Below are 144,179 nucleotides of genomic sequence, written 5' to 3' on the forward strand. Positions count from 1 at the left end.
CTGACTTTTTATTATACATTTTCTAAATGGTCAGAGGAAAGTGCTTAATAGGATTACTGCTGGGCTGGAGTGAGGCCTTCTGTAAAGAGTCTTATAGATGTAATTTCCTACTTCAAATAAAGAGAATCATACTGTTCTAATTAGACTTGATGTTTTGTTTTGAAAACAAGAGAACACAATGTCAGCAGTAGGAGGAATAAATAAACTATTCTGAAATAGCTGAAATATATGCTGGGGAAAACTAGGGGATTGCATGAGTTGGCTTCCTGTTCTGGTCCCAACAAGGAATATGGGACTGGAGAGGTTATGCCACCAACTTGGGATAATAGACCTTCACAGGTCGTCAGTGGGGTGTCAGCAAACAAGGAGGGTGGTCTGAGTCATTGGAATTTGAAGAAAAGGACATAAAAGGAACATAAGAAATCAATCTAGACCTAAGATCCAGAGGCTAAACTATGGGAATTTCTGCATTTCATAAGCCAGCATTCTTTCATAATTGTGAAAGACCTTCCCTCAAAGAAGCCAAAACATGCATATACATTCCAATTTCTGTTAACATTAATAAAATTGAGAATTTATTTCATTCTTCACCAAATTATGAGTCCAAATGACTGGTCCTGCCATGTTCTAAAAGAATTACCTTGATGAGGACGAAAAATTGTTTTCCATCTAAACATCAACATTTAGGCAAATTGGTCTTTTGTTTCATGTAATTGTGTGAAATGTGTCTGAAATGTCCTAATCATAACATTTACTTTCCATTGGATATTGGGTGTCATTTAGATGAATCTTGTTAATATTCTGTTACTCATTGTAAAAAATATTCCAATCCTCCCTTGTGTTTTCTTACTGTAAGAAACACCCAATAGGATTTAGACCCTTTGGTCTAGAGTCAAGCATAGCAATGTTCATATTCATACTTGAAAAATATGTTCAGGATATGGATATGATTAAGTAAATAATGCATATGGCTGTATATTATGCAGCTAATAAAATTATAGATATAGCAAAATGTACACTGTGCAATATTTATCAACATTAAGACACAAGAATATTGTACATTGAATCACATTTAATAGTTTTGTAAGACATGTTGCATGGACCATACAGAAAATATTTTAATCATTTTTGAAGGGGAAGAAGTATTGAGGCTACACTTATTATCTACTGTGTAACAAACACTGTTCTACTTTTCATGCATTCTGTGATCAATATGCAAATGTCACTTGTATTATGTTCATTCCACTAGAATCTTGGCTGTGTTAATTCTCTTGTGGAAACATAACTAATGAATATTCGAGGACTGTAGGTATACCTTGTATCAATTGCACTGATTTCTCATGCCAGATTAATCAGTTTTTATAATTACTGCAATGAACAACTCCTATACTGTTTGCTGTGTAACATTTAAAAATATTATATTTTGAAATATCTGTTATATTTCTGTTGATGCAATTCACGTAGGCTTGTTGCAGAAACTTAGTACCCAGTGACCTATGAAAAAGAAAGTTTATTTCCAGCACTTAGAGCTACATTATCAATATGCTTTTCCATTTTTTCTTTGATTAAGGGTATGTACTTTTGTAGAATAGAATCACATTAATTTAATGTATAAGGAGACAAAGAATGAAGAATTACTGTGGATTTATATATCTCTGTATGTTAATGTAAGAGGGAAGTGAGAATCAATTTCTTGCTTGAAAAACTTTCAGATATTTATACTTGTTAAAAGAGTAGAAATACCATTAAATTAATAATCAGGGCATCAAACTAGTAACCATGACAAAAAATGTTTCAGAACCCCTCAGAATTCAATTTTTAAAGGGAGATTTATGGTTAGTTTTACAAAAGTTTGCAATAATCTCAAATTTTGGGGTGTCTTCCTAAACATTTTCAGGTATAGTATATAATAAAAGAATAGACAGTAAGTAATGATTTTATTCAAACTTATGCCATTAATGCACAAAATAAGGGTATTCAGCCTCTTACTAATGTTCTTAATTTGGCTCTTGGTCAGATCCCATTCTTTGATGATAAACTAATAAATCTGTTTCTCTCCTGCTACCTCAGCTAGGGAAAGGGAAAATTTCCTCATCTTTCCTTTTGCTGATTTTTTTGGGATTTTTATTAGGAAGAAAAGAATTCTCAAACCAAGGTCCTAAAATTTTTCATGTTAGTATTTTAAATAACAGGCATGAGAAACACAAATATACTATAAAAAAAAAGAAACAGCACTACTTAGTTTCCTTTATAATAAAGTGACCATGTGCTGGTCTTCAACTGGAATAAAAAACAGCTAGCTTATATTAATACATTATTATAAAGTAGATAGTAAGTCATTTTTATTTTTCATTTTATTGATGAAAACACCGAGACACTAAAATTATGAACTCTAGTAGTAGCTCAGGTTCCTATTTAGAAAATCTGATGACACAACGTCCTAAATTTTAACAAGTTACCATTTCCAACGTATTTATAATTATTTTAAACTTGCCTTCCTTACTAATTCCTCAAGAAAATATTTCATCGGTTAATCCAGACCACCTTCATCATAATTAGCAATGACATATTTGTCATCATACAGCCCAAATTAATTAATTTGTTGCCTACTGTTAGATTTTTGCTTTTAATTTTTGGTTATCAAAAATATCTGTTGGGCATTCTTGTTCATGCGCTTTGTGTATTTCTATACATATTTCCTTAAGATTATTCTTATAAGTAGTAGCTTACAATTTAGTAAGGTAAACTCTGAATAGGAATAAATGTATTTAGTAAGAGCTATCAACAACTCCAATGGGAAGGGCCACCTGGAAGCTTGTGGTGGTTTTCTCCTAGTTTTGGCCCATGTGCCTTCTCCCTTTTCTCATTTTAATCTGTATGTTTCATGGTAATAAATGTTAAGCTTAAGTACAGCATCATTTCTGAATCATCTAGGTCCATCTTGAGAATTGTTGATCCTGCTTGGAGATTCCCCCCCTACCTTCGTTCAAGATTGGTTTTATTTCCAAGTCACCAACATGTACTTTTAGAGGTGTTTGTTGCTTTGCACAGGGGAAAACAACACCGTTCAGAGTACTATTTTCATTACTAGTTTTAGAGTGTAATTATTGTTCATTAATTGTTGCCTTACATTAGCTTAGGGTTCATTTTGTTATTGTACTAGCTTGATATATTGAATGCTTATTCATTATTTTATCAATGCCCACTAAGTAACAGGCATTAGAAGAGTTAGGGTAAGTTCTCTACTGTTCTACTTTTTTGGAAAAGTTTGAGAAAGACTGGTGATAGTTCTTAACTTAATGTTTGGTAGAATTCATGGGTAAAGCCATCAGGTCCAAAACTTTTCCTTGACAGTTCTGATTATTAATCCAGTCTCCTACTAGTTATAGGTCTATTCAGACTTTCTACCTCTTGGTATTGTTGATTTCCTCTGTTCTCTGTTTTGTTTATCTCTGCTGTGATCTTTATTATTTCCTTCCTTCTGCTACCTCTGGGTTTAGTTTGTCCTTCTTTTGCTGGGTCCCAAAGTTGTAAAGTTAGTTCGTTGCTTAACATCTTTCTTGTTTTTTAACATATGGATTTATAGGTAGAAAATTTCCCCTTGGCACTGCATTTGCTGTGACCTTTGTTTTTGGTATATTGGGTTTCAATTTTCATTTGTCTCAAGTTTTTTCTAGTTTCCCTTGTGATTTCTTCTTCGATCCACTGGTTGTTTAACAGTGTGTTAATTTCCACAAATCTGTGAATTATCCAGTTTTCCTTCTGTTATTTACAACTTCACCCTGTTGTGTTGGGAGAAGATATTTTGTATGACAGAGTTTTATATCTTCTGACACTTTGTTTGTGGCCTGACATATGGTCTCTCCTGGAAAAGGTCTCATGTACACTTAAGAATGTGTATTCTGATACCAAAGCCAGACAAAGCCAACACAAGAAAACTACAAATCAGTATCACTTACGAACACTAACACAAAAATTCTCAACAAAATATGAGCCTGTGAAATAATAGAGAGGAAAGGGACTAGATACAGTTAATAATAATTGATCACGCACTCGTGATGAACTCTCCATAAAAATCCCAAAAGTACAAGGTTCAAAGAGCTTCTGATATGGTGAACACATCCATGTGCTAAGAGGGTGGCCCAGCCCAACTCCATGGGGACGAAAGATGATGCACTCAGGATACTTCCAGACTTTTCGAAATATAGATTATTATTTTAGTTACCATGGTGTGCAATAGATCACTAAAGCTTATTTCTCCTGTCTAATTGAAACTTGGTACCCTTTGATCAACATCCCCCTGTTGTCCATCTACCAAACTCCCCCAGACTCTGGTAACCACCATTCTATTTTCTATTGCTAATGAGTTTGCATTCTTCATGGCATATCCTCCAGGCTCATCCACACTGTTGCACGTGACAGAATTACAATGTTTTTAAAAAGGTGATTAGTAGTCCACTGTACATGTATGCCAAATTTCCTTCCTCCGTTCAAGCAATAGTGGCCACCTATGAAGCTTCCATACCTTAGCTATTGTGAATAATCCTGCATTAACCAGGCAGTGAAGATCTCCCTTCAGAATACTTACTTCAATTCCTTTAGATATATACTTAGAAGTGGAATTGCTAGATCATACAACAATTGTATTTTTTAGTTTTCTGAGGAACCTGCATACTGTTTTCCATAATAATTTCGGCTTGAAATGGATAATGATAGTTACACAACCATATGAATGTACTGAGTATCACTGAACAGAACTTAAAGTGTTAAGATACTAAATTTTATGTGTGTTTATTTAACAATAAAAAAAATCTGGGGAGGAAAAAAACAGCCAAAGTCATACACAATGACTAGACATGTTATTGTAAATGAGGAACTGACAAACCATTTGGGAAGGTCAAGTAGTAAATACTGTAGCTTTTGTGTGCCTCAGCTTCTGTCCTAATCATTCATCTTTCTAACAATAGCAAGAAAGCAGCCAAGATAAACAGTGTGTAGTAGTGTGACTATAAAACATTAAAACAGGTGTTAGGTTGTATTTGCTCTGTAGGCCAGAGTTTGCTAGACACTCTTCTAGAGAATTAGTGTCCTAATAATCAAATCCATAAACCTGGACCAGACACAACTTTAAAAAGAAGTCATTATAGAAGACATTCCTGGGAAAAAAAAATTTAAAAACTAGGATATGAATTAGATGTTAGAATAGACAATTATTAGTACTTTTCTCATGTGTGATAATATAGCACTTTGAGCAGAAATTGTCCTTCTTTATAGAGAATGCACTGATATATTTAGGAGGGAAACATCATAATGTCCATAACACTTGCATACATCAAAATGTATAAGAGAAATATAATTTCGAAATATATTAACATATACTGCTACACTATTCTTATTCTTTGGGTTAAAAAATTTGCAAAAATTAAAATGTGGATAATCTTTGGTTAATTCCTAATTGATTTTCAATTGGGCAAAAGGAATGTAAATGATTTTTATTTTTATAATTTTGACATTTTCTAAATCTATACCTCTGAATTTCATTCCAGGATTAATTATTGGATTCATGTTAAGAGATCTTAGTGAAGGCCCTCAAATGGTTTTTAGTTATTATATAGGTTTACCCACAATGAATTCAAATCCAAAAAGGGTAGTTTCATGAGATGTTTCTGAATTCATTAAACCCATAGAGTCTATCTCGTCAGCATCCATCAAAATTACCACAAATAATGATATTCTACATTCTCTTTCCCTCTGCTATGAATATTCCGATAATCCATAAACAGACAAATGTCAAAAGGTTTTATGTTATGCAAAAATACATTATAAATTCTCTGAATCTGAGTAACATTTCAGTCATAACTAAAAAACTGGACATATCATTAATATTCCAAAAAGTTCACATCAGTAAAAATTGATGCCTAATAAGAACAGAATCATATCTAAAAACCTTCCCACATCATCTTTATTCAAATTCTCAGTGGTATTTGACATAGTGTATTTTGTTTGGTATATATATATGCCATATATTTACATAGGTGTGACATATACTCACATATATTTATGTATATATGTATATATATATGCATAGGTTACATGCAAATGCTCAAATCAGATGCTCAAGTCCCTTATATAAAATGGCATTGCATTTGCATATAACCTATGTATATCTTCCCATATACTTTAAATCATCTAAGCATATATATGTAACAAAGTACATTATGTCAGATGCCATAATGTCTCTATCTAGTATGAATTCTCTGATGTACTTCAAGTATTGAACTAAGCCTAAAGGACCTTCTGCATTTGTTACATTCAAAGGGTTTCTCACCACTATGAACACTATGATGTATACTAAGTTCACGACTATGACTAAAAGCTTTCCCACACTCTTGACATACATAGGGATTTTCACCAGTATGAATTCTCTCATGTCTAACAAGATATGAGGAACAACGAAAGGCCTTCCCACATTGTTTACATTCGTAGGGTTTATCACCAGTATGAATTCTCTCATGATTAACAAGATGTGAAGCATGACAAAAGACTTTCCCACATTCTTTACATTCATAGGACTTTTCACCAGTATGAATTTGGTCATGTTGTACAAGACTTGTGGCATGACGAAAGGCCTTCCCACATTCCTTACATACATAGGGTTTCTCTCCACTATGAATAATCTGATGAAGTTTCAGTTTTGAACTGAATCTAAAGGACTTCCCACATTTGTTGCATTCAAAGGGTTTAACACTATGGATACTCTGATGCTTAGTAAGTTGTCCATACAAACTAAAGGCCTTCCCACATTCCTTACATTCATAGGGTTTCTCACCAGTGTGAATTCTCTGATGTATAGTAAGTTTATGGCTATAACTAAAAGCTTTCCCACACTCTTGACATACATAGGGTTTCTCCCCAGTATGAATTCTTTCATGTCTAACAAGGTATGAGGCACAACGAAAGGCCTTCCCACATTCTTTACATTCGAAGGGTGTGTAACCAGTATGAATTCTGTTATGATGTGTAAGGTGTGAGGATTGAGCAAAGGCCTTGCCACATTCCTTACATTTATAGGGTCTCTCACCAGTATGAATACTCTGATGTACTTTCAGGGTTGAACTGAGCCTGAACGACTTCCCACATATGTTACATTCAAAGGGTTTCTTACCACTATGGATACTCTGATGTCGAGTAAGTCGTCCAAACACACTAAAGGCCTTCCCACATTCCTTACATTCATAGGGTTTCTCAACAGTAACACACTGATGATGTGTAGTAAGTTGATGACTACTAGTAAAAGCCTCTCCATATTCTTTACATTCATAAGGTTTCACCACAGTATTAATTCTCTGATGTATGGTAAGTTGATACCTACATCTGAAGGCCTTCCCACATTCCTTACACTCATAGGGCTTTTCTCCAGTATGAATTCTTTTGTGACCTGCAAGATGTGAAAACTGACGAAAAGCCTTCCCGCATTCGTTACATACATAGGGTTTCTCACCAGAATGAATAGTCTCATGTACTTTAAGGCCTGATTTGAGCCTAAAGGACTTCCCACATTTGTTACATTCAAAGGGTTTCTCACCAGTATGAATACTCTGATGTCGACTAAGTCGTGCATAAACATTAAAGGTTTTTCCACATTCCTTACATTCATAAGGTTTCTCACCACTATGAAATCTATGATGTACACTAAGTTGATGGTTATTCCTAAAAGTTTTCCCACATTCTTCACATTCATAGGATTTCTTACGAGTGTGAATTCTCTGATGTTCTCCAAGGTCTGTAAGATGACTAAAGGCCTTCTCAAACTCTTTATGGTGATCGGGTTTCTCTCTAGTATGAATTCTCTGATGTACTGTAAGGTGTGTAAGATGACGAAAGGCTTTGTGACATTCCTTACATTCATATGGCTTCTCTCCATTAAGAATTCTATGATACAGAGTAAGAGATGAGTGTTTCCTATAAATGTAAATTTGTCCATCGCTGATTATTTCACACCTTGATTCCAAATCTGAAAGAAATGAAAGAAAAACATTTTGTTTCCTGGAACAGAAAACATAAAATCCTACTGTAGAATTAAGAGAAATTTGAAATTCTTACCTACTAGAGATGGTTGAGAATTCTAAAATACAGTTATAAAATTTGAAAGAAGAGTTCAGAAAATGATGTCTATGCAGTGGAGTGCTGGTGAATGTTTAACACACACACACACACACATAGACCTGTTTTGTGTTTTTTGCAAAAATCTATGGTATAAATACAATACTATGAACCCAGATTTAATAAAAGATATATAAAATAAGCTCTATGTATATTACTGGCCAGGTGTATCACAACTTCTTTATAAAATATAAGTTCGTACAAGTATCAAGTAAAAAAGAATACTTATACTTGATAATTTTCAATTACAATCCCCCTGAAAAATTCAGATGATGCTCCCCAAACTGTAATTTAATTCCTTCTAGAACAGTCATGTTTTCTCTTAACTCTACAGATCAAATAAGATACTGAGAGTTTTTATTATCTTATCATGAGACTTTCTTATTGCTTATTGATCTTACATATGTTCAATCTGATTTATTCCTTCATAACTTTTCTCAGGTCCACTCTAATCCTTCCCCTTTTTTTAAATTTAAACATGTGATTGTACATATTTATGTGTACAGAGTTATATTTCAATACATGTATGCAGTGTATGACGATCTATTCAGGGTAATTAGCACATTTGTCTTTTGCAAAACTTAATGATTCCTTTGTGATGTACACATTTGATCTCCTCTCTTCTAGTCACTAGGTAACGTGCAATAAATCATTATTAATTATCTATTCCAGGGTCAACTGTACAACAATAGGACATATTTTTCCTATTTAGCTACAATTTTGTGTCCATTAACTAGCCTCTCACTATCCCCCGTCCTTTACCCTACTTTTCCCCTTTAACCAAGGCCAACCATTCTGGTTATCCTCGGAAGACTATTTCAATGAATTTTCAGACATATACCAGATATATACACCAGACTTATAAATGCTACATATTCAGGGAGTTTAGGCAAAGAGGGGACCTGAATTATATGAAGGAGTATACAGAGTGCTGAGACCAGCCAGTAAATGTGCCGTATTATAATACCAAGATCAAGAGTTCAGATCCCCATACTGGCCAGCTGACAAAAAATAAATAAAATTTTAAAAGAATAAAAAGAAAGAAAGAGTGCCAAGAACCACATGAAAAAAATTGGTAGAAGTGGACTGGAGAATAATAGTCTACAGTCTATATAAAACAATACCGTAGGAAACTCAAAAGTGCTGAATTAGTGGGAAATGACTTGTACAAAAAGCTAAAAAAACACCTCATTCCAAAATACAGTAACAACAAAAATTAATATTAGACAATAAAATCCCTTCTATATAGAAACAGAATGTCCTCTGCATAATAAATAATGGATCAGTATGAAAATAAGACACTGAAATAAAAAAACTATAGTAAATTACAATACAAGTACACATCATAATCTTGGGTATTCACTATCAGCAGTGAGGGAATTCAAAGATTTAAATACTGCACTAAAAATTTTAAGAAATGAGGTAAGGATCACAACCTGAAATTTAAGAAATAAAGAGTAAACTATGGAAAAGTTGAAAAATAAAGATAAAAGCAGAATGTAATGAGTTAGAAAAAAGAATAGTTTAATATTTTACTAAAAATAAAGAGGGTGCTTACAAATTATTAGGTGAAATACTAGGTAAAACAATCAAAAAAGAGACTGGAAAAAAAATAAGAAACAGATGGAGAATTTCGAAAGTATATAATGAATACTTTTCTAGAAATGTGCATCAAAGTTGACCATAAAAAAGTCTAAACAGACCAACTGTCATGCACAAAATATAAAAAGCTGCCAGAAAAGACAGATATAATAAGTGTATTTTACTACCTATCCTGTAACTGCTAAATATTTATATCTATATATAGGATGACAAAGGGACAATTTAGACAGGGAATACAAAAAGTGAGCCTTTTAATCTTATGCCAAAATGAAACATTTCAAAGGCTTACAGAGTTGTGACTAGAAAAAAAAAATGTAAACAGTAGTAGTATAAGAAATAGAAACATCAATATTGGATACAAAAGAAAAAATTATTTCTCACCATTACATAATTCCTTAAGCTAATTCAAGGAGTTCTAGTTTTATTATGGTGGAATAAGGCCCCCTAAATCCCATTCACTTCTCTGATTTAGAAACTAAATACTTGACCAAAAAATTTGTTTTAAATCAACACATAAAGATGGTAAATAAATGTAAATAAAAACAGGGGATTGTGGAAAGAAAGTCATAACTTTAAAATGCGACCCACGATAGGCTGAGTTTCTTACCCTCTTCCCTCTTTCTCTCAAGTTCTTGCCTCAAGGATGGGTCCTAGTTATAGTAAAGAATGTGTACGCTATGAAAACACCATGGAAATCTCACCATATTTCTAGCTATAGGAATCATGAGAGTGACCACTGCCTAACTGGAAAGTGTCAGAAGAATCATGAAGGGGAAACACCCAAAGAAGGATATCTCCTAATTTTAGATATGGATCAGTAAAATTCTCAGCATAACCCAAAACAAATATGCATGAGGACACAAAACAGTGTAGCAAAAACTTAAGAAAACCTAAGTGAGAATTACCACTACCCCAAAACAGCAAGAGAGAACTTACAGTTTAAATTTTGTTGCTAAAAAAAAACAACACACCTTTTGTTATTACTTTACTTGCTAAAATAAAAATATCAATATTCTGCAGAAGAGTCAACAGAACCCAGAATTGATGCAATATAACACAATGTCCAAGATATAATTCAAAATTATTCAACATACAAATAAATTTTTAAAAAACATTACCTAAAGGCTGGCTGATTAGCTCAGTTGGTTAGAGGACAGTGTTATAACACCAAGATCAAGGGTTCACATTCCCTTTCCAACCAGCTGCCGAAAAACCCCCCACAAAACAAAAAACAATGTGACCTACCTACCCTTGGGAAAAAGACAAACATCAGTTGTTAAGGTCAAGATGACTGAGATGTTGGAGTATTAAGACAAAGGCTTTAGAAAAGCACACTGGACATGATGGGAAAGACAGAAAATATAACCATAGGGGAAAAAAGGAAGAAAATGGAAATTATACAACTGAAATATGTAAATACTAAAATAACAAAAAATAACTCAATGAGCTTATAGCAAAATGGAAATGACAAAACAGAGTGTCTAAGCTTGATGAATTATTGGAAATTATTTAAGCTAAAATTGAGAGAAAAAAGGCTTAAAAAAAACTCTAAAAAGTTGTGGAAATATATTTGGTGAATGACATACATTGGTAGATTTAAGAAGCTCACTGAATGCCAAGGAGAATAAATGAAAAGAAAAATTTCAAAACACGTTATTGTCAACCCAATGAAAAACAAAAATGGAAAATTCTGAAAGCAGAGAAAAATAACATATTACAGAAAGGGGAACAATGAATGACTATAATTGAATGACTGCAGGTGTCTCATCAAATATTGTGGAGAACAAAAGACAGCGCAGAAAGATTTAAAGAAAAATTTTTTTTAAAAAAAGACTCGTCGGGCTGGCCCCGTGGCTCACTCGGGAGAGTGCGGCGCTAGCAGTGCTGAGGCTGTGGGTTTGGATCCCATACAGGGATGGCCGGTGCGCTCACGGGCTGAGCGTGGTACAGACCACACCACGGGCTGCGATCCCATTACCGGTCAAAAAAAAAAAAAAAAAAAAAAAGACTTGTCAACCCTGAATCCCTTACTCAGTGAAAACGAGTCAGGAATAAAGACATTTACAGATAAAAGAAAATCAACATAATGTATTCCATTAAACCTGCTCTACAAAATATGCTAACAGAAGTTGCTTAGGCCAAAAAAAAAAGAGTGATATCAAAGAGGAATCTGAATCTTCAGAATGTAAGAAAAGCTTCACAAAAGATAATGTAAATATACAAAATCATTTTTTCCCTCTTCAGTTCTTTAAGATATACATGGCTGTTAAAAGCAGAACTAACAACACTGCCTGGTGGGGTACAATATATATAGACATGACAATTACAACATAAAGAGTTAGGTGGGCATAAACCTATAAAGGATGCAAGGTTTATACATTTGTCAAGAAGTAAAAACGCTAGACTGCAAAGTTAAGTATATTGTACATGTAATCCCTATAATATATATTAAAACAAATTATTCAAAGAGATACCCCAAGAGCCAATAGGTAAATTTAAATAAATACTAAAATAATAATAATAATAATAATCAAAATTACAAAAAGAACAGAGGCAGAGAAACTAAATGAGAAAAAAATAAGTAAAATGGTAGACTTAAATGCAATCATGTCAAAATTACATTAAACATTAAGGGTCAAAACACTAATATTAGAAAGAAAAAATTAATATATTGAATTAGATAATACCTCACACACATCAGGATGGCTACTATTGAAAAATCAGAAAATAAATTCTGGCGAGAATTTGGAGATATTAGAGTCCTTGTGCACTGTATAATGGCAACAAGCAACACACTTTAAATATAAAGACACAAAAGGTTAAAAGTAAAAAAATAAAAAAGATATAACATGTTAAACAACAAACCAAAAAAAAGGTGGGCTATATCAATATCAGACAACATAGATTTTAGGACAAAGAAAAACATGGAGACTCAAGATGGTGCATGTCAAAATGTCAAAGGAATTAAATCTATCAAAAAAAAAAAAAAACCTCCCAAACACTTACGCACCTAATAATAGAGCTTCAGAGCACATATAAACAGATGCTTACTGAAATGCAAGGAAAATTAGACAAGTTAAAATATAACTGGAAATTTTAATATTTGTGTATAAATAATCCCATAACAAGTAGACAAAAATGCAGCAAAGATATAAAAAATGTGAACACTATCAACCAAAGGAACTACTTGAGATATTTATAGAACAATCCACCCAACAAGAACAACAGAATACACATTCTTCTCAAGTGCACCTGAAATACTATCACAGACCATTCAGGAACACAAAACAAGTTTAAAGGAATCTAAAAGGATGCGAGTCATACAAAGTATGTTCTCTGACCACAATGGAACTAAATTAAAAATCACTAACAAAAAGACACCTCAAACATCCTCAACTATTTCGAAAACACTGATAAATTTCTAAATAAACCATGGGTCAAAGAAATCAAGAAGAAATTAGACAGCAATATGAACTGAATCAAATAGAAACATAATGCATCAGAATTTACAGAATGCTGATAAGTATCTAGGGGAAATTTATGACACTAACACCTATATTAGATTTAGAAAAAAGTAAAAATACCAACGACCTCAGCTTTCACCCTAATAGAAAAAGATGAGCAAATGAAACCCAAAGCAAGGAGAATAAAAATAATAATAAAAAATCAGTAAAAAACCAAAAGGATAAAATAGAAAATTGAAAATCAATAGAGAAAAATCAATGAAACCAAAAGCTGCTTCTCTAAAAAGATAAAATTGATAAACCTCTACCCAGAAGGAAAAAAAAAGGGAAGATACAAATTATCAGTTTCAGAAATAAAAAGGTAACATCACTATAGATAATAAGGTAATATTATGAACAACTCCATGCCCATAAATTTGACAACTTAGATGAAATGGACTAATCCCTTGCAAGTCACAAACTACTGAAACTTACCCAAGAAGTAGATAAAGCAATGAACACTATATCTAGTAAACAATTTAAACTGGTAGTTAAAAACTTTTTCACAATGAACATCCCAGGCCCAGACAGCTACGCTGGTGAATTATTCCAAATATTCAAGGAAGAAGTACCAATTTTAAATAAACTCTTCCAGAAATTGATGAGGATTAAATTTTTCTATAAGGCATGTCCCTCTGAAACCAACCAGTACAAAAACAGTACAAGAAGAGAAAATTACAGACCAAAAGTCCTTGTGAACAAAGATGCAAAATACTAAACAATATCTTAGCAAACATAATCCACTCATACATTATAACAGGTAATACATCATCATCCAATACCAGTAATAAAAGATTGGTTTTAATAGTTGAAAAATATCAATCAACATCATTTACCACATTTACAAAATAAAAAAGAAAAACCATATGAACACATGTACAGATGCCCCACTGAAAAGCACTTAACAAAATTCAATATCCATTCCTGATTAAAAACTCACAACAAAACAGGAACAGAAAATAACTTACTCAAACTGATAAAGTCCATGTGCAAAAAATCCAGAGCTTATATCGTATGTGACATAATGGTGAGAGATTAAATGCTTACTGCCTGTGATCAGGAACAAGAAAAGGATATACCCTCAGACCACTTCTAGTGAATATTGGACTGGAGGTCCTAGGCAGTGTACTGAAGCAAAAAAAATCAATAAAAGCATGCAGGTTAAAAATGAAGAGGGGGTGGGGAAAAAATGAAGAAACACAAATGTCTTTATTTGCAGATAACTTAATCATGTATGCCAAAAGTCAAATATAATCTATAAAAATCCATGAAAATAAATGGTGTTATCTTTAGAAAGGCAACACCAAGGTCAAGGGTTCAGATCCCCATACTGGCCAAGTGCCAGAAAAAACAAAAACCAAAAAATATCAGTGAAGTTTAAATCTAAATTCAAACCTTACATAGCTAAATATATACATAACATACAATCCAGGAATTCCACTCCTAGGTATTTGCCCAAAGAAAGAAAGAAAAGCAGATTTCCATAGAAAGACCAATAAATAAATATCCATAGCAGCTTTATTTGTTATTGCCCCAAACTGGAAACAACCCAAATGTCCACCAACAGATGAATGGATAAACAAACTGTGATATAACCAAATACTGAAATACTATTCAGCAGTAAAAAGGAATGAAAAATCAATATACATAGCAACATGAATTTAATCTCAACATATCAATGCTGAGTGTAAGAAGCAAGACAAAAGACTTTTAAGGGTCATAGTAGCACAAAAACATAGCCCCCCAATGTTATCTTCACATGTGACTACTACTTTATATGGTAAATGATGTGATTAAGCTAAGGATTTTGAGAGTATGACCTTAGCCCAGTTATCCGGTGGGCCCTAAATGCAATCACAAATATCCTTACTAGAGAAAGGCAAGGTTTCGAGTAGAGAAAGAGGCAATGTGACCATGGAAGCAAGACTGGAGTGAGGTGGCCACAGGCCAAGGAATATTTGCAGCAGCCAGAAGATGAAAGAGACCAGAAATGGATTCTCTCCTAAAGCAAGAAGAGAGTTTATGTTGATTTAAGCTACCTAGTTTGTAAGTAATTAGTGACAGCTGCCCTAGGTGATAAATATGTTCATTACACAGACTGTGGTGGTTTTATGTGTCATACATATATCAAAATTTATTAAATTGCACGCATTATATATGTACACTTTATTATGTTAATTACACATTAATAAAAATGTTAGAAAAAGAAATGACAGAATCGGACTGTAATGGTTTTGCAACTCTCTATGAATTAAATTAGGAAGTGAGCATAAATACCTGCTAACATCACAAAAGGAGAAGATATACCTCCAAGTAAAAGAAAATATCAGTTTTAACTTAAAAAAAAAAAACAAAAAACAACTCATCAAGACTCTGGATTTAGCTTCCAAATTGCAGGATATACAGAGGAAGGTATTCAATTAACTCCTTAGTATGCAATCAGTTATATCCAGATTGAGCTTTTTTTTTTTAGTATTAAGCAGTATACACAATAAAGTATAACTCTACAAAGCTGGCCAAAGAAAAACCACAGAGTTATAATCTGAGCAGGAGATATTTGATAGTTAAGAGAAGTATCAGTTTAAAGAAGTGTACCTTGAAATGACAAAGACGACGGAATTAGCAGACATGGCCATTAAAAGTCATCATATTTATGTTCAATTATTTAAAAGGAAACATCAAAATAATGAGAAAAAATGATATTAATATGAGCCAAAAAGAACCTGTAGGAAAAGAAATATATAAATGTCTGAAAGGAAAACTGTATTGGATAAAATTCAGAGTGATCAGACATTAAAGAAAACACTAGAGAACATAAAGGAACAGAAACAGAATCAATTCAAACCAAAACAATGAATAATAGAAAATAAAAAATAAAAGAGGAAAAAGCCTCAATGAACTATCAAACAATAGTAAGGGGTCTATCATATACAAAATGGAGTCCTAGAAAGAAAGAAAGGAAAGGCATGGAAAGCAACAATACTTGCAGAAAGTGGCTGAATTTTTTCTATATTAGAAATGAAAAACAAATCCAGAGATTGAAGAAATTCATCAAACCCCAAACAGAATAAACACCTCAACCACGATATTCCTAATCAAATGGCTCAAAACAATGATGAAAACAAAATCTTAAAAGCAACAAAAGGAAAAACAGTACATTACATACAAAGGAGCGAGTATGAGAAATAGCACAGATTTCTTGTAAGAAATTATACTAGCCAGAAATACCATATAGAAAAGTTGACCTACCTAACGAATGAAAACATAAGGAATTGTAAATATGTGTAGAAACATATTTTTAGGTTATTTAATCACTTCTTTAAAAGACAATTTGACTGTTCCATGAGTCAGAGTTTGAAGAGAGAAACACAACCAGTTAAAGTTACCTAATAAGGAATTTACTTAGGAAACTAGTTAATAAGTGAATTATAGTGGGAGTGCGTTAAATGGTCTGTAGGCAAGGCTGTTGCTTCTTAGTTGGGTTGTAGAACTTCAAGTTAGTAGGGGCATGCAGATGAGGGCAGATAGTTGGCCCTGAAGTGTGGGAAGCAAGGAAGAAGTGAAATCTCAGAAAATTAGCTAGAACCCTCGAACAAGGACTGGAATCTTCATCATCATCCTGTGTCCTTTAAGCCTCCAACTTGAAGATGGAAAATACTGGAAGAAAAGCTGGTACCTTTCCTCATGAAGCTACAGATATACCTGTCCAAAGAGCTACAAAAGCTGAAGGAGGAAGATCTGGCAGGAATAGGGAAGACTGGATTCAGCTGCTGACTCATGCCAACATGGTTAGCCAGCTGTTGAGTGACAACATGCATGAGCTGCAATACAACCTCCTGGCCTGCACTGACATTTCAAGCATAAAAAGAATATAGTTTCTGTTTCATTTTTACATTGTCAGTCTCACCCAAAATGTCTCTGGTGGCTTAGTATAACCCAGAACTACATAGAAAAGGAATTATGGAGAAATTTTCCAGCTTGACTAGGTTGAAGAAGAAAAATCCTCCACAGCAACAGCCAGAAGTACCTTTTTAGAGGAAGGTTTCCAAAGGTTTAGAAAGTGGAAAAGTAACAGCAATGCAGTGGAATACAAAAAAATGACAACTGTAGCACAAACAACAGATAAGGGAAATGGAAGCAGACTATAGTAAGAGCCTCATATTTAATATGTAATACTATTTGAAGGTAGATTGTGATAAGTTAAAGATGTATTTTGTAAGACCCAGAGCAACCAATCAACAAAGCAGTATATTTAATCAATTAATGCTAGAGATAAAATGGAATTCTAAAAAATACTAAACTGAACCAAAAAAAGTAGAAGAGAAAATAAGGAACAATGGAAAGATGCACATTTCAACCTCAACCCTATCTATAATAACACTGAATGCAAATGTTCTAAACACTGTAATTTAAAGACCAAGATGGTCAACTTTGGAAAAACAAAAACAAAAGACCCAATTATATGCTGTCTATATGAACCCCATTTTAAATATAAATCAATTGAGAGATAAGTGAAAGGTAGGTATCACTAAAGATATTTAAAAGAAATATAATATACTCTGTCAATAAATTTGACAATTCAGATGAAATATACAATTTCTTAAAAGATACAAACTGCTGAAATGGGCTCAAGAATAAATAAAATAGGTGAATAATCTTGTGTCTATTAAATTAACTGTGTTCATAATTAAAAACCTTCCCACAAAGAAAACTTGAGCCTGGACTGCTTCAGTATAGAATTTTATCAAACTTTTAAAGACAAATAATACCAATTGTACGTTGAAGGAAAATGAAGGAGAACACCTGTTAAAGTTGGAGGCACTCTTGCTCTCCTGTATTTTGCCAGTCTCAGCAGGATGCGAATATACTGTGTCAGCAAGATTTTGCAAGGCTTAACAACAAACCACAGACTTCCTATTGAGTTACCTAGGAGACGGGGAGGTGATGGGAGGGGTTTACAGCTAGCTGAAACATATACAATACCTGCTTTTCCCAGTAAATTTGCTTAGTGTGTGCACTAATCCCCAGAACTTTGTGTCTGGTCTCTGGCTGACCACCTACCCAGGCGGCAGCCCCTAAGTCAAGGCGTGCTTTGAGCAACTCACCTTTCTGCACTCTCTTGGCAGGGCTGCATGCAGCCCTGCTCCCTGAGGGACTCCTGGCAGAGGCTGCGTGTAGTCCTGCCTCCTGAGACCCCCAGGACCAAGAGAAAGGTGCAGTACGTAATCTCTTTTATTAAAAGGAAAAGGTGAGAAACTTCTCATTTCATTTTATGAGGGCAGCATCACCCTGATACAAAAGTTTGACAATGATAATAAGTGAATATTATACATCAACACCATGAAAAATGTTGGAAAATATTAGCAAAAATAATCCAGCAATAAACCAGTATAAAAAGAGTAATTGCCAAGTTGGTTTTTCTCAGGAACTAATGGTTGGATTAAGACTAGAAAATCAGGGCCGGCCCTGTGGCGCACTCGGGAGAGTGCAGCACTTGGGAGCGTAGCGGCCCTCCCACCGCGGGTTCCGATCCCCTTACCGGTCACAAAAAGACAAAAAAAAAAAAAAAAAAAAAAGACTAGAAAATCAATCATATTAGTAATCAAATCATATAACCAAAATAAAAGATAAAAGCACACCATCATACCAGTTTTCTTCATAATTACCAGAAACTGGAAATGACCCAAATGTCCTCCAATGGGTGAATAAATAATTTGTTGTATAGCATGCAATATAATACTACCTCACTGTTAAAAAGGAATAAGATGTTGATACATACAACAGCATTGCTGAAACTCAATTAATTTTTTTAAGGATAAAAAATTGCCTTCAATTTTCTAATTTATTTAACACTCTACAGCAATACTTTTGGAAGTTCAGACAAAATACTAACAGAGGTCAATATACCAAATAATAAGGCAGACACAGAAGCGATGAGAAAGAAATTGAGATACCCAAGATAATACTTAAAGAACACCTTTTAACAGTTCTACTTATTCAAATGTTTTTCTAGTGACTTAACATACATATTTTTTCACTTTGGCAGGAACACTTAAGATGAGATCTACCCTATGAATACATAATTGTTGACTATATGTAAAATGTTGTACAGCAGATCTCTAGAGCTCATCCTCCCCATTTCCCCTTCTACCCAGCCCCTACAATCATCATTTTTTTCTGTCTCTATGAATTTGACTACTCTGCTTACCTTACATAAGTGGAATCATATAGCACAGTATGTCTGACATTTTGCTATTTATTTTCTATATGTCTATTATACTTTTAAGTCCTCTATTCCTCTTTCATTGCTTTCTTTTCTGTTAAATGGATGTTTTCTTTTTTTTTTTCTTTTCTTTTCTTTTCTTTTTTTTTTTTGTCTTTTTGTGACCGACTGTACCGCGCTCAACCAGTGAGCGCACCGGCCATCCTTATATAGGATCCGAACCTGCGGCGGGAGCACTGCCGCGCTCCCAGTGCTCCACTCTCCCGAGTGCGCCACGGGACGGCCCCTAAATGGATGTTTTCTAAGGTAACCTTTTTAATTCCCTTGTTTCTTGAGCAAGATATTTCATTTAGTTATTTTCTTGATGGTTTCCCTGGAAATTACAATTAAAATTTTAATTTGTAATAATTTAAATCAGATTAATACCAACTTAATTACAATACTCCACCTAACTGTGTTCCTGCATATCTCCATTCTTTCCCAGCCATAATCTGAACACAACAAAATAAAAGAAGAGGGAGCTATAAAACTGCAAATTTCCAAATGGTATCCAGAAACATGACTCCTTGCTCAAGGTTGAGAAAAACTAATCTCAGATATAAATGACCAAATAAGAAACCCAAGGTCAAATCCCAAACAAGAAAGTTTAAGAAAAAAGACAAAATGACAGTCATATACACAATTGAAATATACATCAAACAAATGCCTCAAACCAGAGAAAAACTATAACATACTATTTAAAAATATGCTACAGGACAATAAAATATTTTGGTAAAAACATAAGTCAGAAAAAAAGAAAAGAAAAAACCTCCCCAAAACACGTCAGAATTTGAAAAACTCAAGACTAAGTAGAAATAAAAGAAACAGTAATTTCAGAATACCAAACTAAAAAGAAAGAAGAGAATATATCCAACCCATCAGTGTTGTCAAATAAGACTGTTAAAAACAAAAGGATATGGAGCTGAATAACTCATCACTTCTATTTGTTTAATCTGGAGTTCTGCATATGTCTCAACATTAATAAAGTTTATATAGTTTTTAAAAAATTAATGATAAATTTTACATCATCAGATAATGGCTACTAATTAATTATATTTCAATATAATTCTAATTCTTCATAATAAAACACAAAGTCTTATAGGAACTGATCCTTCTTAACATACTGATTTCATAACCTGTTAGTCAACTCTCACTAACTCTGCTCTGGTCTACCTGCTGCTCCTCAAACACATAAGCCTTATTCTCCCCTCAGGGCCTTTGCATGTGTTCTTCACTCTTCATGGAATGCTCTTCCTCAAATATTCAGATGACCTGAGTCCTTAGTTCATGTTTTTGTGTAAATGGCATCTCCTTAAAAATGGGTTCCTAAACAGCCTACACTATGTAAATGAGCCCTGTTCTTGTTTACTGTCCTTCACAGTATTTCACTACCTGAATTTTTTTACGTATTTATTTGTTCTCGTGTATGTGTATTTTATGCCTTTGTAAATACTCTAATCTCCATGATGACAGGCACATTATCTGTCCTTTTCAGTATTACCAGACTGGTTGCGCCACGCATGCTGCCAGGCTTCTTGTATTAAAATATTTGCCTTAAATAGGAATAAAAGTATTTTTAGGGAATGGAGCCATATACGGTTGTCCCTTCGTATCCACATGGGATTGTTTCCAGGACCTCTTGCAGAAACCAAACTCATCAGATGCTCAAGTCCCTGATATAAAATGATATAGTATTAGTACATAACCTATTCACCTCATCTTGTAAATCATCTCTAGATTGCTTATAATACCTAATACCATGTAAATAGTTGTTATACTATATTGTTTAGGAAATAATTACCAGAATAAAAAGTCTGTGTATGTTTAGTACAGATTCAATTTTTTCTTCCAAATATTTTTGATACATGGTTGCTTAAATCCATGATGCAAAAAACATGGATGCAGAAGGCCAACTATAAATGAATCTATAGGCAAAATGGAATCTGCAAAGCATTTCCATCCAAAACCCAGGTAAAATGGCTACACAAAAGAAGAGTGCCTGTCCCTAATATGACGGGGAAATATGAAAAGAATGACATAACAAGTAGGTACTGAAGCAGACATGAAGTTCACTAGCTATCTCATGCTGAGATATTCATTTCCTCTCCACAGCACAAGCCTTTTGTCCACTGAAGAAGGGAGCTTTCTGACCAAAATTTCCACGATGCACTCACCAAATGAGTTAACCACTTCCACTTAAGACTGTTACTTACACAAACAGCTTCTCCTGCCTATGTCGCTCTTACTTACCTGTACACTCTCTTCTTGTTTCTTCACTCACAATCATCCAGGGCTCTTTTCCTTGCTCCAATAAGGTAATTACATCTGGCTTAGAAATGGAATGTCCTGGTTACAAAGAAAAAAGTGCCACCTGATATGGTAATGAACTTTAAGAGTCAAAATTAAATTATAATTGTAATAAATGAAAAGTCAAAGTAATATTGAATAAGATTTCAGAGAAGACAGAAATAAAAAGATATCAGTAGGTAGAGTCAATGTTTTCATGTTGCAATTCTTTTAAAAATTTAAACTCATGTCTTCTAATTATAGAGTATGCACAATGTGGATGAAAGCACAAACTCAAGCCTGGGATCGATGCCACCTTCCAGCTGTGTTTGAGCAAGTCACTTAAACTCATGTTTCCTCAGTATTCCCACTTGTAAAACTAGAAAAATAAAAGTGCATTTAAGGATAAAATTAGGTGATATACATATATAAAGTGCTTAGAAAAATGCCTGGTGCATAATAAACATAAAGTTGACTCAACATTATTACACTACTGCAGCTATTTTACTAAGTGTATACAAGAAGAAATATCTACAGCATATTCATTCCATTTTACATGGGATTTTCATGGATTATAAGTTTCAACATAAATCAAATTAACTATCCTTAAAAAGAGGCTGTTTTCTCCTCAGTTTTAAATAAATTGTATTTATCCAATCCACCACTATATGAAGAGGCTCTCTCTTTCTAAAATGACAAAAATTGAAGACCTTCTGCCAGTTGATATCCCTGCAACTGTATCAGATAATAAAATGGAGTATTACAGAAATTCTGACCACAAATGAATTAATAAACTGGGATCCTTTGAAAATGGCTCTAAAATAAATGACAGGTAAATACGAGAAGTACTACAGGAAGGGAAGATGAAGGTATTTAATGGAGTTGCTATATCCAGCTCGACAAAGCTCAAACCACTTCAGTAAAAACAGGGAAAAGAAATTTAACTAGTTTCTGGCAAGGTGGCCCTGAAAATCACAACGGAAAAAGCACATATCCTACAGAGCAGATTATAAATTATTCTAAATTATTTGAGGCTAATAAACATACCCAATGAAACCAAGTTACCATAGTTCTCCATCATCACATCCCGGTACAGGGTCTTCTCGACCTGGCTGAGATATTCCCACTCCTGCCGAGAGAAGTCTATGGCCACATCCCTGAATGTGATTGACTCCTGAAACAGCAAACCCAGGTATTATTGGAGAAGTTAGAAAAGATATGCAAAATGGAGGTAGGGAAGATGGACTGCAGTGCAGCAAAAGTACAACATAACTAGCACACAGATTTAAAAATCTGTGATATGAGGGGAGAAGAATGAAGCAGAATGTATATATATTTTTGAAGCCTGCTGACACAGACATAACTTTGTTCATGCTCTGGGATACCTTTTAAACAGCTGATACTTTGGGGAATGAGAAAACAATAATGTTTTCCTATTAAATTAAATCATTATTATAAGTATAATGCCTGATTGGTATCTGCTTCACAATTCTCAATCAGTGTGAGTTATTGAGGAATATTTTCACTTTGGAAGGGAATTAAAAATATTAATCATGAGATGTTTTCTCCAAATATAGTATACAGTCTCAATTTCAGAAAACTAACTTTTAATAAAATTAAGAATTTCTTCAAGCATCAAGAACTGCATTCTGTCAGATCTTGCCACAAGCATTTTTGTTTTTTAAGAACTAACATTTTTTATTTGTTTTGACAAAATAAGTGGATTTTTTTGGTGAATGACATCGTTACTGCATTGTATTTATTTCTCAGGGGTTTCTGTCCAAATCCATAATGACTATGTTTGTAAGTCTCAATCACATACGAATCCAGGCAAAGCTTGTGATTTTACCCTACACGAAGACTTAGAACCATCAATGCCAAATTCAACATTACCTAGCTGAAAAAAGGTCTCTAGAAAATTTCAAAAAGTTTTCATAAATGGTCAAATGGAACTGTTGTCTCTGTCTTACCAAATGACAAAATTTGGCCTGGAATGTATAAATCTCTACTTCATGGAACTTTAGTCTTTTACTCTCTGTTACTGACTATAATAGAATAATGGGCACCAAGAAGATATTGAATAATTTGGCCAATAATGACTTGAACACTAGTTAATTTACCAGTAGCCACATAGTAAGGGTGCTGAATGTTCTGTGACACACTTTTAGGGGAAGAAGAATAAATCAGGAATGAGTTAATTGAGGAGCTGCTCATGGTAGATAACTTCAGGAAAAATAATGAAAATATTTACATGACCTAAAAATCACAAACACATATCAACAAGGAGAGAAAAATCAACTTACAGGGGCCATGGTGTTAGACCTGCAAGAGCTGATTAGTCCACAGGATTTCTCTACCAGCAAGGCACAGAGTCCAGAGATCCTAGACCTGGGAGAAGAGAAAGGCCTTGAACCCAGCTGTTCTTTAGTGTTCCCCACAGGACTCCAGGTAATATTGTTTTTCTCTTCTATTCCGGGTGCCAAACAACCTCCCTCCACACACAATTTGGGAAGATTAAAATTGTGGATAACCTATTTCCTCCCCAATCTCCCAGGGGTTTCAGCTACATAGAGTCATAGAGTGAGGCATATCTGCAGTGAAGCCAGACACAGAAACTTCAGTAGGAAATTTTCTGGCCAATACACGGTTTTGGTGAGGCAGGATGTGGTCCTACGACTAGGCATCTCTGTCCTCCTCTGAGCAGATCCACTTCTTTAAAAAGAGACCACATCCACACCACAACCCGTTAGGTGTTCCTGAAATTAGGTGAAGTAGGTCAAAATACTGAAGATGGAGGCCGGCCCCGTGGCTCACTCAGGAGAGCGCGGCACTAGTAGCGCCGAGGCCGCAGGTTCGGATCCTATATAAGAATGGCTGGTGCACTGAGGGTTGCAATCCCCTTACCGGTCAGGGGGAAAAAAAAAAAAAAAACTGAAGATGGACAGGGAGTGTTCAGCATTTTGTGACTAGCAAAGATTACTGGTTAAATATATGACAGATTATCATTGCCCTAAATACAAAGTAGTCATTAAATGTGAAGTTGAGAAAAATATTTAAGGATATGGAAAAATATTCCAATACAATGTCAACAGAAAAATCAGATTGACCAATACTTTATTTTTGTAAAATATATCAATATATTAATCAATACAGAAAGACTGACAAAATATAAATAAAATAGGAGATAAAAAAGTCTTAAAATTATGACTGTATATTAACAGTGCTTATAGTTTTGGTTTGCCTTTGTTTTATTATAAATAAATCACTGTGGATTCAGTTATTTTGGTCAACACAAATGAATAAGGCTACAGGAGAAGTAAAATAAACCTTTGCTTAGAAACTTTTACATAACCAGAATTTGATAATAAGCATTTCCTACTTTTTGCTAGGATCTTGATTTTTGATTATTAACATTTACTTCATAATTTTTGTAAAAATGGATATACTAACTTGAAATATGTGTGTTTTAAAAATTTCTTAAGTTAAGGATTTCAATTCTTCCCTGAATTTAGGTCATTTTACTGAATGGTTTGTTTTCTGTTGTTTGCTTTGGATTCTAAGACCTGTACTCACTTTATCACTTCCTCTCAGGTTGGAATTGTATCTCCAAATATATGGGGAACTATCCCTGAGTGACCTCTTCCATGAATTGATGATGGTCTCAATACAGCTTTATTTCAGGTCTTCTTGATAGAAGGCTGTGTTTTGCTTCTAAACCTGGAGGTTAGCTAAAGTGTCCTCCAGACAGCTGCTGGATTATCTCACGCTATTAGTTTCGTTTTGCATCTAGTATCAGTAGAATGAAAATAACAAAAGGTATAAAGGTCCATACAGATCCCATGGACTCAGTATAATATATTCATGTCCTGACCATTGCGATAGTCAGACTGATGTCTCTGTTCCATGAACTCATGAGGGAGGTCACCTAAATCTCACCATTTGGGCTCTATCACACACTGCTTTAAACTTATTCCTATTCAGATTTTACCTTCCCTGAGAGATTATAAGCATTTTAAAGGAAGCAAATCTATACACCAAATGAAATAATTTTCAGAAATGGCATATTGTAGGCCTTTAAAAGTCTGATTTTTGCCCTCAAAATTCTCTTCTAGGAATTTTTTAAAGGAAGTTAACTATGGAAGTACACAATGTATATGCACAATTATATTCATGAAATAATATTGATTCATGAAATAATTTCAATTATCGAAAATTATAGGGGATGGCCAGTTAGCTCTGCTGGTTAGAGTGTGGTGCTGATAACACCAAGGCCAAGGGTTTGTATCCCCACACTGTCCGGCCACCAAAAAAAAAAAAAAAAAAAAAATCAAAAACACAGATATCTCACATTAGGCAATAGGTCAAACATATTATTTATCATCTGCTATATGGTGACATATTATACTATTTTTATCAAGATTGATGTTAAATCACATAATCAATGGACAGCAGTATCAAGAATGAATTAGTAAAGAACACAGGTTTAGGGGCTAGCAGGTTAGCTCACTTGGAGAGCGTGGTGCTGGTAATATCAAGGTCAAGGGTTCGGATCCCCACTCTGGCCAAACACCCAAAAAAGAAAAAAAAGAAGGCAGGTTTAAAAACATATGCACAGGGGGCAGTTTCAAGATGGCGGCGGCTGCGGCGGCTGGCGCGGAGTAGCTGAGGTGGAAAAGGCGGCCACTGGGCCTCAGGCAGCCGGGAAACTTGTGGACCTTCCTCTGGCCATCTCTTAAGGGAGGACTGCTGCTGCTGGCCGGTTGTGGGGGCTCAACGCCACTTTGCCCCCGGCAGGAGAGGCTGCCTCATTTACAGGCAACAGCTTTGAAGTGTGGAGCAGGAAAAGAACTGATTCTTAGCTGCAAAAGCGAGTCTTGAAACAGGGAACACGGCGCCAGGGCTGCTGTGGATGCAGCCAGGATCCCGGAGGCTGGGGCCGCACTGAAGGCGGCCAGCTGCCCTATTCAGGATTCGAGGTTTCAGGCCGGCATTAAAGAAGATTCCTGGGAGCGCCCGAGCGGCGCCGCGACTGAACAGCCCGAGGCAGTAGTGCCGAGAACACGGAAGGCAACAAACCAGAGACAGAGCGAGCACCCGACCTGGCACAGCACTGTGAGTGATCCCTGGCACAGCTCTGTTCGGGGGATGGATGCCCACGCGGCTCCCGCCTGCACCACCAGGCCACTCACTGCGCCGGTGCTGCCTCCATTTTCCCAGGTGCGGGCAGCTCCGCCCTGCTCGGCCATCACTGAGCCCATTTGCTTGGCCTGGCGCAGGGCTTTCCGGACCCTGCGGGCCGGCCTCCTCTCCCACTCCCTCCGCGGTTCTCTGGCGGGGCTGGGGGTGTGGGGCGTCCCGACCAGTGTTGGGAGGGCTAGGAAGTACAGGCGGGCCGACTGTCACTCCACCACACCCTGGACTCCGCCCCGGTAAACTTCCTGTTACTGGGAGGCAGATACCATCTCTGCGACCACCAGTTTGGAAAAAAGCCTAACGAATTTCTGGTTGGGAATAGTGTGGTAGGAGAGTTCCCAGGTCCTCTTGAACCTGCCGGAGAGCAGGCTGCAGGCGGGCACTAGACTCGGTTTATACCGGGGGGATAGAAAGGTGAACAAGACCCGAGAAAGATCTACACAGTGCTACAAAGGCACCCAGAGAGACCGGTCGTCTGTGCCTAGCAGAAACCTGGTAGACTTCCTGGGCGAGGCGGTGCTGAGCAGGGTCTTGAAGGCCCAGCTGATAGACGAGGGGTGCAGAAGACACACCCCAGCCCAGCACAGTGTGCACAGAGGGGGGAGACGTGCGGCCAGGGAGGCGGAGACTCGACAGAAACCACACACCCGGTGGGGTCGCCACTGCACGATCTAACAGCCTGGGCCAGAGCACACGGAACGGGGAGAAGTCCTGTACAGGAAGTGAAAGCTCAACAGAGATCACACACCCTGTGGTACGTGATCCACCAGCCCAGCAGAGTACAAGCTGACCAGAAAGGTGGATCCCCGGAGAAGCCCAAGACCCGAGGCAACCACACACACAAGACACTAGAGGCCAACTGAGCAGTCACGGAGGGAGCCATACCAAATTGGCAACCACAGCAACATCCTAGTTAGTCATTAGTCTCAAACCGGTGGACTGTGAAACCCCCTGCCACAATGAATAAACACCAAAAAAAAGACACCAGAAATACAAAAAATCAAGAAAGTACACCACCAAAAGTTAATAAATCTCATACTCTAGATCCTATAGAACAAGAAGCCCTTGAAATAACTGACAAGGAATTTCGAGTGATAATTCTAAGGAAACTGAATGAGATACAAGAAAACTCAGCTAGACATCATGATGAAATGAGGAAAAGTATACAGGATCTGAAAGAGGAAATATACAAGGAAATCAATGTCCTGAAAAAAAATATAGCAGAACTTGCTGAACTGAAGAAGTTATTCAGCGAAATAGAAAACACAACGGAGAGTTTAACCAGCAGGCTTGTCGAAGTTGAAGAGAGAACCTCTGAACTTGAAGATGGGCTGTTTGAAATAACACAAGCAGACAAAAAGAAAGAAAAAAGAATCAAGGACATGGAAGAAAATCTGAGAGAGATATCAGACAACCTCAAGCGCTCAAATATCCGAGTCATGGGTATTCCAGAAGGGGAGGAAAATGGAGATTCCATTGAAAACATATTCAACAAAATAGTGGCAGAAAACTTCCCAGGTATAGGAAAAATCACAGATCTTCAGATCCAGGAAGCTCAACGATCTCCAAACGTATTCAACCCAAAAAGGCCTTCTCCAAGACATGTCATAGTCAAATTGACAAAACTCAAAGACAAAGAGAGAATCTTAAAAGCTGCAAGAGAGAAGCGTCAAATCACCTATAAGGGAGCCCCAATCAGGTTAACATCAGACTTTTCATCACAAACCCTAAAAGCTAGAAAGGAATGGGATGATATTTTCAAAATACTAAAAGACAAAGATTGCCAGCCAAGAATACTCTACCCTGCAAGGCTATCCTTCCGAAATGAGGGGCAAATAGTATATTTCTCAGACAAACAAAAACTGCGGGAGTTCACTACCACAAGACCACCCTTACAAGAAATCCTCAAGGGAGTACTGGGTTTGGTTCCTGAAAAATAACTACCACTGCACTAAAAACCTAAGAAAAATCTAAACCCGTTAGTACAATAAAAATGGCATTCATGAAGAGAAAACAAGCTAACAAAAACACTATCTACAACCTAAGGAACCAACAAACAAAGAAACCAAACAGTAAATCAGAAAGCAAGGAACAAAAGACACCTAAGACAACCAAACAACCAATAAAATGCTAGGAATAAATCAACACCTTTCAATAACAACTCTTAATGTTAAAGGCTTAAATTCCCCAATTAAAAGACACAGACTGGCTGACTGGATCAAAAAGCAGGACCCAAGTATATGCTGCCTACAAGAGACGCACCTCACCCATAAAGATTCACACAGACTAAGAGTGAAAGGATGGAAAAAGATTTACCATGCAAACAGAAAAGAAAAACGAGCTGGAGTGGCTATTCTTATATCTGACAAAGTAGACTTTAAACTAAGAACCATAAAAAGAGACAATGAGGGACACTACTTAATGATAAAAGGACTGATCCATCAAGAAGACATAACAATCATAAATATGTACGCACCCAATGTTGGAGCAGCCAGATTTATAAAACAAACTCTATTAGACCTAAAGAAGGAAATAGACACTAATACCATAATAGCAGGGGACCTGAACACTCCACTGTCAATATTAGACAGATCATCTAGGCAAAGAATCAGTAGAGAAACACAAGATCTAAACAAGACTCTAGACCAATTGGAATTGGCAGATATCTACAGAACATTCCACCCAACAACCTCAGAATATTCATTCTTCTCATCAGCACATGGATCATTCTCCAGGATAGATCACATATTAGGTCACAAATCAAGTCTCAATAAATTCAAAAAAATTGGAATTATCCCATGTATCTTCTCAGACCACAATGGATTAAAACTAGAAATTAATAACAAACAAAACTCTGGAAACTATACAAACACATGGAAATTAAACAGCATTCTACTTAATGACAAATGGGTCCAAGAAGAAATCAAGCAGGAAATCAAAAAGTTTATTGAAACTAATGAAAACAATGATACATCATACCAAAACCTGTGGGATACTGCAAAAGCAGTATTGAGGGGAAAATTTATTGCATTAAATGCTCACTTCAGAAGAATGGAAAGATGGCAAGTGAACAACCTAACACTTCACCTTAAAGAACTAGAAAAACAAGAACAATCCAATCCTAAAGTTAGCAGACGGAAAGAAATCATTAAGATCAGAGCAGAACTGAATGAAATTGAAAACCAAAAAACAATTCAAAAGATCAACGAATCAAAAAGTTGGTTTTTTGAAAAGATAAATAAAATTGACAAACCATTAGCATGGCTAACAAAAAAAAGAAGAGAGAAGACTCAAATAACAAAAATTAGAAATGAAAAAGGCGATATTACAACTGATTCATCTGAAATACAAGGAATCATTCGAGACTACTACAAACAACTATACGCCAACAAATTTGAAAATCTGGAGGAAATGGATAAATTTCTGGACACACACAAGCTCCCAAAACTGAACCGTGAAGACGTAGAAAATTTGAACAGACCAATAACAATAAAGGAGATTGAAGCTGTTATCAGAAGGCTCCCAACAAAGAAAAGCCCAGGACCAGATGGATTCACAGCAGAATTTTACCAAACATTCAAAGAGGAATTGACACCGATTCTTTACAAACTATTCCAAAAGATTGAAACGGATGCAAATCTCCCAAACTCATTCTATGAAGCAAACATCATCCTGATACCAAAACCAGGTAAAGATATAACCAAAAAAGAAAACTATAGGCCGATATCCTTGATGAATATAGATGCAAAAATCCTCACTAAAATACCAGCAAACAGAATACAGCAACACATACGAAAAATTATTCATCACGATCAAGTGGGATTCATCCCAGGGATGCAAGGTTGGTTCAACATACGCAAATCAATAAATGTGATACACCATATTAATAAACTCAAACACAAGGACCATATGATCATCTCTATAGATGCTGAAAAAGCATTTGATAAAGTTCAGCACTCATTCATGACAAAGACCCTCTATAAGTTAGGTATAGAGGGAAAGTATCTCAACATAATTAAAGCCATATATGCCAAACCCACTGCCAATATCATCCTGAATGGGGAAAAGCTGAAAGCTTTTCCTTTAAGAACAGGCACTAGACAAGGATGCCCACTCTCACCACTCCTATTCAACATAGTGTTGGAAGTACTAGCCAGAGCAATCAGAGAAGAGAAGGAAATAAAGGGCATCCAGATTGGAAAAGATGAAGTCAAACTGTCCCTGTTTGCAGATGACATGATCCTATATATCGAACAGCCTAAAACCTCTACAAAAAAACTGTTGGAATTGATAAATGATTTCAGCACAGTAGAAGGATACAAAATCAACACTCAAAAATCAGTAGCATTTCTTTTCTCCAATAGTGAACATGCAGAAGGAGAAATCAAGAAAGCCTGCCCATTTACAATAGCCACCAAAAAAATAAAATACTTAGGAATTGAGTTAACCAAGGAGGTGAAAAATCTCTATAATGAGAACTACAAACCACTGCTGAGAGAAATTAGAGAGGATACAAGAAGATGGAAAGATATTCCATGCTCTTGGATTGGAAGAATCAACATAGTGAAAATGTCCATACTACCCAAAGTGATATACAAATTCAATGCAATCCCCATCAAAATTCCAAAGACATTTTTCTCAGAAATGGAAAAAACTATCCAGACATTTATATGGAACAATAAAAGACCACGAATAGCCAAAGCAATGCTCAGCAAAAAAAATAAAGCTGGAGGCATAACACTACCTGACTTTAAGCTATACTACAAAGCTATAATAACCAAAACAGTATGGTACTGGCATAAAAACAGACACACTGACCAATGGAATAGAATAGAGAATCCAGAAATCAACCCACACACTTACTGCCAGCTGATCTTTGACAAAGGCACCAAGCCTATTCACTGGGGAAGGGACTGCCTCTTCAGCAAGTGGTGCTGGGATAACTGGATATTGATATGCAGGAGAATGAAACTAGATCCATACCTCTCACCGTATACTAAAATCAACTCAAAATGGATTAAGGATTTAAATATACACCCTGAGACAATAAAACTTCTTAAAGAAAACATAGGAGAAACACTTCAGGAAATAGGACTGGGCACAGACTTCATGAATACGACCCCAAAAGCACGGGCAACCAAAGGAAAAATAAACAAATGGGATTATATCAAACTAAAAAGCTTCTGCACAGCAAAAGAAACAATTAAAAGAGTTAAAAGACAACCAACAGAGTGGGAGAAAATATTTGCAAAATATACATCTGACAAAGGATTAATATCCAGAATATATAAGGAACTCAAACAACTTTACAAGAAGAAAACAAGCAACCCAATTAAAAAATGGGCAAAAGAGCTAAGTAGGCATTTCTCTAAGGAAGATATCCAAATGGCCAACAGACATATGAAAAAATGCTCAACATCACTCAGCATCCGGGAAATGCAAATCAAAACCACATTGAGATACCATCTAACCCCAGTTAGGATGGCTAAAATCCAAAAGACTATGAACGATAAATGCTGGCGAGGCTGCGGAGAAAAAGGAACTCTCATACATTGTTGGTGGGACTGCAAAATGGTGCAGCCTCTATGGAAAATGGTATGGAGGTTCCTTAAACAATTGCAAATAGATCTACCATACGACCCAGCCATCCCACTGTTGGGAATATACCCAGAGGAATGGAAATCATCAAGTCGAAGGTATACCTGTTCCCCAATGTTCATCGCAGCACTCTTTACAATAGCCAAGAGTTGGAACCAGCCCAAATGCCCATCATCAGATGAGTGGATACGGAAAATGTGGTACATCTACACAATGGAATACTACTCAGCTATAAAAACGAATGAAATACTGCCATTTGCAACAACATGGATGGACCTTGAGAGAATTATATTAAGTGAAACAAGTCAGGCACAGAAAGAGAAATACCACATGTTCTCACTTATTGGAGGGAGCTAAAAATTAATATATAAATTCACACACACACATACACACACACACACACACAAACCGGGGGGGGGGGGAAGAAGATATAACAACCACAATTATTTGAAGTTGATACAACAAGCAAACAGAAAGGACATTGTTGGGGGGGAGGGGGGGAGGGAGAAGTGAGGGAGGTTTTGGTGATGGGGAGCAATAATCAGCTACAATGTATATCGACAAAATAAAATTAAAAAAAAAAGAAAAAAAAAATAGTGCGGGGCAAGAGAAAATTATGGAATGAAGGTAAAATAAAGAGACTAAACTAAAAAAAATAAAAATAAAAATAATGGCTGAAGGACTAAAAAAAAAAAAAAAAAAAAAAAAACATATGCACAAATTAGTATATGGTAATCTGGTGAAATTAAGAACACAAACTTTCTTCCCAGACTCTTAGGAAGTGATACTGCGCTATGTTCTGTGAGAGATGTTAACATCTCAGTGCCCCTGTTTCTCCATTAGCAAAGTAGGTATAAGATATTAACTTTATTGTCACTAACCCTGGTATACAACACCCTCCTGCTACACTTGTCTGGCTTTAAAATTAAAAAATAAAAAATCATTAGTTTAAAAAAAAAAAAAAAAGATTATCAAAGAGTTAAGGAGAAAATGCCCTTTGTTTCAGGGCATTTTCCTAGTACCTACAGAGAACAAGGAAGACCATAAAGCCTCATATACATGTTCAAGGAACAGAATGGAACAATGAGCTAAATTGAGAATACAATTACTAACAAGAAAATGAATCTCATTCTTCTGCAAAATATGGGCACTTATGTAAGTATTTGTAAATATTATAATATTTATTTCCTGTTATTTTTAAACTATTTTTAAAAATATTATTCATACTTGTAGGACACCTGGAAATAACAGACTATTGCTCTTTAAAGTAACCTTGTATCTCTAAATTATGAATTCTGAAAGGGTATTTTACTTTGTAATTTGTGCCCTATTAGTTAAGTTTTAAATAACACTTATAATATCTAAAAGGTGTAAAGATATTTTTTTCACCTAAGAAGGAAATTGCTGGCACTTCCCTCTCCTCCTAGGATGCAGAGACATACATGGAAACCCATGTCAAAAGGCAAAATTATAACAAGTTTAGTCATAGATTTAATTGGTTCTTATGTAGGATTCATAAGTAGGGGCAGTTGCCATTCTACAAAATAGAACGAGATCTCCCACTGGGCAAGAGTAGAACAGTGGGTTTTGTAAGGTGGAAACAGAATAGAAAAAATATTGATGAATATCAGATTACCTCAGGTTACTTTCTTTCTATGCATAAAAGCAGAGAAGGTTTTTCTTATTATGCACCCTGGAGTATACTGGAAATCTCTCATTTTCAGGAAAAACTGGTCTGTGTGGGGATCTATCTGCTTCCTTCGTTTCAGTTTGATTACGTGTCATTTGTCATGAGTGTCTTCATTTTGCTTTGGTTTGGTCTGCTGCGATCTAGAGCACACAGAGCTCAGCCCAAAACAATGGCCTCCCATAATTTTTGCTTAACCCCCACGATTGGGGCAGATTCCATTTTAACTAAGAGTTAAGAGTCTTTGTCTCCGTATTGGATTAATTCTTTTTTGCGTAAATAAAACCAGATGCAAAAGCTCACAGATGAAAACAGAAACATATACACCAAAATTTTTTAAAATGATTATCTCTAGGCAGAAAGCTTTTGGGTTATTCTAACTTTCTTCTTCATAACTTCCTCAGGCAATGAAATTTTTTGTAACTAGCCTGCCTAATAGCATCATCATAAATAGAAAAAAAGACATTTCAAAGCATCAAACTAGTTTTAAAATATCATTATGGAAAGAGTATATTTTTGTCTATAAAGATTCTTCTGTTAATGAAAAAGGAAATGGCCTTTGCACATTTAATTAGATTAGGTACACAAAATACGCCTAGTGATTTTGGATACACATTAGATGCTCCATAAATATGGCCACACTCCTGGTATTCTTCTCTGAAAAACCAATTAAATGATCATTTTTGATACATTCCTTGCAAACGATATTACAAAATTCTATTTTTTAAAACGGGCTGTAGGGCCGAGCCCGTGGCGCACTTGGTAGAGTGCCGCGCTGGCAGCGCGGCGATGCTCCCGCCGCGGGTTCGGATCCTATATAGGACTGACCGGTGTACTCACTGGCTGAGTGCTGGTCATGAAAAAACGAAAAAAAAAAAAAAAAAAAAAAAAAAAAAAAAAAAAAAAACGGGCTGTATACATAGCTTAAAATTTTGAGAACTATAATCCATAACTATGAATACTGTTAAGATTGAGGTCTTTTTTCCTGTGAATGGGAAATTCTCTATAAATGTAAATTTTATTATCTGCACAGCATCCAACCCCATGGATTTTGGGTAATTTTCTTAAGCATTCCTGTAATCTTGAACACCACTTTCCTGCAAAACAATTCCAAAATATAACAATCTTTTATTCCATATCTAAAACCGAGATCTAAATAATTTGGGTTATGAACACCCTGGAAAAATGCAAATAAACAAATATATACAGCAATTCTCTATAAAATTTCAGGGGATTTGCAGTGTCCTCTATGCCCAAAAATACACACAAAGGATTGCTGATTAAAAATTCCTGTTCCGGAACGTGGTGCTGATAACAACAAGGTTTAGGGTTCTATTCCTATATCGGCCAGCATTAAAAAAAAAAAAAAAAAAAGTCTGTTCTAGAACTTTTATATTCTGGCTCAGTTCCTTTATTTCCAATGACACATCACAACTAAGTTAATATTCCTGTTGCTTTAGATCTCTAGAAATCCAAAGCAGAATGATATAGAATCATTTCATAATACTGAGCACTGTTTCCCCCACGAACACTACATGTGTCATAATTTCATATATGTAATCAACAGGAAGTATGGTGGGTGGACTCTGTAATCAGTGTTCGCTGAAGGTTCTTGGGACCAAAACTCAGGATGGCTATATTTCTTAAACAGTAAATGAAACTCAGAGAATTAGGAGAACAGGGGCCGTTCCAGGAAGGAATACTATTCTTGGAATTAACAAAGATTCTCTGCTTGACCAAATTCTAGTTAGGTTCCTGAACCTTCTCCTAGGCCCATTTGTACACTTGTAAAATCCAGTTTTAGCAAAGAACTCCCCGCCCCCATACCTGATTAAATTCCTCACCCTCCACAATCACCTCAGGGGAGGTCTGATCATCCTAGCCTGTCTTCAGAAAAAATCCTGTGAAGCCGGTTTAGCCAGAATCCCCCTTCCCCCTGATGTTTCCTCTTAGTAATTTTCCCTCCAGTGATCCCAACCTGCTCCTTGGCTATAAATTCCCACTTTCCCAAATTCTGGTGTATTCCGAGTTGAACCCATTCTTTTCTTCCCTGCAAAATCCCATTGTAGTGGTCCCTATACCTATCAAGATAATCATGAATAAAGTCTTCCTTAGCGTGCCTTAACACGTATCATTGAATAATTTGTTCTGTCATATTTAATCTATCATGTCTGTTGTAAAGGTAATTCCTGCTTTAAACTTCCCATCCCATCTGTTTCTTCTCTTTATTTATTTTTTTCTTTTGTGACCGGTAAGGGGATCGCAACCCTCCTGCACTCAGCCAGTGACATCCCTATATAGGATCCGAACCCGCGGCCGGAGCGCTGCTGCGCTCCCAGCGCTGCACTCTCCCGAGTGAGCCACGGGGTCGGCCCTGTTTCTTCTCTTTAGAAACCGTCACCTAAGGCTCAGTGCCTGATTTCCCTCTGGGGACCGTTTCTCTGCGGCGCTCATACTCAGCTGAGAGGAGGGCGCAGGAAACAGCAGGAAACCTGGAGCCACGGGCCACAGCGACGCGCGCTCACGTGAAGGACGCGCGTCCTACGTCCCCGTCACACAGGACAAGCGCGCACGTCTGAGTCTCACCACGGCACCCGCCCTCACGGAGGCAGCCCCGGCCCTGTCACACGCTGCGCGGCCTCTCCCCGTCCCCGTCTGTCTCCCAGGGACACGACGACCCTCCTCTGCAGCTCAAGCTCCCAGCGGCTCGAGGGGGCGAACACACACGCCCCGCCCGCCTCGGACCTCGGGGCTCGGAGCGCCTCCCGCAAGCCCCTCTCACCGCCACGCAGGGTCGCAGGCGGGAGGCGGTGTAGGTGGCGGAGTCGCCTCCGCAGCGACCCACGCCCACTGCTTCCTCAGGCGGGACCACGGAGCGCGCTGCGGACATCGGAAAGGGAGCCCGAGGCCCGGGTTTTCTCCGTCGCCTGTGGGAAGTGCAGTCCACGTCGGGAGATTCAGGGCTACCGTCCCTTATGGAAGATGGACTTCAGGGTCTTAACAACCTGGAAGAAGTGTGCCCCGCGACCAAGACGGGGCCCTCCGCCAAACGCCCGAGTCCCTGAGACTTCTGGGAGTTGCCGCCTCGTCCCAGGAGTGCGCAAGCGCAGGCTGCCCACTTGCCTTGACTTGTAGCCATAGGGGATTTCACTGCGTGGTCAGGGCCTAGAAGAAGCGAGTCTGAGGAAAACCAGACCGGGGTAATTCGAGAAGAAAAACCCCGCAGCTGTTCTTTTCAGAGGCCTCAGGAAAATGTACTAAACAGCAAATCCATATAGTGGCCAAAAGTAGATTAGTGGCTGCCTAGGGCTGGGGAGGTGGGGGTGATGGCTAAGAGGTATTGGGATTTAGGACGCAGTATATTAAAAATCATCTAAAATTGGTTGTGCTGATGGTTGCACAACTCTGTGAATATACTAAAAGCCAGTGAATGAATTACATGATATGTGAATTGCATCTCAACAAAACTGTTAAGAACTAGTAGGCACTTTCTGCATATCCCTAAATGTGAACATCATACATAGAGTATAATGTCAAAACTTAGAAATTGACACTGGTACATTTTAATTAAGTAAAACACATTATTTATTTGGAATTCAACAATTTTTCCATTAGTGTAATTTTTCTCTTCAGGAATATAAATAGGATCCCACATTGATTGCATTTATTTGTCATGTATTCTTAGGCTTCCCCAATCTGTGACATTTTTTCAGCCTTGTGTTCATGACCTTGACACTTTTGAGAAATATTAGTTATTTAATAGAATATCCTATTTTTATGATGTTTTCTCATGCCTAGATTGAGATTATTATACATTTGGGGGAAGAATATGACAGGGGTGATGTGCCAGTCCCAGTTCATCATCAGGAGATCCATGATGTTAACATGTCTTCTACTTTGGTTGGTAACTTCCAGATATCTTCATCATAGAGTTACTAGTTGCTGTTTTCTCAAGAAAAAAAAGAAAAAACAAACCCTTTTTCCTGGTTTTGTCTTTTCCAGAATGCCATATAACGGGAATCATATAGTAGGGGGCCTTTTCAGATTGGCTTCTTTCACTTACCAATATGCCTTTAAGGATCCTCCATGTCTTTTCATGGATTGATACTTCATTTCTTTTTATTGCTGTATAATATTTCATTGTCTGAAAGTACCACAGTTTGTTTATCCATTTAACTATTGAAGGACATCTTGGTTGCTTCCAAGCTTTGGCAATTATGAAGATACCTGCTATAAACTTTCATGTGTAGGTTTTAAATAAATATAAGCTTTTAACTCATTTACGTATATACCGAAGAGTGTGACTGACTGCTGGTAAGAGTTTAGTTTTGTAAGAGATGGCCAAACCACCTTGCCAAGTGGCTGTACCATTCTGCATTTCTAACATCAGTCAATGAGAGTTCCTGTTGCACCCATCCTTGCCAACATTTGGTATTGTCACTGTTTTGGATTTGAGCCATTCTAATAGATGGGTAGTGGTATCTCAGCATTGTTTTAATTTAAACTCTCTGGTGACATAAGATGTTGTGCACCTTTTCATATGTCCACTTGCCATCTGTATAGGAAAGGGCAGAAACAGTACGGGCTTGCAGAGAAAGAGCTTGCTGTGATGATAGGAAGCTGCAGGCAGAAATGATCTTTGTGGTAAACTGGGCACTGACTATGCCTTCTCCTGTCAGATAAAATGTGGTCTACCTGAGTTTTGGCTGGAAACACAAAGTATCTGCTTGTTCATAAATACTTTTTACTGAGGTTTGAGATTTAACTATGTCTTTATTAAAAGGTGAGATAAGCCCAATGAATAAACAGGTTGGGGTACAGCAGGTAATCACTCTATCAGAGATGCTCTCTCAGAAAGTCTATAGTGAATGGATGGTGTCACTGGCAGCTGATGCTTTTCCCTTCACAGATTTTCAGTTTTCATTTGTAACATGAAAGGCAACTGATATATGCTACACCTGATTTACTCTTGGGGGTGACTTCATTCCTGAGAAATGTCTGTATTCTTGGTTATATTGGGCTCATAATCGAACCACAGTGTGTGCGCATGTGTATTCTTTCCCTAAAATGCTTGGTTCATCTGCAATGCTGGAGGTAATTACTATTATGTTTCCCTTTTAGAGTTGAAGATTCTGAGGTGTGATGAGGTTATATAATGCATAGAAAGTTATAATATAATATGTAGTAAGGGGCAAAGCCATGTGACCAGGCCAGATAAACTATTTTCACATCTTATCTTTTAACATCTACTGTATAATATCTTTTCACTGTAGAAAATGGGAGAGTAAATATTGGTACTGTTTTCAAAATCATTGATTGTAGGAGTCACTGAAAATAGAAATAGAGCATTATTCATCATTATTGATCACCAGAAATTGATTATTGGTGCAGCAAACTTATGTATATTTTATGCATGGGTGGGCTTCACTGCAATTAGAGGCTAGAGATTCAGAAACATGGAAGTTCCTCAGAAAACTAAAAATAGAATTTCCATATGATCCAGCAATACTACTTCTGGGTCTATGCCCAAAGGAATTGAAATCAGTATGCAGAAGAGATATCTGCACTCCCATGTTCATTACAGCACTATTCACGATAGCTAATACACCGAAGTAATCTTGGTTTGCATCACTGGATGAATGGATAAAGAAAATGTGGTATGCATACACAACCAAATACTATGCATCCTTAAGGAAGAGGGAAATTCTGTCATTTGCAACAACATGTATGAACCTAGAGGACATTATGAAAAGTGAAATAAGCCACGCACAGAAAAACAAATACCGAATGATCTCATAAGTGGAATCTAAAAAAGTCAAACTGGTAAAAGTGGAGAGTAGAATGGTGGTTACCAGAAGCTGAGGAAGGGAGAAGCATGCGGAAAGGGGAAATGCTGATCAAAGGGTACAAAATTTCATTTAGATGGGAGGAATAAATTTTAGTGATCTATTGCACAGAATTGTGACTACAGTAAATCATAATGCACTGCATATTTCAAAATTGCTAAATAACTTCAAATGTTTTTACCACAAAAAAATAAGTATGCGAAGCGATGGACTTGTTAGCTTGATTTAATCATTCCACAATGTAAACACATATCAAAACATCATACTGTACCTCATAAATACATAAATATACGACTATTCTGTCAATTGCGGAAAAAAAAGTTTACTTTCCCCATATCTTACAACAAGGCTGAAGCTATCTCAGGGGACGTGAGAGCGGAGTCCCCGCCCTCAGGAGCTCACATGCAGTGTCGCGCGCTTGTCCTCGTGACCACGCCACTGACGGTGCGTGTGCGTTCTGCACTCACTGACCTGAGGCTTCGGCCCGCAGGAGTTCCGGATGCCCCTTCTCAACCTTCTGGGTCCACCTGCCTCTCGTGGACCCCGAGGACACGCCGGACACGCCCTCAGCTCAGACATCTCTGCCCGCACAACAGTCCTTACGTCTGTGCACACCTAGGACGGAGAAGCGACATCCCCGGGCACACCTAGGACGGAGAAGCGACATCCCCGGCAGCCGGCGTTGGGTGGTTCTTGTGGCCCGCTTGCGTTCTAGCGAGGATTTTGGACGCCAGGCTGCTTTTCCCACAAGCCACCGCGGCCGTGGCTACTCAAGCTTGAACTACATTTCCCAGAGGGCAACGAGCACACTCAATCTATGGCTTCCCGTCCACTTTCGCGTGGTTCTTGTGCATTGCAAGGTGAGTCGAACTCATCTCAGGATACAATAGGCACAGGGTACTCGCAGGCAGGGCTCTGGGCAACCGGGTTAAATTGGAGCCCGACCTAACCCGGCCACGGTGGTAGAGGAAGACCTTGAAGCCCGCAGGACGTACGGCTAGTTGTTCTCGGAACCTCAGGCCTGTGGGTGCGTGAACAGCAGGGGAGGGTGGTTATGTGGGAGAAGTCGTGCGTGTGAGAGGGCTGGGATGTGCCTCTTGGACGGTGAGTGCGGTTGTGAGGCTGGGACGGATGAGTGGCTGGGCTCGCGTGACGGGGATATAAGGTGCGTGTCCTTTACAGGTGCGCCGATTGCTGCGGCTCTGTGGTGTGTGGGTGGACCCGTGGCTGTAGGTTCTCTGCTGCTTCCTCCGCCCTCTCTCCTCACAGCCACTTGTAGCTGACAGAAAGGAATGTCTGCAAGAGGGAAGTTGGATACTGAACCCTAAATGAAGTTTTCCAGCAAGAAGGCACTGACTTGCTGTGAGATTGGGAACGCCTGGGAGCTTCTTTCTTTGAGAGCTCTGAGGTCCAGCTACATGTCTCAGACCCTCGGCTTTCCCAGAGCTCTGACCCCAGGAACCCATACACAGATTCCAGCCTCCCTCCTACTTCTATCTGTGTGTGTGTGCGTGTGCGTGTGCGTGTGCGTGTGTGCAGGGCCGGTGTGGATCTGGAGAGTATTGTGTAACCAAGCCATTATGTACTCCCAAGAAAAGCCTGATGACTCATGACTCCCTTTTCCCTTCACCGTCCAGCCAGTCCCCAAAAGAAGGACCCTGATGAGGAGGAAAGAATTGTTTCACACTTAAAAATTAATGTTTAGGCTAGTTGGTTTTTTCCTTTTATAAAACTATTGGTTTTAGGGCATGCTTTCCTTCGTCTGAAATGTGTCTGTAATGCCCCAATCGGAATCTGCTTTCTTTTCAGTAGATATTGAGTGTCATTGAAATGAATCTAGTTAACATTCTCATATTCATTTAGCATATCATTCAAATCCTTCCGTGTATTCTCTTACTGTAAACAGAACCCCAAAAGATTTAGACCCTTGATCTAGAATTAAGGACAATTTTCCTTTTATGATTATGTGTAAAATAAGTGTTCAGGATTATGGAAATGATTAAGTGAATGATTAGCCCATATGATTGAATATTATGCAGCTAATAAAATTATGTTTATACAGAGTTAGACATAAGAAGGAAAATGTACAGTATGTAATATTAAGCAATATTTTTATAAACAGTAACAGTGAAAATTAAAAGTGTATATTAATCCCATTTAATAAGGTTATTTTATGAGGCATTTTGCAAAGATTGCATCCAAAATAATATTTTGTTTATTGAAGAAGGGGAGTGGTGTGGCTACATTTATTGCACATGTTTTGCACCAAACATTCTTCTATTTTTCGTACGTTCTCTGATTCACTCTGCAAAAGCATGTTTTGCATTTTTTGTATTTCTGTTATTTTAAGATGAATTCTTCGAAGTAGAATTTGGGGTAAAACAAACAGACTATTACTAACTGCCTAAGATATGCCAGGCCATGTAATCTTAGTATTTGGGGTAATAAAAAGACTAAAATGATATAGCTGCTACTTTTATGTTGCTTCTAGTAAATAAGAGGTAACCCCTGAATAGGAAAATATGCATTAAAGACCACTATGGAGATTCAGGTAATATGACTTGGAATTTATGAGGCAGCAATGTCATTCTAACTGTAGCTATCACTGTCAGGTTATGATCAAATTATTCTGATCTTAATATGAAGGCCCTGGGATGATAAGGAATTTATGTTGTAAATTTATACCTTACTCTTTTATCGAGATATAAATTCACTACCATAAAATTCACCTCTGTGAAGTGTATAATTCACTGTTTTTTAGTATCACAAGGTTTTGCAATCAGCACCATATCTAATTCCAGAACATTTTCATCACCCCAAAAAGAAACCCCATACTCATTAGCGGTTACTCCCTATTCTGTCCTCTCCTCATACTCTGGCAACCACTAAATACTTTCTTTTTTTTTTTGCTGGCCAGTACAGAGGTCAAACCCAGGACCTGGTATTAAGGGTACTATGCTCTAACCAACTGAGCTAACTGGTCAGCCCACCACTAATTACTTTTTATCTCTATCGATTTGCTTATTCTCAACATGTACAAATGAAATTCTCAACATATATAAATGGAGTCATACAATATGTATCATTTTATCCCTGGCTTCTTTCACTTAGCATAATGTTTCCAAGGTTCATCCATGTTGTAGATATATTAGTACTTCATTTCCTTTTTTGTGTGTGTGATAAAATATACATAAAGTTTGCCATTTTAACCATTTTTAAGTGTACAGTTATATGGCATTAAGCACACTGACATCGCTGTGCAATCACCACTGCCATCTATCTCCAGAAGTTTGTCATTTTCTCCAACTGAAACTTTGTACACATTGAACACTAATCGTCCGTTTGAACACATTGTCTCACTCTGCTCTCCCCCAGTTTCTGTCAACCAATATTTGACTTTCCGTCTCTATGAATTTTACTACTTTAAGTTTCTCATGTAAGAAGAAACGTTCCATATTTTTCCTTTTGTGATTAGCTTATTTCAGTTAGCTCAGTGTCTTCAAGTTTCATCCATGTTGTATTATTTATCAAAATTCTCTTCATTTTTATGGCTGTATAATATTCCCTTGCATGCATATACCACATTTTGTTTATCAGTTGATGTACATTTGGGTTTATTTCCACTTCTTTGCTATCATAAATATGATATGAACATTAGTGTACAAGTTTTTGTGGGAACATATGTTTTATATTCTCCTGGGTATATACCTGGGATAGAAATCCTTGGTCACATGGTAACTGCTACGTTCCTTTTTATTCTAATGATGTTAGATGCTAAGGTAGACATGAGACTAATAAGATAATTCGACAGCTTTCTGGAGTACGTGACCAACAAGGTGGGAAATATTTCTGTTAAAAAAAAAACTTGTAAAAGTATTTATCAGTGAGACTATACTCCGGGACTTCACCCATCTTTTTAGACAGTAATCCAACATGTGTGAGCATGCATGGAGATCTTAGAGGAGGTTTTGTTACTGGGAACTGAAGGAAATAAAAACCATTTAGTAAAACAATCCAAATTTAGTGTTATTTCTCCAAGACCAAGTAAAGACTTTACAAAAATGAACTTTCCAGTTTTTGGAGAATTAGCTTAAAACAAATGTTCATATGCATATGTATTTTAAGCTAAGGCATGGCCATTGAATCAGCAAACAAAAAACCTCAAGATCAAAACAAAAATGGGCTGGCTGGTGGCTCAGTTGAGATGCTGATCACACCGAGGTCAGAGGATTCAGATCCCCTTACCAGCCAGCCACCAAAAGAAAAATAAATAAATGAAAAAAATAAAAATAAAAAGCACTGTTAGTGTAGAAGAGTATAACTTTCCAGATTTTTTCTGTCTATTTTAGTCTGATGGTCTGTCAGTCTTTCAATATTGAGATATATATCAGATATAGACTGACACATCTATTTTATAAATAGTGTCATGTTGTACATATGGTTTTATAATCTGATTTTTCTGCTTTCTATTTCTGGAATATTTTCCATGTCCTCAATATTTTTCCCTATTTAACATTTATTACTTAGTTATTTTATCAGATATTTAAGCAATTCTTCTGGAATCAGAATGCTGACCACTGCCTGACCAGTTCCATGTCCTTTCTGTTCTGTATACCCTGTTCAACCTCAGCTGATCCGAAGGCCATAAGTAAGATGTGGGTAAGATAGTGTGGCTCCTTCTCAATCCTGGAAGGTATGAATGAAGGGAAGAGGATCTGTTCAGCACACCAATGATCAGCGCAATCGCACAGGCAGAACCGCTTCCCCAAAATGGACGTGTGGCCAGAATACTGCCTGCTGAAGTGTCTGGGTTTCCTGGGAATTGAGGAAGAGTTTAGATTTATCTAAGATCTTTCTAACATCTTCAAATGTGTTTTTATGGCAGGAGGTATTATATAAAATGAAATGGAGGAGCAAAAAGTTTAGTTTTTTACATAGTAACACTGAAGCATGCCTGTTCTCATGTTGTCTTTTTCCTTTCACAGCTCTGGATGTTCTTTGTTCTCCCTTAGAGGAGCCTCAAGGAGGACTTATCTGTTTCTGCAGATGTAAAACCATGGTATGCGTAAGTTAGTGTTTCCTTCTCATTGAAATATGTGATGTAAATGTTTTCATTTAATTGCCCTGAAGATTCCTACCTGAAAGAACCCCATTCAATTATCTGTTTCCTGATTCCTCCTACACCAATGAATGATGGTACCAAATAACTCTGTCCTTGTGTGACCCACTCTCCTCTATCCAGTGTTTATTTATTTACTGACAGGATTATTATCTCTTATGTGCCCAATCATATATAAAGAACAGTGAGGACACAATGAAGGAGTCAAGTCCCATCAAGAAAAGATTTGAGCTTTCCAAGTCAGGTTGTAGTTGGGTGAATTAGAGATGAGGATCCCATTTGGCCAAACAGTGAAAGATTTTGAAATTCTCCACAGACATGAGTTTTCTAGGTACATGTGAAATAGCTTAGTAATGATTGGTCTCAGTCTTAGTGTAGGTTGAGATCTAATGCTTTCTGAGGCTTTTAGAATTGAATAGCAGTATGATTTAGGACTTTCAATTATAGGGATCATGATTCTTAGTAAAGAATCCCTGACTGATGAATACCATGACTGTTTTATTGCTGACCAGCATGTGTTGACATTGCATGACTTTAATATAATTTTGAATCATTCTACGTTAGTATCGTCTAACTTAGCAACCAGAAAAGTATACATTGAGGAATTTTTGATGGCAATAAAAAGGGAATAAAAGCATAAGCTATAAGTTAATAGAGACCAAGAACTGAAAAAGAACTTAGAAATGTTGTTGTCCAACCAAATATATATAAATCTAATCATCTAAAAATGATTAATTATACCACAACAGCAAGTTGGAATGCTATGTAGCCATTAAAAATATTTGTCAAAAGAAGAAAATTATTTGTGATAGAATTTAATGTAAAGAACTTGAGGATTGAAGACATTCCTTATTTTTATTAAAACCCTTTGTTTTCTATCCCTTGTGACAATTTCTACCTTCACTTGTAGTGCTTAGTGCATTACATTTAATGTAATTATTGATAAATTAGATTTAGGTCATCCATTGTACTATTTGTTTTCTGTTTTTTCTATCTGTCTTTTGTTCCTCTGTTTCTCGTTTTTTGTCTTTTGGGTTAATTAAATATTTATTTAAAATTCCATTTTAACTTGCTTTTTTCTATCCTTTTTTCTTTGTTTTTTTGGTGGCTGGCCAGCATGGGGATCTGAACCTGTGACCTTGGTGTTACAAGGCTGGGCTCTAACCAACTGAGCTAACCAACCAGCCCTTTGCTATCCTTTTTTCAATTTTTAATGGTCACACTCTGTATTAAGATATATATTAACCGATCACAGTCTACTTAGAGTTAATATTGCATCATTTCACATAAAGTATAAGAACCTTGCAACAGCCCCTATCCTGTATGTTACCATTGTCATATGTTACCTACATACGTTTCAAACTATAATACCATGTTTTTAAAACAGCTTTATTGACATGTAGTACACTGCACATATTTCAAGTGTACACTCTGATGATACATTCTCGTACACCCATGATACAATCACCACAATACACAGTCAAGAAAATGAACAAATCCATTATTCCTAAAAGCTTTTGTAATCCTTCCTTCCCAACACCCCTTGTCCCCTTCCACTCTGCCTCTAGTTAACCTTGATCTGCTTTCTGTCAATATAAATTAATTTGCACTTTCTAGAATTGTATATAGATGGAATCAAACAGTATGTAGTCTTTTTTAATATGGCTTCTTTCACTAAGCATAATTATTTTGAGATACATCCATGTTGTTGCATGTATCAATAGTTCAATCCATTGTATTGCTGAGTAGTATTCCATTATATGTATATATCACAATTTATTTAACCTTTCTCCTGTTGACAGACATTGGGGTTGTTCCAGTTTGGGGCTATTATACATAAAGCTGCTATAAACATTCCTGTACAAGTCTATGGGTGGATCTAAATATCTAGGTAAGAAATTGCTAGGTAGAATGGTGTGTTTGACTTCATAATGAATTGCCAATACTTAAAACTATTTTACATTCCCTCTAGTAATGTATTACAGTTCCAATGACTCTATATCTCTGTCAGCCTTATTTTCAATCTTTCGAATTTTTTTTTTTTTTTTTGGCTGACCAGTACTGGGATTCAAACCCTTGACCTTGGTATTATAATACCACACTGTAACCAGCTGAGCTAACTGGCCAGCCCCATCTTTTGAATTTTAGCCATTCCCTCTAAACTCTTTTTAGCTGAATCTCACAGATTTTGATGTGTTCTGTCTTCATTATTCAGGTCAACATATTTTAAAATTTCACTTGATATTTTTTCTTTGACTATGGGTTATTCTCGAACAAATACGTATTGCTTTATTTCCAAACATTTCCTAGATATTTCTGTTACTGATTTTTTTTTAAATAGTTTTTATTGTGGTAAAATATATATAACACAAAATTTGCCATCTTAGGCATTTTTTTTTTTTGAGAGTTAATGTCAGAAAAAATTTATTTCAACATTGACTTCCTGATATGTTGCAATGAGCTGATCAGAAACATAAGTCTTACAAAGCCTTTGCAATGTAGGCACAAGAATAGTCATGGATTAAACTTAAAAACAGATTGCTCAGCATGCACAAATGAAAGCAAAAAAAAAAGGGGGGGGGCTGGCCAGTTAACTTGGTTAGAGCATGGTGCTGATAACACCAAGGTCCAGTGTTCGATCCCTGCACTGGCCAGCTCCACTCTGCCCACCAAAAAAAAATTTCAAAAGAACACGTTAAAGGAACGATTACACTATCTTTTTGGACCCCTAAAAAGATTGAGAAATTTTATGGTCTGAGTCATTGGGTGAAACAGCACATGTGAGCATCTGGTTTTTTTTTTTTTAAATTTTATTTTGTCGATATACAATGTGGTTGATTATTGTGGCCCATTACCGAAACCTCCCTCCCTCCTCCCTCTCCTCCCTCCCACCCAACAATGTCCTTTCTGTTTGCTTGTCGTATCAACTTCAAGGAATTGTAGTTGTTATGTCTTCTTCCCCCCCCCCGGTTTTTGTGTGTGTGTGTGTGTGTGTGTGTGTGTGTGTGTGTGTGTGTGTGTGAATTTATTTACTTTTAGCTCCCACCAATAAGTGAGAACATGTGGTATTTCTCTTTCTGTACCTGACTTGTTTCACTTAATATAATTCTCTCAAGGTCCATCCATGTTGTTGCAAATGGCAGTATTTCATTCGTTTTTATAGCTGAGTAGTATTCCATTGTGTAGATATACCACATTTTCCGTATCCACTCCTCCAATGATGGACATTTGGGTTGGTTCCAACTCTTGGCTATTGTAAAGAGTGCTGCAATGAACATTGGGGAACAGGTATACCTTCAACTTGATGATTTCCATTCCTCTGGGTATATTCCCAGCAGTGGGATAGCTGGGTCATATGGTAGATCTGCAATTGTTTGAGGAACCTCCATACCATTTTCCATAGAGGCTGCACCATTTTGCAGTCCCACCAACAATATTTGAGAGTTCCTTTTTCTCCGCAACCTCGCGAGCATTTATCGTTCAGAGTCTTTTGGGTTTTAGCCATCCTCACTGGGGTGAGATGGTATCTCAGTGTAGTTTTGATTTGCATTTCCTGGATGCTGAGTGATGTTGAGCATTTATTCATATGTCTGTTGGCCATTTGTATATCTTCCTTAGAGAAATGCCTACTTAGCTCTTTTGCCCATTTTTTAATTGGGTTGCTTGTTTTTTTCTTGTAAAGTTGTTTGAGTTCCTTGTATATTCTGGATATTAATCCTTTGTCAGATGTATATTTTGCAAATATTTTCTCCCACTGTTGGTTGTCTTTTAACTCTGTAAATTGTTTTTTTTACTGTGCAGAAGCTTTTTAGTTTGATATAATCCCATTTGTTTATTTTTCCTTTGGTTGCCCGTGCTTTGGGGTTCATATTCATGAAGTCTGTGTCCAGTCCTATTTCCTGAAGTATTTCACCTATGTTTTCTTTAAGAAGTTTTATTGTTTCAGGGTGTATATTTAAATCCTTAATCCATTTTGAGTTGATTTTAGTATATGGTGAGAGGTATGGGTCTAGTTTCATTCTCCTGCATATGAATATCCAGTTATCCCAGCACCATTTGCTGAAGAGGCAGTCTCTTCCCCAGTGAATAGGCTTGGTGCCTTTGTCAAAGATCAGATGGCAGTAAGTGTGTGGGTTGATTTCTGGATTCTCTATTCTATTCCATTGATCAGTTTGTCTGTTTTTATGCCAGTACCATACTGTTTTGGTTATTATAGCTTTGTAGTATAGTTTAAAGTCAGGTAGTGTTATGCCTCCAGCTTTATTTTTTTTGTTCAGCATTGCTTTGGCTATGCGTGGTCTTTTATAATTCCATATAAATGTCTGGATAGTTCTTTCCATTTCTGAGAAAAATGTCTTTGGAATTTTGATGGGGATTGCATTGAATTTGTATATCACTTTGGGTAGTATGGACATTTTCACTATGTTGATTCTTCCAATCCAAGAGCATGGGATATCTTTCCATCTTCTTGTATCCTCTCTAATTTCTCTCAGCAGTGGTTTGTAGTTCTCATTATAGAGATTTTTCACCTCCTTGGTTAACTCAATTCCTAAGTATTTTATTTTTTTGGTGGCTATTGTAAATGGGCAAGCTTTCTTGATTTCCCGTTCTGCATGTTCACTATTGGAGAATAGAAATGCTACTGATTTTTGTGTGTTGATTTTGTGTCCTGCTACTGTACTGAAATCATTTATCAACTCGAAGAATTTTTTTGTAGAGGCTTTAGGCTGTTCAATATATAGGATCATGTCATCTGCAAACAGGGACAGTTTGACTTCATCTTTTCCAATCTGGATGCCCTTTATTTCCTTCTCTTCTCTGATTGCTCTGGCTAGTACTTCCAACATGTTGAATAGGAGTGGTGAGAGTGGGCATCCTTGTCTAGTTCCTGTTCTTAAAGGAAAAGCTTTCAGCTTTTCCCCATTCAGGAATATATTGGCAGTGGGTTTATCATATATGGCTTTAATTATGTTGAGATACTTTCCCTCTATACCTAACTTATAGAAGGTCTTTGTCATGAATGAGTGCTGAATTTTATCAAATGCTTTTTCAGCATCTATAGAGATGATCATATGTTCCTTGTGTTTGATTTTATTAATATGGTGTATCACATTTATTGATTTGCGTATGTTGAACCAACCTTGCATCCCTGGGATGAATCCCACTTGATCGTGGTGAATAATTTTACATATGTGTTGCTGTATTCTGTTTGCTAGTATTTTAATGAGGATTTTTGCATCTATATTCATCCATGATATCTGCCTGTAGTTTTCTTTTTTGGTTATATGTTTACCTGGTTTTGGTATCAGGATGATGTTTGCTTCATAGAATGAGTTTGGGAGATTTGTGTCTGTTTCAATCTTTTGGAATAGTTTGTAAAAATCGGTGTCAATTCCTCTTTGAATGTTTGGTAAAATTCTGCTGTGAATCCATCTGGTCCTGGGCTTTTCTTTGTTGGGAGCTTTCTGATAACAGCTTCAATCTCCTTTATTGTTATTGGTCTGTTCAGATTTTCTACATCTTCATGGTTCAGTTTTGGGAGCTTGTGTGTGTCCAGAAATTTATCCATTTCCTCCAGATTTTCAAATTTATTGGCGTATAGTTGTTCATAGTAGTCTCGAATGATTCCTTGTATTTCAGATGAATCAGTTGTAATATCGCCTTTTTCATTTCTAATTTTTGTTATTTGAATCTTCTCTCTTCTTTTTTTTGTTAGCCATGCTAATGGTTTGTCAATTTTATTTATCTTTTCAAAAAACCAACTTTTTGATTCATTGATCTTTTGTATTGTTTTCATCTTAGGCATTTTTAAGTGTACACTTCAGTGGTATTAAATACATTCATAGTGTTGTGCAGCCATCACTACCATCCATTTTCATAACTCTTTTCATCTTGTAAAACTGAAGCTCCCTACCCACTAAACAATAACTCCTCATTCTCCCCTTTCCCTGGCCACTGGCAAACACCATTTTACTTTCTGTCTCTGATTTTGACTACTCTAACTACCTCATTTAAGTAGAATCATACAGTATTTGTCTTTTTGTGACTGGCTTATTTCTCTTAGTATAATTTCCTCAAGTTCCATTCATGTTGTAGTATATGTCCAAATTTTCTTCCTTTTTAAGGCTGAATAATATTTTACTATATGTATATTACCTATACATAATATATTACATTTTGCTTATCCATTTCTCCATTGATGGATACTTGGGTTGCTTCCGCATTTTAGCTTTTGTGAATCCTGCTGCTATAAACATGGGTGTACAAATATCTCTTCAAGCCCTTGCTTTTGATTCTTCTGGATATACACCCAGAAGTGGAATTGCTGAATCATATGGTAATTCTATTTTAAATTTTTTGAGGAATTGCCATACTGTTTTCTACATTGGCGGTACCATTTTACATTCCCTCCAACAGTGCATAAGGGTTCAATTTCTCTATATCCTCACCAACACATTTTTTTCTTTGATAGTAGCTGTCCTATTGGCGTGAGGTGGTATTTCACTATCATTTTGATTTGCATTTCTCTAAAGATTAGTGATGTCGAGCATCTTTTCTTGAGCTTATTAGCTGTTTGGAGAAATGTCTATTGAAGTGTTTTGCCATTTTTGAATTGGGTTGTTTGTTTTTTGTTGTTGAGTTTTAGTTCTATATATACAAGTGTACTTCAAAGAAAAGTTCATGAAAATATTTATATTATCTTTTAATTCTATTTTTCCATGAACTTTTTGAAGTACCCTCATATTCTGGATATCACAATCCCCTATTAGACATGATTTGCAAATATTTTCTCTCATTCTGTGGGTTACCTTTTTACTTTGTTGATAGTGTCTTGATGCACAAAATTTTTAAATTTTTGTGAAGTTCAATTTGTCTATTTTTTCTTCTATTGCGTTTGCCTTTGATGCCATATTCTATTATTGGTTTTTAATATAATTCGGTTGTGGTCTGAGAACATACTCTGTGATTCAGTATTTCTAAGATTATTAATATTAGTTTAATTTTCCAACATATGGTCTTGCTTAATAGTTCATATGTCTTGGTTCCTAGTCCATATGCACTTATAAGAGTATGTGTTCTGCTTTGTTGGGTGGAATGTTCTGTAACGGTCAATTAGGTCAATTTGTTTGGTGGTGTTGTCTTCATCATTACTGATTTGCTGTCTATTTTCTGAGAGAAGAGTTTTGAAGTCTCAGACTATAATTGTGATTTTTATTTCTATTTCTTTTTTCACTTTTCAGTTTTGTTTCATGTTTTGAAGTTGGAATTATGTATATTAGCATTTGTTATGTTGACTTAAGAAATTGGCTACTTTATCACCATCTTACTTTAGTGATATTCTTGTTCTGAAGTCTACTTTGCTTGATATTAGCATAGCCATTACAGCTTTTTTGGATTAGTGTTTCCATGATATATTTTTGTCTATCCTTTTATTTTTAACCTATCTTTTTAATGTAGAAGTTAAAAATGAGTTTCTCATAATGTATAGTTTTTATTTTTTTTTAAATCCAGCCTTACAATATCTATTAATTGTAATCTTATACAATTTGCAACTGATGTAATTATCTGTATCAGTGGTTCTAAACTTTAACATATTTAAGAATCACCTGGAGAGCTTGTTAAACTATACTTTCCTGGGCCTCATCTCCAGAGATTTTGGTTCAGTATTTTCAGGTGGGGCTCATGAATCTGCATTTATATCAAGCTCACAGGTGTTTCTAATGCTGGTGCAATACCTCAAGTCTATGTATTATGTTCAAATGTACCATTTGGTGAATTGTTTTTTGTCTGCCCATCTGTTCCTTGTTTGCCTTTTCCACTTTTCTTGCCTTCTTTTAGAATGAAATTTTTTTTTTTTGCATTCCACATTTTGTTCCCTTTGACTCACTAGATATATCCCTTAGTTTTATTTTTTTGTGATTATTCCAGGGTTGTCAGTATATCTATTTTATCATAATTCATCCTCAAATAATGTTATATTACTTCACATATAATGTAAGAACATTTAATAGTATACTTACCTTTCCCATTCCTATCCTTTGTGTTATTTTTATCATATATATTTCTGTCTGGTTACAGCAATAGCTATGCTAATTGTCTGGTTGGGGCCATTGTCAGAATCCTGCCAATGTACCCAGTTATATGGCTAGGCATTTCATAACTAAAGCCAAAATGTTTCATTATTTTAGTTACACTAAGTTTCCATTTGTATTGTCAGGGCTAGGACCCTTCAAACCCATTGTACAGATTGGGTCACAGCCCCCTCACATGCCAGGCTGGGTCACCAGACCCCCCTCACATGCTAGACTGGGTCACAGACCCCTCACACGCAGGTTAATGCTAGGTAATTGGGAAAAATCCCAGGAGCCGTTGGCAGACGACACAAGCTCAGTCTGCATCAGCAGTAGCAGCAGCGGCTATGGCCTCTCCAGGCATCCCCCCGGGGGCATGGGCAGCAACAGCTTCCAGCAGCAGTAGTGGCCTCCCCATGGTACCCTTGGGAACATGCCAGGGGTGGGGGGCGCACTGTGGATCAGAGCTGCTCATCCTTTATACTTAAGTCCATAACCCAGGACACCTGGGTGCACGTGCATATTAACATCAGATGCTGGGCAAGATTCTGAACATCTGAGGGGCCCTGACCATTTTCCTTCACTTTCCCTACAATTTCACTTCTATGTTATAAACCCTAAAATTCATTGTTGTTTTTGTTTTGAACATTCGATCCTCTTAAATAATTTTTTTTTTTTTAATGCAGACATACATACTGGAAAAAATTTTTTTTAATTCACTTTCTCCACTCCCCCTCCAAATTCTTACATCTGGAATATGCAACCAGATTTCCCAGAGCTGCTTTTTTCTGTTAGTTTAAACCAGATGCTAGTAGGGTTTTATTGGAACGTAGCTATACCCCATTTATGTATTGTCTATGGCTGCTTTTTAGCTACAACAGCAGAGATGAGTAGATGAGAAAATATTTACTATCTGTCCCTTTAAAAAAAAGTTTGCTGACACCCTCAGTTTAAAGTACTAGAATCATCATCTTCATGAATGTTAGAAAAGGGATAATCTACAGTGGTGGTACTTAAGGCTCTCTGCCCTGGGGTTCTCTCCCTCTTCTAAGCTTATACTCACCAAGAAGACACAAACTAGAGAGCAACTTTTGATCTTCCTAAATATACATTAATTAACAAAGTAACGGGCATTTAGAAGATTAAGTGCTCTTATAATAACCAAATACCAAATAACTAGACACCTGAGGAAGAAAGTACAATAAAACCACATACAACAATGAAAACCACTTATAACAGAATTAAGGCAGAATTATTGATATATACAATGTAATAATTTAAATAGACATTATAATACTTAAAATAAGGAAAGGTATTATTGATTTATATCAGGAATAAGAAATCATAAAAAGTAGATATATTAGAGATATAAAATGTGTTTCAATAAAAAACAATAGATGTCACAAAAGCAAGAAGCATATAGCCAAAGAATGGCTTGGTGGGCTGAAATATATTGAGGGACTTTCAAATAAGGTAGCAAGAAGGAAGAAAGACCCTGAAATTAGAAAATAAAATCTTTTAGAAATGGAGGACAAAAGAAGTACCAATATTTAGAAAATAGTAATCCTAGAATTAGGAGAAAAAACAATGAAGACTAGGAAATATTTGAAAAAATGATGAAAATTTCCCTTGAATTAAAGTCCATTTTAGGAAAGTGTACATTAGTAACAGGGTAGCTGATAGAGTCAGCATATCCTTGGCCAAAATAAACAGACACAAAATGCCAAATAAAAAAATATATACCTAAATATGTCATAATAAAATACAAAAACATGAAAACATCACAGCCAAAAAGAATTCTAAGAGCTTCCAGAGAAAAGTGTAGATCCACCTACAAAGAAGAATCAGATCTACCTGATTCCTCAACAACCACTATATATGCAATAACATAATGAAGAAATATAGGTAAACATTACAGAAAACAGTCATGAGATCTAGAACCCTATATCTAGCCAAATTGTTTTTTAATATGAAGGCAAATTAAAACTACTTCAAACTAACTTTTCTCAGTTTGCCTATAGAAATTCACTTTGTAAATCATCTTGCAGGAAATACTGTACAAACAGAAAACAAATGCAGGAGGATACTGCAGGAGATGTAGGAGTAAGAATATTGTTTAATGTCTACAAAAAGCAAGGACAAAAATAAAATATGGGAGGTCTTCAAAAAGTTTGTGGAAAGATTTGTATTATATTTTAATTGTTTTTCCACAAACTTTTTGAACTACCCACATATATATCTTTATAGCTCAGAACTAATTCTCTAGATGCCAAAGGATTCTGAGAGCATGCTGATAATATGTAATATTTAAACTAAGAGGAGAAAAACTTGGTCTTGATAATGGAAAGCAAGAAAGGAACAAAAAGGAAATTCAGTGAAATATGAAATCAGATTGTAGAAATAAGCTTAATATAAAAATAACAAAATTTATGGATAACTTAACAATTAAAAGACATTGAATGTTTATACAAAGTTTTGAAATTATATTGTCTCTAGAGACACAATCATAAAGCAATGTTTTTTAAAAGGTGGAAAATATATACCTGAGAAATAATGAAACAAAAAGAAAGGAAAAAGCTTTTCTTTGTTAATTTCATTGTTTTGGTAGTTTCTCCAGTATGTAAAAAATAAAAGAAAAAGAATAACAAAAATAACTAGAAAATTTTAAAAATTAATAAAAAATAGAAATATGGAAAATCAAGGTTAATATGGAATATAATTGAAAATGTTTTTCTCGTTTAAATAGATGGCGTTTTTAGAGCACTTTTAGGTTCACAGCAAAGTTGAGAATAAAATAGAGTTCCCATATATATCCACCCCCCACCCCACCCTGCTCCCCTTCTCCCCCATAAACCAAGCTTGGCTAAGTTGCAGTGAGAGAAATTAAGCTTTAGTTACAAGGCTGGCTAATGCTCAGAAAAGTCCCCATATCCCAGAAAGTTTGCATGTAGGAACTTTTAAAGGAAAGCATTGGGGGTTGGGGAAGAAGCTGGGGAAAGAGCTGAGCAAGTAGCCAGTGGATGATTCTGACTGCCCTTTTGTGTACTTCAGTATGGAAGGCAGCTTCTCTGAACCGCTGGTCGCAGAGCTCGCATCTAAAAATAAAGCATGTCCACTTTGCCGGTGGCTACTCAGTATTTCTTTCACTTACCTGACTCCGGACCTGCACAAGACGGAGCAGAGGGGTCTGTGATCCAGCCCGACAGGGGCACTACTGTATAATGACATGTACTCACCATTACAGTGTCATTCGGGATAGTTCCACTGCCCTAAAATTCCTTTGTCTTTCATTCCTCCCTTTCTTCAAGTCTTGGCAACCACTGATCTTTTTACTATGTCTGTAATTTAGCCTTTTCCAGAATGTCATATAGTTGGAATCATACAGTATGTAGCCTTTTCAAATTGGCTTCTTTTACTTAGTAATATGCATTTAAGTTTCCTCCATGTCTTTTAATGGCTTGATAGCTCTTTTTAGTGCTGAATAATATTGTATACCATCATTTATCCATTCACTTACTGAAGGACATCTTGGCTGCTTCCTGAGTGTTGCAAATTATGAATAAAGCTGCTGTGAACATTCTGTGCAGGTTTTTGTATGGATATGTTTTCAACTCATTTGCATAAATACTAAGGAGCATGATATTTAGGCTTTTAAAAAATTGGTTATGAATATTCATGAGATACAAAGCTGATTGTGACTCCTCGTGCCCATGATGTGAGGGCCATATTCATACTGGCAGCATAACCATTACTACAAATTGCATTTGTACCTCATGTCCTCCACCCAATTATCCCCAACCTCACTCTCCCTCACCCTTCCCCCCGCACTCCACTTTGTAGCCCAAGGAATGTTCTCTCCCTCTGCAAGTCCAATGCACTACTGTGGTCTTTCTTTCCTTCTTTCTCTCTTAGCTCCCACATATGAGTACATGAGGTATTTATCCCACTGTGCTTTGCTTATTTTACTCAACATAAGTTTCGCCAGGCTCATCCATGTTGTTGCAAATGGGAGAATTTCATTCTTTTTTTTATGGCAGAGTAGAATTCCATGGTGTATATATATACCACAGTTTCCTTATCCAGTCATCCATCTATTGTAAACAGCTGCGATGAACATGGGAATGCACGTATCCCTTCAACATGATGATTTCCATTCTTGGTATATACCCAGAAGTGGGATTGCTGGATTGTATGGAAGATCTATCTATAGTTGTTTGAGAAACCTCCATACTGTTTTCCATAGTGGTTTTACTAATTTACAGTCCCACCAACAGTGCAGGAATGTTCCCTTCTCTCCACACCCTCGCAAGCATTTGTTATTCACTGTCTTTTTGATTATAGCCAGTCTAACTGGGGTGAGGTGGTATCTCAATGTAGTTTTAATTTGTTTTTCCCTGATGACTAGTGATGTTGAGCATTTTTTCCTGTACCTGTTGGCCATTTGTATGTTTTCCTTTGAATAATGGCTATTCAGCTCCTTTGCCCATTTTTTAATTGGGTTATTTGTTTTTTTACTGTATAATTGTTTGAGTTTCTTGTATATTATGGATATTAATCCCTCGTTGGATGCATAGTTAGCAAAAATTTTCTCCCACTCTGTAGGTTGTCATTTCACTCTGTTGTTTCCTTTGGTGTGCAGAAGCTTTTTAGTTTGATATAGTCCCATTTGCTTATTTTTTCTTCTACTGCCTGTGCATATGATATAGAGCATCTTTTCATATGCTTACTTGCTATCTGTATGTTTTCTTTGGGGAAATGTCTGTTCAGGTCTTTCCCTCATTTTTCAATAAACAGGGTTGTTTTCTTACTGTTGAGTTTTAAGAGTTCTTTGTTACACTTTAGATAACAGCCTTTTATCAAATACATCTTTTGCAAAGGTTTCCTCCCAGTCTGTGGCTTGTCTTCTCATTCTCTTGCATAGTTGAATTTTTGAGGGAAAAAAATCACAGAAGAGAACAAAACTGGGGAAAGTTTGTATACCAACAAGTGACAGTAACACTGTACTAAATGCAGAAAATTTAAGGGAAGGAGTTTGACTAGGGGTTTCAATAGAACTGCTAGTGTTTAACGTAAAGTTGATGATTCTGAAGGTCCTAAAAACCCTAAGAGGAAAGGCAAGTAAATGTATTTTTTTAGGATAGAAAGAAAATAAATAAAACTAATGTGATCTAGAGATATTATGGTTATCTTTATAACAAAACAAACTTAATAGACAATTGGAATTGATAAACTTAGATTGCTTCACACGTGATAAACTTAGTTATCAAATGTTTGTATCTTATAAAGAAAAAGGAACAATCTGAAAAACATTATGTAAGGTTTGACCCCAAAATGGAAAAAAATTGTATATGTGTATTTGTTCATGTGTGAGAAAGAGAAATGTTATCCATGTAGCATAATTATTCATTCCTCTCTGCTTGGCTGTGCTGTTAATGTTGATAGTGACAGTGTTCAGAAAAACTGAAAGTTTTATAAAAAGGCTAAATTGATTTATAACATTAAAAAAAGAGGCTAGAAAAGATAAGATATGGAAGACTGAATGCAGTGCCTGGGGCTGGAAACCTGAAGCCACAAAGAGGAGAATTCTCTCTGGAGAGGCAAATGTGAAGAGAACTTTTAGGAAACGTTGCTGTAATTGTATAGTTGAAGAAATATATGCATTATTTTTCAATACTGTTGGATGGAAAACTGAGATTTTAGGAATTTTCTTGTCATGCCTTCAGCTTAAGTCAAGAATAGGATGACTTAGTTTGATTTATAATACCTATATATGTGACATGGTATAAAATGTGTATAATGCCATATAACATTTACTATGCAATATGCAGTGTAACATATAAAGTACATGTACAAGATTTTATGTGTTATATACATATATATAATTTATAAAAGTATGTGTACATTAGAATGTATTATAAATTATGAATTGGGATTTTGAAATGATTATTTCCTGAGACTGGGAGAATCAAAAACAAGTAATTTCTTACTTTGCTTTATATTTTCTATTGTTGGCTTTTTAAACAAATAGTTTACCTTTTGCAATTAAAAATAAGAACTGATAAGTAGGGTACTCCATGAGTTAATGAAACAAGTAAACATAGAAACCGATTATAATTGGTAATGATACACAGCCAGCTGTTGTCTCTTACTCCTGATTGGCTAGGTTTCTTTTCCATTCAGGCTGAGTCTCTCTCACCACTCTTTCCTGGTTCAATTCTTGCAGTTTTCCACCTCTCCCTGCCACAGGGGAGGCCAAGACACAGGCTATCCAAATAGAGGACTTACGTTCCTTGTCACAGTAATTGGATCAGGGATAAGCCCAGGACCCAACCTAGGCCAGTGAGAGGTCTCTCCATTATTTCTTTCATAGTTCCCAGGAAAAGATCATCACGTATTTCTTACTTTAAGGATGAGGAAAAGACAAGGTGGCTTGTTAGGCTGTCTCAAGTAAAGAACCTACCTGAGAATAAAGCTTACATAAGAAAAGCAGATATTTCAATGAACTATTCTGAGTCTTGGTTTTCTTATCAGCAAAATGACATAGAATAGTGCTGTTGCTCTTAGTGCTGTTGCTATTTGTCAAAATACGTTTGAGAAGCTCTAGATACAGAATGAGAAGAGTCAGGCTTCGGTCTCTGGGTCATAATTTCAACTATGGATTCCATGGTTTACTAGAGATGTATATATATGGGACAGGAATAATATGTCAAATTATATGACAAACAGAAATAATATTAGAACCCAGTTCATTGTGTTGACACAAAGGTTAAGTAAGTTTTAGAAAGATAAAGTTTAAAATCATTGCCTCTTACTTTTGTGGTTTTTTTGGCGGCTGGCCGGTAGGTGGATCCGAACCGTTGACCTTGGTGTTATACCTGGTTTTAACCAACTCGGCTCGCCCTATTTTATTTTTTCTACCGGCAGGATCAACCAACCAGGTAACATTTAAAACTGAGTACATATAAACCCCAACAATATTTTTGAAAATTATGTCTTTTTTTGAACGCTGTCACTCCTTGGTGAACCACAAAAGAGCGGCCTGGGTTTGAAGTCTGTGAAACTCTGCCAAAGACCTCTACCCAAGAGGCACAGGGAAGCCCCACGTTTTGGCTTTCAGGGGCTGGCCGGTTAGCTAACTGGTTAGAGCGTGGTGCTGCTAACACCAAGGTCAAGGGTTCAGATTCCTTTACCGACCAGCGCCAAAAATAATTACTAGCTTTCTCAGTCAATAAATACTTTCATCTTCACTGAGAAAAAGTAATGTCTGAAGAGCACTTGCTTCAGGAGCACAGGCTGTGACAGCGATCAAAATACAAAATCTCGCCGTTGCGAGGCTCGCACCCAGGAAGGTTGCGGCCAACCCCGAGTCACGCCCACAGAACAATCTCGGGATACTCCCGGACTCATAAGCGTGAGGCTCGGACACCCCTTCCATGCCTCGGGCTCCACAGTCTTCACCCTCAGCCTTCTCCCAGGCCTTGCGGACCTACCCTCAGCCTCAGGCCCGAAATCTCAAGCCTCCGCGATTGCGCCTGCGCAGCAGCGCGACCGGAAACCCAGACGTCTTCCGGAAGCCGCTCGCTTGGGGGCGGGCCTAAATGCAGTCGGGGTAATTAGAACTTTGGGCCCTCCCCCCCAATAATTTTCCTCTAGAGGACCACTTTCCCCAAAAGCCACTGAGGCTGAAATAACCTCGATGTCACAGGTTTTTTTGTGTCCTTGTGGTTATTAGGGGCCACGTGGTGAGAGAGTCGTGTCAGGAGAAACCACCGCGAAGTGTTTTTCGCTCCCAGATCGAAGTCACACTTGAGCTTGCAGTGCGAGTAGAGATCGGGATCTTAGAGCCGTGCTAGGTGAGGAGTACTGGGGTGGAGACAGAAGGGTCGCACTTGGACCCTAATCTGTGTGTGCCTGAGAATCAGAGAAGAGGGATTGTGTGACTGGTGGTGACCGACGGGGGGTGTGAGTGTGTGGTGCGCATGTCTGTGTGAGTAACAGGTTGGAGGGATTGTGATGCTATCAGTGATGCGTGACTGTGCCGCTGTGACTAGGAAGAGTCGCTTTTACGTGAGCGTGGGTTGTTGGGCTGTGTCTGTTACTTAGTTGGTTACCTGCCCTTGCAACTCATAGCCACTTGCAGCTTAAAGAAACTGCCCTGAGAGAGAAGTCACATTTTTTTTTTCTTCCTTTTTTTTGGCAGCTGGCAAGTATGGGGATCCCAAACCTTGATCTTGGTGTTATAACTCCGCGCTCTAACCAACTGAGCTAACCAGCCAGCCCCACATTTTGGGCGCTGGGAGGAAGGTTACCAACAAGAAAGCGTACACATCAACTTGGGATAAGAATTTTTAGAGCTTTCAGGTACCTCTTAAGCCAGGCTCCTGTAAAGACACTATGGGGAGGCCCCTGGAGTTACACACCCTGGTGGAAGCCCTTCCCTTGGAGTCCTGTGGGAGCAGTTTAAGTCTCAGAACGAAACCAGTCCCACATCTCTGACCCCAGGAATGTGCCATGAACTCAGATACAGATTTCAACCCCCCTCCTATATACTGGTTTTTGTATGTGAGGTCATGACTCACTTTTCCTCCGTTCCTGCCATTCTCCATAGAAGGAACCCAAGGAGGAAAGGATTGTTGCATTACAAAAATAGTGAAGGTTAAGAAATATTTGTTGATGCCTAAAATACAGGTTTCAGGAGGGTTTGTTTCCTTTTTGTTCACAAAATTTTTGTTTAGACTTGAGAACGTTGGATTTTCTTTGCCTGACGTATACTAGGTAGAAACTAGGTCATTGAGATAAATCCTCCTTCTCTTCCTTCTTCACCACGATGGCACTTACTTTCTCTTTCCAGATAATATTCACATATTCAATAGGCATATCATTCAAATCATGTGGATGATCTGTATTTTAGACAAAGGTTAGGCAAGACAAAGTGGGTTCATATGGAATCACACACTAGATATCTTAGATATTCTTTCTCCAGAGGCCTAAGAGTTAACTAATGACAGAGTCATCTGCTTTGTGACGCTTACGGAAGTGCAACTGTAATTGGGTATTTGAGGATAGAGGTCTGTGTCAACACTTGGAGGAATATGTTTCAGGAATCTCTAAGAAATAATTGTCAGGTGGTGTTTGTGTCTGGCACACTGAGTTTTTCAGGCACATCATTGTGTGGACAGTGAGAGGCAGTATGGTGTGATATTGAAGAGAAAGGTTCCTGACAATCCCAAATTTAGTTTGAATCTCAGCTCTTCCACTTCCTATCTGTATGAGCTTAGGCAATGTATTCACTCAGCCTCTGTGTTCCACAGCTCTCCAATGTGTATTATAACAGTACCTACTTGATAGGGGTGTAATGAGAATATGATAATAGAGGCTGTAGCATAAGGAATCCTCAGTGAATATTAACTGTTGTTGTTATGTCATAATTATGTGCCCTTAAGGGTCCAGTAACATAAATATAAGATAATTGATGGTTACTTGCAACTAGAAAAATTATCTAGAGGCTCAAGGAGTGAAGAACAAGGATTCTTAATCTTTAGTCCTTATGAATTTTAGGAAACCATAAGCCATGTGAAATCACGTTCAGAACTGTTGTGTATTTCTTGAGATTATCAAAGTTGAACATGACTAAAAAGATTTAGAACCATTGATTTGAAAATAAAACAGAAAAGCTAGAGACAATCTTGTATAAAAATGGGTGTTCAAGATTGCAGAAATGGTTAAGTAAATTGCACTATATACATACATGACATAAAATATGTAGCTAATGAAATTATACTTATAAAGATTCTTTATAAGAAGGAAAATATGTAATGTTAAACGATATTTGTAGCTATGAAAAGTACCACTCAAGAGCATTTAAAAATTATATATGAGTCCCACTTAATAATATATAATTATTTTGGACATTTTGCAAGTATTGTATCCAAAATGATATTTTAATTGTATTTTTATGAAGGAGACATCTGTGTCCACATTTGAGAACCTACTATGTACAAAACTTTCTTCTGCCTGCTTTTCATTTATTCATTCGATATGCTAACTTCGCTTACTTGAATTATGTGCATTCACAGAAAAATCTTGATAGTGAAATTTTTGAATTATGCCAATGATACAACTAAAGGATGTCCAAGAAATGGTAGATGTTATTTATTTCAATCACATTGTTTTTAAAATTCAGGGCTAGAGTTCACAGTTTTCCTAATGAATGGGAAGATTCTCCTTCCTCATAATCTTACTTTTTATTTTAAGAAATATTTTGGACATTATTGATGCTGTGTTTCCAGGTAGAAAGTATGTCAGCCTTGTTGCAGAAGAATCCAGTAACCTAAAGAACTAATGAATAAGAAAATTAAAATTACCCCCACTCTTTGCTCCTCCTCCCATCCTTCTAGGGTAAGTCACTAATTATACATTGTAGGTTTTTCCAATTTTTATCTGTGAGCATGTATTTTTGCTTTTGCCTATGCAAAATAAAATCACCATATTTGATCATATGAGAAGACAAAGAATTTCCAACTTTTATTTTAAAAAAGGAATCTGTGGGTTTCATTATGCCTGTGTGCATGTGAGGAGAAAAAGGAAGGCCCATGATCCCCTTCTCACTTGAAAAACCTTCTGAGTATTTTTACCTTTTAGGATTGTAGATTATTCAGTAAAATTAATTACCAGGAAAAGAAATTATCAACTAAGATAGCATTTCAGAATTCAATTTTTTAAAAAGAGATTCAGTGTCATTTCATGGAACAGAGATGTCCAGGTGTCCAGGTGCTTCCAAGTATATCGTATGAACAACATTTCCAATGATAGGTTTATACTAACAGGAGCATGGAATTAGGTGGTAAAAGTTAGGAATAGTCATATACATCTCTGTTTGTATTGAAGAAAAGGATTTAGACTCCTGTTAAATTCTTATTTTGGCACCTTATCAGATAACTTTCTCTGAGCTGCTTTAGGTAGCTGAAATGTTTTCTCTATGGATGTTGGAGACACAGGGGTAGGGTGGGGAGAAGGGTACATTTTTCTCCTTTTGTGTTTGAGAATTTTTTTTGCTAATATTGTTTACTGAGAACACCAAGGTCAAGGATTTGGATGGCCTTACCAGCCAGCTGCCAAAATTTTAAAAATTGAAAAAAAATATTGTTTACTGAGGAGAATTGTATCCTTAAAGCCAGGCTTTGACATTTTTTATTTAGCATTGTAAGAATGCAGGTCAAACTGGTAGTGCATGGTACCAATAACACCAAGGTCGAGGGTTCAGATCCCCATCCTAGCCAGCCGCCAAAAAAAAAAAAAAAATACGTACCAGAGGAACTTGAATTTTGTTGTATGAAAAAATGAATTAGTAGAATTAGATTTCTTTTAAAGTAGTAAATTAAGGAATTTGTAAGGTTCTTCACCTCAAATAGTAATAGCTAACTTATATTTAGCAATCATTTTATTAAATACTTTATATGGATTATTTTATTTCATCATCAGACTATCTCATCTCATATGCTAGGTAATATTCTTTCCCAATTCACCAATGATACTTTAAGGTACTGATGTTATTAAGCATCAGAGTTTAAATTTGAAAGTCACATCCTAAAAGGCTGACAACAGAGTCTGTATTAGTTACCTCAAGAGACCACCTCTCAAATACTGCTTATTTTTAAAATCTACCTGCCTCACTCAGTAGTTCATCATAAGTGTCTTTTCTTCATTTTTTGGTGTGGACCAATATGATATTGATAACAGCATTGTATGCCAGTATATACTACAATGTAATTTTTTTAACATGTCACCTGTTAGACACGTTTCCAGTTTTTTGTTATCAAAAATTCTTTAAAAATATACCTGTGCATATAACTTGTGTACCTCTATTTTTATTTCCTTATGATAAATTCATATAAATGGAATATAGCATCAAAAGTCAGATATTTTGTGGACCTACAATATGTATAACCCTGTGATATTTGCATTTATATGATTCAATTACTAAAAACACGTAGTTGTTACTTTTAAATGCTAATAATCCAGCAAGGGACATAAAGTATGAATAGGAATAAGTGTAAGTTGGGCCGAGCTCGTGGCGCACTCGGGAGAGTGCGGAGCTGGGAGCGCGGCGACGCTCCCGCCGCGGGTTCAGATCCTATATAGGGATGGCCGGTGTACTCACTGGCTGAGTGCCGGTCACGAAAAAGACAAAAAAAAAAAAAAAAAAAGGAATAAGTGTAAGTCAAAAACATAAGCAAAGAAAAAATTAAAGACCACTAGAAACATTCAGGTGACATGTCTTGGAAGTTCATGAGAAGGTGACATTGGCTGGATTCTGGCCATCATTGTAAAGTATAAACAAGCATGACTGAGTCCATAGAATCTCCGTGGAGCTAAATGGAATTTATTCTGTAAGCTTTTACCTTATGATTTTTTCTTCCAGTGATGTTAGATGCAAAAGTGAGATAAATAGGATAAGCTAATAGGATTTAGCAGTTGTCTGAAATATTGTGGCTAGGTGGCAAAATAGACCTGTCTTTTAACACATACATTTGTGCATGTGTGTGTGTATGTGTGTGTACACAAATACATTTTAAGTTAATGTATGAAATAATTGTGAAGTGCATTTAAAATATGAAATAAATTTAAAAGAAAAAAACCAAGATCATAACTAAGTGTTTGAAATATGGTGGACAATGTAGACCAGCCACAAAGAACTAACACTGGATCTCAGCAGGTCAGCCTGGATGAGCAAATTTATGTGAAAATGAGAAATGACGAAGAGCTTTGAGGCAGATTACATGCTGTGATCAACATTTAAATACGATATTAGGAGATGTGGAATAAACTGACTGCTATAGAAATTGATGAAGGAACATGAAGAGATGTATAAATCAATGAAACAGAATATTCCAATGCTTTTTGTCTGGGGAGATGGTGTTGTACTAGTTGCCTTTCCACTGAGAGTTGGCTGAAAAAAATTTATCCTTATGGAAAATAGGAGACTTTGTACAATTGTCCCTTTATATGTATAAGACATTCAAAAGAGAAACCTGCATACATTTTGATGTTAAGAACTAACCCAAGGGTTCTTCCACTCCTGAAAAGTTGATTTGTAGCTTTTTTTTTTTTTAGTGGCTGGCCTTTACAGGGATCAAATCCTGGACTTTGGTGTTATCAGCACCACACTATAACCAACTGAGTTAACTGGGCATCCAGATAACTTACAACTTCTTAAGCTAAATGACATTTTTATTTTTCTCCAACTCTTCCAATAAATGTGATCACCAAGAACTCTTTTTTAAGAATTGGTTTTCTCCCTTGTTCTTGCAGACAATTTCTGAATTTTTTAAATTTAAATTAAAATCAATGTCTCCTTTTCAATTTTTTTAATGCAAAAAAAATCAGAACTAAAAAGTCATGGTAACATAAGATTATGTTACATAACAGAATAAATAAATTACCAGACCTTTTCAATGTACTGAAGTCGTATGGCCTCTCACTATCTGTCTCTTTTTTAATGATCTGATCATATTGTACATCCTATTTTTTAATCTTAATTTTGTTTATTTATTTTGGTGGCTGGCTGGTACAGGAATCTGAATCCTTGACCTTGGTGTTATCAACACTGTGCTCTAACCAAATGAGTTAACTAGCCAGCACTTAATCTTAATTTTCTATTGACCACATATTTATAATATTGTCCATATCCTTAAGTATGTTTTCCTACTAAGTATTTAATGGCTACTTTGTATTCTATTGCATGAATATTCTATATTTAACTAGCCAGCTTGGATGGACTCAACACAGAACCAGTCCTGAGTAATTCCTTCTGTGTTGTGTTTTTGCCCATAAAGTGACCAATTTCAACTGATCCTGATGCCATAAAAGAAGTTCTAGTTTGGATGATGAGGCCTTTTTCAGCTTTGGAAAGTCTGCCTTCAATCTTTCTTTCTAAGGCTGAAAGAGATGTGATCATCCAAACTAGAAATTTCATGGAAAGACTGAGCAGCCCAATCTTAGATCTAAATCAGCCTCCCCAAGATGGGGGCTTGTCTAGGATCTGTCTTCAATGCAGAAGTGACTTAATTTACAACCACCTTTGTGTAGCTGGATTTCCTGGGGTTTGGGTGAGAGCTTTAGATCCATCTTCTGTTTTCCCCTAAATTATGTGTGCAGTCGTGGGAGGATACTTTTGAAAGGAGAAATGGAGAAGCAGGAAGGTTTTATTAAATTAAGGTATATTGGGAACACTAAAAGCATTTTTTTTCTCTCAGCTCTGGATTCTCTGGAGTTTTAATTTTTCCAGCAGTGGAACACCAAGGGGGACTGATCAGGCCTTCCATTTCTAAAACCATGACCTGTGTAAGTTGATTATTTCTGTTTCCTTATAATATTATGATTTTAGGTTATGTGGATTTTTTTCATCAACCTAAAGCTTCCTACTTAAGGCTTCATTCGGTTATCTGCTCCCCAGTTTCTCCTAATGCAGTGAATAGTAATAACAAATAACTCGGTTTTTCCCTTTTGAGTGTTTGCTATCCAGTGTTTGTGTGTTTATTTTCCAATTTTCTCAATAGTCTTATGTACTTATTCTTCAACTGAAGGTTGTGATAGAGCAGTAAAGGAGGGAATATATCCCCAGCAGGGATATATTCGAGCTTCTCTTATATGTCTCTAGTTTGTGAATTAGGAATGTTGGTCCTATTTGAATACCATGGATAGACTTTGAAATTCTCCACAGACCTAAGTTTTCTAGGCAAATAAGATAGGATTGGGTTATCTGTTGGTCTCCGTATGTGATGAGATTTCACGTTTGAGAATTTTAGAATGTTTGGAAACATATGGCTCTTGCCAAGGAATTACTGACAGACAAATATCTATTTTGTGGTTGAATATTTTGTTGAACTTGGGTGACATCTTTTTGATTTGGGTCATCCCGTATCAATATACACTCTGGAAAAAGAAAAGTGTTGAGGGAGAGATGGAAGGTGGCGATGAATGAGAATATTATCCTAACAAGTAGATGTGTTGATTTCCAGAAATGAGGAAGACCTTCGAAATTTTGTCCAACCAAATATATTAATGTAAAGGATTAAGTCTGACATATCCATAATAAAATGGAGTTTTAAAATTTTTATTTTTATCTTGGAAAATAAAATGGATGTTACACAGCCAATATAAAGTTTATTTGTCTAAACAAAGAAAAATGCTTATGATACGCTCTGACATAATGATGAACTTGAGGCTTGTGGAAATATCTAAATTTTCCACAAAAGCTTTTTTTTTAATATAGAGTAGCTTTATATTAAATTTGGGGAGGGCCTCCTATCTTCCTTATTTCCTTTTTTTTTTTTTTTAATGTTAAAGGAAAAATATTGGGAATTTATGTATCATGTAACTAGCAGACTATGTACTTATGTCTAATACTTTATTAAATATGATACTTGAATTTTATCCATTCCTCAGCAGTTCTGAATTATTGTGGTAACCCCCAAAATACAGAAAGATTTGCCCGCAGTGGTAGGATTCTCCAGGAATATGTAGACACTCTGATTTAGTTTGCTGCTGGTCATTAGCCACTTGCACTATATTGTTTTCTTACTCTAAAGTACTCTTCTGATATCCTGTCTTCCCTTCTTTAAAATATTTATTTCATAATACATGGGTTTGTAGTTTCAGGAATTAGTGACATTCAGGGATGTGGCCATCGACTTCTCTCAGCAGGAGTGGGAATACCTGGACTCTATTCAGAGGGACTTGTACAGGGATGTGATGTTGGAGAACTACAGGAACCTGGTCTCACTGGGTAAGTATTTACCTCAAGTAATTTAAAATGTGATCTGTGATATGCTGTCTTTCAACACAGTGAATTTCAAGGCTGTGTTTCAAGACATAAGCTAAATTTCTCCTTCTCATTCCTAGAGGAAGATTTAAGCTTTTCCAATTTGGCAATAGCTCTACCATTAAGCACCATTATTTTCCCTGTCCCTTAGTGATAGTTACGTCTTCCTCTGGCTCTTACAACTGCCTCCCTTCCTTAATATCCAAGGGGCGGGATTAAAATTTTGAATATTTATGCAATGAATAACTATGGCCCAGGAAGCCTGGCTTCCCATTGTATTTATTCCCAAAATTCCTATAGATAAGCTGTATCATCATCTGATCCACCTGCAAGGACAACAGTTAGACACAGATTCCTGATTTGCTCTGAGTATGAGAATAGCCTGTGACTTATACAGCAGTGGATTGGATGAACAATATTCATTTAAAACTGAAGAGTCCACATTTCATAGCTTGCAGCCAATTATGATTTGTAGTTGAAAGTTACAATTCAACTTTGCATTTAATATTGAATGAAGATTTTGTAAATCAATGGGGGGGTTCTTGTTTTCCTCTTAAGGAAATAAAATAATTATAAACTGGTACAGTTGTACTCATGTCCCAGGCACTATTCTGAAAAGTAAATATATACATTTTTAAAAGGGTTTAATCATTAAATAACCATATGATAGCAGTATTATTATACCTAGTTTACTTGTCAGTACTGTGGAATGGTGAGTTGAAGTGACATGGCCAAAGTCACAAGGTTGGTAGGTTTACAAAGAAGAATTTGTGCCTCAGCCCTCTGGCTCCAGAGACTTTCACAAACATTGTTAAGCTTTTTCTTAAGAGACAGAGCCTGTATGAGAGTTAAATTAAAACAAAGTTTCACCATACCTGCCTCATTTTTAAAATCATCTCTGCCCCTCTTTTATTTGAAGTCTTTATCAGTAACCCTAACCTTTAGTTTGTTGCAAATTTTGCCAAAGCTCAAAGGTTTCTGTGACTTTGTTTTTATTTCTACACCATGTAGCATTTCTTTTCTTATAAGCAGGACATTCCATTTCTAAGCCAGATGTGGTTGACTTACTGGAACAAGGAAAAGAGCCCTGGATGATTCTGAGGGAAGAAACACAAAGGTGGTACACAGGTAAGGCAATCAGGGCTGGTACACAGGGGAAGCAATCAACAACCTATGTGGTTAGAGAGAGGAGACACTTCTGTAGTTGTTGTTTGTAAAGCTGTCCTCCCAGGTGCCAAGAGTTGTGGAGGACAGGCCAATGGCCTGGGGAGGAAATAAAGATCTCAACATGGAAGGAACTTCAACTTTACCCCATTTACTAGTCACCTTATTTCTCTTATATTTCAAACCCATTTTCAGTGATGGGGGCTCTCTCTTTTTTTTTTTTTAGTGCAATATTTTATCTGTTATTTTGGATTCAACTGCTTTTCCAGCTCTTCTTTTGAATACACACACACAAACTCCCGTGTATCAAAGCAGTGATAGTGAATAAGACTTATAAGGTCCCAGCTCTCATGGAATTTGCATTGTATTAGAGTAAGTAGACATAAAAATAAACAGGTAAACAAATAATATTAGGCAATGGGATGAACTACGATGACAAGTAAGCAGAAGTCAGGCCATTTTAGATAAGATGTTCGGGGATGACTTCTCCAGGATGGTAATATTTGAGAAGAGACATGATGTAAGGGCATAGGCCATGTCTTTATCTGGGGAAGAATATTCCAAGCTGAATGAAGAGCTTGGAAGGCACAGACAATGGCTGGGGAAGTAAAGGGAAGGAGTGTGGAGAGTAGAGGGAGGGGAATGGGCAGATTTCTGTGAGTTCGAGGAGTTCCAAAATAGACCAGAATAGAGATGCTAAGAGGAAAGTGACAAGAAATGAGGTCACACTGTTAGGAGGAGTCAGATCATATGAGGTTTTGTTGAATTTGAATTGTTAGGCATAAGAATTATTAGAATCAGTGAATTAATTTTTGAAAAATTTTAAGCCACTTAAAAAAGTATTAGACAAGTGCAGAGAACAACATAAAACAAATGTGTCTCTTAATAAGTTACATAAGTTAAACAACCATGTCACTACATCCAGGTCAGAAATTAAAACTTTTTTTAAACTCTGTATTTTAATAGAATTTCAGAGTTACAAAACGGTTGTAAGAATAATGCACAAGATTCTTTTAAACCCTTTAAGCAGCATTTCTAAACAGGAAGATAAGCTTTTCTAGTCAACTCTGAAGCCCTCCACCTGTCTCCACCCAATTACAATCTTCTCCCTATTCTGATTTTAGTGGTAATAAGTTCCTTTTTTCTTCCTCTAATTTCTTTATATGTCTTTTAAGTCTTTAATCTCTAAGTTTCCTCTTCACCTCTTTTCTGTTCCTAACCATTTATTTGCTGAAGAAACAGTATCCTCCATTTGGAATTTTGCTGATGCCATCCCTGAGATTTACTTAAACATGTTCTCTGACCTCTCTATATCCTCTGAATAAGTAGTGGGGTCAAGAAGCTTAATCAGATTTAGATTTTACTTATGTATCTATTTATTTTGCAAGGCAACTTCCTGGGCAGTGTTGTGTGCATCATGTGTTGGCACTTATATTGAGAATTAGAAGTTTGGTTTAAGGCCAGTCTTTATGTGAGGACTTGATTAGGATTGGATGAAGATCAAGATACCGCAGTGGAGAATGAGTGGAAATAACTAGAAGTTTGAGACAAGGGACTGAACGGATCTTAGAGTACAAACTCTATTGATTTTTCCACTGAATAGTTGATGGATCTTTCAGAAACTTTTTGTGCAAGAAACTTCCAGAAGAGTAAAATTGTGCTAAGGAACACAGTGACATAGTTACATCATGTTAATTTAGACAGTAAATTACATGGAGGGATTGGTAGTTTCACTCCTCTGTGTCCAGGCTGAATATGGGGTAGGTAGATTAGGTTCTCAGTGTAAACTTTCTGGTTGTCTTCCTCTTTGTGATTTAAGCAGACATTTGTGGTCAGTGGCTATATGCATTAATTCATTTGACATTCCAAAATGGTCATTCTAAAATTTATTTTTTACTTACTGCATGTAAATATAAATAATTTTTACATCACCTACCACTTGGTACCCTACTAATACAGTTTGTATAACAAAGACTAGATAAATGCTTCATTTTTCCCTTTATTTATCTTTTCAACTGTTAAACAGTTGGTAACCTAGGAGCCTTCTTAGGTGACCAGACCATTATTTTATTGTCATTATAAATTTGTCAACTTAGGCATCGTAATTATATTTCAGTCAATTGCAGATATTATCCTTATTATTGCTCAGATTTTTGCATCTTGGGTCAGTGGACCATGTAATGTTGCCTGTCAAGTCCTTTTGACTCCTAGTCTTTAATACTTCTTTTACTGTCTGTTATGACAAGATGTTCCTGGCTTATCTTGTACATTTCCTGCCTCAAGCTTTTAATTTGCCTTAAATCTGCTAACTTTTGGTTTCTTTTAGTGGGAAATGGTATTTCAATACCACAATCTAGGTGCTACAGGTTTCCATTTTTCTGCGTTGAAAATTGTTTCTTGGATTTTTTCCTGGCTAAAGATAGAAAATCTATAAATATACATATGGATGAGTGTCTTTACATATTTAAATAATAATAAATTACCTAATGAGTTCACATGGTAACTTCCTGGCCAAAGTTAGGATTAAATGGTGTTTGGTTGAACTTTATTATCTTTGTTCTGTATCTCTTTTGCTCAGCACCAATTCTCCAAGTCTCCAGTGCTGATAAAATTAAGATATCACATAATTGTTCATTTCCTTTATTCTTTATGATACATAAAACATTCTCAGAATATTAATAATTTTGCTACCAAAATGATTACTGAAAACAGTTACGTATTTGAGTATGCCCACCAATTTATAGTTGTACATAATCATAATTTAATATATGTAGCCATTGTGTAATATATTTTCTCCCTTTTGACTGATATTTATTCTTAATCTAATATGCATTTTTAAGTTTATAATTATTATTATATTTGGTGCTCAGCCCCCTGTAGCCTGGCTGTAGTGATTCATGCACTTAAGAGCTCACATAGACTTCCGGGAGCTCTCTTTTCCACCAGTGCTAGAGTTCAAATGCTAGATGAGATCCGCATCAGGCAAGTATGGGAACAGTCCTGACTTAGGAAGCCTCCATAGATCGATACGATATCTGTCTAAGGATTCTCTAAGCATATCTTCCAGGGTCATGCTATACAAGGACATGTCCCTTAAAAGAAATGTTATAGTCAGGGAAACCCAAAATATGGTGTTCTCCCAGTTTAGCCAAGTGTAGTTTGCCAATCAGGAGTCATTTTTACCATAAATAGATTTATTAACATAGCTGACACATTCTGGTTTGTCTATTTTTAGGGAAGCAGAGTTAGAGAGTTAACCTAAGATTAGCTATTCATGCAGAATGGGAAAGTATTTTGTTAACCTTTTGTCCACATCACAGTAGATTTCATAATACTGTTAAGAGTATTATCCACATTCAAATTTCTCTCAATTATTACTATCAATTAAATATCTAAAAATGTCCTTTTAGATATTTAAATATCTAGGATCAACTCAAGGAACATCTGTTACATTTAATTGCCATATTCCTTTAATATCCTTTAATTCAGAACATTTCCCCCACCTTGTTGTTCATGAAATTGGCATTTTTGCAGAGTCCAGTCCACTTGATTTTTTTAAGAATGTCTTGCGATTATCATTTCCTTATGATTAGAATCAAGCTAAACATATTTGGAAAAATTACCATAGGTGGTGGTGTATTCTTCCCATTGTATCACATCAGGAGACAAATAATAACAGTTTGTTCTACTGGCAATGTTAATATGATAATTTGATTAAATGGGAGTTTGTGCCCTAGGTAATGCTAATGATATAACTTGTTTGAGATGCTTTCCATGAATATATCATTTTCTCTTCATTATTAACAAATAATCTGTGGTGTGAGACTGAACATTATATTTCCAAACAAATTTACCCCTAGTGATGGCTGAACCAGTTAAAATGGTATTGATTTTTCTGTCTTTCACTACATTCATTCTCTGCTATCATTCTTCTCTAATGAAGAGCTCTTGTTTTTGTTTTTAATGATTATAGACTCTTAAATTTTATTTATTCAATGTGTTTTTTTAACATTTTACATTTTGAAATAATTTCAGATTTAAGAAGACTTACAAAAATAGTATAGTTACTGTACACCTTTCACCCGGCTTCCCCAATTATTAACATCTTGTGTAACCATAGTACATTTATCAAAATTAGGACATTAACATTTACATTGTACACAAATACTGATAGTCAACTCTGTACCCCATAAATATGTATACTCAATTATGTTTAAATTAAAAAATAAATTTAAAAAGAGATTAACATTTATATAATACTATTGATATTAATAAATGGTAGACATAATTCATATTTCACCAATTTTTCCACTAATATCATTTTTCTATGCTACACTCTAATCCAGAATACCATTTTGCTTTTAATCATCATATTTCCCTAGTCTTTTTCCAGCCTGTGACAGTCATGTCTTTCATGTCTTTCCTATTGACTTTCCTGTCTTTCATGTCCTTGACACTTTTTAAGAGGACAGTTATTATTAAGTAAATTGTGTCTGTTTTTGATAACAATTCTACAGAAATGATGTGATGTTGTTACCAAACCAAACTTGGGTCCACTTGCCCAATGCGCAGCCAAGCCAAAACACTGACACCAGGTTGCAGTAAAGGAAAATAGGCATTTATTGAATAGCACTAGTAATGGAGGATGGGCAGCTAATGCTCAAAAACCTAAACTCCCCAATAGCTAACAAGCAAGGATTTGTAAAGGAAAAATTTGTGGGTTGGGGTCTAGGCTGTATGAGTAGTAGTGGATATTTCTGATTGGTTGAATCTCAGGAGACACAGGGATAGCTCCAGGTCTCTGATCATCAGTCTTCTGGCTCCCATTAGTCTGGGGTCCTTGCAGTCAGCATTTGGTCAGTATCGACCATCTATCTGGTGAGTCTCAGTCCGTGTATAAACAGCTCAGGGATACATCTTTGATCCTTAAAGTCTGGTGACTCTCCTTATTGCTTAAGTTACATCTCTATTTGCTCAGCTGCTTTTTTTGTACTCACTTCCTGAACTGCTAGTTCTTGAGCTCAGTTCCTTAATTGCTAGTTGTTGAGTTCAGTTCCCAGATCTTAAATCACTTCATATTTGAGGAACCAAAGCTACAGCTCATTTTCATCTAAATCTTGAGGGGCTTTATTGAGGAGGGTTACCTCTCTGTTTCAGTTCCCCTGTTCTTTGATATCTGTCAGTCCTGAGGGGTGCAGGGGCACAGACCACTCTGACTACTTCTGGCTGAGTAGAGATGCTGTTTGGTTTTCAGGATGGGAGGAGAGAAAATTACATACATTCATTTCAAAATATTCCCAAGTCTTTGGCCTGGGTCCCTGATTGGGTACTAGCATGGTATTGGTGCCAGTATTGACATCTTTGTCACAATATTTGCTGGCACATTTGATTACAGCATAAACCACCAACAAAATTACTACACTTGTTAGTCCCATCTTTACAAGTCCTGACAACATGGATCTAATTCCCTGTGGGATCCAAGAAAATAAAGAGGAAAACCAATCTCCCAGATCCAGGCCTTTGGGGAAGTCTGAATGTAGCCTATTCTCTAATTTTACATAGGTGTGTTGACAGACTCCAGTCTTACTTCCTGAGATATGAGTTAAGTTAATGAAAACCTGGGGAAAGACCAGAGTTAATTGTCTTCTTCTTTGGCAGGTCTGGGCTTGAGGCAAATAAGGGAACAGCCTCATCCCATGCTTTGGAGAGTGACAGAGGATTGAAAGACGGGCGAGGTGGGGGGAGGCAGTGGTCAGAGAGACCTTGAAGCTGCTTTTTATTCCAATATGTTAAAGCACCATATTTGGGGGTAACGGCTTTCCATACCCCACCCTTCCACAGTCTGAAGCTGCCCTGGAAGCTTCACACATTGAAAGCTGAGTTGGTGGCTATGGAGAGGAAAACATCAAGTTAATAGCTTAGTGTTAATAGATTAGTCCTGTTAAACAGCTGTGTTCCATTCCAGGAAGTGGCATTGCAGATGGGCTCCCATCAAGGCTCTGTATGGTGACCAAAATCACTTCAGCCTGTAGGGCCTTAGGGAAAAGGCAGTTTTCATTTCAAGTAACTCCAAGTCAGAAGTGTGGAAGAAAAAACTGAAAATATTAGTTCGGAGAGTCAAAGCTGGATACTGAGGAAATTTAAAATTCAGGATTCAGTCCACATAATAAAAACTTAAAAACAATGGACAGGGCTAGAATCTAATAACAGGTGTTTATAGTTTTTTCTGATACATAATCTTACTCTTTTGATTCCCCCTTTCTACCAAAGATATATACAACAAGAGTAATTTATTTGCAAAATAAGTTTAGTCTCTCTCCTGATTATTTGCATAAAGTGCATCTAGAATAGTGATTTATTATATAATCTCTTTTTAAGTTTGCTTTGCTGAAACTTTTATAAGGCATTTCAGATTATACCTTTAAAAGCCTCTCAAGGGCTTTAGGAATCCAAGCCAGAGATTTGACTCATAAACTACACCTGCACAAGTTGGGTGAATTTTTCTCTTCCAGAGGTCCCAACAATATTTTGAGGTTCCTGGGCCTTAAGAAAGTTACATTTTTTAATTACTGCAAGGCCGGGGACCTTGTAAAGGAAGTATGCTGACAAGGTACCAGGCCAGTCTTTTTCAAGGGGCATTTTACTGGCTCCTTAAAAAGTCTATCTTAATTCCTTAAAGCAGTCTGATTATAACTGAAAATATTCCATTCCGGTCAAAGCCTTAGTAAAATAACCAGTGTCTCCAATTTTGTCCTGTTACAAAAAAAAATAGATTCTTATTGAACTTATGCAAATAACTGTACTGCTACAAAATGATAATATTCACAAATAGTTTTAAAATCTTGGAGGGACCAAGTAGAGAGAAAAGTAAATGTTTCATTTTTTGTTCACAAAAGTATATTTTACCAAATTGCTGTAATTTATAAATAGATTAAGAGAGAAAGTTTTCTTAAACTTGGAAAACAAAACATTCAAGTAAAGAAACAGCGACGTTTGAATTAGTCACAAAAAGCATTATCTGTATGCACCTTTCTCTTGGTCCTGGGGGTCTTAGGCGGCAGTACTACACATAGCCTCTGCCAGGAGTCCCTCAGGGAACAGGGCCACCCGCAACCCTGCCAAGAGAGTGCAACAAGGCGAATTGCTCAAGGCATGCCTTGAGCTAGGGGCTGCCGCCTGGGGAGGTGGTCAACCAGAGACCAGACACAAAGTTCTCGGGCTTAGTGCACACACTAAGCAACTTTATTGGGTAAAAGCATGTCTTATATATGTTTTAGCTGGCTGTAAACCCTTCCCATACCTCCCTATGTCCTAGGTAACTCAATAGGAAGTCTGTGGTTTGCAGTTAAGCTTTGCGAATTTTTGCTGACCTAGTCTTTTTGCATTTCTGCCGACAGTCTAAGTCCTGGAGAGCAAGAGTCCTCCATCTTTAACAGGTGTTCTCCTTCGTTTTCCTCCAGTCCACCCTTTTTTCTTTTAAAAGCTGGCTTGCAAATGTAGGCAAAATCTAAATTCACACAATAAAAAGCCATCTGATTAATATGCAGCTTCAACAATAACAGCAACAATAGCATGATTTTAGTTCAAATCTCTTTTTCTATTGCCAGAATAAGATGATATCCAAGTGCTTCAGCAGTGGCTTTTAAGCCTAAAAGCGAAGGGGATGGTGTTTGGGCAAATGTTGTTGCTCCTTGTTTTTCCTTTTGTTTGAGTTTTCTTTTCTTGTGTCTTTTTATCTTGTTGTCCATCATCTCTCTCATGGCCATTGTTCCTGTATGTCAAATATATTCACTATTACATATCCTCTGATATAATTTATAATTGCTTTAATGCATCTAGGTAACTAGGGAATAATGATGACTAAACAAATTATGCCAATAATGAGCCACCACCAACTCTTTTTTAATGCCCTCCATATGGAAGACAACCAATCAGGCACTGTACTAATCCATGTCTCTAATGTTGACTGCTCTTGTACCTTCTGCTTAAGTGTGTTAAGCCAACTCTATTTTTAAGAACTAATTGGTCTATTTCTTTTATCCATTTTTGAAAAAACTGTAATCTTGCTGCCCATTCATTAATTGACATGTTGTACCAGCTGGTGCTATTGATCCATTCTTTGAGCTGTGTTGTATTGTACCGCTCCCAGAACATGCAAAGACTGCCAGCTGATATTTCACAGTTTAATGTTTGAAAGGCTTTGTCAGTGGCTAGCACCTCCTCAATCTAGCATACTCGAGCTTCTAGCTCCAAAAGTCCAAATGTAAGATCCCTTGTAAAGACTGAATGATTTTCCTGGGTCTTTATCAGATCCATCATCATCTGGACATTTTTGTCTGCTAGTTCCTTGAGTTCCTGCAATCGATGGAGGGCCACCCCACCTGTAACCATACCAGCCACAGCAGTGATGGCAGTAACAATTCCAAAAGCAGCCAATAAAACAGCTCCACGCTTAGATCTCTTTGGTTTAACAATTTCTAACTTGTTATCATCTATAGAAATGGGAATTATATTTTCCTGTCCACCCACCTTAATACGTCTGTCAAAAGTCTGTTGAATCCATTCCTCTGGGCCTCCTGTAGTTCCAAAACAAATAGCTGAGTATGAATGAGCACATGTACTGTTTGGTGTGCCAGCTGCTCCCTCTGGTGCTGACACATTGAACGACATGTCACACTGACTACTCTCTATGTCAAATTTTTTCGATTGTGTGCCTTCCTGGCCTTTAACTCTTAATGAGTCACAATGGATTCCTATAAATTGGAAACTGTATGTTGTATATTTGTGTTCCCCTGATGACCGTACATGCATTAATTTGTGAGTCCAGAGTAAGATCCTAGTATCCCTGGATCTACATTCTAAACAATCTTGACAAAATTGAGTCTCATTTGTATTTTTAGTTTTATTTACAAATTGCACTCTAATTGAAATAATTGTTTGTCTTTTATCTCACGTGGAAAGGACAAATGTGGTGTTGATGGCTCATCATCCCCTTGCCTTTTTGTGTATCACCAGGTCCATCTTTGGAAGTCCCATGCTACCCAAAGATGTGGCATAGCACAATCAAATTTCCCTTCCTCTGACAAATTACTGATGTTTGATAAACACCTTTTCATGACTTGCCATGGCAAGGATAAATTTCAAAATGCTAAGCTATTAAAAGGCATGTATTGCTTCTTATTAGTATAACTAGTTAAGTGCATAATAGTACAATTTACTTGTCCTGGATGAGTTTTATTAAATTTTATACTATGTAGCCAGCACTGCTCAGTTTTGATGCTTTGGTCATTTGTTTCACTTGTTGGAATTCTCCATGTATTATTATTTGTCAGATTTACAAATATGGCCTGCCAGAGCAATTGAGGGTATATCCAGTTTTTCCATCCTATTCCTATAAAGTTCACCTAACCCAGGTAAGCACTGAGTGACTTGAGCTTCTCTGTCACATTCTGATTTTACTAGCTGTAAAGTTTCATTTTGTCTGTTGGTACTAATGCCCACAGTTGTTTTATTCCTCCATTTAAATTCACCACTAACATTACTGTTTGTGTTATACTGTCTTTGAATTTTGTGTTTGTTACAACTTCCAAAATAATAAGGTCTATGGACACATAACTGTACTCCTTTGGTAAAAGAAGTGAGCGACCTGAGCTTTTCAGGGCATGCTTCTAAAATATCTTGAAATTGATTGCAATCTTTCCAGGTACAACACCAAGCTTTATTGCTTTTCTTACACCGAGACCCTTGAGCAGTATGATTTGGTTTACAACTGATTTGATTTACAAGTCCTTGCTTTAATGCCCAAGTGGTATTAAAGATCATAGGCTTACGTCCTTGAAATATTCTGCCAGTGGAATCTGAAATCCATTCCAGTCCACTACAGTTTGCTTCCCAATAATCCTCAGTTACATGTAAAAGCCAGGTGGCATTTGTACAATTAAATGGCTTACAATAAGCCATATTTTTTGGACATTGAGCATTTAAATAGTTTTCAAAAATCCATACCCGTTGTTTTCCTATTTGCAGTCCCCAATTGTTGTTTCCATATTCTGTACCATTTCTGTGTCCTCTAAGTCCCCACATATGGGTATTGTTTCCTGCCCAATGCAGCTGTGTTATGTAATGGTTTTTGGGAAGACATCCAAGTTGAGTATTGGCTGCTGCACAAAACCAAGGGACTTCTTGAGGACTTACAAGTGCAGATGCACTGGATTATTTTAACAACCCTTGCCTAAAACCTTGACATGTGGGGACCCACAAATGTGCTAAAATACAGATCCATAAAATATTCTTACCTTTTCCTGCCGGTAGCAAAGGCATACTCACGTCCTTGTCCTCTCCAGATGAGCTGGTGGTTTACAGTTCCTGTTGCCGCCATCTCTCCTCTTTCTCCCATTGAAGCTGAAGCATCCTTAATTCTTCCATTATTTTATCCTCCTTGGATGGTCCTGCCTTTTGGGATCTCATTTTTATTTGGTCAGTTTGAGTTCCTTTTGTTAACAATCTAGGAGTCATTACCATATAAAAATCATCTTCCTCATTATTTATTAATGGTAAGGAGGAAGAGGCCATGGTTTCTTCAGGGATTGGATCTAACTCTGTTGCTCACAATTCCTTTTGCAACAACGAGGGTAGCAGCTGAGGATGATTTTCCTTTCCTTCACTAAGTGTTCTCGGGATCTGTATTCTTAATCTAATATAGAATTGTTCCTTGTCCCAGAGGATTTGCTCCTTCGTTTTGGACCAGTATCACGCTTTCTTTTCCTTCTACTTGAAATAAGTCATCTACAACATTTATGAAAACAAGGTTGTAAATGTACTTCAAAACTGTTTTTTGTCCCACAGTATTTACCTCTCTGTTTTGGCTTATAACACTTATGACAACAAGGTTTTATTCCCCTGGGACCTCCTTCATGTGTTATCCCTAAGTATTTTTGCTGAAAGCATAAAATGCAATGATAACAGCACAAGCATGGCATCTACAGTCACAACACGTTTACCATGGGTTGTTCTTTATGCTTCTGATTTTAAATTTCTGTTAGCCTCCCAAATACAAAACTTTGTTGCCAGTCTTTGCCAAGGGATTCCTGTAATGACACAAGGGCCATGTTTTGGTGGTTGCCATTTTGTGCTTACTGGTGTTTGCATCCTAGCATGCCATGTAGTAATGTTTCTTTTTGTAATTTGATAAGTTATTTCTTTCCACAATTGTTTTAAACATCTACTATAACATATCATTTGTAACTTTGGAATAACTTCCTCATCCTTCCAATAATCCTCCTCTAGTAATATAATTGCTGCTTGAAGAACACATGGTGGGCATCTGTAAGGCCACCCACACGTTCCTCTGGGGCTAGGATGAATTTCTTCTACCATATGATTTATTAATTGTCTTAACTGCACTAAATAAGATCCACAAGGCTTTGGAGCACCATATGGTTCACTCCAATGGGGAACTTTAACACCAGGGCACCACATACAGATGCTCCCAAATTTTTGGCAACAACTGTATGTGTTTGACCCGTTTCACCTTTTGTTCCCATCCTTTCACTAAGATATCTTTTAGGTCCACAAAATGTATTGATCCAGTATCTTTTTTGTATTTGGATTAATCTCTGTGCTTGTTCTATGTTTATTCCACATAGGACGAGTAACCTGTCTTAACCATCTAGGGATAGTTTTCTTGTGCACTACCATAAGTTCACCAGGGTTTAACTCTTGGCCATTAATGATGTAAGCTATAATAATGGCTTCTTCTTGTCCAAAACAAAAGGCATCCATCCACTGAACAGTGACTTCAAGATTCATCTGAACTCTAGGCTCCATCTGAAAAAATTCTTTTTGTTAGATGTTTAGGAACTACTTTTACCTCTCCAGTTGTAAGTTCTAATACTCTGACGCCTGCTCCTTCCCACTGCAGGATGCCTGGACCTCTCCACCCTGTGTGAGGTGACTTGGGATCCTTATACAAAAATTTACAAGAATTAGTTAAAGTTTGCATGTGCTTTATATGTTTCTAACTGATTTTTCAAATTCTGTTGCTCTGCCCATGCCTCTGCTCTTGTATACCCATCTCCACCCCTTTTTTCAAAATTGAGGCAAAATACTGTCCACAACAGAGCATTAATGGGGTCTTCAAATAACTCTTTTACCTTCTTGAAGTGTTGTTTAATTAATTTATGTGTACCTTCTACTTTTCCCTGACTCTGAGGATGGTATGGAATGCCATGATGCCATTTAATCCCTAATTGTTTACATATCACTTGCACTCTGTCTGCTACAAAACCTGGCCCATTATCGCTTTGGATTTCCTCTGGGAGCCCTGCCATGTGAATGATCTGAAGGAGAGCTGTCTGTGTATATTTTGTCATTTCTCCCTTTTGAGGACTAACCCATATCATCCCTGTTTGTATGTCAACTGCTACATACACATATTTATAAAGTCCTAACTCAAACATATGTGTAACATCAATCTGCCAGACACCTTCTTGGTTTTTTAACTGATTATATCCCTCCTGTAGCAGTATCCTGCTGTTGGCAGTTTTTGCATAACTGTGTAATATGCTTTGCTAATCCTAAAGGAAGATGAAACTTTCTTGCTGATTGTCAGGGGTTTGCATGTGTTACATCATGCCCCTGTTCTGCTTCCTGAAAAGTTTCTGACGTGAAACAGACCATGTCATCTGGAGCTAACGTTTGTAATTTTGCTTCCCCCATCTCTTCAGCAGCTACAATATATATAATAACAACAGGATCACCCTTTTGAATATTTATTCCCTTTTTAGTAAAATTTACAACTTACAATATTAATTCTGTTGAAGAACTCCCTGTAACAGTTGACTGTACTAATAACTATCCTTTTATAGCCAATTCATGATTCAATTGCATTGGTGCTATTTGCATGTCATCCAACCAGAGGAGTATTCCTCTACATATCTGTCTTTTTTCCTGGGCTGCCACATAACAATCTCTGGCTGCTTTTATTTGCCACCCAGGGAAAAAAAGTTCTGACTGCTGTGGCAGTAAGTCCTCCTCTTCTGCAGTAAGAACTACATTTCCCTGGGCTAAATGGTCAGCTTCTTCATTCCCTGGCACCCCCTGATGTCCTGGCTCCCATTGTAAATATATTTTCTTTGTTTGTAATAATCCACAGATTTCTTGCCAAATGGGATTTTCCTCTTTCCACACATAGTCAGACATTAACTTAATACATGTCCATAAATATTTACTGTCTGTAACTATGTTCATTTGATCATATTCTAATTGTAATGCTAATAAAAATGCCCTAACTTCTGCTTGCTGAGCTGTTCCCTCAAATTCTGTTACTTTATTATTATTTGCATTCTCCCAGATAGCACTATGAGCTGGCTAGATCCATCGATATAAATTGTGGGGCCTGTGACAGGAACAGCACTTTTCCATATACAAGGATAACTTAAACATTCACTTTTATCAAAAATTTTGTTAGGTGCCATACCAAATTTGCAATTTGATAACCAAATTTCTGTTCCCTCTAGTCCTTCTTGTAATAAAAACTCAAAAGTAGCTTTTTTCTATGGGCAACCAAACTTCATCTGGAACTTTTCCCAATCGTGTGATTATTTTTGAAACCATACGACTTGCTAAAGCCACACATTTCTGTGCTTTAGTTTTTATTTTTCATCCCTTGCTAGTTCCGTATCCCCACCAGAGCACTTTATGCTTTTGATGGACAGCTCCTTGAGCTACTTGATTCCACATAATCTAAGACTATTTCCTTTTCTTAATAATAAGGCATTCCTTCCTGTTGTGTTAACATTTGTTGTATTACATCTACCTCATATTGAGCTTTTTTAGTCCATGATCTTTTACTTAATATGTTTTGATCTCCTGTTAATAACTTCTGAATGTTTTGTTTGTATCTTAGGATATATTTGTTTTATCCCATTGATTCTTCCTAATACTCCTTGAACATCATTTAATGTTTTTGGTTTACTATCCAATAGCTGATAGCTATGTGGCTTCCACATTTGGGGTTCTAAAATATATCCTAAATATTTTACTGCTTTGTCCCCATCACTATTCTGTATTTTATTTTGTGGGGTTTCAAAACCTCACTTTTTCAATTCCTCTTGTAACTCTTTGACTACCTGTTTATATTTGAGAGCTTTATAATTGTTCCTATTAAAATATCATCCATGTATACATAACATGTTATGCCAGGGTGTTTTGCTTTCCATGGTGTTATTTTTTCTAAAGTACATTGATATCCTTTTGGAGACCCTGTCAACGCTTGGGGTAAAACCTTCCATTTAAATCTTATACCTGGCCCTGCATTATTCTTTTGAGGTATTGTAAATGCTGTTAACTCACTGATTTCCTCATCTAATGGGATGTTGAAATAAGCATCTTTTATGTCTGTAACAGTAAAATGCTTTACCTGTGAAAATCCTGCTGGATGAGGAAAACCTATCTGAGTTTCTGTTCCTACATCTATCCTTTTGTTTAATTCCCTAAAATCCATAAGCATCCCCCACTTACCAGATTTCTTTTTTATTAAAAATACAGGTTTATTATAGGGATCTTCTGGACCTACTCTTTGTAACTTTTTTTCCTGTTCTAATTCAGCACAAATTTCTTGTAATGCTTTATTTTTTTCTTCAGATAATAATGGCCATTGCTTAACCTGTTGTCTTCTAAATCCTGGCAACAGTTTAAATTTCACTGGTGTTAACTGTTGATTTAACGTTGTACACACCAAGTGTACTCCAAATTTGCTTAAATTATCTCTCCCTAATAAATTTGTAGGCATGGGACACACTGCTACTTCACCTAAAATTGTTTTATTATTCAATGTCATTTTAACTTGATCATATTTAATTCCTGTTTGACTTCCTCCTATTCCCATTACAAATTGCTGACCTATATTTCTGCCAATTGGGGGTGGTTTTGCCCAAATTGAAATATCTGCTCCTGTATCTAATAAAACCTTAATCTCTGTCCCTGCACATTGTATCAATGTTATTGGTCTTTGTTGCAAACTGGTAATTTGGGGTAAAGTGACTTAGTTGTCTCTTCCTCCACTGGTGCTGATGACAGAACAAGCTGTGATACCAATGCCTGGGCTCTCTGTTCTGAGCCTGCATTCCCGTTTTTTATTCTGCATAACCTGGCAATGTGTCCCTTTTTTCCACATTTGAAACATGTAACATCTTTATTAGCTGTAGCCTTTCTTGGCTGCTTACAATCTTTCTTCATATGGCCTAGTTTATTGCAATTGAAACATCTAAGCCCTTGCTGGTTCCCTTTTCCTTTGAAAAGAGCTGCTGCAAAAGCCTCTGCCATCATGGTTTGGTTGTGGGTCACTGTACCCACGGATCTGCAGCAGTGTATCCTGTCAGCAGTTGCTGCATCTGGAGGCAAGTGAGCCATCATCTTTTTACAATCTTCATTTGCATTTTCAAAAGCCAATTTATCCTGTATGTATCTACTAACCTCTACAGGTAAAAAAATCCTTTTCTAATGCTTCAAATAGCCTATCCAAAAAATCTTTATATGGCTCCTTAGGACCTTGTACAATTTTTGTTACTGCAGGTGGTGTCTGAACTAATTTAACTCCTTCCCTAAGTTCATTGACAACCCACTCCTGGAAGGCTGATCTAGCTATTACCCATTGGGGTCCTGCCTGTGCATCTGGTAAATCATTGTTTGGGGATTCTCCTACCGTTTTGTCCCGTCAGTTGTCTTGGAAGAACATCTTGCTGTATGGGGTTTTGTTGATCCCATTCATCTTTATATTTTGCTAACAGTTCTTTTAGAATTGATTTCTGTGCAGCATTCCCAGGTGCTTGAGCAATCAAGCCTTTTACTTCTACCTGGCACAAATCCTGCGTACATAACACTTGCATTTGAGTGATAGTTTCTGAGCTCAGTAATCCATGATGACTAATGATGGCAAAGAAATCTGCCATAACTCGAGGGTGCAGAGGGGAACACATAGTTCCTCCTGGACCTTGGACTACTGGATACACCTGCTTACCTTCTCCTTGTATATTTCTTGAGTCTGAGATCTGGCCAGCATCTCAAAACTTGAAATATACCTTTTCTACTTCCTCAGTGGTCCTTACCGCCACTCCTAACGCTCCCCTACACAGAAATACCTGCAGGGCTTGCACAGCTACAGACAAGTCTGGGTGCTCCTTTCTTGCTTTCTATAGGGTACTTATCCCTTCCCTAAGTCCCCTGACATCTAGTGTTCCTGTTTCAGGAAACGTTGGGCAATAAGCATGTGCCTGCCGAAATGCCCTATAAATATCCTCAGGTGCCCAGTGTGTTGTCTTCCTTGCTCCCTTCAGTCTCTCTATTGATTGGCAATGCTTAATGCCTTGCATGACTGAAGTAACAAGCCTTGCCAATGTGACAGTCCCCATCCTGCTTATAAGCTACTCCTGCCTGGACCTAGCTGCACAGACTCACCTTCTCTGTTGTCCTGCAGACCTCCGTCCGGTTCTTGGGTCAGCCTTCATGCCCCACGTTGGGCACCAGGCTGCACCTTTCTCTTGGTCCTGAGGGTCTCAGGAGGCAGGACTACAGGTAGCCTCTGCCAGGAGTCCCTCAGGGAGCAGGGCCACACGCAGCCCTGTCAAGAGAGTGCAGGAAGGAGAGTTGCTCAAAGCACGCCTTGAGCTAGGGGCTGCCACCTGGGGAGGTGATCAACCAGAGACCAGACACAAAGTTCTGGGGCTTAGCCCATGCACTAAGCAACTTTATTGGGTAAAAGCATGTCTTATATATGTTTTAGCCAGCTGAAAACTACTCCCGTACCTCCCCGTCTCCTAGGTAACTCAATGGGAAGTCTGTGGTTTGCAATTAAGCTTTGCGAATTCTTGCTGACCCAGTCTTTTTGCATTTTTGCTAACAGTCTAAGTCCTGGAGAGCAAGAGTGCCTCCATCTTTAACAGGTGTTCTCCTTCATTTTCCTCCAATCTGTATCAGTTATTTAAACTTATGTAATTAATTTTTGTCCCATTTGATCTTGACCAGCAGTTTTATAAACCCATCAGTTTTCTTATTAGATTTCTGAAAATTTTTATTTTGTCCATTGATCTTAAAGTTATTAGAAACCTGTATTTAAGAGTACTTGTTAGAGTCTTTTTCATGAATCTTATTATAGATGCCTTTAGAGAATAATGAAAACTGTGGATGACAGAGACTTAGAATAATGGTTGAAATCTGATGAAAGCTTATTGTAATTAAGTTGGCCAGGAAATTTGATTATGTCTATTGTATACAACACCTTAAGATAATAACCAGAATCGTGACTTATTAGTCATAGCCTGCAACCTCTTTCTACCTGTCAGAACCATCAAAATTTTATAAATTTTAGGTAGTCTTTAGAATACTTATATCAATAGCATATTCATATAAATGTAACCTTAAAGAAGATTTAATATAATAACCAAAATTATGACTGATAACATTAGATTTTAAGACTTTTTAAATAATTTTGTAACATCTGTATCAACAACGTATCCATGAATGCAACTATAAAAAGATCTGGTAATATTTATCATTTGACAATCCTTCCCATACAAATTTACCAAATGAGCTTAATCATTTAATATCTCTACAGAATGAGAGGTAAATTTTTTTTTTTTTTTTTTTTTTTTAGAGGAGGTAAATCTTTTGAGGCTCTCCAAGCCCCCAACTGGAAAATCTCAAAGACTTAATTTGAAATTTTGGTATTGGGGACGCCCATCAAGAATGCCAAAAAGGTTTAAAATTTTTGATCAAAAGAGGATCACAAGCCATTGTGAAATAATAGTCATTTATTTAACTGAAGTGTAGTAATCAGAGATTTCAAAAGCTACATGGATGTAAAAACTTTAACTTTTTCAAAATTCAGTTTTCCCAAATAATTAAAACCTATTAAAAACAACATAGGAAATTATTTTGATAAAACACAAAATCTTTGTTTCTTAGGCCAATTACCAGAAAGGTAAAGAAAACTTCATGTAATGTGATTGCATTTTATGGGAGGCCCATTTAGATATCCTGAAAGTTGAACCTGATGAAAAGGTATTTTAAATTTAATCGGACAAGGAAGAAAGTGTCCAAGGTTATTAAAGTAACAATTCAGATATATCAAGAAAAGCCAACAGTACAGAATCAAATTATACTGGGAGAAAACATTGTTTTTTAGACCTTTGAGACAAAACACTTAGTATCAGATGATAATGGTGGAATTAGCTGACGGAAAAGTTGAAGAGTTATCATGGAAGACCTTTTCAAGGGTAGAAAGAGGCTGTAGGCAATTCAGGGAAATACAGCAAAAATTGAACTTCTGATATATGAATCTGAGAAGTTTCAAGAGAAGATCCTACCTCAAGAAATAAAATTACCATTCTAAATGAAGAAGACAGCATTTCCAAACGGATCTCAGAAAGAAAAGTGGCAGAAATATAGACTGTGCAGTATAGAAAGGTGACTGTTAAAGAAACAGATTTTTAGAATAAAAAATCAAAACCTCTTGCAATTTTATTAACGGATGAATACTTCCAAGAAAACCTTGTTGTTCTAACAAAGGGGAAAACCTTAATTCTGTATCAGTGTATTATTAATATTAAAGCAAATTTCAGTAAAACCTTATAAACAAAATTAATTGGTTGTCGGTGGGGAGAAATCCCCACTGATAACTAAAAAATCTGCTCTGACCAAGTCAGTTAAATTGTATTGCTTTAGGAAATCTGGGATAAGCCGGTAGTCACAACTGTGGGCCTGGAAAATGTTGTCTTAAGACCATTTTTAATCATATAGGCACCAGAAAAAGTGATAAAATAACCTAGAATGTTTCTTGTAACCCGTATCCTAGATTCCTGCATGTAGCATGTAGCCTAGTAACAATCCAGGATCTATATACATGTGTGCTAGCCAGTAGGAAACCAATGTAATGAAAAGGGGGGCTGTCTTCACTCTCCTTTGGTTTTCCCCTCTTCTTGTGATTATAAAATGCAGAGTTCTGACGGTACCTTTCAAAGCACATTTCTCAGGGCGACCTGACCTACTCATTTCCCCAGTTACAATTATTGTATTGACTAAATAAATCCAATGCTTTATATGTTTTTTGCCTCGGTTTCTTTTTTAGATCAATACTGCACACTTCTTGGTGAACAGACATCACAGAAGTTTTCTGGGTTGATTGTTGAGTGAGAATATAGGAGAAACTGTTTTTTCCTCTATCCTCTCAGACTACGTTTCTCTGTATACTTGGTAAATATCATGGGGTAGATAGTTTGAGACAATACAGATATCCTATTTCTCCTCCCACTTTTACCCACTAACTTTTAGCGTCCATCAGTGGATTTTGCTTGTACCAATTCTTATTGCAATGTTTGCCTAATAGTGATTTTGTATTTCCCTTCTTCTACATTTATTAATTGGAATTCTGCAAGGAAGAACTCTCTTCTCCCTTTTCATTAATTTATTCAGTTATTATATCAGTATGGACTCAGGTGTTTATTTTATTCCATGGGTTACAATCAAATACTATCATTATTTATTTTGTTTAGTTTGGCCATTGGGAGCTCTTTCAGGTTGGCTCCTGTACTCTTTCAACCTGCCCCCATCATTTGGTGAGTATCTCTTACTTTCTGGTACGACAAAGTGTTACTCTGAGATCATCTTATGTTTTCCCTGCCCTAGCCCTGGAATCAACCACTTCTCCAAGGAGCACTGGTTCATTTTATTGGAGAATGGCATTTAGAAATCCAAATCTAGGCACCATGTGCTGATTGCTCCTAGGCCCTCTTAGCTGATAGAGCTGGGAAGTATATATATGTGTGTGTGGCAATGTGGCTTGCCACTCCAGAGTATTTTCCTGTTGTTTCAAAGCTGCAACATCAAAACAGGCTTTATCTTAAAACTCCAATCATGTGTGGACATCAGCCTTTATAGTTTGGAACAGATTAGAGGCAGTTGCAGAGAACCAGTTGGGATTAGGAAGAGTTTATGACATCATAGTTTTGGTTCGTTAGGCACTGGGGGGTTTGATACTTGGAGTCTTGATGAGTGAGCAGTTAGTCGTAGAAGGGATGTGTTGGTTTCAGTTCTCAGTATCCTCCCCCATTTTGGTCTTCTTCAGCCTGAGGTGGAAGACAGACTTGTCATGTGGGGACATCAATTCAGATGTACAGTGCTGTTTCATGGTCAATTTAAAAGTTTCTTCTGGTAGTTATAAATTTCCTATTACATTTCCTCTATAATTAAATTTTTTGTATATATATAAATTTCCTCTATAATTAAATTACATTAAATTTCCTCTATAAATTTCCTATCATTCTTTGTTGAGAGATAATTTGTTGGATTGTTTGATGGCACATGCATAGCAGCATTGACTGTACATATGACTACATAGTAGCATTTTATTATTTTATTATACAGTATGAGACTATGTAATGTGTATATATAGTGACACAGTAGCATTTTATTATTCTGGAGGTATCACTTTTGAACAAACAAATATTTAAGGAAGGATTATGAGTTTATAGTTTACTAAATCAGGAGCCAACAGAGGCCAAATTAAATTAGAAAACAGATCCCATACCCAGTACAAAGAGCCATTATAAGCAGATATTTCGCAGTATTAGGTAAATTCCTGGACTTATTACTTCTTTGTTTTCTAGGACTTTAATATTAGTAATATTAAAGATTCTAGAGAGATCTTTAGTGATATAAATACAACAGTCTTCCCATAAGATAGCACATAAGCATGTCATTTTAGTCAACATGTATTTCCAGTTATCCGTTTTCTGGCTGTAGATAGTGACCTAAGAGGCTGTCATGATGGTATCATGAGAAATATATTATGAGGTTTCTTGTACATTCAAACTATTTGCTGTTTTTGTACTTGAAAGATACTTTGGCTGGATATAAAATTCTTAATTCATCTTACTCTTCTTGAGAACTTCATATCTATTATTCCCTTATTTTCTGGATAAAATAACATAAAGTGTAAGTCTAATGCCCACTGGATGTTCCCTCCCTCTCACCCCACTTCAAAGTGGCTTAATCGTTTTGCCTGGCAACTAAAATTTTTTTGCTTTTTGAAGTCATGTAACTCTGATATGTGTTTTTGAATGGCCCATTTTAGTTAGTTTTCCATGGAATGAATAGTGGCCTTTCCATGTATAATTCATGGTCAATAATGTCTGGAAAGTTTTCTTGACTGATGTTTTAAATGTTAATAGTCTCCAGATCTTTTTGTTTTGATTTTGGACACCATAATTTTACCTATATTTTACTTCATTTGCCTATCTTCCATGGCTGCTGTTTTCTCTTTGTTTTTTAATACTTTACTGTGATATATATAACAAACAATTTTGCATGAACAGGGGCACACTAATATGTTACTATCACCCAGGGGAGGAAATTGGATACTGCCATTACTCTAGTATTTATATGTATATTGCTGATCACGAATCCTCTCTTTTAGTATAGGTTACCATATTCTGACTTTTTTAAAAATAATTTTATTACTTTCCGGTTGTTAGCATTTCTGTGTGTTATCTCAAACTACATGATTTGTTTTATTTAGGAACTTTGTTATTAGGCTCATTCTTTATATTATCTTTAATGCTCTGTTTTTCCCCGTAAACATTGTGCTTTAAGATTCACCTGTATTTTTGTATACAGTTCTAGATTGTTCATTTTTTTATTAATGCCAAATATTGCTGTTTCATGACTATGCCACAACATACTTTTCATTCTATCATTGATTAACCTTTGTATTCATTGAAGTTTTGGCTATTATGAACAATGCTGTTATTAATATTCTTGTAAATGAATTCTGTTGCAAATGTTTGTGCTTTCCTTACTCTTGGGTGAAATTACTGACTGCATCAACTATTGTAGATAATTTCAAACTGTTTTTCAAAGAAATTGTAACAGTTTGCACTTTAAAAAGCAGTGTATGTGGGGCCGGCCCTGTGGCTCACTCAGGAGAGTGCGGCGCTGGTAGCGCCGAGACCGCGGGTTCGGATCCTATATGGGGATGGCCGGTGCGCTCACTGGCTGAGCTGAGCTCGGTGCATAGGACACCGAGCCGAGGGTTGCGATCCCCTTACCGGTCAAAAAAGAAAAAGCAATGTGTGTGTGAGTTATCATAGCCCCATATCCGTGTCAATTTGACCGGTAAGGGGATCACAACCCTCCGCATGGTGTGGTCTGCACGCTCAGCCAGGGAGCGCACCAGCCATCCGCATATAGGATCCGAACCCGCAGCCTTGGCGCTACCAGCGCCGCACTCTCCGAGTGAGCCATGCTGCCGGCCCAAGTTGCCAGGCTTTCCAGGCTTTCAAATTTGCTAATCTTACAAGCATGTATTACCTTTCTGTTTTTTTTCTCTTAGCTTTTTTCCATTTGAAATTCTCTTTTTAAATAAAAATTTAATTTGAAGTAATTTTAGACTTAGACAAAAGTTGGAAAAACTATACAGAGAATTCCTGTATGCCCTACATCCATGTTTCTCTGATGTGTACATCTCAAATTTAGTTATCAAAATCAGGAAGTTAATGTTGAAGCATCAGCATTAGCTAATCTACAGACCTCATTCAAATTGCACAACTTTTCTCACTAATGTCATTTTCCTGGTTAAATATCCAACCCAGGGTCTCACATTGCAATTATTGTCTTTCTAATCTGTGACAGTCCTCAGCTTTTCGTTTTGTTTTGTTTTGTTTTTCTAGATCTTACCATCTTTGATGATTACAAGTCAGTTATTTCATAAAATGTTCTAAAATTGGAGTTAATGTGTTGTTTTCTCATGAGATTGATGGAAGGCATTTTTGCCAAGAATATTGTAGATGAGGTGTGCTCTCTGAGTGTGTTATACCAGAGTCTATCATCTTGATCCTGCTGACACTAACTTTAAACACTTAATTAAGGTGGGTGTCTGTCAAAAGTTTCTCCAGTGTAAAGTTACTATTTTTACCTTTGTAATTAATAAGTATCATGCGGAAAGATATTTTGAGACCATGTATATCCTGGTTTGAATCACAGTGTCAGCCACTATTTTAGCATTTAGCACTGGTTCTTGGCTGTAACACTTCTGTGGTGTTTGGTTAATGGTAATTTTTCTATATCCATCATTAGTTTGGCAATTATTAAATGGAATTCTGTAAGCTAGAGGTGTATATTCTCCACTTAATTATTCAATTATTTATTAATACGGACTGGTAGATATTTATTTATTCTAGAGGTTATACTCCAGTATTATCATTTACTTAATTGCTCAAATTGTCTCAGCTTTAGCCATTACGTGGGGTTGGCTTTTGTGTCCTTTTTATATGTAGCCATAATTTTTTGAGGACCTTACTTTTCAAGCTCCTCTTGTATTTTCCCTGCTCTAGCCTTGGGATCAACCATTTTCCAAGAAGCAAATGGTTCTTTCTACTCGAGAATGATTTTTAGAAACCAAGATCTGGGTATAGGTGAGCTTATTGGTACTGGGGTATCATTGCTTGAATGCTAATACGTGCATATGTACAGTTGGATTGATGTATGTGTGTATTTGTATGCATTTTTATACATGTTAAAAACCATGAATTCATGCTGTTGTCTCAGACTCCAATCTAATGCCACAGAGTTCAACCTAGCCTTTCCCTTTATTTGTACTTTCTTTGACAGTGAAAGACCTCGCTATTGTTCTCCACACTTATTAGTTACTTACATACTTATTTGTTCAGTTCTAGTAAACACATAAAACTTGTCAATGACTTTTCCTGTGAGAAGAAAATTTGCATTCTAGAGTACAATATGAGAGTACTTCAAAAAGTTCATGAGAAGATTTGTGTTATCTTTTAATTCTGATTTTCCACCAACTTTTTTGGTTTTTGGGTTTTTTGCAACTGGGAGGTACAGGGATCTGAACCCTTGACCTTGGTATTACAACACCATGCTCTGACCAACTGATCTAACTGGCCAACCTCACCAACTTTTTGAAGTACCCTCATATTAGACATTTTTTTTTTGCTTTTTGCATTATAGTGTCCAATCAAAGTAATATTTTCTAGTTCTTTCTCATTGCCTCCAGTGTGATTATATTATTCATTTTTAGTAGAATTAGGTTCATGTATTATTTTCGGTACCCCCTATATATCCTGTTTGATTTTTTGGCGGGGGTGGCCAGGCAGCTGGCTGGTCTGGGGAACTCTTGACCTTGATGTTATCAGCCCTCCACTCTAACCAAGTGAGTTAACCAGCCAGCCCTGTTTGATATATAATAATGTACTTACTTTGGGCATGTGTAAAACATATCATTCTAACTGTACAGATTCCCAGTGAGATGTTTTCCCCCGTCATCATTAATACCCCATTCCCATTTTTTTTCCCATTTGATATATTTTTGTACTGTTTGTTTTTATGAGTATGTACTACTATTATTTTGTAAATAACAGTCTTATTGCTACGTAATTGACAGTTCTCCCATTTAAAGTGTACAATTCAATTTTTTAAGAAGTATATTCACAGCATTGCACGGCCATCACCACAATTAATTCTAGAACATTTTCTTCACTCCAAAAATAGACCCCATTGGGGTCATTCCCCTTTTTCCCCTCCTCCAGCCTCTGGCAACCACTTAGCTCCTCTCTGTCTCTATGGATTTGGCTCTTCGGGGCATTTCATATAAATGAAACCATACAACATGTGGCCTTTTGTGTCTGATTCTTTCACTTCATATAATGTTTTCTAGGTTCATCCATGATCCAGCATATATCAGTATTTCATTCCTTTTTATGGCCAAATAATATCCATCGTGTAGATAAACCACATTTTGTTTATCCATTCATGAGTTGATGGACATTTGGGTTGTTTCCACTTTATGGCTACTACAAATAGTGTTGCTATGAATATTCACGTACAAATTTTTGTTTGAATACCTGTTTTCAATTCTTTTAGGTATTTACCTGGAAACAGAATTGCTAGGTCATATGGTAATTCTATGTTTAATTTTTTGAAGAACTGCCCAACTGTTTTCCACAGTGGCTGCATCATTTTATATCCCCACCAGCAATGTGTGAAGGTTCCAATTTCTCAGCATCCTTGCTGACCCTTTTTATTTTTCTTCTTTGTGTATAGACTTGGCAACCTCTTATTTGGCAGCTTTTCTCTGGTCCTTAGCTGTATATCTGTTGACAACAATCATTACACTGGAGGGTGGAATCTCCAAAACATCACAGCAAAAGTTCTTCCTTATGAATCTCTCCTTGATTGTGTAATTTCCTGCAGAGAAGCAGAGCATGGACACCTGGTGCTTCAGCCAGGCCAAGCCTAACACTGTGGGAGCAAAGAATGTGGCTTCATCTTCAGGGTGCACAACCACCAGGAGTGTCCAGCTTCTGGCTCCCAGCAGGCCTGCCCGCTCCCAACTCTTCATTTGTTCTGAGGAGTTCCAAACCCATAGGAAGCCCCATTCCAGGACCACCATCACCACACGCAGGAGACCCATCACTTCCATGCTGGGTTCCATTCCCATTCTTTCACCCCATTCCCACCCGTTCCTTCTAGATCAGTGATCTCATTAGTTTGTGGTTTATTCTTCCTGATTTAGTTTGCACAAACAAATTTACATGAACTTTAGCATACTTTCCATACAGAATTCCAATTTGCTGTTTTCGTTTAACATTGTAAACAAATTCTTCATCCATATGTATTTTTGTATTGTTGGAAGTGTAGCTTCAGAGTTTATTTCTAGAAGTGTCATTTCTGGTTCAGAAGGTCAATTGCATATGTATTTTTGTATGATATTGCCAAAATCACCTCTAGAATGGTTGGACAAGTTTGCATTTTCATTATCAGTGTATGAGAGTATTCCAGTAGCAGTGAGCATACCTATTGCTCAGATCTTGGATAAAAATTGTACTCCAAGGAAAACCTTAATAACAGAATCCATTATTGTACCTTTTAGTTTTCACCAATCTGATAGGTACGAAATGGTATCTCGGTACATTTTAATTTACATGTTCTTTATGAGTGAATGCAAATGTTTTTTCATGTTTAGGAGCTGTTTCTCTATATTTTGTGAATTGTTGCTTTGTGCCTTTTCTCCATTTTTCTTTTGATTTTTCAACCTTTGTACCTCAGTTTTTAAGTGTCTTTTTATATGCTAGGAATATTAACCTCTGTCTGATATGTATGTTGAAAATATTTCTCCCAGTTTCTCAGTTTTTTTGACTTTCATTATGACAATTTATTTATTTATTTATATAAAAAAAGTTTATTTAGCTCATAGATCTGAAGGCTGGGAAGTCCAAGAGCATGGTGCCAGCATCTGGCCAGGGTCTTCATGCTGCGCCATAACATGGTAGAAGTTATTACACAGAGCGAGGGAGTGTGTCAGTTCAGGACTTTTTTTTTAAATATAGTCAAATTCTTCAATCTTTTAATATCTCTGGATTTTGTGTCATAATCAGAAAGTATCTTAACATTAAGAATAATACATAGTTTTTCTTGTATTGCATGTATGGTTTCTTTTTGTTACATTTAAATCCCTAATACGTTTGGAGTTTATTCTTGTATATGGAATAAGATATGGATCTAATTTCATTTTTTTCCAAATGGATACCCCAGTTGTACCGATACCATTTATTAAAACGTTCATCTTTTCTCCAGTGATTTGAGATGCTGCCTTTATCATGTGATAAATTTCCATATATACTTGAGTCCATTTCTGGACTTTCTATTCTGTTGTACTCTTTTATTTGTGTATCCTCGCACCACTACCACACTGCTTTTATTATAGCTATGTTATAGTACTCTTTAATGTTTGTTAGGGCTAGTCCACCCTTTTAGCTTTTCAGTGTTTTTCTGCCTGTTTTTGGATGTTTCTTTTTCCATGTGAACTGAAGTATTAACTTTTTAAACTCCATCAAAAGGCTTGTTGGTATTTTATTTGAATTGGGCTAAGTTTAGAAATTAACTTAGGAAGAACTGAGGTCTTTATAATGTTGAGTGTTTCAGTCCAAGCGAGATGTTTCTCCATTTGTTTGAGGCTACTTTTGTCTTTCAGGAGTGTTTAAAATTTTCCTGAGATAGGTTTTGCACATTTCTTATTAATGTTATTCTTAACAGTCAATCTTGTTTTTTGCTGTTGTAAATCACATTTTCTCTACCATTTTGTTCTTTACCTAGTTATGGTTTTGATATAGGAAAACTCCTAAGTTTTTTAACAGATTTATTGATATATAATTTGCATAGCATAAAATTACTTTTTAAAAAAGTAATGAATATTTATCAGATTTAATAAGTATGATGGCTTCACTATCAAGTAGAAATAGTAAAAGAGTTTGATCAAACTATACTCAAAATGGTAGATTAATATCACACTAATTATTTCGCAAGCAATGTACACACAAAATAAGAATGAGGATAACAATGAACTTAAGAGAATACATATATAGCCAATGTTATTACCTGAAAAAAAAAAGATAATATGCTCTTTTAAAGATTTTGAAGTAACTTTTAATATTTACTGGAACATGGCATATTACATGACATTTCTCACAAATAAAGCTATCCCTACAGGACATGTGCTCCTACTGATGCAGTTTTTCTGACTCTTTAATAATGAAATTAATTTGTCTTGAAAGACCACTACAATGAACATGACTTTTACCTAAATTCACCAATTGGTAACATTTTATCATATCTACTTTATTTCTGTCTATCCATACCATACTTACTGGGGTATTTGAAATCATGTCTTGGACATCATGACTTGACCTCTAAATCATTCCACAAGCATCTCCTAAGGACGTTTCCACAAATAAAGATGTGTTTTTAAAAAATTTATATAAATATTTTTCACACAGAGGAAGTTTCTTTCTTTTATATAATTCCTAACATTTTTCCCAGCAATCATTCTTTCTGCATTTATTGACATCATCGTATGATTTTTTTTTTCTCCATTATTCTTTGCTATGTTGAATTCTATTTATTGACTAGCCCTGCACTCTAGAATTCAGTTTGGTCATGGTTTGTTGATATATTGTCTCTTTTCAATCTTTTTGGATTCGAATTTTTAATATTTTCTTTAGGTTTCATGAATGAGATTGGCCTGTAATCCTGCTTTCTTATTATCCTTTTTAAGGTTGGATGTAAGAGTTGCATTTGCTGTGCAAATGTGTTCAGGGAATGTATCCTTTTCCCTTCCTCTTGGAATGTTTCAAAAGACATGCCAGAAAAACCATCTGAGTCTTAATTTTCTGTAGTCAATTTTTTAAAAAACATATTCAAATTATGTAATACTTATAGAATTGCCCAAGTTTCTGTGTGTTGATTTTGCAGTTTTATTTTGCTATTTTTTGCAGTTTTATGCATTTCATCAAAGGTTTCATTTTTATCATAATGTCACCTTACTGTATTTGTGCAATGTGGAGAGCTGTTAGTACTCTTAGTATTTCTACATTGGATATTGTTGCATTCTCTTTTTTCTTTATCAATCTTGAGAAAAATGCATCAGTAACACTGATTTGAAATAAATATTTGCCATTGTGGATCTTTTGTGATATTTGTGGTCTCTATTTTATAATATTACTGGCCTTTTCTCTTTTCCTTCTAATTGTTTTTATTTATTTTGTTGCTATTTTTCTAGCTTCTTGTGTTGAATATATAAGTCATTAACTTTCAGGTTTTCTTCTTTTCTATGTGTATTTACATCAACTCTGTAAATTATTTTTCTACTTTAACTGCATCAAATACAAATGGATACAAATATATTATCATTTGGCTCAAAATAATTTCTATATTGAAATTTAGAAAATACTTTCTTAAATCCTGGGTTGCTTTTTTCTTCTTTTCCTCAGCTTTTTATTTTGAAAATTATCCAGTCAAGCAAGAATTTTATTTATTTATTTATTTAATTTTATCAATATACAATGTAGTAGATTTTCGTGTGTCCCTCTACTGATTCCTCCCTCCCCTCTATGTCAAGCAAGAATATTAAATATATATGTAGTTAATTACTCTTCACATAGATTTTACTTTGGTTATTAACATTTTGCCTTACTTTTTCTCTCTATATATGCACCTTTCTTGTTGGCCCACTTGATGGTAAGTAGCAGTTATTAAATTTCACCTCTTAACTATGTGTATCTCCTAAGAATAAAGACATTCTCCTTTACCGCGACGTTATTATTTTGGTAGTAATTCAGTCTTATCTATTATAGCATCCATTTTTAAATTTTTACACTCTTTCTAAAAATGCCATTTATAAAATTTTTTTCCAGGATACATTATATATTCATACATTGCATTTGAATGTTAGGCTTTTTATCTTGGTGTCATCCTATCACTTTTTCCTTATGATTTTGGCTTTTTTGAATTGTTTAATCCAGTTTTCTTGTGGAATGTCAGATTTCTAGATTTGTTGTTTTCCCCTCATGATTAGCAGTATTAAATATTTTTGCCAAGAATACTACAGAGGTGGTATGTAGTTATCTTTTTTCAAATAAATCCTTTATTTTGGAATAATTATAGATTTATGGAAGGTTACAAAGGTAACAGATTTTCTATATATGCCTCTCCCAATTTCCACCATTGTTAACATCTTACATCATTAAGATACATTTGTCAAAACCAAGAAACTGACATTTATTCTATTTGGATTTCACCAATTTTTCCATTTATTTCATCTTTCTATTTCAGGATCCATCTGATTTGGGATACCACATTGCATATATTGTCTTGTTTCCCAGTCTCTTCTGTTCTGGGACAGTTTTTTCAGTCTTTCCTTGTTTTTCATGACTTTGACTGTTTTGACAGACCCTGCCAGATATCCTGTAGATGTCTCGAAATCCAGGTTTGTTGTTTTCCTTGTAATTAGGCTGGAGATACAAGTTTTTAGAAAGACTGTAACAGAAGTGAAGTGCTGTTATCCATGTGACATCACTGGTGATGTTAACCTTTATCATTTTGCTAAGATAGTGTCTGCCAGGTTTCTTCACTCTAAAGTTACTAATTTTCGATTTCCATACTCGATTTTTTAGAAGCCGTTTATTAAGTGTAGCCCACCCTGGGGGCAGGTGTGCAGGAGTGGGAGGTAGGCTCTACAATCTATAGGGTATAATATCTAATATTATCTGGAATTCTTCTATAAGAATGATTCATTTCTTCCCATTTATTTATATCAGTGTGGACTCATGAATATTTATTTTATAGTTCATGTTATAATCAAATATTACATTATTTTGTTGCCCATTTCCAACTTTGGACATTGGTAGCTCTTTTAGGTTGATTCCTAAGTCCATTTAATATGCCCATCCTTTTGTTTTTTGAGGACTCCTCTCCTGGTACTACTTTCAGGTTCATCTTGTTTTCTCCCTTTGCTCAGCCATTTCTCCCAGGAGCCCAGGTTCCCTTTATTGGAAAATGGTATTTAGAAACCAAGATCTGTTTGCTCATTGTACTCATTGCTACTGGAGTGTCATTCCTTGTATGCCCTGTCAAAGACTACCTAGGTAATAAATGTATGCATACTCACCCATGTACACCTGTATATATCTAGAATTGGTTTTCTGTCTATCTATCTGTATCTGTATTAAGCTAAACATGAGTTCATACTGATGCCTCTGACTTTTTTTTTCATTGAAACATAATTGATTATACATATCTGTGGAGTCCAGAGTTGAATATCAATGCCTGTGTACAATGCGTGATGATCAAATCATGATAATTAACATATTCATCATTACAAAATGTAATCATTCTTTGTGTCCATTAACCAATTTCTCAATAACACTCCACCCCTTTCCCATGTCTAGCAAAGTTCGATGTATTATTGTGATAGTTGTCTTTCTTTCTTTCTTACTAATTTATTTATTTTTTAGCTCCCACTTAATGAGTGAGGACGTATTTCCCTTTCTATGCCCGGCTTATTTCACTTAACGTAATTTTTTCCAATATCATCCATCCTGCTACAAATGGCAGAATTTCTTTCTTTATGGCTGAGTGGTATTTCATTGTGCATGCATATCACATTTTCTTTACCCAGTTGCCCATCAGTGGACATTTAGGATAGTTCCATATCTCTGCTATTGTAAATAGAGCTGTGATAAAAATGGGAGTGTAGGTATCCCATCAACATCATGATTTCCATTCATTTTGGTATGTACCCAGTAGTGAGATTGCTGGATTGTGTGATAATTCTATCTGTAGTTGTTTGAGAAACCTCCATACTGTTTTCCATAATGGCTGCACCAATTTACAATCCGACAGTTTATAAGGATTCCCCTTTCTCCTCATCCTCACCAGCATTTGTTATTCTCTTTTTGATAATAGCCAGTCTAACTGGGGTGAGATGATATCTTAATGCAGTTTTGATTTGCATTTCCCCAATGATTAGTAATGATGAGCATTTTTTCATATACCTGTTAGCCATTTGTACGTCTTCTTTTGAGAAATGTTTATTCAGCTCCTTTGCCCATTTTTTAGTTGATTATTTGTTTTTTTACTATTAAGTTGTTTGAGTTCCTTGTATACTCTGGATATTAACCCCTTGTCAAAAGTATAGTTTGCAAATATTTTCTCCCATTCTGTAGGTTGTCTTGTTGATTGTTTCCTTTGCTGTACAAAAGCTTTCTGGTTTGATATAATCCCATTTGTCTATTTTTTTCTTTTGTTGCCTGTGCTTTTGAGGTCTTATTCATAAAGTCTTTGCCCAGTCCTATGTCCTGAAGTGTTTCCCCTGTGTTTTCTTCTAGAAGTTTTATAGTTTCAGGTCTTATCTTAAGTCTTTAATCAATTTTGAGTTGATTTTGGTATATGGCGAGAGGTACAGGTCTAGTTTCATTCTTCTACACATGGATATCCAGTTTTTCCAGCACCATTTATTGAAGATGCTGCCCCTTACCCAATGTATGTTCTTGGCTGCCTTTGTCAAAGATCAGTTTGCTGTAAGTACATGGGTTGATTTCTGAGTTCTCTATTTTATTCCATTGGCCTGTGTGTCTGTTTTATGCCAGTACCATGCTGTTTTGGTTACTGTAGCTTTGTAGTATAATTTAAAGTCAGGTAGTGTAATGCCTCCAGCTTTATTTATTTATTTTGCTTAGGATTGCTTTGGCTATTCTGGGTCTTTCATTGTTCCACATGAGTGTTAGGATTATTTTTCTATTTCTGTGAAGAATGTCATTGGTATTTTGATGGGGATGCATTGAATCTGTAGATCACTTTGGGTAGTGTGGAAATTTTCACAATGTTAATTCTTCCAATCCATGAACATGGATGTCTTTCCATCTTTTTGTGTCCTCTTTAATTTCTTTCAGCATTGCTTTATAGTTCTCACTGTAGAGATCTTTCGCCTTCTTGGTTAAATTTATTCCTAGATATTTTATTTTTTTGGTAGCTATTATAAATGGGCTTGCTTTCTTGATTTCTTTTTCTGCTTGTTTGTTGTTGGTGTATAAAAACACTACTGATTTTTGTGTATTGATTTTGTATCCTGCAACTCTACTGAATTTGTTTATCAGCCTTAAGAGCTTTTTGGTAAAGTCTTTAGGGCTGGCCCTGGCAACAGTCCCGTGCCACATCGCTGCGCCAGGTTGCCCACACCCATTTACATGTGGCATGCTATGCCCTGGGAACTGGCAGTCAACTACAGTGAAGGTACCACCCTCAGAACAGACGGGGTCAGTGCCCACACTTTACAAAGTCAGACAGCCACCTATTCAGGGTCTATAGCCCCTGCTGGCAACCTCACCTTCTTTGGAAGACACCCTTGCAATTCTTGCAGCCATGAAGAAGTAGTGGAGGACTCATACACCTCTATTGGGGACAGACAAATGCCTGCCTAACCAGTGAGCCAGGACAGGGCTGCTCACTCCAGCAGGGGGATTCCAGAGGGATCTGACAACTCTTGTAGGCATAGCAGCTTACCCACAGCTTGAGATATTTTGTGGGGCAGCCCACCCCAGCTGAGGACATCCAGAGTGTCCCAGTAATGCTCTTAGGGTCACAGGTGCCTGTCTTCAACCACAGTGGCCTCACCCAGAGTAGCCACTCCAGCCAAATAGCTTCAGAGGGCCCAGCATCCCTCTTGTGGGTGAAGGGTCTCATCCAAAACTGCTAACACTTTGCCCAGAGTGCCTCACTTCAACAGTGGTGATGCAGATCATCCTAGTGTTCCTCCTGAGAGTACAGGGCCCCCCACACAATCCCAGTGTTCCCACTCAGTGTCACCCACTTCAACAGTGAAGTTACAGAGTACCTCAATGGGTTACAGGGCTCTGCCCAGTGCCCCAGTGACACCATTGAGTCACCCACTCTAGCTGAGGGGCTGCTGAGGTCCTCAAAACCTAAGGTCCTAATCCCAATCCCGAGAAATCTCATCCAGCATCATTAGCAAGTTCACTTAGGGTCACCCACCTCAGCCATAGAGTGATAGGGGCATCCAGGTGCTTCTCCCAAGAGCTTGAGATCTTACCCAGGACCTCAGCAACCCAAAACAGTGTCACTCACTTCAGCAAGGACCTACTGAGTGCCCCCGTGCTTAGGCCACAGAGGCTCTCACAGTTATCTCTGACTCTGAATACTGTCAAAGTAACCACGCAGAGACTACACTACTGTGTCTCCCTGGAACCAAAACTAAAACACTCTACCCAACAGTTAATATAAAACACATCTACAGGAGGGAGTCTCTCTCCTCAAAAGCCACTTCTGAGTATTAGAAGAAGCAGCTGCTCAGCCAGATGCCCAGACATCAGTGTGGGGATACTAGAAGTACAGCTCTCATCCAGTACTCACAAGGTGCATTCTAGCCTTTTTGTCTTGTTTACCCATAATTTTTTCTCTGACAGTGAGAAAACTGGCCCCCACCGTCTGCCATTCATTTGTTTACTCCTTCAACCCCAGAGTACATGTAACACATTTCAGAATTGTTAACCTGTACCCCCATGAGAAGCAAATTTACTAGCTTGAGTTGTGGTTGTGTATAGTTCCTATTGTTTATAGCCTTATTATTTTGTCAAAATGTCATTTTTAAAAGTTTGTAATTGTTATTTTGTATCACAGTATATTGATCACCTTTAACATTAATTTCCAAATATATGTTGATTGCTAAGTTGTCTTTGTAATATTGACTTCTAGCTTAATTCTTTTGTGGTCATACTTATACTGATCCTTTAAAATATCTTAGGACTTTATATTGGGACTAATTATATCTATGAAGTTCTGGATTCTTATTGGTTACATGTTTCACTCAGACATTGGATTGCGTTGATAATTTGGTTTCTTTGTTTCATGCCTTGTTAATAGATTAGTGTAAAACTAATGGTCTTTATTAAGAAATTCTCATGTATTATGCATTGTAGGTAACTCTAAAATAGAGACAGGTAAAAATATTTTCAAAAAGTTAAAATCTCATATTCCTACCATTTTAACACCTTTGTACACATGCATACACACATGGATATGCACGGTTTTTTGTTTGTTTGTTTTTTAAATAAAAGTGACACTGTACCCTTACTGTTTTATATATAACCTGATTGTCCTTGTCAATAAATTTTCTATTTTCTATTTCCATTTTAATTTTATTGCTTCTCCAAAACCCAAACCATATTTGCATTACCCCATTTAGCCTAATTCATTTTGTTCTAATCAGTATCCAGGTGCAAGAGTGTCCTCACTCTGACACATTCCCTTTATTTATGACATTAATGTTGTGAAGCAACAAAGTCACGTATATTGTAAAATTTATCATCTTCTGAATTTGTCTCAATACTGTTTCATGGAATAATTTAGCTTATTGTCTAGCCTTTGTATTCTTGTAAGTTGGAAATTATTTTAATCTTGGGAAAGTCACATTAAACATTTGTGGCTGGGCCGGCCCCATGGCTCACTCGGGAGAGTGCGGTGCTGGTAGCTCCGAGGCTGTGGGTTCGGATCCTATATAGGGATGGCCGGTGTGCTCACTGGCTGAGCGTGGTGCAGACCACACCATGCCAAGGGTTGTGATCCCCTTACCAGTCAAAAAAAAAAAAAAAAACATTTGTGGCTAAAGTACATACATTTATGAAGTACCAATAGGTGATTCTGTGTACTCAACCAAAAGACAAATAATATATATTGGATCGTACCATTAATTTTGGCACATGACCACTCAATTAGGATGTCAATCTGATTCCTCCATTGTTCTGTTATATTTTTCCTGTTACAACTGAAAAGAAATCTCTCTTATCTTTTTTTTGGCATAATAGCAACATTCAGTTTTGTTTTATTCTTACAATATGAACAACACTGTTTATACTTATCTTAATAAGATTGGGAATTGCAAGACGGTTTTTAAAAATTCTGTTATGATTTCTACAGTTTTTTGATGACATGCTCAACTGGGGCTATTTGGTTACTTTGTAATATAATTCTGTTAGAAAGGGCTGGAAAAATATGTGTACCTTCTTGGTGTATGTGTACGGCATCGTCAGTCTTTACATTTAAGTCACATTTTTGTGGGCCTCCATCCTGCTTCTGCTAGTTGTCCACAGTATTTATTGACCTAGCATTTGTTTAATAGAGACGCTTTATTTTTCTAGATGGAGTGCTTTTTGTTTTCTGGTATTGTTATTTTCAATGTTATTTTTGAGGTCGGAGAATGTTTATATTACTTCACCTGTTTTACACATGCCACGATCGAGTTGTAGAAAAATGCTCTTTGCCTTTGACTCCTGCTGCCTTCATTCGGCACTGATATTCCTTAGTCTTTTCCTGCATCTGGATTGCCATCTTCTAGCCTTTAAAAGGACTATATGTCCTTTTAAAATATAGTTCCAGGCATCTGGAATGCCAGAACCTTCCTCCATACTATAGTTCCCTTATTCTCTTTCTACAAATGGAAAGAATTTCTTAAGATTTTCATTCAAGTTTATATCTGTGAATTGTCTGATGAAAAAGCATTAGAATACTTATCTGGGAAAGTACAAGAACGGTTGGCCTTGACAGTAAGGGAAAGGAAGAAAGAAAGTGGGGAAGGATATGAAGCAACACAAATTAAACTGAACTGAAGTAAGTATAATAAATTATTTAGCTCCTATAATATGCCAAGACTTTGTAGTTGAGTGATGAAATCATGGAGGATTCTGTCTGGTCTTGGAGAATTATAGGGAAATATAAATAAAAAGAACACCAAATAAGAAAATGAATGACATCCTAACTGAAAACAAGGGAATGAAATGCTAGAATATTAAAAAGAGACATGGACATACTTAGAGTTAGCATATACAGTCTTTCTAAAGAGAGAATATCTATTACAAAACCTAAAGGATGAGAAGGATCCTGCTTACAAAGTACCTAGGTCTGAAGATTCTTGGAAGATTAAACAGTCTATGAAAAGCATTAGTGATGGGGAAAGTTGTACTATATTTTAGGTGCTGAAAAGGGAGAATGTGATAGAAGACAGGAAGCAAAGGGGTCGTTGTTTTGACGTGAAGCCTTATAGGTAAGCCCTGCTGTCCTTGGAAAGGTGTTTGGGTTTTATTTTAAGAATAAAGAGAAATCACCAGAGAAACTTAAAAGGTGAATTCTTAAACACTGATCTGCATCTAAATCAGTGAGAGAAAGGTTCAAAATAAAGATGCCCAGGTTTTTCTACTCTTAATTGTAATTCAAGTGGTCTCTGACAATGCCAAGGTATTAGATTTGTAACAAGCTTGTCCAGGTTTCTGATCCACACTTAAATGTTACCTATTTCATTAATCAGTAACTTCACTATCGTGCATTAATGCTTGTCCATCTCTGGACTCCTCTTGGCCTTTTTCAAATCTCATAGCCATAATTCAGAATACTATAAGCCATTCACTTATTGTGAGTGTTGCTTCTTATTTCTTTCATAGAAGTTTTATGTTCTCTGGTATAGAAATACGATTTCTTTTCTTCTTTTGTTTCAGATTTGGATTTACAGTATGAGATAATCAGCTATGTAGAAATGCCCACATATGAAAAACATGTATCTTCTACACGACATGAGAACATAAGTAACAGAGAGAAACTCTATGACTGTAAGAAATGTCAGAAGAACTTTCGTAGTGGCTATCAACTTACTCTACATCAAAGATTTCATACTGGTGAGAAACCCTATGAATGTGCAGAATGTGGGAAGAACTTTAAAAGTGGCTATCAACTTACTGTACATCAGAGACTTCATACTGGTGAGAAAACCTATGAATGTAGGGAATGTGGGAAGGCCTTTATTTATGCCTCGCACATCGTTCAACACGAGAGAATTCACACTGGTGGGAAGCCTTATGGATGTCTGGAATGTGGGAAGGCCTTTAGTCAAGGTGGACACCTTAGAATTCATCAGAGAATTCATACTGGTGAAAAACCCTATATATGTGAGGAATGTGGGAAGGCTTTTAGTAGGCGCTCAAATCTTGTTGAACATGGGCAAATTCATACTGGTGAGAAACCATATGTATGTGAGAAATGTGGAAAGTCCTTTAGAAGAGGTCATCAACTTAGTGTACATCGAAGTGTTCATACTGGTAAAAAGCCATATGAATGCAAAGAATGTGGGAAGGGCTATACCACTGCCTCATACCTTATTCTGCATCAGAGAATTCATAAAGGTGGGAAACCATATGAATGTAAGGAGTGTAAAAAAACCTTTACTTTATATAGAAATCTTACTCGACATCAGAATATTCATACCGGTGAGAAACTTTATGAATGTAGGCAGTGTGGGAAGGCCTATACTACTGGTTCAAAACTTGTTCAACATCAGAAAACTCATACTGGTGAAAAACCCTATGAATGTAAGGAATGTGGAAAGGCCTTTAGCTTGTATGGATACCTTAATCAACATCAGAAAATTCATATTGGTGTGAAATGCTTTGAATGTAAGGAGTGTAAGAAAACCTTTACTTTGTATAGAAATCTTACTCGACACCAGAGTATTCATACTGGTAAGAAACTTTTTGAATGTCAGGAATGTGGGAAGGTCTATAGTACTGGCTCAAACCTTGTTCAACATCAGAAAACTCATACTGGTGAGAAACCCTTTGAATGTAAGGAATGTGGAAAGACCTTTAGCTTGCATGGATATCTCAATCAACATCAGAAAATTCATACTGGTGTGAAGCCCTATGAATGTAAAGTATGTAGTAAAACTTTTACTTTCTATAGGAATCTTACTCTACATCAAAGTATTCATACTGATGAGAAACCTTTTGAATGTAAGGATTGTGGGAAGGCTTTCAGACGTAGTTCACACCTTACTGCACATCAGAGTATTCATGCTGATAAAAAACCTTATGAATGTAAAGAATGTGGGAAGGCCTTTAAAATGTATGGATACCTTACACAACATCAGAAAATTCACACTGGTGGAAAACCTTATGAATGTAAGGAATGTGGGAAGGCCTTTAGTCGTGCTTCAAACCTTGTTCAACATGAGAGAATTCATACTGGTGAGAAACCCTATGTGTGTAAGCAGTGTGGGAAGGCCTTCAGATATGGTGCAGCCCTTAAAGCACATCAGGGAATTCATATGAGTGTAAAAGTCTAAGAAGATAAGGAATGCGAGAATGCCTTTAGGCATGGCCAAACTTTTTCAACATCAGACAATTCACATTGGTGAGAAATTATTGAATATTAGTCACACAGGTATTTATAATGCAGTTATGAATTAGACAGCATACAATGTCAGCCCTGTTTTAATGGAAATTCTGATTATTGAATGGAAAATTAAGAAAAAAATGGGAATCCCAACTTCTTCATGCCTGCAACATCCATGGCATGGAATTTTTTACCAAATTTATTAATTGGATGACTAAAAGCCTACCATACTAGATATCAGTGGCTCTGTTACAAATTACCCCAAATCTTAATGTCTTACCACAACAGTAAACGTCTCTCACAGGGTCAGAAATTCAGGAGCAGCTTGGCTGAGCGCTTCTGGACTGGGTTTTTCTTGACATTGCAGTCATCTGAAGGCCTGACTGGGGCTGAAGGATCTGCTCCCTAGGTGGCTCTCTCACACCAGCTGCTGGCTTAGTGAGAGTGCCAAGGAAAACCATCCTCGTCCACAGTGGACTTGATTTAGATAAGGAAATCCTGGACTGAGAGTTGGTGCTATAAATGCATGAGACTTTGGGGGCTTCTTGAGAGTATTTTGTGTGTGGTACGAGTGTAAACAGTTTGTACTCAGAGTGCCAATGGTGGTGTTTTTAAAATGTGTTCGCAAATTCTTTGAAACTCTACCCTTCAAAACTGAAGCCTAATTCTCCTCCCTTTGAATGTGGGCTGAACCTAGTCACTTGCCTCTATGAATGACCCTTCGGGATAACTTTCTCCTGTTGCTCACACTGACTTGCTCATTTACTCTCACTTGCTCAGCTCCCCTGGGCTTCTGTGAAGGCTGCTGACAGGCCATTTTCTAGAAATATCATTGAATGGCGATTCTCTTACGTGTGACATTAGATCTTTCTGAGGTCTTAACAGAGGTGTTTTTTTTGTTGTTGTTCATTTGTTGTTGTTGTTGTGAGTTGTTGTGGTCATAGTTGACTGAAGTACCCACCTGCTTCCTATCTGAAATAATTATCATGTTAATGTTGAGACCGTGCTTCCTAGCTTCCCATGGGCTGTCCCCAGCCAGTTTTCTGAGCACAGCAGAAGTATTAATGCAGGTCAGTTCTTAAGAGGTCCAGATTCCTCAAGTGGGAAACTTGAGATCTACTCCCCATCAGCCAGGCTTAAACTATCTCCAAACCGCACTACATTTTTATAGTTTTCTACACAATCTCTCTTCACCCCGCTCCTTCAGTTATCAGTCTTGCATCATGGCCTGAAGGCTTTCACTACCTTCCCTGGTTCTCTTCTTTTTCCTTCATAGTTAGTTACCCCAGTATCCTTTATGCATTTGATCCTGTCTTGATTTTTGCTTTTTGGAGGATCAACACATACCCTCAGCTTACCTTTAGACTATGTTTTCCTAACAGTGCCCTGGGTTTTATCTTTGTCCAGAGACCATTTCTGAAAATAGCATCACTTGCCTTCTGGAGAGCCTGGGAATTTCTAAAACCAAGTCCTAATTCACCTCTGTTTAAATATCCTTCCTTAGCTTATCTCACTACTTGCACTTCAAGCAGAAAGAAGCTAGGTGGTACCTTCAACATCTGACTTGGAAGTCTTGTTAGTTAAATTACCCATTTGTTTAAGTATTATTTTCTACTTTTCACATTGTCACATGCAATGATGTTGCTAAACTTTCTGCTGCTCCATAACAGGAATCCTCTTTCTCCCATTCTATAGTAACATTTTTTAGTTTTCTTTAAGCTGTTACTAGTAGTCTCCTCAAAAACCTCCAGGTATCTGCCAACAGTATCTTCAAGGCCTTTCCAGTTTCCACACACTTTGTGGTCCTAAGACCCCTCTGACATTTTTAGCTTTTATTTCTTTCCTTTTTTTTTCTTTCTGACCGCTAAGGGAATCGCAACCCTCGGCACAGTGTGGTCTGCACCACGCTCAGCCAGTGAGCACACCGGCCATCCCTATATAGGATCCGAACCCGTGGCCTCGGCGCTATGAGTGCCGCACTCTCCCATTTGAGCCACAGGGCCAGCCCTTAGCTTTTATTTCAATAGCATCCCTTGTCTAGGTACCAAAATCTGTTAGTTATCTCATGCTACATTCTAAAATGTCTGGAAAGTTAGTGGCTTACAATGCCAGTAAATGTTTTTCTCACAGTTTTTGTGAGTCAGTAATTTGGGAGCAGCAAAGCTGGACAGTTTTGGATCCAGGGGTTTCAAGAGGTTACATTTATATAAAGATTTGACAAACTGGGGAATATGCTTTCAAAGATGGCTTAGTTATGTAGCTGGTAAGTTTATAGTGGCAAGTTGTTTCCTCTCCAGTAAGGCATCTCCATATTCTGCTTGAGTGTACTTATGATGTGACAGTTGGCTTTTCTCAGATGTGGTCCTTTTTATAATCTCACTTTGGAAGTCAGTTCTGCCATGTTCTATCCATTAACAATGAGTCACTAAGTCTTGCCCACATTCAGCAGGAGAGGAATTGGGCTTCATCTTTTGAAGAGGAATGTCAAAACATTTGCTAACATTTTTAAGTTACTACACCTTCCAACACCATGCAATCATTGTCAAACTTTCAGAAACTAGTGCTAGTAAACAAACTTCTTGATGTCATGTGTGCAGTAATGCTTCTCACCATACCACACGCCTTACCTGTGATTACTGCTATTCTGCCACCTCCCTCCCTGTGTGTCCTTGGCCAACATATTTATTATCTGTGGGCATCATTTGTAAAATGCTAATCAAGAACCTACATGGTAGTCCTGTTATGGGGATTGATTGAAACAGTGAGTATGAAAACCTTGGATGATTATCTGGCATATGGCCTTATGCTCAATAAATATGAGCCGTTATTGTTGTTGTCATTATTTGTGTTGCTGATAGTTAATTTTTATAAAAGATTCTAATGGTGAAATTAATTTAGGACAGCTTCTTAAAGCCATTCATCTATTATTAAATTTTACAAAATGTATTAATTTTGGAAACAAAGTATATGATTTAGTGTATATGAAGTTTTTGTTGGTGGTCAACAAATCATATTCTCCGTTCACAGCTTAAGATGAAACAGGAATTAATAGGATAGCAAAAAGTAAATTGTCCTCTTGGAGATTTTTTCTAAATTCATAATGTATATTTTTATTTAACATACAGAAAAATTGAAAGAATTGTATAGTGACCCAACATATATGTTTACATTCATGTTAATTGCTTTATCTCATTTCAACTCTTTAGATCTGTTTATCTGAATTATTTTTGTATGATTTGAGAGTAAGGTGTAGATATCATGGCACTTCAACCATAAATTATCGGAGTTATTTTTGTATCATTTGAGAGTAAGTTGTAGATATCATGGCACTTTACCTGTTGCTTTGTGTTGCTTCACCCCCCACGGATTTGTCACCCCACTTCCCCTGGGTGACGGAGATGCAAAGGATTACTCAAAGCCCATCTCCTCTGAGCAGTGAGAGGCCCCGAAGTGGTTAATCTCCTGCCAGAACCCTCAAGAGTGAGGCATTCCTTCCTTGGGAAATTAATGCCGAATTGGGGTTCTCTTCCTGCATTTATTTTCCAGACCAGGAAGTTACAGGAAGAGAACATAGGTGGGGTTATAGTTTAACAATATAGGCTGGTAACTTTCAGTGAAACAAGTCAGATGACATTCCAGTAAGGCAATTAAGTGGTCTTATCAACACAAGCTTGATCTTAGCAAACATTCCTTCTTATAGCAATTTCTTAGTATCTGTACATAACAATCAGTAACTAGTCTGTCCTTGAGCCAGCAATTGTGCCTCAAATCTTTATCTCACGCCAGAGACTTATAGCCTGAGGAAAATTTCCTGTCCTTGCAAGGTCAATATTTGAAACTGCAAGACTTTGGAAATCAGTCCCTGTGAAGTACATATGCTTTATAGTATATTCCACATCACCCGTAAATATATGCAGATTTCCTGGATAACTGTGATACTGTAATAATCACTCTGGAAACTTAATTTACATAATGTCTTCAAATATTCATATGATGGTCTTGTTTTATAGCTATTTGTTTTCTAGTCAGGATTCACTCTAGGTTAACTCATTGCATTTGGGTTTTTAAAAAATTTTTATTCATTTTTTCTCTAAGGTAATATCCCCACTTTTTCATGTTATTAAATTTTTCTTTTTAAGTGTCCAGAGAATGTTCCACATTCTTGTTTATTCCTCATGGTATTATTTAACTTGTTGCTCTTTCCTTTGTTTTTCCTAAAAGCTGGAAGTAATGTCTAGAGAATTCATTAGGTTGAAATTAGGTTGAGATTTGTGGCAAGAACATTTCAAGAATGATGCTACATACTTCTGAAAGCACATGTCAGATTTTTATGTAATTATTAATGCTACATTATAAAACTTGCTTAAAGTGGCAACTGTCAGTTCTCCACTGAAAAAAATCTATTTTGTAATAAGTAAGTCGATGGGTGCTACATTGATACATTTATTTGAAAATATAATCCCTTTAATGCATGTAGGAAACCACAATTTAAACAAAATTTTGTTATTTTGTCCATCTCTCTGTCTATGACACATACAAAATGCCTGTTAAAGGCTAGATAATTAATAAAGCTGTGGATAGAAGCAATAGTTAATTTGTGAGGCTAGAAGAAAGCAAAACAAACTATACCAATATTAAGAAAAAATTAATTAAACTAGATATAGAGATTAATGATTAGGAAATAAAACTATAATTTTTATTCAAATCCCATAAATCCCACCCCCTCCCTTTCTGTGGAACATAAACTAAATCAGTAGATATAATCAAGAAAATTTTTTAAAGAGTCATATGAAGAAAAATTTTTAAATTAAAAGTTAACACCTGTTTATACCAAAATATTTTGAAATCTCTAATATATTTTGAGAATGAATTATGTTTGTAAAGGAATGTAGTTTATCAAACATGAACATAGATACTGTAGGAAATCTGAATTTCAAAAAGACAATTGAAAAGAGTACCTCTGTTTTTAAAATTCACAGTCTGACCACTCCTCAGTTAAAACATCAAGGAGGATATTATTCCTAGTAAGTTTTCATTCATTGTTATATGTTTAATAGAATTTTTGTCACAAAATTTTGACAATAGCTTCTTACAAAAGCAAAAGTTAGATGAATTTCACTTATTAAGGTAAATGGAAAAATTTTAAATATTATATAGCAAACTCCAAGGTCCTTTAAAAACATTTGTGCAATAGAAAGTCATTTTCCTGGAAGAGTCAATTCAGAATTCTTCTGGTTTAATATACTCTAGACAAATTAAGGAAAAAAGAACATTGATCTGTTTTTTCCTTTTAATTTTTCTATGCTTTATATATAGTTTTGCAAATGGGATGAATTACATATATATGAAACCATCTAGTCTAAAAACTAGTGCTTTTTAAAAACATTTTGGAAACCATAATTATGGTTTATAGCTGCCTAAAACCACTTCCTGCCTTCTAAAAGAATTACAGTTATTCCTCTCTTAACGACAGAGATATATTCTGAGAAATGTGTTGTTAGTCAGCTTTGTCATTGTGGGAACATCACTCAGTGTACTTACACAAGCCTAGATGGTATAGCCTAGTACACACCCAGGCTATATGGTACAGCTGTTAGATCTTACAGGACCACCATCATATATGCAGTCCATCCTCGATCGAAACATTGCTACGTGTTGCATGGCTGTGTTCCCTTTCCAACCTAAGGAGCATCGCATTTTATGCACTGTCAGCAAAAAATCTGTAGTGTCATTATTCATTATGATCTGCTCATCCATATCACTTTTGTCCACATGGAGAATAATTTACTATTAAATATTAACATCCTTTCCGCTGTGCACTTGTAAGTTATGATAATTAAATGTTAACACAATGCAGGATCATTTCACTATAGTTCAGAATATTACTATACCTGATACTTGAAAAATGGTTTCTGTTGTTAGACAAGCCAGTGAAGCACTCTCCCACTCTCAGAACAACCAAAATCACATGATTATCCTCTCAAAAGAGTAGTGGTGTAGAAAGCTTGTTTGCCTTTCCACAGCTCAGCGTATCTAAACATTACCTCGCAACTTCCATTCCTGTTACTTACATTAGGGATGTGAAAGCATATGCTGAAATGCTGCCAGAACCTAAAGGAGTGGTCTGCAAACTGGGATTTCAGCACTGTAGCATGTGATTAAGCCCAGTCAGCTCACGCGGTGCATACGCAATTAGCTTTTGTTTCCTGTACTCGTAGTACTGTTACTTTTCTACAAAATGAAAGACCTTCCAGCTGAAGCTGTGTGAACATTCCTAAGTGTTTTTAAATGCTCTTATTGATCAGTATTAGGGTTACTGACAATTTTTCAAACTCTCTTGAATTTTGCGAGTTTTAAATAATAGTCTTTATAATTGCACAGTCATAGCTTATATCTACAAGCGTACTTCAAAAAGTTCATGGAAACATTCTCATTATCTATCACTTCTATTCTTCCATGAACTTTTTAAAGTACCCTCATACTTGGATCTTTGCTAAATATTGCTCTCTACTGTTATAATCTGATCAACTGGAAATAAAAGTATCCTGTAACTCTACCTGTTCACTTAAAAATGTATTTATTTTGTTACCTAGTTCATTAAGTATCTTTTATATGTACTTATTGGCCAGTTATATCATTTACTGTGACTTTCCTATTTGTTTCTTTTGCCCATTTTTTCAACTTATTAATTTATAGTATATACACACATACCCTGCATCTTGATTCTTCTTGTTATATATAATGCCCTTTTCCTGGACAGTGACTTTGTAAACTACATTCTTGATTTTTCTAATCATACTGATAGTTTTCCTTCCTCATATCATCATATTGTAATTGGATATTGTCATTTTCAATCTAACAAAAAACTGGTAATCCATTTATATTTTTAATAGGATGTGGAATTTCTGAGTATTCAGTCATATAATCTATGAATAGAAATGAAATTTTCTTTTTAAGTAATTATTATTTCTTTACTTTCATTAAAATAAATACGATTATGTGAGGTATTAGGATAATAGCCAGCATCTCAGTCTTTTACCCGACTTAATGGAAATCAGTATAATATTTAACCATTAAACTAATATCTGCTTTGTTATGTGCAAGTATGTTAGGGCTAACTTTTTTTTTTTCAAATGCGTTTGCATCTTTTGCTTTGCTCATATATCGTTCTCCTTTGATATGTTAATGTGATAATTTATACTGATTCCTATTTTAAACCATTTCTGGAATATAACATGCTCAATGAAGTTTTGACAAGCTGCTCAATTTTTCTTGTGAATATTTTGTTCAGGATTTTGTATAAATATTCTAAATTGATATTGACATTCATATACTAACATTCAAAATTAAGAATATAATATTAATTTTTGTTATTGCCATTAATTTGTTCATTAAAAGTTAGATAAAACTTGGCTTTAAACCCATATGGCCCTGCTTTTTATTTATTTTGTTTTACCTCTTATAGTTTTAATATTAGATTTTAACCACTTTTCCAAATTCATATGATTCTCTACTATTTGAATTTCTACTTTGTTTGGACCCAATAGATTAGACTGAGTACTTGCCCCAGCACAACTCCTTTGAGCATTGCACATCTTGGTGGTACCACTGGGTTTCACATAAAAGGAGCATTCCTACATGTGCCCCTCAACGAAAATCAAGTATCATGTGTTCTTGGCAGTTCTATGCTGGGAGCTCAAGCCTCTTCTGCAAGAATATAAAATGCCGTTGTCTGCTTAGACATGTTCGGATACTTACCAGCTGCCTTAATGATAGTAATAGATTCTTTAATGTGTCTAGGGTTTTAATGCCGGATGAGAAATATCCACTAATAGTTTACTTTGTTTATTGCCCTATGCTTAGTTATAATTTGTTAAATAATTAGCTTCTTATTACACATTAAACAATCAACATTCCTCTAGATTTTCAGTCAGATACTCTAGAGCCACTAGTTACATGCAGCTATTTTAAATTAATTGAAATTTAATAAAATTTAAAAGTGAGTTCATCAGTGGTACTAGCCACAATCAGGTGTTCAATAGCGGTATATATTGGACTTTACAGATACAGTAGCCCCCATTTATCCATAGTTTCGCTATCTATGGTTTTGCTTCTGTGGTTTCAGTTACGCACAGCCAACAAGAAGGAGGGTAAGTACAATAGGATATTTTGAGAGAAAGAGACACCACATTCACATAACTTTTATTACAGTATATTGTTATAATTCTTCTACATTATTATTGTTACTCTCTTACTGTGCCTGATGTATAAGTTAGACTTTATTATAGGTATGTATGTGTGGGGAAAAAGCACAGTAGATGTAGGGTTTGATACTATTCACAGTATCACTAGGAGGCATCCACTAGGAGTCTTGGAATATATCCTCTGCAGATAAGGGGGGGACTACTGTATACAACTTTTCCATTATCACAAAACTTTCTGTTGGATAGGGATACTCTGAATACCTACATTCTGTTCATATAAATAATAAAGAAAATTTTATGGTCTTAACAAATGAAATATTGCCAAGCACTTAATCATTTGCAAAATTAAACAAGTACTTTTAGGTATATATTAAAAATTGTAAATGTTTATCAGATATTTGAAAGCATCTTAAATCTTCTAAAGTAGAAACAATAAGCGATAAATATTGTAATGTTTTAAAAAATAACCAAATTGAAAAAAATACCTTTTAACAATATTGATTTCTGTTTTACTTCTTCTGTTTTTATGCTTATGCTTATATTCTTATTCCTTCCTGTTTTTCCCCCTATGATTTTGATAATAGGACAATTTTAGATATTTCTCTAGTTTCCATGATCTTAATTGAGAAAAACACAGAAAAAGATGTAATCAGAAAAAGCGAAAGTTTTAGGATCCAGATTATCAGCCACATATTTTTTCTTTTTATTTTGTTTAGGTTTTTCTTTCTTTCTTTTTTTTTTTTTTGGTCTTTTTTTTTCTTCTCAACCACATATTTCTTGATCAAGCCTTGGTCTTGGATCTTATGGCAGAGGTCACTAAGTGTTTTTCTTTTAGTTTTTCTTTGTAAATAAGCATTATTGAGATATAGTAAGATATAATTTTAGGTTATTGCTTCCCCCTAAGATATAGTAACAGGGATAGGATGCATGTACCCTCCCATCTTAAACACTTTTAAAAGGTTGTGTGTTTGTGTGCATAGGTCTATAATGACAGTTTTCAGACATTGGACAACAGCAGTTCAAGACTATGATCCTCAATCACAGAAAAAACCAAGGTGACACAAACTTGGGACTTTGGGGAAGCCAAGATATGCAGAACGCAGTACTATCCAGGAGAGTCCTCCACAGAGAGGTCTCTTGAGAGTTGCCAGGGAGCTCCTTAGAATCTTCAGCCAAGTACTAATCAGTTCATATGTGTGAAAAAAACACCTGAAGCTGTGGAAAGAAGCACTTGAAATGAGTACAGGGAGTAATCCTCATAGCTCAAACAGGTATTACCAATAGCCAGGGTGGAAAAACCTCATAATTTATTAATAAGACATTGGGTACCCGGGAAGGTATTGCCTTCATAGAGAGGAAAAACCTGCCTTGGACTAAAAGCTGCTCTGGTCCTGCCTGTTGAAGCTTAAGAACGATCCTTGAAAGGATCAAACTGTTTCCAAGTAGATGAACTGTATTTCAGAACAAAGTTCAAAAATATCTAAAAATATACCAGAATATCCAACAGTGTAACATTTTTTTTTTAATTTTTTTTATTTATTTTTTATTTTTTAAATTTTATTTTGTCGATATACATTGTAGCTGATTAATGCTCCCCATCACCAAAACCTCCCTCCCTTCTCCCTCCCCCCCTCCCCCCCAACAATGTCCTTTCTGTTTGTTTGTTGTATCAACTTCAAATAATTGTGGTTGTTATATCTTCTTCCCCCCCCCCCCCCGGTTTGTGTGTGTATGTGTGTATGTGTGTGTGTGAATTTATATATTAATTTTTAGCTCCCTCCAATAAGTGAGAACATGTGGTATTTCTCTTTCTGTGCCTGACTTGTTTCACTTAATATAATTCTCTCAAGGTCCATCCATGTTGTTGCAAATGGCAGTATTTCATTCGTTTTTATAGCTGAGTAGTATTCCATTGTGTAGATGTACCACATTTTCCGTATCCACTCATCTGATGATGGGCATTTGGGCTGGTTCCAACTCTTGGCTATTGTAAAGAGTGCTGCGATGAACATTGGGGAACAGGTATACCTTCGACTTGATGATTTCCATTCCTCTGGGTATATTCCCAACAGTGGGATGGCTGGGTCGTATGGTAGATCTATTTGCAATTGTTTAAGGAACCTCCATACCATTTTCCATAGAGGCTGCACCATTTTGCAGTCCCACCAACAATGTATGAGAGTTCCTTTTTCTCCGCAGCCTCGCCAGCATTTATCGTTCATAGTCTTTTGGATTTTAGCCATCCTAACTGGGGTTAGATGGTATCTCAATGTGGTTTTGATTTGCATTTCCCGGATGCTGAGTGATGTTGAGCATTTTTTCATATGTCTGTTGGCCATTTGTATATCTTCCTTAGAGAAATGCCTACTTAGCTCTTTTGCCCATTTTTTAATTGGGTTGCTTGTTTTCTTCTTGTAAAGTTGTTTGAGTTCCTTATATATTCTGGATATTAATCCTTTGTCAGATGTATATTTTGCAAATATTTTCTCCCACTCTGTTGGTTGTCTTTTAACTCTTTTAATTGTTTCTTTTGCTGTGCAGAAGCTTTTTAGTTTGATATAATCCCATTTGTTTATTTTTCCTTTGGTTGCCCGTGCTTTTGGGGTCGTATTCATGAAGTCTGTGCCCAGTCCTATTTCCTGAAGTGTTTCCCCTATGTTTTCTTTAAGAAGTTTTATCAACAGTGTAACATTTTAATGTTTAGCATCCAATCAAAAGTTATAAGGAGTGCAAAGAACCAGGAAAATGTGACACACAATGAGGAGAAAAATTGATTAATCAAAACTGACTCATATTTAAAGTTAATAGAAAAGTTATCAAAAGTTATAACAATATTTCATATGTTAACAAAGACCAAAATATAAGCACATTTAGGACAATCATAGGAGATATTTTTGAAAACCAAACTAAACATCTAGAAATAAAAACTGCAATGTCTGAGATGTAAGCTATACTGGAGAAATCAACTGATTAGACATTGCAGAGGAAAAGATTAATGAGCTTGAAGATTTGCCAAACTTGATGAAAATTATAGACTTACAAATTCAAGCAGCTCAAAGAACTCTAACCAATATAAATGTTAGAAATCTTAAACCAAGACCATAAACCAAGATCATAACCTAATTGCTTTAAAATAGTGATAAAGAGGAAACCAGAGAAAGGAGACTATATACAGAAGAACAAACACAAAAATAAAAACATGTCTGTTGGAAACAAAATAACCTAGAAGAATTTTTTGAGCAAAATTCTTATGCAGGGGACCAGCCCCATGGCTCACTCAGGAGAGTGCGGTGCTGGTAGTGCCGAGGCCGCAGGTTCAGATCCTATATAGGGATGGCCGGTTAGCTCACTGGCTGAGCATGGTGCAGACCACACCGTGCTGAGGGTTGCGATCCCCTTACTGGTTAAAAAAAAAAATCTTATGCAGGGCTGAAAAGAAAATTATTACTTTGAATTCTATACAAAGTGAAAGTATTTTTGTAAAAAGATGTATGTCCCAATTTTTTAGGTATATGAAAGATGAAAGAATTTATTATCAGCTTTCCTGCACTATAAAAGTGTTTTGTTTTTTAACTTGCCCAATGTCCATAGGCATATAAGGAGTGTTAAAGTCCTTCAGGCAGATGGAAAGTGATATCAAATGGAAATTTGGACCTACGTAAGACATGGTTAAATACATGGGTAAATATATATGTTTTTCTTATTATTTAAATTACTTAAAAGATAATGGAGTGGGACTTCCAGAATGGTGGAGTGAGGAGCTTGGCAAATCTTCTCCCGGAAAAGCAATGCTGAAACTGGATAAAATTACTAATACAACCATTTGACACGTTTGATACATATTGTATCAAAACAAGTTTTTAATACAACAAATCAGGAAGCTTTTATTCAAGCAAAACAACTGGACCCCAGGAAGGAACTGTGGGAGTCTGTGGGGATTTAGCACCATTTTACTCTCTGTTGACACAGTAGTTCTACCAGGCCAGAGCAAGGTATGAAAACCAGCAGTATGCTGCTCTAAGAGACTTACTTGATATGGAGTGGAGTGTGGAAAATTGGAGTGGAGTGCAGAGAAATACCATGCCTAAGCATGTTGTGCAAAAATTATAACTTTGGTGGCATACAACTGGGGAAGGTCAGCAACACACTCTGAGGTTGCAATACCATCAAACTCTAAAAGTTAATCAGCACAATTTTGAAAATGAGAAATATCCCCCATATTTCTGGTGGTCTGGAAAACTGGGTTTATGCACCAAGCTGTGAGAACCCCACCCATCTACTCATTTCTGGCTGAATGTGAAGATGTGGGTATATGCAGAGATAACATATGAAGGCACTGCAGAAAATAAAAGCCTGGACTTTTAGTGTGTTCCATACCAACACACAGATCCACTGGCAAAAGGTGGAAGGCTCACTACTCAAGGTACTTAAGCGGAATATCTGACCAATCATTGACCACTAAGCTATGCTGACCCATGGGTAACCCCATAAAGGTAGGCTTAAGGGAAAAACAAGAATTTAAAAAGTAAACTGAGCAGAAACATCAGGAGATAGACTACAGAATTAGTCTAGTCAATAAATAAAAGCAACATCAGCTCATGGTGGAAGAGGAGATCAGAGTCTATAGTTGCTGCAATATATGATCTAAATTATCCAGTTAACAACAACCAAAAAAAAAAAAAAATGAACTGTAAAAAAAAAGGAAAATGTGATATAAAGGGGAAAAGTCAATAGAAACTGTCTTTGAGGGGGCTGGGATGTTGGACTCAGCAGAAAAAGACTTTAGGCTGGCCAGTTAGCTCACTTGGTTAGAGCACAGTGTTATGACATCAAGGTCCAGGGTTTAGATCCCCATACTGGCCAGCTGCCAAAGAAACCACAAACAAAAAACACCAAAAATATTCTCCTTTCTGTCAAAAAGAAAAGAAGAAGAAAAAAAAGACTTTAAAGCAGCTATTATAAATATGTTCAAAAATCTAAATGAAACTATATCTTAAGAATTAAAGGAAATTATGACAACAATGACTCATCAAATAGAGAATATCAATAAAGAGATAGACGTACTTTTTAAAAGAACAAAATTGAAGTTCTAGGTTTGAAAAGTTTAATATCAGAAATGAAAAGTTCCCAAGAGAAGCTCAACAGCAGACAGAACTGGCAGAAGAAAGAATCTGAACCTGATGATAGATCAATTGAGATAATCCAATCTAAAGAAACAAAGATAAAAGGAAGACAAATGAACAGAATGTCAGAGACATAAGCATACCAAGCGTACACATAACGAGTCCCAGTAGTACAACAGCTACATTCAAGGAGAGTATAGAATGGGGAAGAAAAGTTATTTGAAAAAATAATGGTGCAGTATTTCCCAAATATGATGAAAAACAAATCTACACATCCAAGAAACTCAATGAAATTCAAGTAGGATAAACTAAATGAAAGTCAAAGACAAGTAGAAAATCTTGAAAGCAGCAAGAGAAGGATGACTCATTATGTACAAGGGAACCACAGATTGATGGCTGACATCTCATCAGAAACAGTGGAGGCCAGAAAGCAGTGGGATGGCATTCAAAATACATTTTTCTCACTTAATTCACTCAAAAAACAATTGCACAAGGTAATTATAAAAATATATTTTGACCTTGTACAATGATGTAATTTATATGACAACAGCACAAAAGAGGGGCAAGGAATGGAGCACTATTGAAGCATAGTTCTATATTTTATTGTAAGTAAATTTAATCTGAAGAACATTATGTTAAGGTGCATATTATCTTCCCTAGAGGAACCACTAAGAAAATAATTCAATATATTAAGAAAACCAATAAAAGAATTAAAATGTTACACTACAAAAAATATATTTAACATTAATATATATTTATGGGGTGCAATATGATGTTCTGATAAATGTTTAGTGGAATAATTATATCAAGAGAATTAAAAAATTATCACCTTACTTATTTTTTCTGTGGTGAAAACTTCTCATTTAGCAATTTTGAAATATACAATGCATTATTATTTATTATAGTCACCATTCTGTGCAGTAGATGACTAAAATTTATTCCTTCTGTCTAACTAAAATTTTGTACCCTTTGATCAACATCGCCCCTTCCCCATTTTCCCCGCCAACCCAGTCTCTGGGAACCACCATTCTACTCTCTACTTCTATGAGTTTGACTTTTTTAGATTCCACATATAAGTGATATCATGTGGTATTTGTCTTTCTGTGCCTGGCTTATTTCACTTAGTATAACGTTCTTCAGCTTCATCCATATTGATGCAATTGATGCAAAAGGCAGACTTTTCCTCTTTTTTTTTTAAAGGCAAATAGTGTTCCGTTGTGTATATATACCACATTTTCTTCATTCATTTGATGATGGACACCTAGGTTGCGTCCATATTTTAGCTATTGTGAATAAGCCTACAGTGAAGATGGGAATGCTGGTATCTCTTCAGTGCTGGAGACCAGCTCCGCAGGATTCGTTGGACCTGAACAGGTGGTGTGGATTCAGTGAAAAGGAAGAGACAGACCACAGATGTCTAGTGCAAGTGTGGACCATGACCACATGAATCTTGCTTTATTTATACCCTTTTACTTATTTTTTTACATAATGATTTATCCTTTAATCAAAACATTTTTTATTTCATCTCCATTGAAAAAGTAAAATCAAAATGTTCCAAAGCACTCATGCTCTGACAAAAACATCTACTCGTGCATCAATAGTTCACCCCAAAGCCTGTGGGTTGTGGCCAGGAAACTATACAATAGCAGCATGCTTGGCTCTCAAGAGTGTCAGACTTGTAGTTTAAACTATAATTCTTAACTTTCTTAACTTACAATTTAACCCTTTTTAAAATCTTGCTTATACTTACTATACTTGATTTTAATAACATTGATTAGTTATGTTTGACAATTGTTTATACTCTACATAATATAATCATTTTAATTTATAATCAAAATCACAATATTTATAACATGATTTTTATCATAAAACTTGATATAAATCTCTATTAAATTTTATGCTATTAATACAAATTTTATGTTACAAACTGATTTAAACAAAACCTGTTAATATCAAAATTTATGTTTTCCTACTATCTAACTTATTTATCTTTATAATAAAACTTCTCATCTCCCTGCCAAGAGACTCTGGGAACAGCACAAGGAACAAAGTAAAAAATTAAATGATCCTACTCAAACTAACAAAAACACACTATATCATTGTTATTATTACTAGGTGAACATGTTCTTGGAAGTCAAGTGAAACTGTGGGAATGGGGAAAACAAAGAAATCTGTGACTGGTTAATGATCAAATAATTGTAAACACCACTGCATTAGGACCCACCACCTCCCTGGGGGATGTGGATAGAAATCCAACATAATAACTTCATGTACAAGAGCATGACCACAGCCACAATGAGTCCATGCACACATAACTAACAAGAAAGATCAATAACAAAATTAAATCAAGCCAACCCATACCAGGAACATGCATCAAAAGCACCTTTAGTACTGACAATGCCCTTTAAATAAACCAATTAATTTTGATGTATTTTTATCATGTCCCTCGAGAAACTCCAGGGAATTTCCCAAAGCCATACTAAGCCAAAAGGTTAGGCTGTTTAATTCTGGTAAGCCTTGTCAAGCAACCAAAGGTGAACAAACAAGAGATTCCATGGAGCCGTGCCACACACATGGGACCCCCTTGTAGTAGCCTGCAGAACAAGGGATATCACTCCTCAGGCTCCCATGCCGTTCCCTATAGCAGGATGGCTCTCGACACTTCAGAACACTGATTTTTATTCCTTTGGATATACACACAGAAGTGGGATTGCTGGATCATATGGTAATTCTTTTTTTTAAATTACATTTGGTTTTTTTATTTTGGATCATATGGTGATTCTATTTTTAGTTTTCTGAGCAAACTACATACTGTTTTCCATACAGTATGTTTTCTGTGTTAATTTACATCAGGAATAGTAACTTGATACTGCCAGGAATGGAATGGTTTATTCAATAAATCATGTTAGGTACATTGACTAATCGTGTATAGGAGAGAAGTTATATTTACTTTATACATTAAAGTATCGTCAAAACAGACAGAATAATTAAATGTAAAAGTAATCTGTAAAAAATCTTTTATATGTTTTATAATATCGTCTGTGATAAATTTTCTGAGAAACACAAGAGAAATTCTAAAGAAATGATGAGTTTGACTTGATAATTATGTGTAAACACCCAAATTATCTAAATGGCGGTCAACTGATAAAATGAAAATAAATACAAGACAAAAATTGGTAGACTTATTTTAAAACATAGTATAATGAAAAGACATCATCTTAAGCCAATATGTTTATATCAATCAAAATAATGGTCACTAGTCTAAAGTGAAAAGGAATAATAACTAGAAATTCACCATTTACGACATTAGAAATACAAATTATCACCAAACATATTAGACTCACAATTACTTGACCTTTTAGGAATTTATCCTGCTCTCCTTAATGAGTAATTAAGAAAATATTATCACTCTCTTTTTTCCATAATTGATTTTGTGATCCTGCATCTCGTGATGCATCTTAACATTCCACCTTTTAAAATAACTATTTCTGTAGCTTCTTTCTCTTCAGTTAAGACAGCTCCTATATTCTCTTTACATTTTTCTATAAATGACTCCAATTTCTCCATAAGCATCATTGATGAATTCCATGTATGTAATGATAATATAATGATAAATTATCAATATGCTTTTCCTTCCAGTTTTGTCCATAATTCAAGTGACTCTTCTGGATTTATCAACAGACTGGGAGATATCCATGGCATTTGGTCAGATTAAGCAGTAAGAAGGAAACAAAATCTGAACTCTCAGTTTTTAAATGCAAGGTCTGGGTGAAAGTCAACAAATAATTTGGAAGAACCCATGATTAAACAGTGAGGATTTTAGGGCCGAGCCCGTGGCACACTCGGGAGAGTGCAGCGCTGGGAGCGCGGCGACGCTCCCGCTGCGGGTTCGGATCCTATATAGGAATGGCCGGTGCACTCACTGGCTGAGTGCTGGTCACGAAAAAGACAAAAAAAAAAAACAAAAAAAAAACAGTGAGGATTTTATGCTCCCTCAAGAATAATTGAGATTTAATCATATAGAAGAAAGAACATATATCTCAAAGAGAAGCAAGAAGATATAATATTTAGAGTCTAATATTTAGACTGCTGAATCGTTGAAAAGTGGCTCTGCACCCTGACTACACTATTGGCCTGTGCACATGAAATACCAAGTAAAATGAAATATATCAGCGTCCCACAAACTTTTTCACATACAATGATGTAGGAGTCCAGAGAGTTCTCCTACCCCAGCCACACACAAATCTTGAAAGGGCAGAATTACAGAGAAAAAAAGTCTCAATAACATCACAATCATCACCACACACCCACCAGTAAGCTCAAATTACAATTTTGACAATATTAAGAGTCAGCGAGAACTTGAAGATGCGGGAATAATCATACCTTGTGGGACTGTCAATTGTTGTGTTAACTTAGGGAGGAAAATGACAATATCTAATAAAGCTGAAGATAAAGTTTACTCTGAATCCCGTAGATTTACTCCTTGCTTTCTATCATATGTAAATACACACTGTTGGTAACCAGGTATAAATACAAGAATATTCACAACAGCATCATTTGTAACTGCCCAAAATGAACACAACCCAGACATACCCCAACAATGAAAGGGATATACAAATTGGAGTATTAATAGAATGGAGAAACAGCACTAAGCATGAATCTTAAATTCTTTACACTGAGTAAAAGAAGCCAGATACAACAGGATACATACGCTATTAATATCATTATAAAAGAAAAAAAACAGGCAAAATCAGATTATATTTTAGGCATGTAAAAATACATAATAAAAGTATAAAGAGAAGCAAGGAAGGGATTACTATAATAACATGGGTATTGGTTACCAACAGGGGCAGAAAGGAGTTTAGGATCAATTAGGAGTATGCAGGGTATTTCTTGGTGGAGGTAGAATGCAATTTCTTGGCCTAGGTAGGTTTCATACAGGTGTTGACTTAAGAACCATTTATATTTATCCACTTTTCTGTTCATATATTTCACAATGAAAATGAAATAGAGTAAAAGGGTGAAAGGAAAGAGATTTCTCTATTCATCAAGTTTTTAAAGCCATATTTTTACTCACTCCAGTTCTCTAAGCTCAGAGTCTAAAAAGGTGAACGCCTCAGGCACTACTATCTGGTACAGGTTTAACTATTACATGTAAACTTATTTCATGTAAATGACTAACTCAGTTGAGTCCATAGGTTTCAATCTGATTGCCTCAATCCTTCAAGGTATGCTTGACTGCATACTTTCCAAGATTAGTCTCCCAGAGCTTCACTTCACTTAGGCTCTTTTTTTCTGCTTGTTTCACTACAGGAACAATGCTTTAGCAAAGCTAATATTTATTACTCATTATCCTTTGGAGAAGACAGAAAAAATTTATAATTTTGTCAATATTGTTAATAACAGAAATAGGAGTGAGTATTGGGGGAGGGGGTCTCTTTCAACATTTATGAAAGAACACAGGTTTATTAACTAGAGAACTTCCCATAGTTCAGCCTCTGAGCCCCATCCCAGGTCTACGTTGACTTCCTGCATTAACTTTATGTCCAGTTCTTCAACTTCCAGTGATTCAGACCACTTCACCCTCCTTGTTTGTTGACACATCACTGACTGGAGCTGCGAGGATTCTGTTATCCCAAAGCTGATGGCACAATCTCTCCAGCCCCCACTTTCCTCATGAGCACTAGAACAAGAAGCCAAGTGATTCAAACCCCTTAGATTCCCCAGCTTATATTTCTGCTTTTTTCAGAATAGTTGCTTTATCCCACCTACTGCCAAGATCTTGTCCTCCTGTTTCCAAGAACAATGTTTAATGAAAGGATCTCTTCTCAAACTAAAGATGAAATGCAGTTATTCTCCTTATTTCATGTATGAAGTTCATATCCATAAGACTCTTCAGAGATGGTTTTCTTCTTGCTGGGAGTTATCCTATTTTAAATAAGCACTTTTCTCTCACCATTCAAATTCTAGTAAGGTCAGAAGACAATCAGTTTTTCCTGTAATTAATTTATACAGGAATGTCTGGAAGTGGCAGAAAATTAGAATGACATTCACAGCTCAACAAACTAAAGTTAAAAGAAAGAACAGATCTTATTACTTTGTAGAATATGAATAGCTTTAGTATCTCCCATAGCTTAATTGATCACCAAAGTTGTCCCTTCTGTCTCTCTAATACCAAAAGTTGGAAGGAAGAACCTCCCAGCTACTCTAATGTGTAAGTTAAGCTCATTGCATGAACATTGTAATCTTGAAGTATATTCAGACTTGAGAAGTAGAGAAAATATTTATGTTCTGTGCATCCTGAGGTCATGATCATCAAAGAGAAATGTCTGCGCCCTGATTCCTCAATGGCCAAGTGGTCCACGTGCTTCAACTGGTTTGGTGACGTTGACTTGGAGACCTCCCTTCAACTCGAGTAAACATTTAAAAGATGTAATAAGTATATGGAAGGGGATGTTTTGTGATGTTGTAGCGAGAGCTCTTCACTTTCAGGTCACAGCAGAAACCCAGCACACCATACGGATAGCGCCTACGTAACTGTTCTTCAGTTTCTGTTGCTGTCACCAATATGGGGCATTGTTTGCCTTCACTCTCATTAAAAATTTTTCTTGGAGATATAGTCCACCCTTTTGACCATAGAAAATTCCTGTATTTCTACGAGTTGAGGTCACATTCACAAGTAAATTAAGTTTCCTTATACCTATGATCCTTCTTGTGTTCATCCGGAGGCCTGTTGGAGCTAGGTTTCCTCAGCAAACTCCACAAAACCTCCACTGTTAACTGCGTCTGCTTCCAGTGACCGAGTTCCACATACCAGTTTCTGGCTCTTCAAAAGGGTATGCAGTAATAGTTGTTCAAAATGATACAAGACCAACAGGAATGTCTCTGCTTGGGACATTATCCCTATAGTGGAAGACTGTGCAGGGAAAATCTAAAAGCAGCTTAATAATGCTTTCGTCTGTTGTTTTGTTCATTCCTTGGCAAAGATAGAAAATATTCTGGAACTTACCCAATATTCCCTTTTGGTCTCAGGTAATTTTTTCCAATTCCAGCAGTCCCTGTGACACTTCTCATGAAAGGAATAAATATGATGAACATGATGTTTATTCATGAGATCAAGTTGCTTAGCACAATCTGGTGATACCTACCCCTCCTAGAAAAGAGAGGCAAATAGATGCAGCAATTTTGTTAATATCTTTTCAGAGGACAATGTCTCTCTTATTTCAATATTGTATCTTTCTTTTGTAAAAAGGTAAAAGAATAACAGTTAAATTGGTATAAAATAAACGATTGGGCTTCTCTTTGGCGCTGGGCAAGTTCCTGAAATCTATACAGGAAAGAACCTCCGATTTCCTGTCCCGCAGTAATTGCCTTTGTGATTGCATTTCAAGACTCATTGTCCAAAATTATTCTCAAAATAAGTAGTAATCAGTTATATCAACACTATTGGGGTAAGAAACTTTTTATACTTCTGGTGAGAATATTAATTAGGAGTAATAAACATATATATTTTCAGATCATATCCTCTTAGTAATCTATTGTAAGAAAATAATCCAAAATATCTAAAGGAGTGTTTTTGTATAAGTATGTGTTAATATCAGCATTGATTATAATCACATTATCTTGGAAAAAATTAAATGCCTACAAGATTGGGATGGTTAAATAAAGAATAAACACCCCCAACATAATTATGCAGCCATTAAAATGTTCTTTAGGGGGTTGGCTGCTTAGCTCAGTTGGTTAGAGCATGGTGTTATAATATGAAGGTCAAGGGCTTGGATCCCCGTATCCAACCAGATGCAAAAAAGAAAAAAAAAAAAGGTGTTAAGGATTTTTTTTTTTGTATTGATGAAATTGTTTTATTGTGATGCTCAGTGCCCAAATCAGCACATACTTATATAATAAGTTAGTTATAATACTGTAAGGTGCATGTGCACACAAAAAACCCTTCTAAGACACAAATGGAAATGTTTACATAGGTTTTTCTTGTATAAGCATCTTAGGGTGATTTGTCTCTCCTTTTTCTTCTTTTTTTTGATTTTCAAAATTTCTCGGATATTATTATTAGTTTTTATAATAAAACTACTATAAGGAGAGTATAACTGAAAAAAAATTACTAAAGAGCACCTATTTCATGTTGCTTCCTTTTTTGTTCCCTGCACATTTTTCCTGCCATTCCGTGCGTTTTCAGTGTCCACACTATTTTTATATTTTTATATTTTATGTATTTTTATAACACTCAAACTTCAAACAGAAGTGCTGGGTCATGTTCCCAGCCTACTTTTTATGCATTGCAGAGGCTGAACTACCCTAAATAATCTTAAAATAGGGCTGTGAAATAAGTTTCATTTTCCTTAACTTACAACAAATAATACTATTATGATGTCATATTTGTAATAAACAAGAAGCTAAAATTGTAGATGTGGAACTTCTGAGTTTTCACTCAAAGGGAAAGAGAAAAACATTCTTGGAGATGATTTCTTCAGGCTGGGAGAAAGTGGAGCATTAAAATAATAGGAACTGAGAGTCAAAATGGGTAGTATTCGTTGAGGAAACAGACGTTTCTACAGTAATGTGAAAATGTAAAAAGGTTGCATTTATGATGAGAACTTGTCAGTATCAAAAGTTAAAATGCACACAGCCATATACTTTTGAAAATTTAACTTACATATAAACCTACATATATGCAAACTTAAGTTTATTCAGTGATACTAATAGGAGCATTGCTTATAGGAACAACAGGAAAAATCTTAGTATGTATTAGTATAGAACTTATTAGTTAAACTGGGGTGCAGCCGCGCATACTGGAGCTTTCTTTGCAACTCTTGAAAAAGATGATACTCCCTGTGTAGTGATTTGGAACCACATTTGTGTGATGAAAAAGAAATAAATATTATATGTGCATGTAACATATATGTTGTTGAAATTACATATAGAAATGATATAAACATGTGTTTATATGTGTATATATATATGTATGTGCCTATACAACATCTGTACATTTGTATATGAATATAATATCTCTGTTCAGCCCTAAAAAAGATCAAGATCTTTCCATTTGCCGTAACATGGATGAGCCTGGAGGACATTATGCTAAGTGAAATCAGCCAGACATAGAAAGAAAATGTTGAATGATCTCACTTGTATGTAGAATGTAAAGAAGAAGAAGAAAAAAAATTAAATACACAGAGAGAGGGAACAAAATAGTGGTTACAAGGGGTGCAAAAGGGGTGAGGATATAGGGATACAGCTCAGAGATACACAGCAGAAGATATGTAGAATAAATAAGTCTAGAGCTCTAATGTGCAACACAGGATTATAAGTAATAAAATTGTGCTGTATATGGATTCATGCTAAGTGAGTAGATTTTAGCTGCTTTTGCCACAAAAATGAAAAGTGGGTTACTATGCGAGATGATGGATACATAAATTTGCTTCAGTATAGTAGCCTTTGACTAGATAGATCCAATAATATGTTGTATGCCTTAAATATACACAAAATTTATTTTTAAAAAATAATTTCTATGAAAGACGCACATGAAAATTATAATGTTGACTCTAAAGTGAGCTACTAAATGATTGGAGTACATGGAAGGAAAGGTTATTTAACTTTTTTATACCTATTGCATTGTTATCCTGTGTTACATAATGTATTTAAATATGTAATAATGCCGATAAGTAAAATGTGGGCATCCTTTGACAAGAACTTTACATTTCCCATTTGCTTATCTTCCTCTTTGAATCTAAATACATATGGATAGAACTTCTAATAAGCCCTTTCTTTTCCAGAATTTGAGTCTCTGCCCACAATATTCATAGCAATTTACCACGTGTTCATATGCCTGAGGAGGGAGGTATTTTTCAGTTGGATACCTGTGACCAGGCATTATAAATTAAAGATGTTTCTGAATCTCTGGCCTCATTTCAGTGAAGCTCAACCATGCATAATACATACATGTGAAGTGATGTGAATGTTTGCTACATCAATCATTTTCTGGTGATCAATAATGATAACGTAAAATGTAAAAAGCATTGCTTTTTGTTATTTTCAATGAACTCCTACAGTCAATTATATTGAGAAAAAAAAAAGCACCTAAATTCACTCTCCCCTTTTCTGCAATGAAAAGACATTACACAGTAGAAGTTAAAGGGTAACAACACATAAAGGCAATTTATCTGACTTGGTCACATGGCTTTGCCACTTACTACACATTATCACTTTCTACATATTATGTAACCTCTTCAGACCTCTGAATTCTAAAATGGAAACATAATGGAAACCTCTTCAGACCTCAGAACTCTAAAATGGAAACATAATAATTACCTCCAGCATTGCAGATGAACTGAGCATTTTAGGAAAGGGATATAAACATAATATGATTAGATTATGAACCCAATGTAGCTAAGAATACAGACACTTCTCAGGAATGAAGTGTCCCATAAGCAAAAAATCAGATGTAGCTTAGCAGTGGCTTTTCATGTGACCAGTGAAATCTAAAAATCTATAACGGGAAAGGCATTGGCTGCCAGTGACACCATCCATTCAACATAGACTCCCAGCATCTTGGATAGAGTCACCCAAAATGTTTATGCAATGGGCTTCTATCACCTTTCAGTAAAACGTACATAAACCTCAAGCCTCAATAGGAAATATTTATAGACAAACAGATACTCTGTGTTTCCAGCCAAAACTCAGGCGGATCACATTTTATCTAACAGGAGAAGGCATAGTCAGTGCCCAGTTAACCATGAAGATCGTCTCTGCCTGCAACTTCCTGTCATCACAGCAAGCTCTTTCCCTGCAGCCCATCCTTTGTTTCTACCCTTTGATACACAGATGGGAAGTAGACATATGAAAAGATGCTGAACATCTTATGTCACTAGGGAATTCAAATTAAAGCATCGATGAGATCCCACTACACACCTGTTAGAATGGCTCAAATCCAAAACAGTGACAATACTAAATGTTGACAAGGATGCCGAACAACAGGAGCTCTCACTGATTTCTGCTGAGAATGCATTAATGTGACAGCCACTTTGCAAGGTGGTTTGGCCATCTCTTACAAAACTAAACTCTTAACAGCAGTTGCACTCCTTGATATGACCCCAAATGAGTTGAAAGCTTACATCCACTCAAAACTTGCACATGAATATTTATAGCATGTTTATTCATAACTCTCAAAGCTTGGAAGCAACCAAGATATTCTTCAATAGATAAATGGATAATCAAACTGTTATATTTATACAATGAAATATTATGCAGCAATAAAAAGAAATGAAGTGTCAAGCCATGAAATGACATGGAGGAACCTGAAACGCATATTGCTAAGTGAAAGAAACCAATCTGAAAGGGCCCCATACTATATGATCCCAGTTATATGGCTCTCTGGGAAAGGCAAAACTACGTAGACAGGGAAAAGTTCAGTGGTTGCCAGGGGCTTGGGCAGAGGGAGGACTGAATAGGTGGAGCACAGAGGATTTTTATGGCAGTAGAACTATTCTATATGATACCATAATGGTGGATAGGAGCATTTGTCAAAGCCCATAAACGGTACAACACAAAGAGTGAACCTTAGTTGTATGCTATGAACTTTATAATATTGTATCAATATTGCATTGTCAAGTATAACAAGTGTACCACACTAATACAAGATGTGTGTGTTTAGCAGGGTGAGAGGACGATATTGGAATTCAATGTACTCTCTGCTCAATTTTTTGGTAAAGGTAAAACTTTTCTAAAAACAAAATCTATTAATTTAAAAAATGTATTAAGCCCTAGAACAGAGAATTATTTGAGGGCTAAAAATTAATTAAGGATTGATTGGCAAATTTCAAATGTTTTGAAATATTAAATAATTTGAGTTAATTTAAAATTCCAAAAAGTGTGAGATTTTTATTCATTTAAAATTTTTCTAATTTAGAGCCACTCCATATTCAATACATAAAAATAAAGAATAGAGCAAATAAAATAATACAAGAAATACTCATTGTTCTGGCAGAGCTAAGAATCGGTACAGTTTACACTTTGATGCATATGTTCCAGGTTGTAGATAATAAGTATATTACAGTATTTCTCCTCCTTTCATACTTTTTTTACTGCAAATTTAATCTAATTAATTCATCACTTTTTGTATATTCAGATTTACCAACAAGTTATATAATTTTGCTTTTTATGCAGGAAGAAAAGACCAGATTTGAAATAGAGGTAAAGAAGCAGGAAATGAAGAATATTATGAAAAATGGTCTTTCACATTACCACTTTTGAAAACATAGACACTAACATACTCATTACATACTCATTGTTATCCCTTTGACCCAACTGTCCCATAAGACTGTTTGCCCAGGGAACAGGTTCCTGGATTCATCCATCTACACCCAACTACAGAGGCAGGTGCAGGTTGTCAGGCTCAGAGAATCCAGTGGGTGAGGAGGAGTGAGTGGACAGAGCAGTTATAGGGAAGCACTGGGCACTGAAGTCCTCCTGCAACACCTGGATCTGGAAACCCGTCTAGCGTCTGCTCTTTTTCTGGGTTGGGAATGCTGAAAAAGACTGTGAGGAGAGTTCACCCTTGAGAGGTAAAGAGGGAATGGAGATGATATAGGTTTCCTGGGAGGCCAGCACATAGCATCTGCTTTGCCAGAACTAGAGGCCTTGACAGGGAGGGTGGCAAACAGCTCTCACCTGGTGCACACTCTGCACGTGTCAGCTGCAGCACTTTTGATCCACAAGGTGCTGGAAGGTGGTGGTCATGACTTTATCCTGGGAGGATGAGAGGGGGGTGGCACAGATCTAAGGTCCCAGAACTTGACCCTCTCTGGAGGGCCTGGGTCACTGTGATTGTCACCAGACATAAGAGACATCTGTTTCTGTTTTCCTCACTTGAAACTATTTCTTTTTTTCTTACTTGATACTTGAGCCTCTGCATAGGCTCAAAGTATCACTCCCGAAGGTTTTTTTTTCTGTAATTTCTAGAGTATTTAATATTTTCCCCTTAGGGGGAAAAAACAAAAACAAAAAACCAACAACTAATGACTTTATGGTGAAGACATCTGGAAGTTGCCAACTTAAGCAGAAGACATATTAACATCATGGATCTCCTGAAAATAATGCACTGGGCAGGGCACATCACCTCTGTCATATTCTTCCCCAAAATGTCTAATAATCTCAATCTAGTCATGATAAGTCATCATAATTAAAGAATATAATATATTTTACAAAATAACTGACTAGTATTTCTCAAAAGTGTCAAGGTCATGAACACAAGAAAAAAAAAACTGAAAAACCTTCACAGACCAGAAGGCAAAGAAGACATGACAAATAAATGCAATCAGTGTGGGATTCTATTTGTGTTGTTGAAGAGAAAAATGTTAGTAATGGTAAAATTGCTGAAATCCACATAAATACTGTGGTTTACTTAATCAGAGTGTAGCAATGTTAATTCCTTAGTTTTGACAATAGTATTCTGTTTATGAAAGATGTTTCCATGAGAGATATACAGAAACTCTCTACTATTTTTTGACAACCTTATTTTATTTTATTTTATTTTGTCGTTTTCATGACAGGCACTCAGCCAGTGAGTGCACCGGCCATTCCTATATAGGATCCGAACCCGCGGCGGGAGCGTTGCCGCACTCCCAGCGCCGCACTCTCCCGAGTGTGCCACGGGCTCGGCCCTTTAACAACCTTATTGAGATGCAGTTCAAATACTGTACAATTCACTCCTTTAAGTGTAGAATTCATTGACATTTAGTATATTCACACAGTTGTGCAACCATCACCACAATCAATTTTAAAACATTTCCAATACTCTCTCCAAAATTCTGGTACCTCTTAGCCATCGTCACCCGCATTCTCCCTCGCCCTAGGCAACCACTAATCTACCTTTGGTCACTATAGATTTGTCCATTTTGGACATTTCATATCAATGAAATCATATAATCGTGATCTTTGTGACTGAATTCTTTCACTTCTTAACATAATGTTTTAAAGGTTTATATCGTAGCATGAATCAGTATGTTATTTTTATTAGACAATAATATTTCATTATATGGATATACCAAAATTTTTATATCGACTCATCAGTTGATGGACATTTGGTTGTTTGCACTTTTTGCCTACTATGAATAATGCTCCAGGTGCATTTGCATATAAGCCTTTTTGTGCACATATGGTTTCACTTCTCTTGGGTATATGCCTAAGAGTATATTACTGGGTTATATGGGAACAATCTATTGTTTGAGGAGCTGCCAGGTTGGTTTCCAAGAATCTATACCTTTTTACATTCCCCTCAGTATTTTATGAAGGTTTAAATTGTATGAATAACACTCTTTATTGTCTGTCTTTATAAATTACAGCCATTGTAGGTGCTGTGAAGTAGTATTTCACTGTAGTTTTCCATTTCATTGATGACTAATGATGAGCATGTTTTCATGTGCTTATTGGCCATTTATATATCTCCTTTGAGGAACGGTCTATTCAGATCCTTTGCTCATATTTGAGTAGGATTATTTTTCTTATTGAGTTGCAATAGTTCTTTTTATATTGTAGATACAAGTGCCTCATCAGATACATGATTTGCAAACATTTTTTTTCATGCTGGTCTCTGTCTTTTCACTTTCTTGTTGGTGTGCTTTGAAGAAAAAAGTTTTTATGATGTCCAGTTCATCTATTTTTTCTTTTGGTGCTTGTGCTTTGGTGTTATGTCTAAGACACCATTGCCCAATCTAAGGTCATTAAGATTTATGTCTCTATTTTCTTCTAAGAGTTTTGTAGTTTTAGCTCTTACATGTAGGTCTAGAATCCATTTGGAGTTAGTTTCTTTGTATGGTATAAGGTAGAGAGGCACCTTCATTGTTTTGCATGAGTACATCCAGGTGATCCAGCACCATATATTGAAAAGACTGTTGTTTCCCCAGTTGAATTGTCCTGGCACCCTAGTTGAAAATCACTGTAAATGTAAGGATTTCTTTTTAGACTCATTTCTATTTTATTGATCTCTCTGTACTGTTTTTGCCATTCTGCTGTTACAAAGCCTAAAGTTACTTCAAAATTTAAAAAATAATGTGGTATACATTTTTGGCATGCAATTGTCATATTAAACTTTCCCTATTTTTACTTATTTTTGTCAGTTTAAGCTGTCAATGAATAAATAACAGAGATCTGAACCTTAAACATTATGATTGTATGTCAAAACCATCCAGTTAGCCTCATAGATTAGCCCACTTTTATTAAATGTCATTGGGATATAAAATCCGGTGCATATAATTTCAGAACTGTTACATCTTCCTAGTGAATTAAACTTTTTAATATTTAGCAGTAATATTTTAGTCTCTAGTAATCCTTTTTAATTAATGCCTATACTGTCTGATCCAAAATTACATTATCTTTTGAAGTATTTTATTGGTGTAAGTTTCAACATCTTTGGATTTGCAACCTCATTCTCATTAAGCCGTAAATGTGACACTTTTAATCACCAATTTCTGCATTTTCCAATTCACATTTACCTTTTTTTTGCATTTACAAAGAGTTAACCACTTAAATAAACAGTAATTATTAATAAACATGAATCATTTCTAGTTGCCCAAATGTTTTTGTATTTTTCTCCTAATTTATGGTTTTCTTTAGCATTTATTCATTTTCAAATTTTTTCCTCTATTACTTTGGAAAATATTCATTCTTATTCAATTCTGTAGGTTATTAACATAGAAGTATAGCAAGCATTTTAAGTTAAGAAAATCCAAATTTAATTGATATGTCTACCATTTTCCACACCCCTGAAGTTCGTTAGAGTGCTTTAATTTCCCTTCACAACATTTGCCATTATACAGTTCAATTCATTTTTCTTTCATTTTTAATCTATCAAGTTAGACATTTTATTAGCATTTTATAAGTTAATATTAAAGTATGCAAAGGACATACATTAGGAATCATTGATGTTCTTTGTGTAAATGTCCTTTATCAGATGTATGTATTATGACCATCTTCTCCTCATCTGTGATTTGTCTTTTCCCTCTCTTGATGGTGCCTTTTGATGAACAAAAGTTAATTTTTTTTGTTTGATTTTGTTTTTGTGGACGGCCAGTGTGAGGATCTTATCCCTTGACCTTGGTGTTGTCAGCACCATGCTCTACCAAGTAAGCTAACTGGCCAGCCCAAAAGTTCTTAATTTTAAGGAAGTTCAGTTTATTAATTTTTCATTTTATGGGCTATGCTCTTTGCATTATTTTAAACAAAATTTTCCTACTCCAATGATTATTTTCATATGTATTTTTCTGAAGATTGAAAGTTTTAATTTTCATATTTAAGCCTATGATCCATTGTAAATTAACTCATTGTATGGTATTCATTTCTATTTTTTAAGTGATTTTTTTTCCCATACAGATATCCTTTTGCTCCCAAAACCATTTATTGGAAAGATTGTACTTTCTCCCAGTGACTTGCTATAGTGCTTTTATCATAATCTATGACTTTATATGTATTGGCCTATTTTGGAACTCAGTATTGTGTCCCATTTGTCTTTTTCTTTATCTGTGTCAATACCACCCTCTCGCAATTATTGTATCTTTATAAAAATTCTTGAAACCTTGGAATGCAGGTCATAAGTCTTTGTCTTCTCTTTCAAGATGGTCTTGGTCATTCTAATTTCCATATAAATTTTTAAATCACCATATCCAATTCTACATACCTGCTGGGAAATATACAATCTTACAGGCCGACCCCGTGGCGCACTCGGAGAGTGCGGCACTGGGAGCGCAGCAGCCCTCCCGCCGCGGGTTCGGATCAGTGCGCTCACTGGCTGAGCATGGTGCGGCCGGTCACAAAAAAGGGAAGGAAAAAAAAAAAAAAGAAAGAAATATACAATCTTAAATCTGTAGGTCAATATCAAGTCTACAGATCAATTTGGGAAATACTGTTATTTTAGGAATATTTAATCTGATAATCCATACATGTTACATAGGTAATAAAAATTATTTGCAAAGCAATGAAAAATGCTTATCTCTTCTGGTATACTATGATCTTTGACATTTGAGGTTATAACTAAATATTATGAAAAACCTCTCTTCTAAGATACTTTTTATTTATTTATTGGCAGCAGCCAATAACAGGGATTGAACCCTGGATCTAGGTGTTTTTTTCAGTGGTGTCCCTAGAATTTACAATATGCATTTTAAAATAATCTGACTCTACCTTCAAAAGGTTTTTTTGGAAAAAACTCTAACAGTATATTTCTAATGTGTTTCTCTGATTCCCCGTGCTGTTCTGTCATACATTTCCATCTTCCACATGCTAAAAACACAAAATACAGTGTTACAATTATTGCTTTAAATAACGTTATTTTTTACAGAAACTAAAAATAAGAAAAAATGGTTTTGTTTAACTTTCACTTATTTCATTCCTAACACGCTTCATTTCTTTGTTCAGATACAAATTTCTGACTATGTCATATTCCTTCTTCCTGAAGAATTTCCTTTAACATTTCTTGGGGAGAAGGTCTGCGGCAATGAATGCTCTCAGTTTTTACTTGTTGAAAAAGTCTTTATTTCTTAACTTTTCTTATGGAAATAACTTTATTAAGATATAATTCACATACCATCCAATTCACTCATTTAAAGCGTACAGTTCAATGGTTTTTAGTGTAGTCACAGAGTTGTGAAACTATGAAAACAATCAATTTTAGAGCATTTTCATCACACTGACATGAAATCCCACACCCCTTCGCCACCATCCCCAGTTCCCATTACCACTCCTCAACATAGATAGCCACTAATGTACTTTCAGCCTCTATAATTAGCCCACATTGGAAATTACACACAAAATGAAATTTCATATGAAAGGAACACATGAAAAGAAATTTCATATAAAAGGAACCATGGTCTTTTGTTACTGGCTTTATTCACTTGGCGTAGTTTTCAAGGTTGATCTATGTTGTAGCATGCATCAGACCTCCAATTCTTTATATTGCCAAATAATATTCCATTGTATGAATAGACCACATTGTATTCATCCATTTTTGAGATGATGAAAATTGGTTCCTTTCCAGTGTTTGGCTTTCATGAATCATACGACTGTAAATAATTCTACACAAACTTTGTGAGAATATGTGTTTTCATTTCTCTTGAGAATATACCTAGGAGTAAAATCGTTAGGTCATATTGTAACTCTATCCTTTTAAGGAACTGCCAAACTGTTTTCCAAAACAGCTACACCATTTTTCAGTCCCACCATCAATATGCAGGGGTACTTCAAAAAGTTTGTGGGAAAATAGTTAAAAGGAAAGATTCCATGAAGTTTTTGAAGTACACTGGTATGAAGGTTCCTATGTCTCCAAATTCTAGCTAACCTTTGTTATTGTCTATCTATTTGATTCTCCTTATCCTAGGGGGTGTGAGGTATCTCATTGGATTTTGATTTGCATATCCTTGATGACTAAAGATGATGAACATCTTTTTAAGTATTTAGTAGCCATTTGTATACTTTCCTTGGAAAAATACAAGGGTACCTCAAAAAGTTCATGAAAAGATAGAATTGAAATATAATATGAATCTTTCCATGAACTTTTTGAAGTACCCTCAAATTTACTCAGATAATTTGCCCATTTTCAATTGAGTTATTTGTCTTTTTATTGAGTTGCAAGACTTATTTATATATTCTAGAAACAAATTCCTTATTGGATATATGATTTACAAACATTTTCTCTCTTTAGATTGCCTTCTCACTTTCTTGATGGTGGCTTTTGAAGCAAAGTTTTAAAATTTGCTTTATTTATTCATTCATTCATTCATTCATGACTGGTAAGGGGATTGCAACCCTTGGCACGGTGTTGTCTGCACCACGCTCAGACAGTGAGCACACCGGCCATCCCTATATAGGATCCGAGCCCGCGGCCTTGGCGCTACCAGCACCGCACTCTCCCGAGTGAGCCACGGGACCAGCCCATGTCCATTTTTTTAAATGTTTTTTTTATGTTGTTTTTTGTGATTTTGGTTTACTATTTAAGAAACAATTCCTGATTCGAAATCTGGAAGATTTATGCCTATATTTCCTTCTAAATGTTCATTTAAGTCTTACACTTAGGTCTTTGACCCATTTTGAGTTGATTTTGTACATGGTGAGAGGTAGGGATCCAAATTCATTCTTTTCTATATGGATATCTAGTTGTTCTAGTCTTTGTTGAAAAGACTTTCTCCCCTTCTTGAATTGTCTTGGGACCCTTGTTGAAAATCAAATGACTGTGTATGTGAAAGTTCAGTTTAATTCATTCATCCATGTGTGCATCCTTATATCAGAACCATACTTCAGGTGTGGACTTCTAAGGATTACTCAGGAGATTAAGAAGCAACAAATCCAATAACTGATTTAAGACAAGAAATAAGTTATCAACAAATTCTTTTTTAAAATTATTATTATTAGCATATTCATTATTATAAATCATGCTTTTCTTTATGCCCTTTACCTGACCTCTCCCTCCCTCAACAAATTCTTAGGTTGTGACTTTAATATGTTTTTTGACTATTTGTATTCGTGAATGGTGAATTTTAAATCTCTATTCCTTTTCCTCTTGGGGTACTGACCAATATTTTATTAAGCCAGAGAGACAGTAAATTAAGTTTGTTATCTATTTCTCCATTTTATTTGTTACAAATATTTTCCCTAAAATCATGTATCTAAGGTTTTTGTCTTATTTATTCACCTTTTTACCATTCAGGTATTTTGGATACTTATAGATAATTATCAGGATTTACAAATAATTACTATATCAAGATTATAAATTTAAAAAAAATTTCGTCCCTTGGTTGTGTTTAGTAAACCTATTCCTAAGCCAAAATAGTGAAAATATTTACAAAATACTTCTTCAGATTTATTGTTATTTTTTGACCAGTAAGGGTATCATAACCCTCGGCAGGGTGTTGTCTGCACCACACTCAGCCAGTGAGTGCACCGGGCCATCCCTATATATGATCTGAACCCGCGGCCTCGGCGCTGCCAGTGCCGCACTCTCCCGAGTGAACCACGGGGTCGGCCCTTCAGATGTTTTTTAACCAAATTTATCAAGCCCACCTTTAATGTGTTCAAGGATGAACAATATAATGTAATGCACTGAAGAATGTAATAGTGATACAGGGCAAGAGGGTCTGGGGAAGCCCAACAGCCAGCCTCAACCCGCCCCATCCTCTACCAGGCTCTTGACTCTGCCGCAGGGAAGAATTCAAGAGCAGAGTCAGAGTAGAAAGTGAAAACAGGTTTAATACAGAGAATAACAAATATGGCCTCCACAGGGAAAGTGCGGCTTAGCTCCAGAGACTAAGCAGCAGCCCCAGCAAGTTTAATACAAAAGTAACACATACTTCACAGACAAAGTCTGGGCTGGATCCAGAGTGAGCACAGCCTGCTAAAGGCAAGTTTGATACAAAAAGTAGGAAACAAACACCTCAGGCAAGTGCTGGGCTCGCTCCAGGAAAATGAGGAACAGTCCTGCCTTCTTCCTGGATTCCACTTTTATAACTTCACTATCGATACATATTCATATTATCCAATGAATATTCAATATTTAAGGGTGTGGTTCCCAGTTATGTAACCTAGAGTTGCATATGCTCATTTGGTCTCTTTTAGAGCATGCTCATTGGTCAAATTCCACCACATGCACAAATACACTTAAAATATTCCAGGTGCTCTCTAGTGCCTCCAGTAGAAGGTCATTTAAGGGATAAACTCCTTTTTCTTTGAGCGTGGTCAGCCACTGAGATTACATAGGACTGTTCCATGCGTGCTATAGGACACCTTAGCTCAGGACTCAGAGGCCGGGCTTCAGTCCTAGGAGAGTGGTTTGAGACCCGAGGAGAGTGGCTTGAAACCGATCCCAGAGGGACTGAGCACCTCCTATCTCAGTGGAACTTCTACGATGTTAGTCAATTTACCTAACACTATACGAGACAAGCTAGGCCTTTCCAGGTGGTATTTAAAAAGTTACCATCAGGTCTGGCCAGTCATCTCAATTGGTTAGAGCACGGTGCTGATACTACCAAGGTCAAGTGTTCGGATCCCCTTGGTCCAGGCTCCCCTACCCTCCATCCCCCAAACAAAATAAAAGTTACCATCCCGTATATTACCAAGTAGGCTGGCGGTACCTCGGATGCCACAACGGTCTCAGAGTCCCATGTTCAGGGGCTCACACCCAGTCCAGCGTGCGATCGCCCTCGGGGTCGCAGCACTGATTCTACAGGGTGGACCCTCACACACAGGGCAGAGGCTCTGGAAAAGTATCGCTCCGAAGTCCCTTTCTCAGACCACCCGGTCCGGGTTCCACCCAGACTTGCCTCCTCAGCTCCCCGAGAATCCTCAGTCTGGGGCCTCCAGCCCGTGGCGACCTGCGCTTGCGCACTCCTGGGACGAGGCGGCAACTCCCAGAAGTCTCGGGGACGCGGGCGTTTGGCGGAGGGCCCCGTCTTGGTCGCCGGGGCACACTTCTTCCAGGTTGTTAAGACCCTGAAGTCCATCTTCCATAAGGGACGGTAGCCCTGAATCTCCCGACGTGGACTGCACTTCCCACAGGCGACGGAGAAAACCCGGGCCTCGGGCTCCCTTTCCGATGTCCGCAGCGCGCTCCGTGGTCCCGCCTGAGGAAGCAGTGGGCGTGGGTCGCTGCGGAGGCGACTCCGCCACCTACACCGCCTCCCGCCTGCGACCCTGCGTGGCGGTGAGAGGGGCTTGCGGGAGGCGCTCCGAGCCCCGAGGCCCCGAGGTCCGAGGCGGGCAGGGCATGTGCGTTCGCCCCCTCGAGCCGCTGGGAGCTTGAGCTGCAGAGGAGGGTCGTCGTGTCCCTGGGAGACAGACGGGGACGGGGAGAGGCCGCGCAGCGTGTGACAGGGCCGGGGCTGCCTCCGTGAGGGCGGGTGCCGTGGTGAGACTCAGACGTGCGCGCTTGTCCTGTGTGACGGGGACGTAGGACGCGCGTCCTTC

The 144,179-nt window shown here is 36.4% G+C and overlaps 2 protein-coding genes and 1 pseudogene across 6 annotated transcripts; 2 read left to right on the forward strand and 1 right to left on the reverse strand.

Moving 5' to 3' along the window:
- Window positions 1-6,239: 6,239 nt before the first annotated feature.
- On the reverse strand, window positions 6,240-24,128 carry LOC134387399 (zinc finger protein 607-like). The gene is made up of 4 exons (XM_063109884.1): window positions 24,120-24,128; window positions 22,864-22,990; window positions 21,781-21,876; window positions 6,240-8,014 (listed from the first exon to the last, which is right to left on the reverse strand). The coding sequence occupies exons 1-4, from the start codon at window positions 24,126-24,128 to the stop codon at window positions 6,240-6,242; spliced, it is 2,007 nt and encodes a 668-aa protein (XP_062965954.1).
- Window positions 24,129-40,716: 16,588 nt separating this feature from the next.
- ZNF573 (zinc finger protein 573) lies at window positions 40,717-111,670 on the forward strand. Of its 5 annotated transcripts, none has more exons than XM_063113207.1 (6): window positions 40,717-41,000; window positions 45,126-45,199; window positions 67,587-67,674; window positions 68,986-69,118; window positions 70,187-70,282; window positions 107,227-111,670. In XM_063113207.1, the coding sequence occupies exons 3-6, from the start codon at window positions 67,666-67,668 to the stop codon at window positions 108,843-108,845; spliced, it is 1,857 nt and encodes a 618-aa protein (XP_062969277.1). In that variant the 5' UTR covers window positions 40,717-41,000; window positions 45,126-45,199; window positions 67,587-67,665; the 3' UTR covers window positions 108,846-111,670. The 5 variants fall into 5 exon arrangements, with proteins under 5 accessions (XP_062969277.1, XP_062969278.1, XP_062969280.1 ...); XM_063113208.1 differs by lacking the exon at window positions 40,717-41,000 and adding an exon at window positions 41,107-41,167; XM_063113209.1 differs by lacking the exons at window positions 40,717-41,000; window positions 45,126-45,199 and adding exons at window positions 61,629-61,692; window positions 63,621-63,729.
- On the forward strand, window positions 65,996-66,284 carry LOC134389533 (U6 snRNA-associated Sm-like protein LSm3; annotated as a pseudogene).
- Window positions 111,671-144,179: the final 32,509 nt, after the last annotated feature.

This window comes from Cynocephalus volans, chromosome 10 (assembly GCF_027409185.1).
Source record: "Cynocephalus volans isolate mCynVol1 chromosome 10, mCynVol1.pri, whole genome shotgun sequence".
In the NCBI taxonomy this organism is placed as follows: domain Eukaryota; kingdom Metazoa; phylum Chordata; class Mammalia; order Dermoptera; family Cynocephalidae; genus Cynocephalus; species Cynocephalus volans.

Excerpts from the sequence above, each read along its gene's own strand:
- LOC134387399 (XM_063109884.1), bottom strand. Across the intron at positions 21,877-22,863 it reads TGGTAACTTGGTTTCATTGG|GACATTCCATTTCTAAGCCA; the intron begins GTATGTTTATTA and ends CTTTGTAACCAG. Across the intron at positions 8,015-21,780 it reads AACAAGAAGAGAGTGTACAG|ATTTGGAATCAAGGTGTGAA; the intron begins GTAAGTAAGAGC and ends CATTTCTTTCAG.
- ZNF573 (XM_063113207.1), top strand. Across the intron at positions 69,119-70,186 it reads CAGGAACCTGGTCTCACTGG|GACATTCCATTTCTAAGCCA; the intron begins GTAAGTATTTAC and ends TCTTATAAGCAG. Across the intron at positions 70,283-107,226 it reads AACACAAAGGTGGTACACAG|ATTTGGATTTACAGTATGAG; the intron begins GTAAGGCAATCA and ends CTTTTGTTTCAG.